The sequence below is a fragment of the Microtus pennsylvanicus genome, chromosome 10 (assembly GCF_037038515.1).
Source record: "Microtus pennsylvanicus isolate mMicPen1 chromosome 10, mMicPen1.hap1, whole genome shotgun sequence".
NCBI lineage: Eukaryota > Metazoa > Chordata > Mammalia > Rodentia > Cricetidae > Microtus > Microtus pennsylvanicus.
In genome coordinates this window covers 74,129,781-74,273,959 of record NC_134588.1, presented here as the reverse complement: position 1 = coordinate 74,273,959, position 144,179 = coordinate 74,129,781, and the positions used below count along the sequence as shown (strand labels likewise).

At 44.1% G+C, this 144,179-nt stretch overlaps 1 protein-coding gene across 4 annotated transcripts; it reads right to left on the bottom strand.

Annotated features, from left to right (window-relative positions):
- Positions 1-70,150: 70,150 nt before the first annotated feature.
- Positions 70,151-131,982, bottom strand: Sh2d4b (SH2 domain containing 4B). Of its 4 annotated transcripts, none has more exons than XM_075987500.1 (8): positions 131,785-131,982; positions 114,072-114,235; positions 112,555-112,702; positions 102,447-102,594; positions 93,181-93,397; positions 91,053-91,177; positions 78,337-78,557; positions 70,151-70,243 (listed from the first exon to the last, which is right to left on the bottom strand). In XM_075987500.1, the coding sequence occupies exons 1-8, from the start codon at positions 131,980-131,982 to the stop codon at positions 70,151-70,153; spliced, it is 1,314 nt and encodes a 437-aa protein (XP_075843615.1). The 4 variants fall into 4 exon arrangements, with proteins under 4 accessions (XP_075843615.1, XP_075843617.1, XP_075843618.1 ...); XM_075987502.1 differs by having other exon boundaries at positions 114,072-114,231; positions 131,799-131,982; XM_075987503.1 differs by lacking the exon at positions 78,337-78,557 and having other exon boundaries at positions 70,182-70,243; positions 91,053-91,189; positions 93,193-93,397.
- Positions 131,983-144,179: the final 12,197 nt, after the last annotated feature.

Sequence of the window (144,179 nt, the reverse complement as noted above, 5' to 3'; positions counted from 1 at the left end):
AGCCAGCATCATCAGGTGCAGCTCCACGCAGCTCTCTACATCGCCATCAGGTATGGCTCCACGCAGCTCTCTACAAGAGAGTGCTTACCTTGACTCTGACCACCGGGCCAACATACGATTGTTCTTGTTTCAGCTACCACCACTACCCTTGCATACTGCTACCTGGGTGTCTCTTCTTTCACCATTACCTTTTCCCCTGAACCAGAAAAGGGAGAATTATAACCGGGGTAGATGGACAGTCTCACCACAGCCAGAGTAGAAAGCCCCAAGCATGGAAACCACGAAGCAGAATGCATGGTCTAGTGGGGAGGCTGGTGAGAAAACAATTGCATGCAGTCTCAGGTTCCACATTAAAACACTGACTCTACTGTAATTTTCCATCAAAATGAGATGGATAGAAGAGGAATGGCCTTGTGAAAACTACCATTTCCCTGAGCTCAACTCATCCCATATTGGAAGTTCAGAGTATGATCAGGTATGTGATGCTCACCTGTAGTCTCAACAGTCAGCGACTAAGGCAGGGGGACTGGAGTTCTTAGCTAATGTGAGGTCCTCGGTTCAATGCTCTGTATTGTACAAATGGAAAAAAAAACATTTTGAAATAGAATTAGCATTAAAAATCATATCTAGACACCTGTTAGAATGCCAGGTAGGCTGCCTGCAAATCTTTTCCCCCTCTGTTCCCCCAGATACAATCCCCCAGTCTCATCCCCAGCTCTGTAGCAGAAAACCTGTCACAGCCTCCCTTTTTTCTCTGACTTCACCACCAGTGAATCACAGATATCTCCCTTCCCCCAAGTCATCCCATTATCCCAGCCCCCAATACCAGCAGATATTCACTGGGAACACACAGGCTGAGCAGGCCAGGGAGACAGGTAAGACCTTCACCCTCCCTCTTCCGCTCCAAACCAAATATCCCAGTTTTATCCCTAATTTTGCAACTGAATATCAGCTGCAACCATCCTTTACTTCCTACCCACATCTCTTGTGAATCCCATAGACCATCCCCTCCAAACTTCCTTCCCCCAACTGATTGTTTTATTCCTGCCCCCCAACTCCTGCAGGAACTCCCACTAACCCACAAGCCATGCCTGCCAGAAAACTTGGTAGGTTGCCCATAGATCTTTTCTTCACCCTCTATTCTCCCAGATTCACTCTCCCAATCTCATCTCCCACTTTGCAGAACTCCTGTGGCAGCTTTCCCTGACACCTTGTTCCCAACTCCCATGGATCCCACAGATCTTCCCCCTTCTAGCCACCTTCCCTCATTCACTCCTTCTCCCAGCCTCCAACCCCAGCAAACATCCCCTGCTAACCCTAGAACCACTCCTACCAGGGCAACAAGGGGTCTGGCAGCAGATCTACAACTGTCCTTCTGTTCCTCCAGATCAACTACCCCCAGGCTCATCCCCAGCTCTGTAGCCCAAGACCTGCTGCAGTCTCTGTTTTCTCTGTTTCCACTTCCAATGGATCAGGAAGTTCTTATCCTCAAACCTTCCTTCTCCCAACTCATCCCATTGTTCTAGCCTCCTACACCAGCAGACATTCCCTATGAGCACACCAGCTGAGCAGGCCAGAGAAAGAGGTTCAGAGAAAATTTCCTACCAGGCAGCATACAACCATCACACCCTCTTAAAGTCTAGGGAGGAAGCAGAAACCAAGGGACAAAATACCCAATAGAGACAAAACTAGGTATCATGACCTAGACCTATAATCATCTCAATCCCAGATACCAAAATATCATTATAACAACACAATCAATAACAGCCAGGGCAATATGTCCCTAAAGAAGCCCGCCAAGCCTACTGTTATGCCCAAATCCTACTGTTATGCATGAAGTCCCTGCAAAAGCCAACAAGGAGACCCAGTCCCATATGTAAAAGCAAAGAGCCTTTGTTTTATGCAAGTCTGCAAACTCAGTCTCTCCACATGTCTAATATATTGGAATAAACAGAGAACCCCGAACTCAGTTAGAATTGGGTTTTTATAGTAGCAAAGGCGGGGGTGAGGGGTCCTGAGGTTCAGGAACCCTGATTGGCTGACATTTGTCTAGGGGTGTCCTGGGAGTTTGTTCTGGCAGGTCTCTATCTACAGTGGTTGGAAAGTTAGGCATTTCCTTTGGATAATCTGTTTTTGGGTGGTGCTCGAATAATCTTAGTTTGTGGTTCTTCCTGCAATCAGGTATTGCTTCAGGGTAAACTACTGAGACTCAGGCCTTTTATTAAATTTATCAGTGGCTGAGTTCTACTCTGGTAGGTAATAATGGTTGAAAGTAAAGAACTTCCTTTGGGTAACCTGCCCATACTTAGCTTACCATGGTTGGGCCTCACACCTACCACAGCAGGCTCTGAATATTCCAACATTCCTGAACCACAAGAAAAAGACCTTAAAATCATCTGTATGAGTATGATACTGGTCCTTAAAAAGGAAATTTAAAAAAAAATCCCTTCAATTGGATAGGGGACCACGGAAGCACAATTCTTAGTTAAGGGAGCCACCTTAGGGTTGGCAAGAGACTTGAACCTAGAGTGGCTCTCAGGAGCCCAAGGCGATGTCCCCAGTTAGTTCCTTGGGCAGCTGAGGATAGGGAACCTGAAATGACCCTATCCTATAGCAATACTGATGAATATCTTGCATATCACCATAGAACCTTCATCTGGTGATGGATGGAGATAGAGACAGAGACCCACACTGGAGCACTGGACTGAGCTCCCAAGGTCCCGATGAGGAGCAGAAGGAGGGAGAACATGAGCAAAGAAGTAGGGACCACTAGGGGTGCACCCACCCACTGAGATAGTGGAGCTGATCTATTGGGAGCTCACCAAGGCCAGCAGGACTGTGACTGAAAAAGCATGGGATAAAACCAGACTCTCTGAACATGGCGAACAATGAGGGCTGATGAGAAGCCAAGGACAATGGCACGGGGTTTTGATCATACTTAATGTGCTGGCTTTGTGGGAGCCTAGCCAGTTTGGATGTTCACCTTCCTAGATATGGATGGAGGGGGGAGTGTAGTAATAAGAGCGGCGGGGCTGCGTCCCCAACACCCCAGCCGCCTGCTAGCTTATGCCCGAAATAACAACACACAAACTGTATTCATTTAAACACTGCTTGGCCCATTTCTATCTAGCCTCTTCTAGGCTAACTCTCGCACCTGGACTAGCACATTTCTAATATTCTATGTAGCACAGCTAGGTGCGCTTACCGGGAAGATTCTAGCCTACATCCATCCTGGGTCAGAGCTTCATCGCGTGTGTCTGCCCAGGAGCAGGGAGCATGGCGTCTCTTAGGCGTCTGTCCCCGAGAGGAGAGCTGTCGAGTCTGAGCTCACTTCCTCTTCCTCCCAGCATTCTGTTCTGTTTACTCCACCCACCTGTGTTCTAACCTATGAGGGCCAGCCAAGCAGTTTCTTTATTTTTTTTAACCAATGAAATCAACAGATTGATATATGACACTCCCACATCAGGGGAGGAACTTGGACTTACCACAGGGCAGGGAACCATGACTGCTCTTTGGACTGGAGAGGGAGGGGGAGAGGAGTAGGGGGAGGGGAAGAAGGGTGGGAGGAGGGGAGGGAAATGGGAGGCTGGGAGGAGGCAGAAACTTGGTTTTTTTCCTTTTCTCAATAAAAATATATCCCTTCAAGAAATCCAGGAAAACACAACCAAGAAGTAGGAGGAAATTTATAAAATTGCTCAAGACCTGAAGATGAAAGTAGAACCAATGAAGGAAACCCAAACTGAGGTAATGCAGGAAATGAAAATTTGAGAATTCAAACAGGAACTACAGACACAATCTCCACCAACAAATTACAACAGATGAAATAAATAATCTCAGGAGTCAAAGATATGATAGAAACAATTGACACATCAGTCAAAGAAAATGCTAAATCTAAAAATTTTCTCACACAAAACATCAAAGAAATCTAGCACATTATGAAAAGATCAAATCAAAAAAGTAATAGGAATATAAGAAGGAGAAGAAACCCAGAACAAAGGCTCAGAAAGTATTTTCAACAAAAATAATAGAAGGAAATTTTCCTAACCTAACCTACAAAAGGAGATGACTATAAAAGTACAAGAAGGTTACAGAATAGCAAAAAGATTGGATTATGCTGTGGGATAATGGTCTGTACCCTGTCACTTGTATTTCAATAAAATGCTGATTGGCCAGTAGCCAGGCAAAAAGTACAGGTGGAGTGTGACCAGGCAGGAAGTAGAGGCAGGGTGACGAGAACAGGAGAATTCTGGGAAGAGGAAAGATGCAGTCTGCAGCTGATGTCCAGACACAGAGGAAGCAAAATGAGAACGCCTTGCTAATGAAAGGTACCAAGACACGTGGCTAACATAGACAAGATAATCACAGGACCAGAAAAGAAAAAGCCCTCAACGCATGATAGTCAAAACACTAAATGAACAAAGCAAAGAAAGACTATTAAAAGCTGCAAAGGAAAAAGATCAAGTAACAGATAAAGGCATAATTGTTAGACTTATACCTGACTTCTCAATATCTTCTCTAAAACCTAGAGGGTCCAGGAAAGATTGCTGTAGAAACTATGAGACCACAGGTGCCACTCAAGACTACTCTACCCATCAAAAATATTAATCAACAAATGGAGAAAATAAGACATCTCATTACAAAATAAAATTTAAGTAATACAAACCCAGACTTATAGAGGTGTTAGAAGGAAAACGCTAACATAATGAGGGTACTACCACCATGAAAACACAGGGAATAAATAATCCCAGATCTCTAAAAATCAAAGGAAGGGAACATGCACACATACCATCACCAGCAGCAGCAGCAGTAGTAACAACAACAAAATAACAGGAATCAGCAGTCATTGGTCATTAGTATCTCTCAATATCAGTTGTCTCAGTCCCCCAATAAAAAAGACACAGGCTAACAGAAGGAATGTAAAGTAAAAAGAGGACCTATCCTTTTTGTTGTATGTAGTATGAATTTTAATTGATCTTAATAATAAGAACCTGAAGTTAGATATATGCTTGTACTCGCTTTTTGGGAAACCATTACCTTTGGATGGATACCTTGCTCAGCATAGATATAGTAGGGATGTATAGCCTAGATAGTATAGAAGGCCTTAGACCTTCCTCAAAGCAATGTGCCTTCCCCTCTCTGAGGAGTAAATGGGGGTACGATGGGAGCAAAGGTGGAGAGAGTGGGAACAGGGATTGGTATACAAAATAAAAAAGAATAGTTTGTTTCTTTTAAAAAAAAAGAAGAGAAAGAAAAAAGAAAATTTGTTCAATAAACAAATAAAGGAATTAAAGACATTCTAGAATTCATTGAAAATGAATACATAGCATACCCAAACTTGTGGAACACAATAAAATTGGTTCTCAGAGACAATTTAACTAAGTGCCTACATAAAAATATAAAGAAATCTCACACTAGCAACTTAACACACACCTGAAAACTCTAGAACAAAAAAAGTCATATCCAAAGGGGAGTGGGGGGGGGAGGTGGAAATTTTTAATAAAAAAAATAAATAATTTAAAAATAATAATAAAAGATTTTAACCAAAGGGAATAGATGACAAGAAATAATCAAACTCAGGACTGAAATCCACAAAATAGAAACAGAGAGAACTCTACAAAGAATCAGTAAAACAAAGAGTTGGTTCTTTGAGATAATCAATCAGATCAACAAATCCTTATACAAGTGAACTAAAAGAGAGAGCAAGAATATCCAGGTTAGCAAAATCAGAAATGCTAAGGGAACATAGGAACAAATACCAAGTAAAGTCAAAGAATCATCAGGACATCCCTTTAAAACCTATACTTGCTCATCACAGTGGCATCAATCCCGCCCATACTTTGTGGCTGCAGTTGGGGGGCATCTCAGGTATCTTCTGCCCCACCTGTGCCACCTAGCAATGGATGGAGGAATCTTAGGTGTCCTCTACCTGCCTGGGTCTAACAGGGACAGACCTGTGGTATCTTCCACCCACTGAGACCCAGCAGCACTAGGCGGGCCTGTACAAAGAAGCAATTTAAATAGACCTATAACCCCTGTGAAATATTAAAAGTAGTCCAACAAAAAAAAAAGCCAGACCAACAGTTTTAGTGAAGAATTTTACCAGATATTCAAAGAAGAGTTAACACCAATACTCCACAAATACATCCACGAAAAAAAAAACATTAAGGGACATTTCCCATTTTTTTCTATGAGGGCACAGCTACCTGTTGTTAGATGTTTTTGCTCTTTTGGCTCTTTAGTCTTTTTTGGGGGCGGGGCACCATCTAGCTCTCCAAACATTACTCACGGAGGCTTACTTTTAGTTATGAACACCCAGCCTTAACTTGGCTTGTTTCTTACTAGTCTTTCTAAACTGAAATCACCTCATCTATCTTTGCCCTCAGGGCTTTTACCTTTCTCTATCCCTTTATAACTTTTCTCTCTTTCTTACTCTGTGTCTGGCTGGGTGGTTGTGTAGCTGGGTGGCTGGGTGACTGGCCTCTGAAGTCCTCCTTCCTCTCTCATTCCCAGAATCTTTCTTTTCTCCAGATTTTCCCTCTATTTATCCTATCTCTACCTGCCAACACTACCTATTCCTCTCTCCTGCTTCACTATTGGCCACTCAGCCCTTTATTAGACCAGCAGGTGTTTTAGATAGGCACAGAAACACATCTTCACAGAGGTATACAAATGCAACATAAACAAAAGTCACATACCTTAAAATAATATTCCCCAACAGTTACGCTGAGAGCAAAACCACATAAGGATGTAACAAAGAAAGATAATTACAGACCAATTTCCATTATGAATATAGATGTAAAAATTCTCAATAAAATTCTTGCAAACTGAATCCAAGTACACATTAAAAAGGTTGTCCACCATGGGCAAGTAGGCTTTATCCCAGAGATATAGAGATAGTTCAACATACATAACCGATAAACATAATCCATCATGTAAACAAACTAAAAGAAAATAGCCACATGATCATTTCATTAGATGCAGAAAGGGCCCAAAGACATTAGGAATTCAAGGGACAGACCGCATCATAATAAAAGCGGTTTATAGCAAGCTATAGCCAATATCAAATTAAATGGAGAGAAAAATCAAAGCAATTCCACTAAAATCAGAAACAAAACAATGTTGTCTGCTCTCTCCATATCTATTCAATAGCTGAAGTTTTAGCTAGAAAAATAAGGCAACTGAAGGGGATCAAGGGGATACAAATTGAACAGGAAAAAGTCAAAATATCTTTATTTGCAGATGATAGGATAATATACGTGAGTCTCCCTAAAAATTCTACTGGGGACATCTGACAGCTGAAAAATACTTTCAGGAAATTAGGTGGGTATAGAACAAACTCACAAAAATCAGTAGCCCTTCTCTATAAAAATGACAACCTGAGAAAGAAATCAGGGGAAAAATGCTTTTCACAATAGCCTCAAATAATATAAAATATCTTGGGGTAACTCTAGCCAAGCAAGTGAAAGGCCTGTAAGACAAGAACTTCAAGTCTTTGAAGAAAGAAATTGGTGAAGGTAACAGAAGATGTAAAGATCTTCCATGCTCATGGGTCAGTGGGATTAACATAGCAAAAATCACCATCCTACCAAAAGCAATGTACAGACTCAATGCAATCTCCATCAAAATTCCAATACAATTGTTTATAGTTCTTACAAGGACAATTTTCAACTTCATATGTAAACACACACACACACATCTTAGGATAGCTAAAACAATCCTGAACAATAAAAGAACTGCTGAAGTCTCAGCATCCCTGATATCAAGTTATACTACAAAGCTATAGTAATAAAAAAAACAGCATGGTATTGGCATGAAATAAGAAATGTGATCAGTAGAATCAAATTGAAGACCCAGACATAAAGACACATATCTATTGACACCTTTTAATTAAGAAGTCAGAAATACATACTGGAAAGAAAGTCAGAATCATTAGAATGTCTTCATGTAAAATAACGCAAATAGATCTATACCTATCAACCTGCACAAAATTCAACTTCAAATGGATGAAAGACCTTAACATAAAACTAGGAGCATTTGAATCTGATAGAAGAGAACGTGGGAAATAACCTTGAACACAGTGACATAGGAGAAGATTTTCTGAACATACCACCAATAGTACAGGGACTACGATCAACAATTAATAAATGAGACCCCATGATCCTGAAAAGCTTCACCTGTCAGGAAGGCTAAGTTCAATATTACAAGTGATGTCTCATACTGCCAAAGATGTGGAGCAATGGGAACACTTCTCCATTGCTTGTGGGAGTACAAACTTGTACAGTCACTTTGGAAAATTAGTATGGCAGTTTCTCAGAAAGATGGGAATTAATCTACCTCAAGGTCCAGCTATTCCACTCTTGGGCATATACCCAAAGAACACTTCATCCTACCACAGGATACTTGCTGAACCATGTTTATTGCTGCTCTGTTCATAAAAGCAAGAAATTGGAAACAACCTAGCCGTCCTCCATCAAAAGAATGGAAGTTGGGCACAGAAGAAGGAACTGGGGGTGGGAGGAACACATGGTTTTCCCTAGGAGGAGAATATTGATTTTATCGGTAGACTGGAGTATGAGGTTGGGAAGTGACAAGAATCCGAGGATCAGTTGGGAAAGGGGAGGAAAGATGGGCTTGAGAGACAGAATGAAGCAGGGACAGCTAAAATTGAGAGCATCAGAGGAGAATCTGAGTGGCGGTATGGAGCCCTACTGCAATGGAAATGTCCAACAATATATGAAGGCAACCCCAATGAAGTCTCAAAATAATGAGGTAATGGGAGAACACCTACTGGTCATCTCTTGTTGTTAAATAAAGCTTCCCATGCTAGGACTAGATTTCATTCAATTGAGTTTTGGACAAAGGGGTTCCCTAAAATCCCTAGACAAGCCAGGCTGTTGCCAAGAAAATGGGCTGCTCTCCACAAACGGACAGCAAAACCCCATTGCTGAAGAAAACACCCACACAGCTCATTGAACATGAAGAGGTTGAGCTGGTTCCTACATAGAACCTTCACCCCTATATTCTAGTGTCTCTGACACCAAAAGGTACTCTTCAAAAGTTACCAAAATCAAAAAGTAAACACCAATTCAACCACAAAACCTTTTATCTACAATAAAATAGGCTGCAAGACAGTCTAGGGCAATGGTAGAACAAACCTTGTGAGAGCAATCAACTGATGTCTCATTTGACTCAAAGCCCACTCCATGAGATGAAACACATACCAGACACTGCTTGGGTGGCTAAGAACCAGAGTATAGATAGTCCAGAGACCTGGGAACAAAACAAAATACTACTGTTCCCAAATAAGAAAAATTAACAATAACAACAACATGACTCCTAATGATAATCTGCTATACTGATAGGGTCTCTGCCTTATTCAGTCTTCATCAAATACAGAGACCCACTGCAAGACATTACACAGAGGGAGACCTTTGGATCACATAGCTCTAAATGGGATGTGTCCATCAAATCTGCAGCTCAGAGCTCAGGGAACCACACAGAAGAGGAGGTAAAAGAAGTGAGGGAAACAAATGGGATGGAAACACCAGGAGAACAAGGCCCTCTAAACTAAGCAAAACTCATAAGAACTCACAGAGACTGAAGCAGCATGCCCAGGGTCTACACAGGTCTGCATCAGGTCCTCTGCATAAATACTATAGCTTTCAGTTTAGCGATTTTATGGGACTGCTGGATGTGTAAATATGTAGGTATCTGTTTCTTCTTTTGCCATTTCTTGGGGCTGTTTATTATTCTGTTAGCTTGTCTTGTTCAATATTAATATGATGGATTTTAATTCATCTCATTATATTTTATTTTGTCATGTTTGGCTGTTATCTCCTCAAAGCATGTTCTGTTCTGATGAAAAACAAAAAAGGAATAGATCCAGATGAGAGAAGAGGTGGGGGGCAACTGGAAGGAGAAAAGGGAGGGGAAACTATATTCAGATTTTAAAAAAACTAAAAAATATTTAAAGAATATCTACATAAGGTATTAACTTTGATGATTTGATACACATAACCATTGATCACCATAATCATGTTCATTAACAGGACCTCACTTCCTATAGTTAAATTTTCTTTCCTTTTGTGGTCTCATTATATTACCTGGGCTGAACTGAAGCTTGAAACTAAGTGCTTCTAGGATTATAGGTGTGTAGGGTCAGTTTTCCAGAGTGCATTCTAGGCAAGCACTCTACCTCAAATCACAGTCGGACTCTTCTCATGTAGTATAATGCCCTAACAGTTTACTCACACCTATTTACTGTGGGACAATGGTTTTATCCTGTAAACATTTGTTTCTTATACTTGTTTAATAAAATCTGATTGGCCAGTAGCTAAGCAGGAAGTATAGGCAGGGTAACCATGCAGGAAGTAGAAGTGGGGAAATGAAAACAGGAGAATTCTGGGAAGAGGATTCTGCAGTCTGTAGTCATGACCCAGCCACAGTAGAAACAAGATGTGACTGCCTCGCCAAATAAGGTACCAAGCCACGTGGCTAACATAGACAAGAAAAATGGGCTAATGTAAGTTATAAGAGTTAATAAGAAGCCTGAGATACAAGGCCAGTGTAGACCTCTGTGTGATTTCTTTGGGGCTAAACAGCTGTGGGACCTGGTGGGACAGAAAACCTCAGCCAGTCAACACCCATTGCAAATGGCAGGATTTTTGTAGTTTTTAAGACTGTGGTGGTTTGAATAAAAATGGCCCCCCATACGTTCATACATTTGGATGCTTAGTCACCAGGTAGTTGAACTATTTAAAAGGATTAGAATGATTATGAGGTATGGCCTTATTGGAGTATGTGTGGCCTTGCCAGAGAAAGTATATCACTAGGAGAGTGAGGTTTGAAGCTTCAAAAGCCCACACTAGGCTCAGAGTTTCTTTTTCTCTTCCTCTCTGCCTTCAGGTCAGGGTATAGCTCTCAGCTACTACACCAGTGTCTTGTTCCTACCCATGATGAACATGGACTGAGTCTTGAAAACTATAAGCAAGCCCCAATTAAATGTTTCCTTTTATAAGAGCTGTTCCAGTAATGATGTCTCTTCATGGAATAGACAGTAACTAAGACAATGTTTACGTTGGGGTTTTAGCATAATGGCTCAGGTATAAAGCAGGGATCTCAGCCAACACTTAAAAGATCAGAAACCACTGTGTTCAGTCAGGAAGCATCATTTTTTCCCCTAAATGTGTACACATTGGTTTTTGTTTGTTGTGTTTGGAGGCAGGAACTTAGGTAGCATATTCTGGAAAAACTATTGCTCCTGGACCTACTCCTCCAAATGCTGGCATTATAGGCAAGCATGAACACATGGTCCCTCTCCCATAATATATCTGCTGCTATGAGACCTCTAGCAGAGAGCCAACTCCCACCCCTCAGTTCCATCCCCACTCGTGATGGATCTTTCTGAAAGATACAGCGGTCCAATGTTGACAGTGGCCTATGTGTAGGCACCAGCACTGATGTTCCTCATCTCAGAAGCGCCTGGCTTCCAAATTGTGAGCTTGCAAAACAGATCAAATGGCTTCACAGTAACACCCCTGACAAGGCTCTATCCTGCAGATAGCCCGCAAACCCTGTGTTACAATCCCCCTGCTCCACAGACTCTTGAATCCCCATAGTCATAGTAACCAGACCTGTGATAGGTTGTTGCCACTCTCATTCTTAGGCCTGAGCTGTCCCCAAAGAGAAAAGAAGAGCAAATAAAATTCAGACTGCCGCTGTTGATGGCAGTCATTTCAGAATGTTGCTACAGTGACTATCAAGGGCTTGACAGTCAAGGTCCTTCCTTCTTTCCCAGCTGCTCCTCCACCTCACTGTCACAGTCAAAGACAGAGGCCCCTCGAGCCGTCAGCACCATCTCAGGTGGGAGGCTTCTTCTCAAAACATTGGAGAACAGAGCCACTCAGGAACCAGGGCCAGGCAGCTGGCTCTATTTACATGACCCCTCCCAGGCAGGTCAGCCTCCCACCTAGCCTGGTCCTATGAGGACACAGTAAAGCCAAGAGGAGTCTGGCCAGTGGTAGGCACTGATGAACACGGAATGGCAACAGTAAGAACTATTCAACTGGGCCTTTGCTACCTACATCTGAGGCACTGGGAGATGCCTCCACAGTGGAGTATCAGAGAACTTGTTTGGGTGAACAATTTCCATTCTCTCCAAGCTCCTTGGAGACTTTGGGGACCCCCATGCCCTCCCAGCAGGAGGATATCTGTAATTTCATGCTGTCTTCTTTCCTAACCAAAAGATAAGGGTAAAACACAGCTGAGTGATGGCTGACTCACAATAATGCGTACGTTTGGGAGAAGGAACTTGAAGTCTCATTCAGGTCAATACTGATGTGACTGAGCCTGGATCCTATCTTTCACATTGATGGTACTCATAGGAGAACAGTCAACACATGGATCCCAGTGCACAGCCAGGAGGCTCAGAGATGCAGTCAGAACCTACCCGTGAGAACACACAGTGCCTGCACAGCCAGCCCTCGATGTTGCCTGTGTTTGAAGCCGATGGTGTAGCAAGAGAAAGGATTTATGAGAAATGACTTCTGAGTAATCGCAAGCCAATTCAGACTTGCTGTTTCCATCTGATGCTGGGTAGCATTTGAACTCATTACTGGCCAGCAGCTTGCACAGGACAGGGCATGAGCAGCAGGCAGCTGCCACATCCATTCAACCCTGAATGCAATCTGTCCTAAAGGCTCCTCTGTGGCCTGGGTCTGCAGCAAGTAGCCACAGAGAGAACTGGGACTATAGAAACAAGTTCCTGAGGCCTCACTAATGGGAGTGCCAAGAGCAACCAGAGCTGAGGTCTAGCCAGTCCGCCTTCCCAGCAGATCGCAATAACAGCCTGGAGACAAATCCTGACTCCTCGGGGTTGTTGCTCAGGCTTGTCTCATCTGCCCAGTGCTGCCTTCCCTTGAAAGCTGAGGTCTTTAGAAACAGAAGCAGGAAGATGTGCTGGCGGGGTCTGCATTCTGTTCTTGAGCAGCATTAGAGATCAAAGGCTGGTGGGGTCTGCATTCTGTTCTCCAGCACCATCAGAGATCAGAACCCAGGCCTTGTCCTGGATGGAAGAAAGAGAGAAGAGAATCTGGCTGGTCTGTTATGGCTACCTTTCTGTTGCTGTGATGAAACACCAGGACCAAGAGTGAATTGTGGAAGGAAGGGTTTATTTTAGCTTATGCTTCCAGAGGACAAGACTCTGCCATGGCAGGGAAGGAAAGCAATAATCCACAGGCATGGCCACAGGCACGGGAAGCTGAGAGCTCCCGCCTTCAAATGCAAGCACAAAGCAGAGAGTAAACAGGAAGAGGGGCAAGCGTACAAATATTCAAAACTAGACCCCAGTAAGGACTTGTTCCAGCAAAGTTCCACCTTCCATGATTCCACATCCTTCCCAAGCAGCACCACCAACTGTGGACGTTGTTCAAGTATCTGAGCCCGTAGAGGGCGTTTTTTCTTTAACCACCACATTCTGCAGCGCAGCTTTAGACTCACAGAAGATTCAGCACATGATCCCGGGGTCTGCCTGTCCATGCCAGAGTGGGACAGACAACTGATGTGGAGGACCCGTATCTACCTAAATACATACATATCCTTCAGGCCAGGAGCTAGGCTGTTGTAGAAGCAATGCAATCCTAACATGAGTTTAATATTCCAAAGATTCCTGAGACATAAAAAAAGATAATTAAAATGCCCAAAGTCACACACCTTAAAAATGGTATTTATAGCTCCAATTCGACACTCTTGAATACAGGGTTCCTGCATCTTTACCACCAAACAGAATAATCTGGAATGGGACAATAACGCAGAGGCCAATCCTGCCTGCCTAGCCCTGTCCCCTTTCCCACTCCTCTGATCCTTCAGGCCATACAAGTCAGAAATGGAGAAAAGAAACCAAAGGGAGTCAGGTCCACAGTGACAAAAGTCACCGCTTTAAGCCCTTCCCCCTGCCTTGCTGTCCAGCTCCTTGCCCAAGGTGTTCCACCAAGTCTCCTTCATGGTACAGCTGTCTGGTGCTTCCAGCCAATAGCATGGGCTGTCTACTCCTCACAACCGACTGGAAGTCCTTCTTTCCTCATTTAAGTCTTATCCATCATTACTGGGGACCTGCAAACAAGGCATTAGCGTTACATGGCCTAGTTGAGAAAATTACCTTGGGCCGAACTGATGGCAATAATAGCTTAGAGGTAATAACCATACATCAGACGCTATCCCTAAGTGTTTTGTGTATATTAACTTAACCCTCGCAGTGAATTCCGTAAAAATAAGCACTGTTAATGTCTCTATTTTACAGACTGCACCGAGACACAGACAGGTCAGAAAACGCAGCCAGGTTCAGAGAAGTGTCTGGATCCTTCGGCGTGACTCAGACGGGCGCACAAAGGAGTTACTGTAAGTACAAGAAGAGCCTAAATCATCCCAGCCATTTACTCAAACCAATCCAAATCCAAGTGATTATTTTCATGACAGCGTCTATAACTGGATCTCCTCTCTCTCCTTGGAAGGGGAGGCCAGGGGAGAAATGTACCTTTATTAATTACTGTCGCACTTTTTCACCCTGTTCTGACTAGTTCTGGAATCTAGCCAGGACATCCAAGGTCCACAGTTTACTTCATAAGTCTAGGCCAGACTTCCCAGGGAATAGGAAATGAATATTTTCCTTCTCATTCACCAGGAAAGATAAGGCTCCATCAGGCTAGTGCCCTCTTTGTGTGGTGTTGGTGTCTAGGACCCTCCCTGTAGGAAAGCCTGGTACCGACATTGCTAGGGCGGGCTCTCAGTATACCCAGCTGAATGGCGCCACCTGCTGGATGAACTGCAGGCTCCTCTCTGACTGCTGAACCAGCAATCTCGCTTCCTGGGTTTCCTTCCCTGTGTCTGCCCAAATTTCGGAAAAGCCTAAATCGCCCTATCTTAAATCATTCACACGGTAGATCAATAACAAAACTTCCTAGTTATTAATCTGTGCCATTTGCCTGTCTGGGTTTCAGGTCCAGCATCCCTCCTCCTAGCTACCCTCCCAGTTACCCTTGCCTTTGGGACACCTGATAACGTGTTTTCTCACCTATGAGGACTCTGGCAGGATGTCATCTGTCTGTGGCAGCATTTGGTGACTGCTCACCTGCCTAAATAATCCAGGTTTTGGTCAGTGTCACGCAGAACCCTTACAAGTGGACCATATGTCTACAAATTGTCTCGGTTCTCAAACATGATCATAACAAAACAGCTCCTCTGTGAACTGTGTACAGAAGGGCAGAATCTTCACTGAGCCCTCTAGGCAGTTCCTTTACTCTCCATCCTGCTCGACTGGAGGCCCAGATGCAAAAGCAGCACCTATGCCCCTCCGAATAATTAACAAGTGCCCGACCTTGACTCTCAGAACCTTTACTGGTCCACACTAGCCCACTCCATTTCATCTGAACATCGGACTCCTTCCCTTTTCTCGTTTTGTTCCACAGGCCCTCTTTTCCTTTTCATCTTCTTTTCTTTTTTTACAGAAAACAGATTCTTCTCTCATCCAATACATCCCAACCACAGTTTGCCCTCCCTCCATTCCGACCTCCTGCTTTTCCTCTCCACCAAATTCACTCCCGATCCACTTCCTCTTCAGAAAAGAGACAGTAACAAAAAAAGACAAAACAAGATACAATAAGATGAGGCAAAAGCCCTAATATCGAAACTGGACAAGGCAACTTAATAGGCGGAAAAGGGTCCCGAGCAGAGAAAGGGGTCAGGGATAAACCTGCTCCTCTATTGTTGGGAGCTAATGGTCATATCATATACACAGAGGACCTGGTGCAGATCCATGCAGGCCCCACCCTTGCCTCTTCAGTCTCTGTGAGCCCATATGAGCCCGGCTTAGTTGATCCAGTGGGCCTCGTTCTCCTGGTGTCCTCTCGCCCCTCTGACTCCTACAATGGTTCCTCCCCCTCTCCTGCCAGGTTTTCCCCCTCTCCATGGGGAGAGACTTTATGGAAACCTCCAATCTAAATTCTCTCCACATAATGTCTGGCTGTGGGTCTCTGCACCTGCTTCCATCTGCTGCCAGAGGAAGACTCTGTGATGACTACTGGACAAGGCACTGATCTATGAGTATAGTAGAATGTCATTAGGAATCCTTCCATTGACTTTGTTTCTGTTTTTATTATTATTACTATTATTATTATTATTATTTGCTACCTGTGTAGGTTCTACCCTAGATCTCCAGTTCCTGACCATCCAGGCAGTATAGGGCATGGGTTCCCTCTCACACTGTGGGCCTCAAGTTAAGCTTTCCATCTTTTCTAAATTGAATTTTGTCCCCTCCAAACACATATGTTAGAGACCTGAAGTCTGGGTAGAACTGTATCTGGAGACCAGCCTTTTAAGGGGAGAAATTAAGTTAAAATGACGTTATGAGGAAGGGCCTAATCAAATCTGATTAATGTCCATTAGATGAGAAAATTGGATGGATTTTAAGAGATACCAGAGAAGCCAGCAAGATGGCTCAGTGGGTAACCAAGCTTGCTGCCAAGCCTGGAAACCCAAGTTCTCCCGATAGAACTCTGTAGATTCCTGCAGTGTCCTCTGACCAACACAAGCATGCACGCATGTCCATGTATGCATGCGTGCACATGTGTGTGTGTGCACGCACACATCACCACCACCACCATGTCTACCACCACCTCCACCCTATAAAACAAACAAATGAATAAATAGTTTTTTATTATTTTAAGAGATACGGAAACATTCTTCGGTCTTGGACTTATCAGCCTCCAATTCTCAGCAACAATAAGCTTTTGTTTTGGGGAGACCTTGTCTGTGGGATTTTGTTAGGCAACCCTAGTAAATTAATGTATTCCCTTAGCCCAATAGACCCCTGAAGCTGGATGGGACAATCAGTCCCCAAGGGCCAAGAAGACTTTCCTAAGTACAAATTCAATTCCAAAGAGCAGGGCCAGCATGGGGACCTTGGGGGAGGGTTGAAGGAGGGAGGGGAGAGGCAGGGAGGGGGAGCAGAGAAAAATGTAGAGCTCAATAAAAATAAATAAATAAAAATAAAATAACAAACAACAAAAAAGAGCAGGGCCAGCCTCAGTCAACACATGTTGTCTCTTGCCCTGTCTGGGGCACAATCAGTTCCAGTAGAAAAAAAAACCCAGAGTACACATCCTAGCAGAGCCTGCCTGGGACTCTCATCTCTGCTTCTCCCTCCCTCTCCTGGGAAAGCCAGCAACTCCCCCTGTGGAGAAAAGGATTCATAAACCACAGGGTCCAGCTGCGTGGGTCATTGAAGAGCAAGGTCACCTCTCCCTCTGGCTCTAAAGACAGAGTGCACTTTATGGTGTGTGAGATGTTTACAACAGAGGCGTTTGTTTCTCAAACCGCTCTCAGGCTGCTGGAGTGAATTTCCTCTAAAGCTGAGAAGTGCCCATCCATCTGTTTGATGGCAACTTCCCTGGAGGCGGGGAGAGCAGAGGCCTGCGAAGCTGATAGGGTTCAGGGCGAGGGAAGAAAACCACAGTGGGAGTGGGTGTTGGGACAGTTTCTGTATGTGAAAAGTGCCCATATAATTGAACAAAAGTACAGGTTATATAGTCACTAATCCATAATCTAAAAATATGAACTGCAAAGCACTCCAAAATCTGAAACATCAAGAGTATTTAAGCTGACACTTGACTGTTTCCTGATATAGTCAAGGGGAAGGTTTTTATTTAGATATGAAAGAGAGGACGGCCAGAAGCATCTAGAAGGGTCCAGAGCAAAAGGAGAAAGTAGTAGACTGGACATGGCCAGCAGACTTGGCCATGAAAGAAGCAGGAGCAGAACAGAGAGAAGAGGAGGCAAAGAGAAGACCAAGAAAGCATATGGCTGAAATAGCAGGGTTGTCAGGAGAAATGAGAAGCTGGGGGAGTGGGGAAGCTCTGAGTTGGAGAAGTTTAGTGCAGGGGCATGGGAGGAAGTGAAAGCGGTGGGTATCTGTGACCCAGAGGGAGCCCAGAGGCCAGAGGACACTTTGTAATGCTAATAGGCACCCCTGATAGCCACTCCCTTCTGCCGTGATAATGGTTCCTTCCTAGAGGGGAGCCCTCATCACACACTCTAGAGGGACGCTAGCTTTTGTGACTCACCAGAATTTAGGGAGATCAAGTTTCCTTTGGACCCGACAAATGAAATATCACAAGTGGAAAAGTCAACCTTTGATCTCACCTTACCTGTGTGAACAACATTCTGGCACACAAAGAACTAAGTTGTAAAATGACCCTCCGATTGTATGGCTAGAGTGTATATAAAACAGAGACAAATTTCATGTTTAAAACTGGATCTCATCCACAAGAGCTCTCAGTAGTATAACCCAAAGTTTAAAATAAATCTGAAATGCAAAACATTTATAGCCAAGATGGTGCAGGTATCTGGGAGAAGGTATAGTGAACCTGCATAGAGAAGGGAGAGCAACCAAGAGAAGGAACGGGGCAGAGAGATGGAAGGAAGATAGAGGAAAGGCAGACAGAAAGGAAGAGAAGGGAGACAGAGAGGGAGGACAAAGGAAGAAAAGAGGGAGACATAGTAAGAGGAAAAGAAGCCAAGAGAGAGGAAGAGGGGAGGAAAGGAAAAAGAATTAATTGGTCCCAATGTATTAATTGTATTTCTGCAAAATGTTTTACAAATATTCACAAAGTGAATCACATTTATCCCAGACCCAAAAACATTTTAATATTAAAACTAGTGGCATTTCAAAACTTATCGAAAACTATACTTCACTTAAATCGAAAGGACAGCTGGGCTGGACATTCTGAAAAGCCCTGGGAAATCAAAAGCCAAGTCTCATGCTCAGGGAGTTTGGAATTAATGGGGCAAGACAAGTTTAATCCAGGAACAGGCCTGGGAGGCATGATCACACTGGCAGGTGTGTGTGGACCCAGGCCAGACTCTGAAACTGCAAATTCTCATAGGGAACACAACTGGAATCCAACCGCAGGATCTCACTCAGAAGCACTGACTCACCAGCTTTGGGCAACATCCCTTTCGCTCCCGAGGAGGAAGGCTGGCATCAATACTTTAATGGGTTTGCATTCTGTGAGCTCCTGTGCCCTCATCTCAGGCATGCGGGAGTACCCAGCTCATACCAAGATGTCACCAGGCAGGTGCCAGCCCACATAAAGACAGATGATGCCAAAATTATTGGAGGCTAAGAGTGATGAGAAGATGTCAGGGCCGGAGTTAGGAGTGGAGAGTTCAGGGCCAGCTCAGTGCTTTGCGAATGCGAACCAAAAGACTAGGCACCAAGGGAAAGGCCCGAGGCACATGCTGTTCTTCGACTGATTTTTGGGGTGACATGGGGGACCAGTGGCATCAATAGGAATGAAAAGAGAGAACCTAGTTCCAGACCATGTAATGTGGATGTCCCTATGATTCAGAGTAACGGGGGACCAGCCGGTGTTGTAGTGCCTTGTAACACATAGGGGAGAATAAGACCATCTTGCCACCATGCCCTGCCCTGATGGCTAGCATCCTGAGGCTTTCAGAGCATTTCGTTACTGTCTGACAGTAGTCCATACATACAAAGTCTATACCACCAGCTTAGGGCATGCTGGTTCTTGGGAACAGCCAGAGCGAAGAGAGAAGCAGGAAGGCAAACAGAGTCACGCAACAGAAATGTCCCTAAGTAGAATGGCTTGTGAACTCATGTGAGGGATGTCCTGGTTCCTTCCAGAATGCCATGGTAAGGGGCAAGACTCAGGCCCTGCATGGTGATGCGCATGCCTCCTATAAATGTTACCCTATTTGTGCTCCCCAGTCAGAATGCTGAGAACCAAACCCCTCCCCCCAGAAATTGAACCGGTGCAAGAAACACGGGTGAGAATTTAGCCCCCCACTTGGGAAGACCCATCTGTCAAGGTTCTGACAGGTCTGAGGAGAGAAACTGATGACGGGCACAGCACAAGCCATGCAAATGAACCGGCCGTGTGCACATTTTAATCCCGGGAAAATGAAAAGATGTTCAGGGAAGAAAAGGTAATCATAGAGCCTACTTGACCGGCAGTGAACAATATTTTTAATTAAATTGAAAGGACCTGGGTGGCTGAGGAGACTCAAGGAAAGATGAGGGGCACAGGAGAACTGAGTCTGCCCCCACCTCGCAAGAAGTCCACAGGTAATTGCATCCAGCTGAGCAGCTGAGAAGCCGCTCTGGGATTCAGGGAAAGCATGGCAAGGTAGAGGTGTAAATGCCAAACTAAGAGAGATGGGGGGACTAGGGAGCCGCACTGTGTGGGATGGAAGAAGGGGAACACAGAGCCCTGCCCTCAGCCTCTCAGAGACATCCAGTAGGCCTGTAAAAACCCCTGCACTGAGACTCAGTTTCCCCCTTTTGAGACATTGTGGGTTCAACTGAGTGACATCTCTGACCGTCCAGTTTTTTGCTATCCTACATCCAAGGCAAGCTTAATTTCACCTGCTCCCAGGTTGAGGACCTAGATACAGGAAGGCTCCTGGGACCTGGTACCCCTGCTGCTGGAGCCACTGGACATGCTGAGCAAGCGTCCTTCTCTGCAGAGACTGACAACATCCCAACAGAAGGCATTGTCTCTTCTGCCTGCTGATGCTTCCAGGGCCTCCCCACTCTGTTTTTACAATTCACCCCACAATCACCCTGCTAAAACTATCCGGCAGGCAGGACCAAAATATGTGCTCTGCTACTGAGCTACACTGCCAGCCTCTTCTTTCTTTTTCCTATGACAGGGTCTTATCACCTAGTACAGGATGACTTTGAATTCACAATCCTCCTGCCTCTGTCTCTTGATCACTGGGATTGAAATTATGCACGCACCACTGCATACAGCCTTTTAAATATATTTTAATGGCACGGTCCTTTGAGCATATTTAGTATTCATATTGCTGCGCTTTTTATATTTGGTTTTGCTTTGACAGTGTAGAATCAATGAAATGTTATAAAGCATGTCTCCGGCTCACTCCTTGATAGACCCCTGCTAAAAAGCCTGCTGTCTGAGTTCCTCTTGGTTACAATGGCAAGGTTTCTCTTCTGTTTTTTCCAAAATGCAAGCGATGAGGCTTGACTCTCCTTCCATCCTCCCTATTGTAAAATGACAGCATGCACAGGGCACCGGATCTGCACATGGGGTGAGGTACAGAAACTGGGGTATGGGATAGCGGGAGACACAAGAACAGTGTCCTATTCAGAGAGCTCTGCCCAGAGAGCCCCCTGTTTTCCTGAAGCACATCCTGCAGCATGCCTCCCTGTTGCCTTGTGGTCCATCAACATCCTCAGCACAGGGATTATCTGTGTGCTCAATGGCCAAAGGATTTTCTGATCCTTCTGGAAACTGGAGCTGTAAAGATTCTACCCCCAAGTCATGTTTACCCATCTAGATACTGCAGGACTCAACCAACTAACAGGTCTCACGCATGCTGCTGAACAGAACTCCACAGGAGCTTGGAAACAGATTGGGGACTTGCCTAAGACTCAGCATGTGGACACTTCCCAGAGTCCTGTATTTTCAGTCCAGTTCAGCCCCTCCCCCTGGTTTACCAGGACAAGGTCATACACCTGACCAGTCCAGCACCACACAGGGTATGGGATGCATACTAGCCTAGACCCCAGGCCAGTCCAGTCTGGCCCTACTTCTAGACTTACGTCATAGATCTGGTATGCTTCTTGGCAGTATTAGAACTCAAGATAGAAAATTCTAGAATACAATGTGATCTGCAGGGCTTCTAGCTTTTAGCTTTGTCCCTCGCTGGTTTGATCAAGGGTGCTGCTTTTCCCACATAATGTCCCTGCTGGGGGTTAAGTGATAGAGGGTTTTTTTGCTAGCTTGACCAAGAAAATCAATCCCAAGCATTCTCCCAGTATCTACTGTCTAGACCATTCCATTCTGCCTCATTGCTCTACCTTGCAGGAACCCAGTATATCCCATTAGTACAACTGTTCTATAGAAGTGAGCGGAATTCACTCACAATTTTACTGTCACAGCTAAAAACTACACAGCACGCTTAAAACATTGGTCCCAGCTTACGTGTGCCCACTGGCTCCTCTCTACCATCTCAGATACAGGCAGGAGATAGAGGCAGCAAAGGCTGCCCCTGGGGCCAAAGTACCTGTTGATTTTGTTTATGCTGGACCACCATTGCTAGAATGAGTTGTGGCATTTTCTAGATGTTGCCAAGGGAAGCATCCTCTCTTCTGAGCATCTCCATCCCCACACTCTCCCTGTTAAGAATGTGAAAGTTTCCCTAACACATTTCTGCCCTTGCCATAAGCCCTTATCAAAATCAGAGGGTGCCTCTATAGTCCTTGTCCCCTGCATTATACAGAAAAAAAAAAAACACAATGGTCCAATGACACAAGAGCAGAGCCCGAGGCCACAAGAGGAGTTAAAAAACTGAGTTGGTACCAGGATCTGGCAGACACCTTCTGCTTCTGTTCTAACTCCACACTTAAACATTCATACCTCAAAACAACGCTCAGCATCCTGATGGCCCCTCTGAAGGGCTGTATATTCCTATAGAAGTAGAGAATATTAGGTGACAGACTTGAGTAATCAACATTACCTGTGCTAGAGTCAGGGTTTTAGCTAAGTAAAGGGCACTGGAATATAACCAACACCAAGTTAACATTTCCCTATGTGGAACCAAAGGCTTTGACTGTGTGCCCCAGAGTTTACATATTGGAAACATACGTTACTGAAAGAGTCTAAAGGGTTGTACCTTGAAGAGGGGATCAGGAAGACCCCTCATAAATTGGTTGGTGTTCCTCTCACAGAGGTGGGGCTCTTAGAACAAGAAGTTTGCCCCTTCCTTTGCTCTCACTGGCAATGTGACACCTTCTACAGCATTCAGATGTAAGAAGAAGGCCTTTTCCAACTGATACCATCTTAGGCTCCCGGACCTGCAGGACTGTGAGCCAAGTGAACTCTAATTATAAATTGTTCGGTGTATGGTACTCTGCTCTAGAAGGCTAAAGTGGACTAAGATGTGAGTCACTGACTAATTAACATGATATATATCTATTGCACATGTGCAAAGACATGCACATTAGGCTTAACAAACTTTCTGTGTCAAAATAAGAGAGATGTTCCCCTCTCCTTGTCAGGTCCCCCCATGGGGAGAGGTACATTCACTTTAAGAAGAAAATTGACAAGCCAGAGCGTACACAAAGAAAAGCAAACCATAGCCTCTGACTCAAAATAACATGATCAATTGCCTTTAGAAGCCCAAGAGAAAATTTGCTTATAGAAGAGAAGACCAAACATACATTATAGCTGAACTTGACTAGCCGAAAAACAAAATGTGGAGAAGGGAACAGGGTTCATTTATTATTGTTAAGAGTAGATCTGACTTCATCAGCAAGAGCACAAAGCACATTTTAAACACCCGAACTCTTGAAGTTGGAAGACTGTCATGTTAAGCCACTAGCTTATCCTTTCACAGTCTCAAGGCGGAGGCAGGGGACAGTAGAGGTCTTGCTGAGTGGGATCTAAATGAAACTCAGGCAGCAGAGACACAAATGAACAAGATCAAGTTGCTTCTACAATCCCGGTGACTCTAAACTCCCTTTGCTAACATTCAGAGTGAAGGGCGAAGAGGGAACGTGGGGGAGGGCATGGGAACCAAGCTACTCTGTAGAGGCCAGTCAGAGGAGATGGCAGGATGCTCGTCAGGCTGTGAGCCTGTGACCACCTTTTGTGATCCTGTATTAATTATGAGTCCTCAGTGGCATGTTGCTGACTGTATATTTTCAAGCATAACATACAAATATAGAAGGTGCGTTTGTTTAGTGTTTTCATAAAAACCTGGGGCCAGATGTGTTGGAGCGCACTTATGATTCGTACACACCAGATGCTGACGCAAGAGTATTGAGAGTTCAAGTCCAAACCGGGCTACGTAGTGAGACCAGGTCTCAGAAGGAAACCAGAAAATTGACATCCTGGTTCACCTTTTGGGTTCTTTATAACAGGAATCTTTTGGCTCAGGGTTGCAGAACAGAGACTGGGAAGTTCATGGATATTGCCCAGATGTCTTGATTTCTAGTGAAGACCTTGTCCTAGTTCACCCATGACACTGTAGTAGAAAAGGGAAGTTACTGCATCTGGGAGAAAGAGTGTATCAGGGACAGACGTCCTACGTAACAATCCATTCTCAGGATCATGAACCTGATCAGTCACGACCCACTCTGATATAGAATAACCCACCCCAGAGATGATACATGTCTGCAAATCCTGGAAGCAGAGGGAGGAGGCTCAAGAACTCAAGGCCAGTCTCAGCAATATAAAGAATCCCAGTCTAGCCTGACCTATACCAGACCGTGTCTCAATGAGCCAAAAGCAAGGAAAAAGAAAGAGAAAAGAAGCAATCCCCACACACACACACAATAATGGCATCAATATTAATCTATTCACGAGGATACACAGATGCCCTCGATACAGCCAACTCTTAGCAAACCCAACCCTTCTCGGCACCATTACACTGGCAATTAAATTTAGCCCGGGTTTTTGGAGAAGTACAAATCATATTCTCTCTCTTAGAGAGAGCTGAATCCATCCCCCTTCCTTGCAGCTCTGCCTCTCCCTGAACATCCATTTTCCTCTTACCCTCCTCTAGAGATGACTTCATTCAATTCTCCGGGATCTCCAGTTTCTCTAATTTACTTAAGTTTGACAACTACCTGGAGGTACCTGTTAAACACAGAGATTGCTGCAGCCTAGCCTAGATGCAACAGTTTGAACGGGGGAGGCAGATACAACAGGGATTCTCTTCAGTGGGCTGTTTGAAAAGCTTTGCAGAGGTGCCTCGAGGTAATGGAAAGCTTTTGAGTGGGGCATGACCTAAATACAGCCATGCTTCTGGGAGATTAGCTGGTCCCTCTGGGGAGGTCATACCACCAGCAGCTCATCATAGAGACTCTGTAATGAGAGCCCAATGCGAGGGTCCGAGGATGCCTCTCTAACACCTGTGTGGTGAGATGGTCCTCACAGTAATGTCCCTCATGACTCCACAGCTGAGAGGCACATAAACATGTGACATTGAAGGATGGCAATTTGTTTAGCCTCTGTGGATTCAGAGCCGGGTGTCTGAATGACTCTCAGCTTCAGTTCCTGCCCAGCCCAAGATATTCACCCCAAAGCTCACCCTGCCTTTGGCCAAGTGCTTCCCCTCCTCCTATGAAGATGTCGCCTGTGCTGACCATCTCTCCTGACCCTGGTCATATCTTCCCAACCCCATCTTAGGCATGTACATATCTCAACCCCGAAGCTGAGTTGAGGCTTTGCTTCATTTTTCCTGGATTTGTTCGAGCACACCTTAGATGTACCTCAACATGAACATCAGAAAAGGAGGTTTGGGGGCTGTGGAGACAGCTCAGTAGGAAGAGTATTTGCTGTGCATTCATGGTGGTCTGAGTTCAATCCCCAGTATCCACATAAAAAGCTGAGAAAGTTGGTACCTACTTGGAATCCCAGTGCTGAGGAGGGAGAGGCAAGTAAATCCCTGAGACTCACTAGTCAGACAACTATCCTTATTGGCAATTCCCAGGTCCAACTGCATCACGGGAGATCTTCTACTGCATGTGCTGTAGAAAATCTGTCCACTGACTTTCCATACAGTAGGGATTCTTCCCGTCTGCCCACTCAAACGGCCATACTTCTCCTGGAAGGAGTCTGCAAAGGACCCGCACACGCAGGAGGCCCAGCTCCAAGGCCTTGTCCAACTCAGCTGCCTCTCCTCCCTCCTGCTCTAACCTGGGCCTTCTTACATAGTCAAAAGCATTCTTCCTTTAATACCACATGTGTGAAGTGGGCTGCTCTTATGTCCCACAAGGGTAGTGGATGAGCGATGGCTGGTTTCAAATAGCACCTTATTTAAAATGAAAAAAAATCAAGGATACCTGAAAGGTGAGAAGAAGGGTTTTGGAAAGGCAGTATATCCTCTTGAACTTTGTGCTTCCCTCCTCCTCGTCCCTGGGTGCGCTGAACTGGTTCAAGGCCTCATCCATACATTTCTTTGTCCACTCCAGAAAGAGAGTCAGCCTGAAATTCTACAACCAATCAGCAGCCAAGTGAGTCCAATTTTGCCTCCGTATCTCAGACACGCCCCTTTCACTCAGCCCTGAACTTGTGGCAGCTGATTCCAGTCCTTGTCCTCTCTCACAGGGTGATTGCGGTGGCTCCCTAACCAGTCTTCTTGGCTACAATTTCCCCTAACAAGCCACTTCTTCTTCCCTACAAATACCCCATCGCCCTTCCGGAAACTCTGAAAACACAGTACTTCCTGCTTCCTGCCTGCTGCATTCTGTCTGTCCTACCCAGGACTCCTCTCAAACTGTGGACATTCTCTGCTGTGCTACGCCACACAGAGCTTCAGCGTGGCACATGGGTAAGCCATGCAAGGATAATAATGCCCACATTCCTCAGAGAACGCTGTTCTCCTTCCAGGCCCAAGGTGTCCCTCCCATGCCTACCTAGAGCACTTCCAGTCATGTACTTAGAAACACTCTGCTCCACTCAAATTCCTCCAGGGAAGCCTAGGGTTTGAACTCTTGCCCCATAGCCCTTTTTTTGGGTGATGTCATGTTTTTCAGATTTAATAGCTGGTCTCTCATGAATCTGCTCAAGACAGAGGCTTTGCCACCTCTCTGAAGTGCAGCCCACTCTGTGAAGTGAACACAATTCAGCTCAACTTTCTGATTGTAGGAAACTTTTAAGAAAATTAACTTCATTAATTCCCTTTTAGGTTTTTTTAAAGTTTTCATTTTATTGTATAACTTCATTCAAACTGAGTAGGTTTTAAATATGTGCTTAGGAACAATATATACATACATATAACAACAATTAAATCTAAAATTTAAATTTGAAAGCAAGCAAGGTGGGGAGTTATATAGATGGTTTGAAGGGAGGAAATGGGGAGAAGGAGGAATTACGTTCAGCTACGACTAACAATGACACAAAATGAAGTAGCTCAAGCCAGATAGAGGCCTATAGTTGTGTTGTTTAAAAATCTGAAGGTCAGCTGGTCAGCAGGCTGAGCTAGTATATGCAGAATAATGGCCCATCACTATTCCTAGGGGGACAATCTCCAGCGCATTCCTATTACAGCAAGGAGGAAGGAGAGTGCTAAAAGAGGCAAGCATCCCTAAAGATATTATGCATCAAAACCACTTGCTCCTGTCACCTGGAGTGTAGTCACACAGTGTATTAGTTACTTATAGATTGCTAGAATAAAATGCCATGACCAAGGCAACTTACAGAAGAAAGAGTCCATTTGGGCTTATGGCTCCAGGGAGTCAGAGTCCATGAAGGCAGTTGGAACAGGAAGTTCAGAGTGTACATCTCCAACTGCAAGCAGAAAAAAGAAAGAGCAAACTCAAAATGTATGTGAGTTTTTAAACTCTTTTTTTTAAAAAAGAAAACAAACTATCTTTTTTCATTTTACATACCAATCCCAGTTCTCACTTTCTCCATTCCTCCCATTCCCTCCACCTACCTCCCTTAATCCTTCCCCCATCCACTCCTCAGAGATGGCAAGGCACATTGCTTTGGGGTAGGTCCAAGGCCCTCCCTACTATGTCTAGGCTGAGCAAGGTATCCATCCAATGAGAATGGGTTCCCTCAAAGCCAGTACAAGCAGTAGGGATGAATTCTGGTACCACTGCCAGTGGCCTTGCAGTCTGCCCCAGCCATAAAACTGTCACCCACATTCAGAGGGTCTATTTTGGTCCTATGCTAGTACCTTCCATCTGGATGGAGTTGGTAAGTTCCCGTTAGCTCAGGTAAACTGTTTCAGTGGGTGTCCCCATCATGGTCTTGATCTCTTTGCTCACATTCTCACTCCTCCCACTCTTCAACTGGACTTTGAGAGCTCAATCCAGTGCTGAGGGTCTCTGCCTCTGTTTCCATCAGTTGCTGGATAAAGGTTCTATGGTGACATTTAAGATATTCATCAGTCTGACTACAGAGTAAGGCCAGTCCGGGTACCCTCTCCTCTATTGCTTAGGGTCTTAGCTGGGGTCCCACTCTATTGATATCCTTATTCCAACAAGACCACACCTTCAAATCCCAAACAGTGCCACCAACTAGGGACCACACATTCAAATGCCTGAGACTCTGGGAGACATTCTCATTCAAACCACCACATATGGCTTACCCAACAACAAAGTAAAACAGGAAATGGATTCTTCATTCCAGGTAGCAATGTGCCCCGGTAAACTGTATGTCTCTGACATAATGCTTAATATTAATTACCCTGCCAGTATTAGAACAAAGTTTTTCAAAGTGATGATGTAAATAAATCCCTCTTTTTATAGAAGAAAATGTGGGACTGGAGAGATGGTTAGACAATTAAGAGCACCTGCTGGACTCCAGTTTGGTTCTCTGCACACACATCAGGTGTCTCCCAACTAGCTATAGCTCCAGTCCTAGAGTATCCAACACCCTCCTCTGTCCTAAATAGGCACCAGAATGTTCATGCACGTACACACAGACACACACACATATGCACACGCACACATGCCAATAAAATAATTATGTTTTTAAAAGAGAAAATGTATGCATGCATATACTGATGGTATGCTCATTCAACTGCACTCCAGCTATACTGAGAATCCTAGAAAGCATGAAAGGAAATGACTATTAAATTTCTCATCCACTAGGGTCCAGTGTGGAGGTAGTAACAAGTGAATTCCACTTAGATATGATAGTGGAAATCATGTACAATTTATAGCACATATGCTTTGTAACATAGAGGCGCTGGATGTGTTCTCAATAAGTCAAACACAAGGATGTACACTACCAGTACCCTACTTCACACCCTTAGAGATAAAAGTCAAGGCTGTCAGACAAGAGCAGGAAACCACAAGATCACAAAAGAACAAAAGGAGGAAATGGTAAAAACAGAAAATAATGCCATAAATGGAAAACATTACATACAGTGTAATATTATCTTTCTCTTTGTGTTTTGGATTTCATTGTGTCAAATATTGTTCTTCTAACTTTCTTTTGGGTCCTATTCACCTGGATATCGTTTAAATAGATTTTTCTCTCTGTTCTTTGAGTTTACTGCTGGGGGATATTCGTTCAGATCTGAATTTAATTTATACTTAAAGCTCAGTAACAATTAAAATACTCTTTCAAATTTTGATAGAAACAGTTAAAAAAACAGTTAAAACAGTTCAGCTTTATGTAAATTTATTAAAATATAGTATTACACAGAAACACTCAATTAAAGCAATTGTAATACTACTTTCAATGCAGAACCTAGAGAAGTCAAGTTGGCCTGGCCTGTAAGCTTCTTCCCTGCTGCATAGCTTTTAGGATGGCATCCTACAACAATAAGTTTTAATTTAATGACAGTAGCAAAAATAACCCAAGTGTGTTAAACTTACAATTCAAAATAAAACTCCCACATTATATTAGACAAATGAATAACCACTAGCAGTTACCTGATACATGCAAACTTGAAAACCAAAGAACAGAGAGAAAATTTCTTTAAAAGATATCCAGATGAATAGGAAGCCAAAGAAAGCTAGAAGAGCAATATTTGACAATATGAAATTCAAAACAAAAGAGAAAGATAACATATTTATCAAAACAAACAGCAGAGTACAAAAACATAATCATGAATATTTATGGTATTACATTTTAAATTCACAGTGTATAAAGCAATGACTGACTTCCAGAAAAATAGTGAATCAGTTATTATGCTTGAGGCCTTAATATTCTCTCAGGTACTGAGCAATAAACCATAGGATATCTAAGTGACTGAGTTTTTGAAAACAGAGGACTCTGTGTCCAGCAATTATAGAATATATATTTTGATTAAATATTAAACATAAATCAAAGATAGGCCACCCTGGAATTGTTAATAAATTCTAAGCACTCATGAAGTATATATTCTCTCCCCATAATATATGACATTAGAATTTAACAGCAAAAAGTTAGTTTTAAAATCAAATGAATTGTGAAACAAGATTACACATTACTAATGACATTTGGTTTAACAAAACCAGAAATGAAATTTGCACTTAAAATTCAGTAACAATTAAAACAGTCTTCTTCAAAATTTTATGGAAACAGTTAAAACAAAGAGTTTATATGTCTGTGCATTTACTAGAATATAGTATTACACACAAACATGCCATTCAAGCACCTGTAATAACACTTTATTGCAGAACCCAGAGAAATCAAGTTGAACTGACCTACCACTTAGCTTTTAAAATGACACTCTGCTACAAGATACCATGGAGCCCAGTGGAAAGTTAAAATCCATCAACAGTTTTCAGCAGAGGTTGACTTGGCATACAACAGTATCAACTTCCTGGGTAAATCGTGCTCACTGGTACAATAGTGGCATGACAGTTATAGACATCACCAACCATTTTATTTTATGCTTGAATCTGAGGACCTCTCTGATTTAAGCCTATACTATAAACTTGTTCAAAGTTCCATGGCTCAGGGGATCTTGGACCCCAAGGGTACTCTATCTACTACTCTTATCTTGGTAAATGGATATGTTATCACACTGTCTTTAAATATTTGTGTTATTACTCATAAATTAGTGCTGCTCTCAACTTTTTTTAGCAGTGGGTAGTGGTTGATGTAGAGCTTCATAGCCATCAAAGTGCTAAGAATAAGTACCTGTTGAATGTTCAGCCCTAAATGAGACATCTATATTAATCTCTATGGCTTCCAAGGCCTTAAAGTGGAGACAGAGAGAAAGGAAGAGCAAGAGGATTAGGAGGAGTGGTGCACAATGCTGTTTTCAGATCATGATTTGGCTGATGCATCTATAAACTCCCCGAGGCTGTGGTTTCCTGCACAAGACACAGCCAGTCAATAATTTCAGTGTGGATGGGAAGGAGCTCATGAGGACTCGCCCATCACTGAGGAGGTACTAGCAGTTGATGGCTGCCAGTGGCACGAAGTCAGTTTTCTTCTGGAAGTTGCTCAGACTATGGTAAATGATCCTATACCCATTTACATGTGGACAACGTGAATTGGATTCAGTAAGGTTTGGTATATTTTTAAAGAAGAGGACATGAAGGCAGAAAAGGAACATGCTTCGGGAGGTCATGGGGAAGGGACAGCTTGGAGTGGTTATAATCACAATACATCGTATACATGTGTGAAATTATAAGACTATAAACTGGAAATATTATAAACAAAAATAAGTTGTGAGAGTTGTAACAGGACAAAGAAAAAAGAAATACTATCGTCAATGGCAAAAATAAATGAAACCAATGTTTTAAAATTTAACACTTTTATAAAAATAAAAAACAGTTGTTTAAAAAACTTAACAAAGTTGTTCCTTTCTGAAAGGGCTGATAGGATAAAAATATAAAAATAAGCTAACTACAGAATGGAATAGAAAGTATCAGTAGGCACAGTATCAATGAAAAGATAATAAATGTTTTTATCCATATGTAAATGGATTTGAAATTCTAAATAAAATTACAACTTTTGGCAAGGAGAAAACATAGCTTTGAAAGAGGGCGCATCTGCCACCCCTACCCACACTCCTGCCACCCTCACCAAGGATCTCAGTTCAGGCCGAGGCAAGCTCACCTGTCATTCTTCCATCCCCAGGCCCATCTCTTCTCTGTGAAGACACCCATCCTACAGCACTCAGGTCCCAGAATAGTCCAAACCTCACGTCTTGACCACATTACTTTCTTCCACGGACCTGAAGAACTGTTACAAATGGAAAGAGGAACCTATGGTCAGCATTCCAGATAAAGTTCTGGAATAAAAGGGACTCATTTCAGTAAGACTAAGGCGGATGGAATGCAATGTGCACAGCAGCGAACATGTTGATACTGGGTTACCAGTTATATTAAATATATATCCAGACACGTAACACATTAAGATAAGAAAATAGGTGAGACTACTGTGAACACGTCCTACTTTTGAAATGCTTCTACCAGCAAGTATATGAAGAGTTGTTGTCTGTGGTTCATTATTTGTTTGATGCATTGATTGGCTGATTGACTGACTGATCGATTGATTGATTTGTTATAGGTGAGATATTTTGCTGTGGTGGCTTTTCTCATATAATCCAATTCTCTATATACTAACAATTTTATCCCAAAATGAGCATAAATTTTATAGACTGAGACAGAGGGTCAGCTCCACAAGCCCATCCTAGGCCACATGTAATCTGACAGGTGAGCTCTGAAGTTCAGGGAGGGGTTCCCATTACCTCCTCCATAGAACCCTGTGCTCAATATTACCTGTTTATTATAAGGAATGAAACCTATTGGCGTGAGGAAGTGGCTCTGTGGGTAAAGCCCTGGCCATCCAATCATGTTCAGATCTCCATAAAGTCAAATATGTCAGCATGGATATGTGACCCCAACATTTTTATAGCCAAATGAGAAGTGGAAACAGAAAAATCCCTGGAAATTCAGGGACAAGCTAAGTTAACATAAGCTCATGGGCCAGATAACTGAGAATGTGTAGGTATGAGCAACAAAGACTGGCTCAAATGAAGTGGAAGCTAAGGACTTTGACAAGTTTGCTTTGGTCTCCACATGTCCACTCTGGCATGTTTGTGCCTCCAGTCACACATGGAGATACACACATCACATACCTGCATATGTACACATACACACACACACACACACACACACAGTTTTTCCATTGGAAAAAAAACACAACTCAGGAGCAACTGAATAGAAGACATACATGGGCAAGGTAAGAGAAAAGGGATGCAGAGCTCACATTCCTCCCAAGATAGATTCTACTCAATATGTTAGCTAACCTGGAAGCTCTCCCTACACCACTGTCGGGCACAATTGAATAAATCATTGGTCATTGTCATCACATTAGCATCAGGGATGTCTGAATGGGAATATTCTTTCACCCAAATTATTTATGGGATGCCAAGGGTTCTAAAAACCTGTGCCAGGTACCCAGATCAAAGAGGTATTTCCTACATAATAAATAAATAAATATTTTTTAAAAAGGGGGGGCTGGAGAGATGGCTCAGTGGTTAAGAGCGTTGCCTGCTCTTCCAAAGGTCCTGAGTTCAATTCCCGGCAACCACATGGTGGCTCACAACCATCTGGAATGAGGTCTGGTGCCCTCTTCTGGCCTGCAGACATACACACACAGACAGAATATTGTATACATGATAAATAAATAAATAAATAAATAAATATTCAAAGAGGTATTTCCTCTTGTATTCATATCACAGGGTTTGGGCCAATGAGATGGCTCTATAGATATAGGTGTTTGCCTTGAAAGCCTTACAATCCAAGTTCAAGTAACAATTAAGGTTTAGATCCCAGCACAGAGGTAATGGGAACTTCTCAGAGTATCAGGTGGGGTCGTTTTGAATCTAAATAGGTTGGACTGGATGCTATGCTTACTCCCTATAGATACAGGTCATTCTTAGTAGTCAACACTGAGTTTTTAGCAAGAACTGGACAATAGCCCCTTGGGTCCTTGCCCAAGTTCCTTCATCAGGTCAGGCTGCCAGGGCACTGTCTGAAGTGAATAAAATATTGCAGGGTTGGAGAGATGGCTCAGTGGTTAAGAGCAGTGGCTGTTCTTCCAGAGGTCCTGAGTTCAGTTCCTAGAATCTAGGCTATGAGGTAGCTTACCCCAACACCTACCTCATCTATGATCTGCTGGAGCATGTGAAGAGGTCAGTCCTGCAGATCCAAAGCTATGGGATCTTCATGACACAGGGCAACAACAGGATATCCAAGAGGAGTCTCAGTGAGGGCCCAGCATCAAGGGTATAGCAGAAGCCAGAGACCTTGAACCAGACCAATGACTCATTACAATGAACACTTACAAGTAAAGGGTGTACCATGTACCGTGTGACTCACTGGGCAGCACTACAGCCTTGCATTCATTTGGTTTAGTTTAGTTTGGTTGGTTGGTTGGTTTTGTTTGTGTGTGTGTGTGTGTGTGTGTGTGTGTGTGTGTGTGTGTGTGTGTGATTTTTGTTTGTTTTACCTTTAAATTTTGTTTTTTTTGGGGGGTGAGAGTGCAAGGGCAGAGGGTAGAAGTGAGGGGAGGGGTAAATGGGTGGGACTGGGGTGCATGATGTGAAATCCAAGAACAATAAAAGTTAAAGTCAAAAGAGTATATTGCCTCGTTTTATAAGAAAGCACCAAAATAAAACAGAATAGACAGCTTCTAAAACCCTGTCCAGTTCTAAGGAATTTCTCCATCAAAGCTGCACAGCCAGACTCTTAAAATCCCCATATCCTCCCTCCTGCAGACACTGATTTTCAGTTCTCTGCAGTTTTGCTGAAAGTGAATGGAACCCCCTCCAGCTTGCTTTCCGCCCAGGCCACATATGAAGCAAATGCCTGGAAACCTGGGCTGGCCTGTGGGGTAAATGCCAAGCAGCCGCACATAGAAGCTACTTTGAAAGTAACAGATGTCATTTCCATCCGCAGCCCCCTCACTCATCTGGCAAAGAGCAGGGAGAGGATTAGGAAGGAAGCGTGTTCCATACAGCCAGGCAAAATTAATTAGCTGCAATTTCACTACTGAGCTGCCAGGTAAATTTCACAGCACAGTCATTCCAAGCTCCTGCCTTTGTACGGCAGTAACAACGTATACGCTTTCAATGCCCCGTTTTCCTCTATGCACGGGCAAGCAGAAGGTGCCACGCTTAGCTTAGAATCTTAGGATAATCATCTTTGTACAGGATTGCACATTAAGAAACTCAATAGCTTCTGGTCCATTTTTTTTCTCCTCCAACACTCATCCTACTCCAGGAGAGGGGAGCCAGAGTCCCCTCTCTGGACCCACAGTCACTATGCTGATTTATAGAGCCAGGCCCTGGGAAAAGCAGCAGAATGCACGAAGGGGACTCTGATGTACTGCGAATCGATTTTGTCACTGTAGACATTTGGCTTAGCTTTCTGGGTCTTTGTTTTCTCATCTACAAAACAGGACTAATAGCATTTGCCTCAGAAGCCCCCAAGCATGGCATCATGCAGGATTAGGGAAGACACAGCAGGCAAACCAGTGAGCTGGTCCCAGATAATGTCTCATTAGCCAAAACTAATTAATTAGCATGAAGATGAACTCTCACGTTATTATGAGCTCTTATACTCCATACCCAATGTGTGCCTGGCCGGCTGAGTCCTGGCTGTGCCGGGTTCTGCATAAATGCTAGTAGCTATAGCTATGAGTGGGATTCCATCTCTACTGCCCACTGCTTTGGCAAAGAACCATGTCGTTCCTCGTGTCTGCCATTGGGTCTTCACCATAGCATCAATACAGAGTCATTATTTGTACAATCCCATGGCTGAGCTATACATGTGATAAGACACTTTTCACATGAAACTAAACAGTTAAGAAAAAACAAAACAGTGACATTAGGGTCTGATCACAGTCATATACAGGAGTTACATAGTAACTCAGTCGCCATGTTGAATGAAGTTTGGCTCTACAGCCTCAAATTTCTGGTTTCCCTGTCTCTAAAAGGGAATGGGGATACCTACCTGTCTCACAGTGCTGTTGGGCTGTTGGGCTATGCCTACCGCCACATACATGGTACGTAATCATAGCTCAACAGAACTCTAAGGGGCCACAGCCACAATATATACACCACAATGCAGTTTATTGACTTTCTGATTGGCATTTGAGGAAACTGGAAACATGGAAAGATCTTACTGGGTCGTGAGGGATTGGGGACTTCAATATTTCTATCATATCTTGTGACCCAGAAAGGGTAACAGTCTTTCTTTTTTGCTCCCATATCATGACAAAGAGACTTATCACTAATTAGCTTAGGCTCATTTCTTGCCAGCTCTTAACCTGTTTCTCTGCCTCTGCGTTTTGCCTCGGGACTTCTTACCCTTCTTTTCTTCTGTATATCTTACTTTGTGTCTAGCTGGCTGGTAGATGCCTGGCTTCTGGCCCCAGGAGTGTCCTTCTCCTTTACCCTCATTCTTTTCTCTCCACTCACCTCCTACTACTTATTCTTTCTGCCCACCAACCCTGCCTATCCCTCTCCTGGCTAGCTATTGGCCGTTCAGCTTTTTATGTGACCAATCAGATGCCTTAGGTAGGCAAGGCAAAACAAAAGTAACACATTTTGACATCATCAACAAAAGTAACAGAAACAAATGTGACACACCTTTACACAGTTAAAGTAACATTCCTCAGCATAAACAAATGTGACACATCTTTACATACTTAAAATAATATTCCACATCAAGAAAGAACAAACGAAAAGAACCCCACCCCCAGCTGCAGCCTGTCATATACCAAGAGCAACAGGATGAACTGGAAAGAGGACACAGTCCAAACCTTGACAGCCATGGCTGACCAGTCCTGTCTTAAATCTACACCACCAGGAGTCATAGGAGACCCTTGTTATTGGAAAGGCATACCTGTGTCAAATGAAATGACCTTTTCATTAACCCTCATCATGATCCTCGGTCTGATCTCTGCTGCTACAAAGAAAAGAACCACATCTGTCTTGAAATGGTACCTCTGGTCTCCACTAAGGACCCCTTGCTCCTTTCTAAGTGTCCAGCTCTCAGAGACGCAATGTTGCCTAGAACTTACACTCAACGCTGGAGTTGGGTAAATGTGGACTGAATCCAGGTCAACCTGATCCAGTTGCATTACCCTCTTAACACTTAATGCCTAGGTTTGGAAAATGGCTGCATGGATCAAAGCACTTACCACACAAGCAAAAGGACCAGAATTGAGATCTCCAGTGCTCACATAAGAATGGGGTGGTCATGACAACCTGCTTATAGTCACAGCACCCAGGAGGCAAAGCGAGAGGCTCCAGTGAATAAGCTAGCTAACTGGACTAAGCAATTTGGGAAGCTACAGAGTGAAGTAGAGACTTCGCCTCTGTAAAATAAAGTGGAGAGCAATCAAGAGGACACAAAACCAAGCTCTGCTGTCCACATATGCAGAACACACATGGACATACACATGTACCCTTGCGTCCATGTGCATCTACTCACATGCAAACATATACATATGCATACTACACACACATACACTCACAGACTAAAGATTGGATGTCTGTTCTGTAATATGGAGAATTGAATAAAAAGGATGCCCTATGAAGTATTTTGCACAATGTGAGCACTGACCCTAATTTATATTAAATGCTCACTAATGGTGGCAATTTGACAACATGCAGACGAGAGAGAAGAGCGTCATAATTCCTAATGCTCTATGAGCAAGGCAAAGGTAAGTCTAACACACACTGTGTGCTCCACTGAAGCTGAAAACTCTTTTTCCATCCAAACCCTTATGTTCTGAAAGCTTTAGCCAATCCCATATGTGTATCAGGATGAGACGTGCACTGGACTCCCAGACGGTCTAGCTCCCTTCTGCCACCCTGGCTCATGCTGCTCAGTGCCCTGTGCAGATCAGGACCTCTACATACCTGTTCAGATGGTCTTGGTCCTAAGTTTACCTTCCTCTGCTGTTTGCTACAGCCTTCCATCAAGGCCTTCCAGACACAATAGCTCCACGTTGGATATTTCCATTGATCCCCAGACTCATCCAGCCAACAGTTACATGGCATCCCTGTTTGTGTTACTTAGTAATGAATTTAACTTTGTCCTACAAGAAGTCTGGCTTTGCTCTTGGCTTCCAGGATAATATTACTAACATTTGGAAAGGCATGCCGGCAGGAGCAGGCCTGCCAACAAGGAAAACTGACACCTTCAGACAACACATTCTTTGTTGGGTTACCAAGTCCTTTACGATTATCACTTACCCTTTAGAGTAGGCAGAAGGGCATACCCAGCTCACCAATCAGCTCGTGTGCCCTGTCTCAATCAGGGAAGAGACTATTTCCTCCAAAGGGTGGTGCTATAGTTTGGTTTAAATATCACCCCAAAGACATATACATTGAAAGCTGAGTTCCCAGTTTGCACTATTGGGAATTGGTGGAACCTTTAAGGGGTGGAGCCTCCTAGGAGGGTTTAGGTCACAGTGAATGTGCCCTGAGAAAGAATGACAGTAACCCAGTCTTCTGTTCTCTTTTGTATTGTGGCCATGAGATGTATGACTTTACTATACCGTAAAGTGTAAAATACCATAAGGTGTTGCTCCAACCTAAAAGCAATGGATTTAATCTCATCAACCAGAATCTTTCAACTGTGAGTTAAAGTGAACCCTTTCTCTTCACAGGTTGAACTTTCACAAGTATTTTATTGCAATAAAGTAATCACAGACAGCTTGGAATTCGTGACAGTCTATGGGCATGGTTTTCACACTAAGTGATAGGGGTAGCACAAAAGCAGTGCAGAGTTGTGGGATAGACTGATGCCGTGAGAGCTCTTTGGAGCCCTTCATCCCTCTATCTACCAAAAAGATGTGAAACCTCCCCTTCCGCAGAACAACAAAAAGAACTTGATACCTCCCAAGACATGGTCCCTGCAGACATATGTGGACACACCAGTCCTACTGGGGAACAGAGGGCAGTGCTTTTCCGACATGAACAACTTGCTCACCACCGAGGAGGACAGATAAGAACACAGAGGCAACAGGAATGAAACCAAGTCAGGACAGTCGGCAACAGCCATCTCAAGGCCTCCCACCCATACCTCCTCAGAAGTCTCTCTCTCTCCTAGAGTACCCGTCTGTACAGCCTGCAGTGGAAGGCCTGTACAATAGAGAGATAAAAGGCAGCTCAAGGTGTTCGCTCTAGGAATAAAGACAGCTGCAAAGGAATGAAAGAAAACCTTATCCTTTTTATTACAGCACTTAGTTCTTCTCTTATAAACCATTGTGTCGAAAAGGTCACACTTTGAGGCTGATGGCTTCCTGAAGAATGCACCTCCTTTCTGGTCTTTACTTATGGAGTCTGAGTGTCACAAGATGAAGAGGCTGATATGGCAGGCACTCATAAAATCTTAAATTGTGACCACATGAATAGCTAAAGTAAAACTTACATGTGCCCTGCGATTCGACCCTTTTCATGAAACTGACACACTCCCTACTGCAGTAACGAGGCTCCTGATTCTAGTCCTTGTAAAAGTCCTTTAAACGTGTGAGTTCCTCTGCTTTCTCATATCCCTTACCAATGCTGGCTTTCAGAAGGAACCAGTGAGGCTGATTTTCCGGAATGGCTCAGGAGGCAGTGATTCTGACTCATCTTCCATCTAACTATCTGCCCACCCACTTACTCACCTACCATGTACTCATCCACCCATCCACCCGCATGTCCATCCACCTACCTATCATTCCCCTGCATGTCCATCCACCTACCCACCCACCCGTCCACCATCCATCTCCCCAACCCCACATCTACCCACCCACACATTCATCCACGTGGCCATTTACCAACTGACCAACCCATCTGTCCATTCACAACTCTTCCAACAATTCACCGTGTCCTGTGCTCTATCCCATAAATAGGGTATATAGCAGGAAACTCACAGGAAAAACACCTGCTCTTAAGGGGTGGGCACTCAAGGTGGGTACAGACAAACCAATCCACACAGCAGAATGCTTCTTTATAAATCTGCTACTCTTCCTTTAGAAACAGCCTTGATGTGTAACCTCCAAAGACAATCCAGGATTTGTGAGCCTGAAGACTTGGGCTTTCTTTGCTGTGAAGGGAATATATTTTTGTTTTCAAAATCCTAGATGAGCAGCCCCGTGTTGCCCCAAGGGTACACTTACCTACTGCTTTCATTATGCATGAGTTTTTGAAGCCTTGAATCTGGCCAGGTGGGGAGCTTGGCATCCTCTCTTGATGCTAACTAACTGCTCGCTCTCTATAGGCAGCTGGGCTGTGAAACTTCTCTGGGCGTAATGAAGAGGAATTGGGTTGGCAGTAGTTCTCAACCTTGGCTGCGGACAGAATCACCTGGAACTTCTAAGTCTGGGTACCCGGCCTTTATCCAGCCCAATTAAACTAGAATCCTGAACTCAGAGCCAATCACTGTGCTTCATAGGGGAATCTGATACAAGTATGAGGCCAAGAATGAGGAGGTGGAAGCTTCAGCTCCAACTAGTGAAGAAAGATTTACCCTAGCCCCTCCCAGGCAGCTAAAGAATGGGATACATATGGGTTGGATTTCTGTTCTTAGTAGGTACCACATCCTGTCTCCAACCCAACTCTCCAAGAAGAGCGAGGCAATGGATGAAATGGAATACCTAAGGGAAGGGCCCATGCTGCAGGCAGAGTCAAAAGCACTGTGACAGTCATCCCAGTGGCCTCCTAAGCAGGCCAGGGCATTACAAGCAGGCAGAGCCAAGGGGGAAAGATCAGAGATCATGGAGCCTATAAGACTCAGCACTCTTTATCTATGGAAAGTTATGGAATAGACCTAGCTTCTTCCTGAGCTGAGCCTCAGAACAGAATGACTATTAGAAAGAAAAATAAAGATACATGTCATTTTATGTACCATAAATATCGTGTAAGCAATTTTTTCCAGCTTCTGGTCACTTAGAGCCAAAAGTGCTCACGTGAGGAGGAAAACCCTTGACGCAGGAATATAAAAGGGGTCCCCACTCTGCCACGTTTCTTCTCATAGGCACCCTAAGCTACCCACATCTGCCCTCTTCACTCCCAGCCACACCCACAAAGGCACGCCTTCCAAGAGAGAGCTTCCTTTGTCCTGCCAAGGAGATGGCACTTTATCCTGAGGTGAAGGGAAGGGTGGGTGGGGACCTTCGGCAGCCACTCTTCTCAGCCTTTCAACTATGAATCCCAAGGGTGGTTGCACAACCTGGGGTCCCTTCGCTTCTTTCTTTCCTGTTCCCCTCCTCACTCACCCTGACCTCCTATCCACCTCATCCACACTCTTCGTCCCTTGCTGAGCAATTTGACTTGATTACCTAGACCGTAAGCCTCTATCAAGACCTCTTAATTTCCCCCTGAGAAATGATGCCCAGACCCTAATTTTTCAACCCAAGAATACAGTTTTACGACTCTCCCTTTGCTCACTGTTGGAACCACAGACTGTATTTTACAGAACTAAAAACCTACAAGTGTGTTCTTTGGTTGGCACAGCCAACAGGAAGCAGCTGGCAGCTTTGTAAATGGCTCCATGGAACCCCAGTTCTGGAGGCAAAGAGAGTCACAGCCCAGTGCTTCCTGGCTTTGGCTGTGGTTGTCATCATCTGGATGGATCCTGGAAGGGGGAGAAAAAGCTTCATCACCATTCCACAGAGGGTTTGCTTTAATTAGTTTTTAGGAGGCGACTCAGTTGGCATTTTGCTCTCCCTACACCCAGCCCCAAGAAATTCTAAAGTGACATAAAAAAATAATAACCCCATCCTTTCTCCTCCCATCCTGTCCTTTTTCCTACCCCTCTCCTGTCTTCCCCCTTCTTTCCCTCTCCTTCCCTCCCCTCCTGTCTGCTTTCTCTTTTCACAGCTTCCTTTCAGAGTCCCACTGCAACATCCAAAGAGACGAGTCATGATTCAACAAAATTTCACCAATCATTATCCTCCATAATCTCTGCCTACAGATCCTCCAGGATCCCTGCCTGTGGTTCCTCTAGTGATACAGGCTCTGCTGGGACTAGCCCTGTCTTCACAAACAGAATTTTCAGAATAAGTCTTTAGGTGAGGACAGAGGGGTCTGCTGTGCTTTTCAGTTTCTTAGCCTCTCCTGAGCATAAAGGATGAAGCAGGCAACAGACCTTAGTCTTAGTTTGTCCAGCTGGAGTGATGAATGTGGGGCCAACTGCTGACCTGTAAGCAGGAATAGCCTACAAACTCAGGGGGAATCCAGTGGGTGTTCATGGAAAGGACAGCCAGTAATATCTGAGTCCAGCCAAGAGCAAGGAACGCTAAAACATAGTGAGCAGGAAGGAGTCAACGAGTGCTTCTAAGGAAGGATTTAGGTAAAGGGCATGGGTAAGAAATGGGTAACAATGAGAAAGGGTGGACAGGAAGCTGAAAAGAGAAACGTGGCATGTGGTCTCCCTCTTTATTAGCACCCTGTCATCTCTTCCTGGGCTCTAGCAGTGGCACCAGGACCTAACCCAGGGGTATGAACTGACTTTTTGGAGCCCACTCCCTATGACGGGATACCTTTCTCAGCCTGATACAGCAGGGAGGACTTGGTCTTGCCTCAACTTGGCATGCTAGACATTGTGGACTCCACAAGGAAGGCCTTACCCCCTCTGAGGAGTAGATGGGGGCAGGAAATGGGAGGGAGGTGGGGGACAGAAGAAGGGGAAGAGGAAACTAGGGTTGGTTTGCAAAATTAAAAATAATTTTTTAAATAAAAAAATTAGGTCATTGGCCCTATAAAATTATTAAACTAAATTAAAATGAGAGCAAGCCAGAGAGTCTCTAACCAGCCAAAGTCCATAAGTCTTGTTAGAATCTATCTTTAAAATATCCCCCAAAGGCTCATCATTGAACACTGAACCCCCAGAATGGAAGCACTGAAAAATAGTTGACTCTTTATGAGATGGGGACTAGTTGGCAACCTTACAGTTATTGGGGTGTGTCCTGAAAAAGCATGGTGCATGGTAAGGTCCAATCTCATCTCTTCTTGTTTTCTTTTCACATTCCATCCTAGGGGACAGTGATTGTGTTGTCATGCACTCTAGCTAGGGCAGATTTTCCCATCTCCAACATCACCATCAGAGACACCTGACGCCTCCAAACCCCAGCCACTAGAAGCCTTTTCCCTATGCAGTTAATTATCTCAGTTATTTGTTGCCATGCTGCAGAGATAACTAATACACTCCCCAAAGCTACTTTAGCTGCTTGATTTGCAAACATAAGCAAAGCTTCTGAACTATTTCTTGTAAATCCCTATTAGAGGGAAACAGATTTTGAGCTCAATCAATCAGAAGCAGTCAACAGATGTATAATTATCTAACTAGGAATATTCCAGTGGGCTAGACGAATAAGCCGGCTGTGTAACGTCACCCAATCATCTACGTCCTTTACCTCACATCCATGTTCATCCTACAGAGGTGCCCTTTGGGTTTTCGCCATGATGTTCCTGAACTCCTTCTGGTTGTAGTTGCCCAATTCATGAATGGCTTGCACAAATAGACTCCTCAAAATTCCATTGTTTGAGTTGGCCTCATTCTCCATCTGACTTAATACATCCTCATGTGAGCTACAAACTGTTCCAAAGTCATGGGAAGGACAGGGTCAGGAAAACACCAGCACCAGGAAGAAACCAAACCTAGCTAAGAAATGTTTCTCTGGGTGAAAAAAACCTTCATTTCCTTTTTTTTAAAAAAAAAAAAAACTAAAGTCTCAATTTTTGCTTAGAAGTTAGAGGGAAATGTGCTGTTTACCTGTTCCCATTCCAAACCCACTTTGAGAATGTTTCAGGCTTTAGGATTATGGTGGGGAAAGTTGTGCTGAGAACAAAGGAGGCAAGTCACACTGTTTACTGTTTTGAAGCAGATCAGGAGAGGTGGAGAAAAATGTAAGCTGTGAAAACAGCTTTCTGCTTACCCATAATCCCTCTCAGGAAAATTTACAAGCCTTGCTGAATCTCTGGTAGTATGCTGCACTGCCCCCTGCCACTGAGAATCCTTCCCCAGAAAGGACATCCCTGATTTCAGACACAGAAGACAAGTGAGCAGCAATGGGAACGATGTCTAGTAACACACCAGGCCCTGACTCTGGTGACAATCTGTTGTGGCTGTGGAGGGCCACAAGTTCTGTCTCCCTAGGAACATGCTCCCATTCAGCTGCGCCCCCCTCCCCCGCTCCCCCAGAGTTCAATGAGGAGTGGAGAAAGTGGGTTTGAAATGCATGAAGCATTTCACCTGGGGGAAGGCCTTCACATCATAAAATATATACAAGTAGTGGCAGGGACCAGAATTTTCACTGACATTTAGTCGAAATCGGAGTTCTTTCAGGAACACACTCAATAATATAGACCACAATGTTACAAACACACCGTGGCTGAGCTTTGCTGGTGGGAACAGGTTGGAATATGGTGTTGCAGATTTCAGGTTTGAGAAACAGTCTATTTGTAATGCTACCAACAGTGAGAGTACATCTAAAATCCCACAGTTTACAAGTCCCAACTATCAAAATACGACACACAGAAAGGGGGATCAAAATTAGAGAAGCAAGCTGACCTTCTTAATCCTTTGTATTAAACATATCACTCAATGACAATTATATGGAGAGATCACCAAAGCATATGAAGTCCACAAGAGAACTGTAGAAAGATGGGATCCAAGCCAAGTGTGGTGGCACACACCTTTAATCCCAGTGCTTGGGAAGCAGAGGCAGGCGGATCTCTGTGAGTTAGAGCCCGGCCTGATCTATATAGTAGGTTCTAGGAGAGCCAAAGCTACATAGACCCTGTCTCCAAAAAAAAAGTAAAGAAAAAATGGCAATCCTCCCAAGAATATTTTGGGCAGTTATTTCATAAAAATAGTATGTATGTGTCCAGAAATCTGGGACTTGGGGATTTTTTGAGGTGTTTTATTTTGTGATGTATTTTCCTGTTCTAAATACTCACTTTTTTGTATCTATGTATGAGTGTTTGTGACTGTGTGCATATATGTAGGGGTTGCACATGTGAGGGTTGGCATCAGGTGTCTTCCTCAGTTCCTTTCCATGTTATTTTTGAGGCATGTCTGTCATTGACCTGGAGTCCTCCAGTTCCACTGGGCTGTCTGGCTGGTAAGCTCCTGTGATTCACCTGTCTCTACTTCCCCATTGCTAGGACTGCAGGCATGTGCTGTTTCACACATTTTTGTTGTTGTTTTAAGATGGGTACTGGACATCAAACCCAGGTCCTCATGCTGTACAGTCCCTGACTGAGCCATCTTCATGGCTGCCATATTCACTTCTATGCATTTTATAATGTTAAAGCCGGGCGGTGGTGGCACAATCCTTTAATCCCAGCACTCGGGAGGCAGAGGCAGGCAGATCTCTGTGAGTTCGAGACCAGCCTGGTCTACAAGAGATAGTTCCAGGACAGGCTCCAAAACCACAGAGAAACCCTGTCTCGAAAAAAAAAAATTTATAATGTTAGAAAGAAAATGCAACTTACGAACTAAAGGAGTTTGGATGTGACCAGCATGTCTGTAGAGTGTAGTAAAGAGATTCTCTTAATCGTGGCTAATTGGAATGTTGCAACTTAAAAGAACTTTGAGGTGAGCTTATACTCTTAATTTCTCAAAGCCAAGACACGGAACCAGGGCCAAAGTTCCAATGGGAATTAGTGGCAAAGTCAAAACTAGCAGCCAGACTGCCCTCCTGAGTTTGGGTACAAGGCTTCAGCCCAGCTCGGCTTCTCAGGTTCTTCCTGGGACTATTTACACGACTTTTCTTGGATTCTAAGGTGTGTTACATTTCTTCGTACTGCTTTTGTTTACAATGCAAAAACATGTTCCTTTTGTTTAAGTAACACCATCCTGTGGTCAGGAGGTTGAGTCATCAACTAGCTGACAGTCAGTGCTCGGGAGGAACCTGGTGTGTCCGATGTTCTTACGTGGCAGCTGAGCAGGTGGTCTCTTGGGTGTTTTCCGAGAGCAAGGAGAGAAGCTTAGCTACTTGAAATTCAGCCGCTCTGAGCTTACAGAATTTCACCTCAACCTTAGAATCCTGAGCTCTATAGAGGGATGGAGATCTAGATAAAACTTTCCTTAGTGCATGAGGAAACAGAATTCCTGCCTGCAGTGACCCTTGCGGCTGAAAAGCTGCTGGTAGCAGCAGATTGGCAGGTGTGGATTAAGACAGCAGTTGCTTAAATGGCAGCCACTGGATTGGGTTAAAAAAAAAACAACACACACACACACATTGACAAAAGCCCCTTTCCTCTGTGCCACAGCGAGATGCTACCAGTGCCGCCTGCTGGACAAATAGAGCATCACCGGTCCAGCAGTGCCTGAAGTGGGTCATCTAAAAAGATGCATCTAAAATGATGGAAGAATTCTCCATCAGGGAAATGGAGGTGTTCTCCAAGACTGCTCCCTCTGGTCATGCTCAGTGGCACTCAGGATTCAATCAAGACCTTGAGCGGGAAAAAAAAAATGAGATAATATAACTCAGACCAATCCCGTAAAATTCCATGTGCCCAAGCATCACCTGGAGACCTGGTTAAGATGCAGATGCCCATCAACTGGTCTAGGGTACAACCTGGGACCCTGAATTTCTCACAAGCTCCCATATGAGGCTGCCCATATAGGAAAATATAATAAGTAGCTACATTCTAGGTGAAAGTATACAGACTTGGGTATCAAATACAAATGCATGAGTCAATATTTCCACTTACTAGCTATGAGATCTCATCAAAAGGATCTCCAACCTTTAACTCCATGTATTGAAAACAGGCACACCAACACGTACTTCAATGTGCTCTTCTGTGCCACGTAGAGGTGACATGCGAACACCTGAGTGGTGTCCAGCACATAGTAAGTAGACAGGTAGCCCTTATCATCACATTGATTTCCAACAGTAGTTTCATGTCCTCAACCACTTGCCGCCTATGCATAGTATAGGAAAAAGGGCTCTAATTTACACTGGGATTTAAATCACAGCATCTCAAAGTTATGGATGCCACGGTTTCATTTATGAGCCCCCTTCCCGCCAAGGTTAGAGCCACCTACATCTGTAAACCCAAGGCTTACAGTCCGTTCACTTAATCGTGGTCTCAGCCGACCCTGATAAATGTGCCTCTTCTCTCACATCCAAGCCAGAAAGACACAAAAGAACTAAGATTGATGCCTCATGGCCACTCTGGAGGTAAGCTGTATTTCACATGTGCTCTGAGCAGACACCAGAACGTGACCTGCAGGTAAAATGTCTGTGACCACAGAGGGAGAAAGATGGTGCTGTGCAGCTAGAGGGTCTGTATTCATATACTAGAATCATCTCTCAGCAACGGAGGGGCCCCAGAAATTCTTACAATCTATAGCATCCTCAGCTTCCTTGGCTATAACATGACATCATGCAGATGTACAACATCTGCGGAGAGTATGTATTAATGGGGCTCCTGCACAGTGAGGGCCCCCTTCCAGACCCCAGATTAGTCACAAACCACACCCAAACACCTGATTTCACTGAGATCCTTTATTAGTCAGGGAAGAAAAGTTAAAGTGGCTGCTTTCTGACTCGGCAGAAAAGCAGCAGCAAATGGCCTTGCAGGTGTCATTCTTTTTTTTTTAATTCTCAATTTTATTTTTAGTCATAAATGGCAGAAACAGCAACAGAGACTTCTTTTTGTGTGTTTTCTGATACACGATACATGCATTTGTGAGACTTAATTATTATCAGAAGTAGATGAAAATTTAAGAGCTAACTTTGCCTTTGCATGTTAAAAGTTTTTATTTGAATATACATTTAATTGAAGGAAAATGAATCTTTTAGTCAGAATCAAACAAGAGGTACATTCTAGAAAGAATATGAGTGTATGAGCACTGAGTTTTAAATTAATATTCTTGTTATTTATAAATTATCTCATGAGGTCTTTACAGATAGGCTCATAAGTCATTAAAAACCACTTAAGGAAAGTGAATCTTCTAGCAACCTATTTTTGCTTTTCTGGAGGCACACAGATATTTCTCAAAGAGTTTCCTAATCCCACTTTCTATTTGGACATCTTTTTAGCACAATTTTAAACTACGAATTAAACAAAATTTTATTTTCTTTATAAACAATAGGCATAATATAGGAATCATTTTTTCTTACTTGTATATCTTGAAAGAACTCAAAGAGAAGATTAAAGGTCGTAGGTTACATGAAGTAGAAAAATCCAGTGTTAGGATAGCAGTGAGGAAAGTCTAGACAGCAATGCTTTCATTCTGATACATCTTGGGGGCTGCGTGTCTCGAACTGAGGAGATGTTGGGTGTATAAGATGCCTTCAAAGCAAAAGCTCACCAATTGGACAAGTACATACCCTTGTCAAAAGACAGAGACACAGAAAAGTAAACTATCCAAGGGAACAGGAAGTGCCTTTAGGACAGCTACAGCTCTCCTGGGCATTGCAGAGCTCAACCATTCACAGGTGTCATTCTAAGAAGATAAAAAGGGAGGTCTGGGTTAGAATGGACTAGCGTGTGGCTGTAAAGGGGATAGAGGATGAGGGAGAAGTGGGAGGGGACAAGGGGAAGGGAGCTGGGCTATTTGCCCAGAGGGACAAAGGACTACCTCTGGATAGAGAGGAGACATACGTGGCACATAGGTAAATGGTGGTTTATAAAAGTAAAGGGGAAACCCTGTGTCAGGATGAGAAGTTTCATTTTAATTGGGCATGTTAATTAGGTAGTCTGGACATTGGCAGTCAGCCTCATGAAGAGTGGTCAAATAAGGGAAGAGAACTTGGTGCATAGCTTTAGGAAAATAACCTAACAGTTTTTAGCAAGGCTGAGGGAACGGGAGAGAAAGGCAAGGCCAGCAAGAGTCACATGTTCAGGTGGGCTAGTGTCCCTTCAACGTAGAACTTCAAAAATGGCTGTCCCTCTTTGCCCTGGTGTCTCTCAAATGAGAGAGCTTAGAACTGAAGAGACACTGGAGTTCTCTGCTGTCTCCTCTGGACCTCTGAGGATATTGAAAACAAAAGCTGATGTAGAAGTGTACATCTGAAAATCAAGCAGATTTGTTTCATCATTAAAGACTTCCTGTCAGGAAGGGTACATGGCCTATCTCCTCATCTGGGTCGCACCTTGAGGCAGAGTGCCTGAAATTCCCTCTCTAGCCCTCTGCTCTGCTTTCTGGCCCTAGCTTGTCGCTGGCACCATCTTCATTAAGCCCACGCCTTCAGCTTCACAAGCATTCCCTTTTACACGCCTGTAGACCTGATCACATGACTCTCTTTTTCTACTTTTTTCAGTGTTCCAAACTTCTGACCCAAGGACCAGAGCTCTGATTGCAGAAGACGAGAACAGCAGGGACTCACAGGCCCACCAGGAAGGCTGCAGAAGCATCTATACAGATGTGCAATGGACTAGTTATTTGTCTCGCTGCTACAACGAAATATATAACAAAAGCTGCGGGAACTCTGTGACCTCCACAGCCAGCAGAGCGATGATCTGCGGGAGGTGAGAAGGCAGTTTGATTCAGTAAGACTCAGTAGCCAGTGTTCGTTCAAACTGCTGGCGCCTGGCTCCAAGTGTTTTGGACATTTTAAGCACAGCACAATTTGGTGAAAACTTTGCTGGTGGCAATGAATTCAATCCTGTGTGCACGATAAAGCAAACATAAATCTCTCTGAGGAACAAGTGAAATAAAGATTGGACATGACTATACCAAGTCCCTGTGACACCTCCCATAAAGATGGGTTCTATAAATCGGTTACACATGACACCTTCTACAAAGATAGGGTCTACAGATTGACAAAAACTAGTTTATGATAAAATTCTGTGGGTGGGTCCAGGGTACTCTCTGGCCACACAGATTGGGTAAAGGTCACCAGAATAAATTGTATCCACTCCCAGCCTTCCGGGTACTGCATTCCTTTCGTTGAAGGAACAGCCCTGTGCCCTAACATTCCAGGTTCTCCAGGGATTATCTGTGAGCCCAAAGACCTCCAGGAAAGCAACCTAGGGAAAATCAGAGCTTGAGGCACCTGATCGCTTTGCACCCAAGGCAGCAAAGAGGAGGTGATCAAGTCACTTCCACGGTCTCACCTCAATTAATCTGATCTAGAAGCCCCTTTACACACATGTTTATGTTTCAATGTTGATTCTTAATTCCATCAAGTTGACAAGATTAACCATCACAGACAAAAATAATGCAAAACAGAACTACAGCCAAGATTCCAGGACAAAACAGGACAGAGACCACACCTCTGCCACCACGTGTGGCTATACACATGGTAGCAAAAGACCTTCCCTGATACTATTCCTTCTAGAAGTCACATATACACACAAACTAACACACAACCCTAGAAATGTAACCCCCAAGAGCACTGAACTTAATAATCTCATCTCGCACTGTTATGACCAGAATCCTATGACTACCTTATTAAAAGCTGCAAAATCTGACCATCAGAGAAGCATCATTCATGGGTGATTTATGAAGTATTCCCAGAGCAGATCTGTAAGCAGGAGGGAAAGGGGAACAGAACGCCAAACCAGCAAGGGACAGATCCCAGGCAAAAGAAAAGCAGAGGACAGCTTCCGGCTCACACATTTCATTCCAAGGAACCTTTAGAGGATAACCATAGACAATTCGACAACTCAGAATTGTCCCAACCCAAGACAATCAACTGGGATTCCACCCTCTTAGTCAGTGGGTCTTGAGAGTAGCAGCCAGGGTTGGGGATGGACAGGAGAAACATTAAGTCCAGCTGCCCCAAACAGTCCGTCAAGGAAGAGCTGCAGGGAGGGATGATTGAGAACAGGGATGACTGAGAACGGGATGATGAATGGAGTTTACAGGGACAGAGCTCTGGAATCATGGCTCCATGTGAGCCCTACAGATCCACCAGTGCTTCATGAGACCGATTTGTCCCTGCGTTCCCAGCACCCAGCACAGGGCAGGAGGTTTGCAAAATTGCAGAAAAGGCGTGAATAGAAACTGGTCAGACAGTACACAAGATCTAAGGAATATAAAAATGGAGTAACAGGGAGTATGCAGACCCAAACACGAAGAACATAGGCAAAGGTCAAGGGCTTCCAACCCAGATTTATAGTCTTTCTTGTCTTACAAGTCCTGGCCACTTGCATGAAGGGAAAAAAAATTGTGTCATTCCCGAAGTATACAATGTCGCTTCTGCTCAGTGGACACTGTCTCTAGGGTAGGGACACTATCTCTGGAAGCTCTGAATTGCTGCAGGAATGCAGCTTCCCATCCCCCAGGGAAGAGCAAAGAAGCCTCAGCATCCAGAATTGACATGAAATACACAAAGGACACAGGCAATTTGCCACAGCAGCTTGCTTCTCTTCAGTGAGTGGAAGGCGGGACTGAACAAGCTTGGAAGCCCCTGACAGATGAGCGTTCCCAGGAGAGCGCTGAAGGACTCATCCCAGCAGCCAGGTGATTTTTAATCCCATGCTTCTGAGAAAGAGCAAAGCTGAGGGCAATCCCCTCTCCTGTGTTAGAGTGAAGAAGCAGCGTGGCACCCCAGACGCTCTCATAAATACACACGTACACGTGCACCACCCACGTGCACACACACAGAAACAAAGAACAGAGAGCTAGCGGAACACACTGACACAAACACACACTGACACACACACTGTTTGTTGCCCCTGGGACCTTGGCCCTTTCAAAATTCTTGACCCAAATCACCCTTCGGGGCTGTTTACAGAGAGCAACCTGAGAATCAAAGTCAGTTATTTGCATTTTGAAAAATAAAAACTCTAAAAACTCTATCATGTTTTTACCATAAAAATTCCAACCATGTCCCCAGATGGAAATAATAGACTAATCACTCCCCAGGTGCTTCTCAGGCAGTCCTGTGGTTATCAATGCAGTTCAGATATCAGTCCAAAGACTGTGGCCCAAGGCTAAGTGAACAAATTGGAAGACACAGGTTAGACCCACACAGTACAGCCTTGCTCCCTGAAGCTCTTGGACTAGAAAAAGGAAATGGAAAGAACAAAAGAGTTATGCCTGACAAGCAATCCCTAGTTTTATCTCTGAAGCGCTGCAGACAGGAAGCAGAGCCAAGCAAGCCATGCCGGCCACGGCTGGGGTCTCAAAATCCACAATCAGACGTCCCATGGTCCACCACATCACCAGACTCAGAAAAACAGGCTTGAAACAAGCTTCCCAGGAAGAGAGAACACAGAAAGCAGGCAGCAAGTTTCCTGCGTCTCTGTGACAGCAGAACGGGAAATGCTTCGAAACTGAGCCAAACTCCCAGCTGGCGTCATGTTACAGCTTAGCTGAGACCCAGGACCCACCACCACAGAGGCAGGACAAACACCAAAGACAAGTGAGTGTTGAAGACAATGAAGTAACTCTTGAGACAACAGTCACCCTTATAATCTATCAGGAAGAGTAAGAAACCCCCAAATCCAGTCCAGAAGGAAGGTTTTGAAGACCCCAGTTTTATTCTCAGCGGACCGAAATCTGCAAACCAATCGTAGAAAAGCAGAAGTGGATTACTGCACTGCTTCAACATGAAAATTAGATACCTTCGCCCCCACAGAAATGTACCCACCCTGCCCTGTGCACTGCACCCGTGTCAGCGGGCACAGAGCTGGAAAATAATTTCCTTCAAATTATATGCATTGGTTACATCCCCAGCGCTGTAACTTTGACGGGCGTATTGGGGCTCACAGTTTGCCGGTGCACTCCACCATGGAGAAGAAGGCCTGACAGCAGGGGCGTGCACTGCTGACCACACTGCGTCTGAGTTAGGACGTGGAGAGAGATGAATAAATGCGGGGGCTCAGAGGGAGGTGGGGAGAACAGCCAAGGGACAGTGCACGTTCTCTCCTCAGTTAAACCTTTCTGCAACACTCCCACAGACACGCCCAAGGGTGTGTTCCCATGTTGATTCTAAACCCAACCGTAACCACCGTCCTTTGCTCCCAGGGAAGCTCTGTGCCCGGCCAATGATGTTAGCATCTGTGTGGTAAAAACCCTGCTGTTGGTGTGCTTAGGAACACCTGAGTTATTCGAATCTAACAGAAGCACAAATGGAATTACAGCTAGTCTTCCTGTTCCTGTTTGGCAGGTAAGGAGCTCTCAGACATAAGCAGGTAGATCATTTGCCACTCCAGATAGTTTTCTCCTCTTTCCTGTTGACCTGGAGTCTTGTCAAACTCATCGCCAAATCTCAACTACTGTTAAAAGTTACCTCTCCCGTCTTACTGCAGGAAACACCCTAGTAATTTTATCTCATGTGTAGATCAATAAGGAAATGATAGTCACTATTTTGAATGACCCCTAGTTCTAAAGAAACCATGAAACAACTGAATGGAATTGTCTGGTGAAGGGGAGGGGGAGGAGGTCTTTCAAATAAAGAACCTCAAGGGAGGCCATGAAGAAAGAGTGTACTGTCTCCAGCTGTTACCTTTTCTGATGAATCCTGTCTCCTGTAGTTGCATGTTCCTAGGGAACTCCAAAAAAAAGGAGGGGAGACCCTAGCTCATGGGAGAAAGGAGGAGCTGGAAATGTGTGGAGCCAATCCTTAACTAGAAACTGTCCCCAAAGTGAAACCAAGTGGGTTCTGGGAAAGCTCTTAGAAGCAGCACATCTGAGGAACGCTGGTGGATACAGGATGAGCCACTTGCCATGGACTGCAGTGGATGCTGCTCTTGCCTTTCTCTTCCAGTGGGAAGGGTGAGGTCCACACTGTGATGAGGGCACTAAAACACCACAGCAAAGTTGGGATGCCTGGTTACTACCGTGTGGCTTGGGGCTTTAAGGAAAAACAGAGAAGTGCATGAGAGATACATAGGACTGGAAAGCCAGAAAGGATATGTGCGGGGGTGGAGGAGAAGCACTCTCCAAATATCTGGGAACTTACAGAACTGTTATATAACATATATATGGTTTCTGTTCTTGGTTCCTAAAACCTTGTAGATGGAGATAGTATGTGAAATTTTTGATTTAATATTGTTCTTTGATATGGGTCCTTGACACAGATTTTTGTAAGTTCCAGGGTAATTAGAACATAGTTATTGTTCTATGGGTGCCTCTAGAATAACAGGAAAGGATTAGATTAGTGAGCTTGAATGTGCAGCCTTGTCTCCAATCTCTGGGAAAGGGACAGTGGTGAAAGTTGAGCTGACCATCAAAGTCTGATGATGTAAACACATACACAAACACACACACACACATACCACACACACACACACACACACCACAAACTCAGACTTCTACAAAAACCCAAAAGGTGGGCTTAAGAGGATTTCTGGATTGCTAAACATGTAGGGATGTCTGTAAAGTCACACATCCAAAGAAGATATCTAGGACCTGAGTTGCTCTCCCCCAGAGCATCATCTACAACACCCCTCTTTCTCTTAGACCATTCATCTGTATCCTTCATAATGAGTATGTGGATGCATTTCTGAGTTTTGTGAGGAGGCCCAGAAATCTAGTTAAACATGAGGAATAGCTGTGGAAATACTGCTGTGTATCCAGTCAGAACCATGCCTGCAGCTGGTGACTGGCATTTGGAAGGAGGGGCCACCTTGTGGGGCTGAACTTCCAGCCAGTGAGATCTAACTAAATCCGGATAGATTGTGTCAGAATTGAGTTCAACGATAAGACACATCTGGTCTAAGCTGGTGGAGAGAAATCCCCATGCATTTTGGTGACTGAAAGATAAGTATATTTGGTATGATATTGTGCAAGGTTTTAACTTTATAAAAAGAAATACCACAGAGCTAACTTGAACCTTTCATATGTAATCTCTACCCTCCTTAGAAGGCAGACCTGTGTAGATTATACCAAGAGGCCCAATCATCATTCAATAAGAAGCCCATCAAATATTAGCAATGGAAAGTGGCGAGTCCAAATATATTTAGCTCCCTAGTTGTCTTCCTGCCAGGTTTCTTTCTTAGTTTCTGTTCTATTTCTGTGAAGAGAAACCATGACTGTTAGTATTCAGGCATCCATACTGGCCTGACCTTGGGGTGCACGTCCTCAGCTATAGCCACTAAGGATACCACCTGTGCACATTCACTATGTTCTCCCGCCCACCTCCCATCCCTCTCTCATTCTCTATGTCTTCACCTGTCTGTCTCTCCTTCTCTTTTCTCTCTTCTTTACTGCTACTCCTGTCCCCAGAGGCCAGTCTCCCTCTCCCTCTTTTCCCATTCACCATAAAAGACCCCTCCACCTGAGCTCTGTTGCATGGCGTCTTTCTCTCGCATGCTGCTTTTTCTAAATGGCAACATTGGTTCCCTGACCTGGAAAGGCTCTTCTGGCACTTCCTCCTGCCCGCAGGCAGTTTAAGGCATGCCAGGATTGTGGAACCTGGTCAACGTACATACGACAGCTTCACTTCTCCAGATCACTAGGTCCCTTCATCCAAAACTGGCACTATTGGTGAGCCCCTCCCTCTTCCTCACTTCTGGCTATTTCACACGAGTGAGGACTCATCTCCAGAGAGGTTTCTCACCTTTTGGCTTCATTAAGTCCTGGTACCAGGCAACCACCACCCTTAGGCTCAGAAACCTTGGCCCCCCCACCCTTTGTGTGATGACCCACTGGGTGGCCTGTGCCAGTCTCGTTTCTCAGACCCTCGAGTTTACAGATATCCTGTGCCTTTTTCATAATCCTTGCTTGACAAAAAGCTATTGGATCTCATTCTGCCTCACTCATGGGAAGAAGCCTACCAGAAATCCGCTCCTGGCACTCTATTTCCTGATATTTCATAGGACTTTTGCAACATTCTGTCAGCAATCCTGATCTCTGTTGCATGTAGGATGCTTGTTCAGTGGCAGAGCTCACCGAAAGACAATCACTTCATGCTGGGACCCTACCCACCTGCTCCACCCTCAACAAATCTGCTCTTTTCCACCTGCAGCAAATTTGCTTTCTCGTTCACTGGCGACTTCACCTCCCATTCAATACTGTCAACTGGGTCTCTGGCAGGACTACCGCCTCTGACCATTCCCCTGGATGTGAGGCTTCCTTTCTTGAGCTTCACCGTCTGACTTTCCTCGAAGACCTGGTGCCAGGTGACTATGTCTCTCTTGGGCTCAGAGCCCATGGTCCCGCATCCTTTGTGTGATGACCCACTGGACAGCCTGCGCCTGTCTCAAAATTTATCCTCTCTGCATTCCTGGGATGCTAGGAACTGTAGACCCTTGGGTCTTCTCTGCCTCATTTATGGGAACTCCTTGCACCCATTAGGATGTTTGTTGGCGACCCACTGACCATTTCTAGTCAGTTATTGTTACAGGACTATCAATTATTGGCCATAGAGCTTGAGCCGCAAGACCATCAAACATGCCCGGGTGATGCTGTGGTGATGGGAAAGCCCTAGGGAGTCAACTTAGATCCACCCCGAACATCATTTTGCCAGACCTAAGTGGTGCCTGATGGTTCCACAGAGCCTGGACAGTGAAGTGAAACAGTCAGCTACTCCAGGACATGGTCAGCACCCCAGCTTTCCCAGGCCCCCCAAAGAGGAATAGTGCCCCCAAATCAGCAGGAAGTAGTCTTGAGAACACAGCATCCTCATCCCCACCTCACCTGCTACCCCTCTCTAACTCCTCACCTCTTTATAATAAGTAAAAGGGAAGAATGTTAGTATTCAAGCATCTTTACTGGCCTGACCTTGGGGTATATGTCCTCAGCTGTAGCCACTAAAAGCTGCATGTTCGATACGTTCCCTTTAAGGGCCCTGCTCACCTCCCATTCCTCTCTCTTTCTCTCTCTGTCTCCATCTGTCTGTCTGTCCCCCTCTCTCTCTTCTCTCCTACTACTCCTGTCCACAGAGGATGGTCTCCACCCTCCCCCTTTTCCAATTCACTTTCCCACAGTTAGAAAAAAAAAAACCTCCACCTGAGCTCTGTCGCATGTATCTTTCTCTCTTGTGCTGCTTTTTCTAAATTACAACACTGACCAAGGCAACTTATAGAAGAAAGCATTTATTTGAGGGCTTGTTCACAGTTTTAGAGGGTTAGTCAATGACCATCCTGGTGAGGAGCCTAATGGCAGGCAGGTAATCAGGCAAGCATGGTGCTGGAGCAGTAGTTAAAAGCTTATACCCTGATCCAAAGGCAACAGACAGACAGACAGACAGACAGACACATGGGATGGGAGGAGCTATAGAGAGAGAGAGATAGAGAAGGAGCAATACTGGGCCTGGCAAAAGCTTTTGAAACCTCAAAGTCCATCCCCATTGGCACACCTTCTCCAACAAGACCACACCTTCTAATCCTTCCCAAATAGTTCCACTTTCTGGGACCAAGCATTTAAACATATGCACCTATGTGGCCATTATTGCTCAAAGCACACAGTTACCTTATACTGGCTCTGTCCTTGGTACCACCCCTCTCTTCAAAAGTAGCCAATTATAAGTCCATCTGTTCCCATCTTGTCCTTCTGGCCTAGGTTAGTAAGACTTGGAACCTGCTAAGCAAGAGCACTGCATTCTATACCTTGGCTTCCTGAACCCTACTTTTATGAATGAGCCCTCTTTGATTGACTACATTTTTGTACTTTTTAAAATTAATTAATTAATTTGTTACATACCAATCCCAGTTCCCCCTCCCTCCTCTCCTCTCGCTCTCTGCTTTCCGCATCCCACCTCCCATCTGCTCCTCAGAGAGGTTAAGGCTTCCCCTGGGAAGTCAACTAGGACGGTCCTGTTCCCTCATTGAGGCAGGGCTAAGGTTTCCCCCCAACCCGTGCCTAGGCCGAGCAAGGTATCTCTACATAGAGAATGGGCTCTATCTGCATAGGACCAAACTAGGCCCCTGAATACAGGTGACAATGGCATGGTTTGGGCTACTGGTATACATGGCCACTGGCAGTGAGTCCAGGATCTAACTCTAATGCATGAACTGACTTTGTAGACTCCCTTTTTTTGAAATGTTTTTGTACTGAATATTGAGCCCAGCCTGTCACACATGACAGGCACACACTCTACCACTGTGCTACAAACCCAGGTCTTTTTCTGTTGTAGGTGGGTTCCCAGGTCTTCACAGCCAGGTCCAGCTCAAAAGTCCTTCTGTTTACTTAATTATTCCTTCGTCTGTTTATTTGTTTGTTGATTAGTTTCTTCTTCCTATAAAATCCCTAACAAATGCTAACACCAACAGCGCCCGGATCTGCTTTCCCCAGCCATTCTCAGGTATCTGTAGAGGACAAACTGCATATTCAGCGGGACAGAAGGAGGGCTCTACCTGAGGAAGAGCCGGAGACGGAGAAAACGCTGATGAGTCTGAGCGCATCTCTTTTTCTCCTCTTTGAGTCATTATCGTTCTCTTGAGAACAATTGATTAAAGTAGTGTTCATACCTCCCTTAAACCAACACTGGAATTACCTAATGGGGGACATAAATCTGCATTGTTTTTAAGGACAAGGTGCGCTACAGCTCGGGCCTGGGCCTTATTCTTGTGTTAGTGTCAGGTGAACGACTCTAACCGGCGATTTTCTTCCCTTTGTACTGTGCAGTAAGAGTTAAGGTGTTCCTAAGAGAATTTTACATGTCTGCCTCAAAAGAGTCTATAGCTGTTTTTTAAACTTGAGAGAGGATCTAAAGCAGCCCTCAGTTTTCTGGTGGGCCAGCTCACTCCAGGACTCCTCCCCTCTTAGACTGCTAGATTGTTAATAGAAAGTAGCACTTTGTGAGGAAGCCTTCAGGAAGACCTCAGATCCAGAAAATATTAAGCGAGAACCAGTCTCTCCATTACAAGCTTCCAGATTGTTTAAAGAATTTAGTTATTTATTAGAATACTATTGTTTTTATTCTTGTGAATTATTTGATACTTCTGTTTGTTTGTGTTCAACATGAGAGCTTTACTAGCTATAAGTCCTCAGAAACTGAAAATAGACAAAGGAGCTTAATTATCCCAAAGAATTCCTCTAGTCCTGTGCAACTGCCAGCTGCCAGTAGAAATAAGGAATTGAAATAAAACGTGTCCACTGGGTGCATCGGCTTCTCCCACTTACCGTATTGCCCAGAGTCAAAAGGCTCAGGTAAGACGCAAGAATTGCAACCAGCCAGAATAAACCAAGTGTAAGACCTTATCAAGATGTGCGAATGAGAGACATGCCAGGGTGTGGACAGAGAAGGTGGCTACTTTACCGAGCAGTGGTGAAAGGCAGTACTGGTGAGGAACTAACCAAGTCATGGCAAGACTGGGCTAAGTGTTTTGCCAATACCCTGGCCAAATTACTATTAACTGTAAAAGTTTGCAGAATTGTCTAAGGCCCTTGGCTCATGGTTCAGAATCTGAACAAAATATTCCCTTTAGAAGAAGTTCATTGTGCAGATGTTTAGTTTATATAAGAGTGGAATAAGAAACAAGAATGCTAACAAGCCCAAGACCGGCACATACTAACTCCTGCAACTAGATCTTCATTTATGCCAATCGTTTTCTTTTCCTGGACCCTTCGTCCGCTTTTATCTTGCCATTAAACTCAGATTTTATTAATCACCCCTAAGAAATCACTCTTTTTTCTGTTCTCTCCTGCCTCCTCCTACCTTTGGGTAAAGAATAAGAAAGGAGATGTCTGAGGATAGGCAGGTGTCTCTGGGGAGTACAGACCATCGTAAGATGGACAATGCCTGGGTCTCCTCTCCTCCGCCTTCCTTCTCAAAGGCCCTTGTGACCTCTTGCCTCTGTTACTCAACTCCACCCATGTTGAGGAAATGTCCTTCAAAGGAGTGCCTGGTAGAGGTACTTTTGAGTCTACTTCTGGCTCTGTCTTTTTTCCATCCTCATTTAATGGTCTCCTGGCAGAAGAGCTTACAGTTCAGCAGTCTCTGGGTTCATCCTCAGAGATGAGTAGAGACATAGATACAAACACAGCAGAGTCACAATGTTTCTCAGGACAAAGGAAAATGTTTAAGACTTCACCTCAGCCCCTAGCATCCCTATATCCAAAGAGTCTAGAATGTTTGGGTGGAAAGTTCCATCTCGGGCCCCCTCCCCTAGAAGTTGCCTCAGTCAAAACTCCACCCCTGAGAAAGTCCACCAAACAATGACCCCTCCTCAGAGATGCTCAAGACCACTCCCACAGGGAACAAACACATGGTTTCCTGGTTTTCCTTCCCCATCTCCTCTCTGAGGGCCTGAAAGGCCACCTGGGATTGCTGGTATCCTTTAAACCTGGGCTTTTTCTAATTCGATTTGATTTGGATTATTGCCTTGACTGAGAGGCCTGTCAGGCTTAAGAAAAACTTTTCAGAAACATTGAGTCTTTTTGAAATTTATGTTGACTGACTTGTTGGACATATTTATAGGATACAGTATGATTATTTGGTATATGTGGGGCATACACAAATCAGGATATTTAGAATCTCTGTCTTCTTGAGACAAGGGGTTCTCAACCTGTGGGTCACAACCCCTTTGGGGGTTGAACAACCCTTTCACAGGGTTTGTATATCAGATATCCTGAATACCAGATATTTATTTACATTACAATTTATAACAGTATCAAAGTTACAGTTATAAAGCAGCCATGAAAATAATTTTATAATTAAAATTAGCATTATCCACAATAACCAAAGTATGTAAGCAGCCTGAATGTCCATCCACAGATGAATAGGTAAATAAAAGGTGCTGAATGTATCAGACGGGATTCTGTAAAGCTCAAGAGGACATTCTGACACTTCTACAACATAGTGAGCCTTGAACACATGATACTAAGTGGAATATGGTAACTCAGGAAACTACAAACATTGCTTGACTCCACTTATAGACACAAGTAAACTTGTAAGGACAAGAAGTAGAAAGGGAGGTGCCAAGGGCTGGGAGAGAGCGAGAGAGAGGGGCATTGTTGGATCCATCCAGAGTTTCAATGTTGCAAAGTGAATAGTTCTAGAAGAGTGTCCACAGCCACCATAGGAATGCATTTAATGCCACTGAAATAGAGTAGATGACAGGCAGGACCCAGGATATGACTCAGTGTGAGAAAGCGCTTGCTTGCAAAGATAAGGATCTGAGTTTAAATTCCTAGCACCAACCTAAAACATCAGGCATGTGCCTGTAACCCCAATGTAACAGCGTAAATGAATGCAGACAGATTGTAAAAATATATATACAGCTTTAATGGAGAAATAGACTTACAGAACCACCATTCCCGCGGAGACCAGGAAAGCAGAAGCAGTGGCTGGGAGCACGCTGGCCAAATTTATAGGCAAACATTAGCCCGAGGTGAACACGCCCCCTTAGGGGTGGGACTTATCCCAACATCTCCCCTTTTTGTATAAATAAGACAGAACTAAACCAAATACAACTATATGCAATAATAACAAATAATAAATATAACAAACAATATTGAAAACAAAAGTTTTGCTAAACATTCTATCTCAAGGAGTCTAAATAATGTAGAGAGTAACTAAAATTATATAATCTTCAACTCCGTCAAAGATATGAGAAGGGAATAAACACTACTCAACAAACGAGATATATCCAAAATGTGCAACAATTGACAGAGACAACTGACTACCTGGGCAATCACCCAAAGTCTCGTTTGCAATGTTGAGTCAACCAACTTTGGCTAAGGCCTAACATAACTGACATACCATTATTAAAGGCAAGGAACTTTTCAAAACTATCTTACCCTGTCTTGGCAGGATATGACAGTCCTGTTTTATCCATTGATGCAAGCTCTGTATCTCTGTCAGTGGTTAAGGTATGGGCATTTCTTTGCCCAAAGGCCAGTTCTGCCAAATAGAAAGGCTCCAGGTGGAGTGTCTTTAGTGCTCAACATTCTCTCAGGAATAGAGCGGTGTTGCCAGGAGCAATTGTGTCTCACTATCACAAAACTCTGAGTTAGATTAAAGGCCATTTTCTACAGCTCTTTGAAGAGGTTGAAGATTATCTATCTATACTAAGTATAATCTCTATATATCTAGAGAACCTGATTAGTCTAATTATAAATGACAAACTTAGATGACTATTTATCTATATAATTCTCAATATCTATCTAACTTAAAGACTAAGACAATAAACAACTGTGTAACAAATGAGGATAATGACCTCCAAATATAAACACTGTACAAATATACATTGCAATATGGTAAATATATATCAATACACAAACATTATATAAGTATCTTAATCAGAGGTAGAAATGTACACTGCAATATGGTAAATATATACTATATATATATATCAATACAATATATGTCAATACATAAAAAATGTTTTAAACAGAGATAGAAACATGCATGCATACAATAGTCAATATAATTTAACTTTGTATCAATATACAAGAATCAATACCAATATATTTGTCTAAAAGCAGTAACTCACAATTATAAATCTATTATCCCATCATTCCCTCCTTTTTTTTTCCAAAATGATCCCTGAGCTTATAAAAGTCCTCCCCCAACCTCCCAACCCCTAAATGATGTCCCTAAACCCAGGGGTAAACTTTACTGGGAGAGGGGACGTCGTCCTCTAGAATTATTTCCAGCTGTCATGGGGGCGACGTTCTTTCTGGGGGATCCTGTGAAAGTAAAATGATGGTTAAATTTCAAGATCAATGTCTTTTAAAATTGCCAATAGTCTCTGAGTATTTTGTGTAGGGCTGGCCACAATGTTGTACAAGATGTGCACCATTTCAGCTAACCAAGTTGGGATCGTCTTGTGCAGCTGGTACCCAAAACAAGTCTTGTAGTAGCGCTATCAGAATCATGACGTCATATTAACCAGGTAGAGTTGTTGTTGTGGGGCCCCATCTTCTTCTTGGAAACTTCAAATGTCGCTTCATGAAAAACTCATTGTTGATTGTGAAAAACTTAAACATTAATCATATAGACATATATAGACATACATATATATATTCAATGAAAGGTATGATAGATATATTCAATGAAAAATATGATAGATATGAAGAAAAGCAAAGATATTTTCTAAACTCATATTTCTTTCTGTCCCATATCATGGCTCTTGACATGAGACAGAAACTCCAGAAACTCTGGGTTTTTCTCCTTACTAACAGGCTTGGAATTGGAGAGGGACTGAGCCAGAGTCCAACTTCAAAACCAACTCTACATATTTATAAAGAAATGTTTAATAAGACATATATATATATATAATTAATACTTACAAAATGTGTCCATCCATCAGTAATTAAATATTCAGAGTCCCTTAATTTCTTTAAAGATGAGTATTTTCCTGTGGAGATAAGAAAAGAACCCTGCCTCCAACCTATCTGTATTTCTTACCATCAGTATGCTCGCCATCCTTATGAAAGAATGGTTATTTATCTTTTCCAAGTGGCTTCTCTTCTTCAAACCGAACCTTTATTAATTTTGACGGTATCCACAATTTTTCCTCACCTGTGGAGATAAGAGCAAAACCCCTTTCCCAATGCAGCACATCTCCTGGCTTCCATTGTGAGGTCAGCACATCCTTGAAATAAACTGGTTGATTTAGTTCAGTAGACTTTTCCATTATCCAATGTCTTTCTGCAGCTGTTGTTCCCTTCTCATTAGCGTTGAGAAAATTCAAGGTTAACAAAGCATTATGTAACCTATTTCTGGGGGTGTTTTCCACCCCTTTCTGTTTGTTCAACATATCCTTTATAGTTCGATTTGATCTTTCTATGACTGCTTGGCCTGTAGGATTGTATGGTATACCTGTAACATGATTGATATTGTAATAATCAAAAAACCGTTTCATTTTCCTAGAGACATAAGCAGGACCATTATCCGTCTTTATTTGTGTAGGTATATCCACGATAGCCATGACTTCTAATAAATGAGTGATTACTGAATCAGCTTTTTCTGAACTTAAAGCAGTTGCCCACTGAAATCCTGAATAAGTGTCAATGGTGTGATGAACATATTTTAATTTGCCAAATTCTGCAAAGTGGAATACATCCATCTGCCAGATTTCATTCCTTTGGGTGCCCTTTGGATTAGCCCCTGCAGGCAGTGGCATTTGGTTATAGAAAGAGCAGGTAGGGCATTTTTTTTACAATCTCCTTAGCTTGTTGCCATGTAATTGAAAACTCTTTCTTCAAACCTTTGCTATTAACATGATGTTTTTTATGAAATTCAGAGGCTTATAGCACACTACCAATAAGTAATTGATCAATTTCTGCATTACCTTGTGCTAGAGGACCTGGCAGACCCGTATGGGATCAGATGTGTGTTATGTACATAGGGCAAAGCCTATTCCTGATCAAATCTTGAACCTGGAGAAACAATGAGGTTAGTTCTGTATCTTCAGGTATAAATTCAGCAGTTTCAATATGTAAAATAACTCTTTCTGTGTATTGTGAATCTGTAACTATATTAATAGGTTCTTTAAAATCCCTTAGCACCATAAGAATGGCATATAATTCCGCCTTCTGGACAGAATTATAAGGACTTTGTTCCACCTTACCCAAGTCTTCTGATTTGTAACCTGTCTTCCCTGATTTATTGGCTTCAGTATAGAATGTACGGGCTCCAGTTATTGGAGCATCATGTATGATTCGTGGAAGAATCCAAGAAGTTCTCTTTATGAAGTTAAGCCTCTTGCTTTTTGGATAGTTGTTATTAATGTCTCCCAAAAAAATTAGCACAAGCTCTTTGCCATGGTTCATTATCTTCCCATAATTTCTTTAGTTCATCAGCAGTGAAAGGCACTATAATTTCTGCTGGGTCTATGCCTGCTAGTTGACGAAGTCTCAGCTTGCCTTTTATAATTAACTCAGAGATTTTTTTTCCACATAAGTTTTCAGTTTCTTACTTGGTTTATGTGGTAAAAAAGATCCATTCCAAAATAATATCATCTCTCTGCATTAAAATTTCTGTAGGAGAATTCCCTGGGTCCCTGGGACCCAGGGACCCAAATAACCATATGACAAAGCAAAGTGCCTATACAAGTGTGATACTACTTGCTTACATTTGATTGGAATTTCCAGACAGGACAAATAATCCCCTTCATGAAAACTAGAAATGAACTACAATCCAAAATGAAGGTGGAAAGATTATTGCAAAATCGAATACATTCACTTAGCCTTCTCTGAAGCATAAACTGCGGTGTTAGGATCCTTTCCAAAGCACTGTGGTTTGGAAGTGTCCGCTAGAGGTCTAAGTTGTAAAGACTTGGTCCCTAGTCTACAGCACTGCAGAAGGAGGCAGCCCTTGAAAAGGCAGACACTAGTGGAGAAAAGGTAAGTGCAGGTATGCGTTAGAGGGAGGGGAGTTACTGGGATCCTGGCCACTCCAGTCTCTCTCTCTTTGCTTCCTGGCTGCCCTGAGTTAAACAAGCCTGCTCTGTCATATTCTTCCTGCCGTTCTGTACTGTGTCACACAGGCCCATGGTCTGAGAGCACCAGACAAAGCACTTCCTTCCTCCTATGTTGTCGCTCTCGGATATTTAGTCACCGTGATGGAAAGCCAACTTGAACACCAAGAATGGTACTCGAAGCCGGGCAGTGGTGGCGCACGCCTTTAATCCCAACACTCGGGAGGCAGAGGTGGGCAGATCTCTGGGAGTTCGAGGCCAGCCTGGTCTACAAGAGCTAGTTCTGGGACAAGCACCAAAGCTACAGAGAAGCCCTGTCTCGAAAAACCAAAAATAAATAAATAAATAAAAAATAAAGAATGGCACTCGATGAAGCAGCAAAAGGAAGCCAAGTGATTTGTAATATATGCACCATAATTCAAAGCAGGAGTCAGCTAACTTTTCCTTAAAAGGGTGGGCTAATAAGCATCTTAACCTTGTAGGTCATGGGTGGCCAAAAATAATATATAAACAGATGAGTGTGGCTATATGACAATAAAACCTTAGAGATGAACATTGAAATTCGAGTTTAATGTAATCTTCACATGCCATAAAATATTGTTCATTTTAATTCTTTCCAACTATTTAAAAATACAAAAGCCTTTCTTACCTCCAGCCTGTGGGAACCCCTGAAAGTGGCCAAATCTGGTTTATAGTTCTAATTATCTACCTCTTGCTTTATATTTTTTATTTTACTTTTGGAGACATAGTCTCACATATTCCAAACTGGCCTTGAACTTCCTATGTAGACAATGCTGGCTTTGAATTTTCTAGATAACTGAAACTAGCCTTGAACTTCTAATCCTCCCAAGTGATGAGATTATAGGTGTGCATCACCATGTTTGATGTATGTGGTACTGAGAATTAATACCAGGATGTCATGCATGCTCAACAAGCACTCTATAAACTGAGCTACATCCCCATTCCCCAATTCCTGCCTTAGAAAACTGATTTCTCAAAATTCAGTCCCCAGTTCACCAACCATGCAGCATCTCCAAGAAACACATAAGGAAGACTTAGTGGGGAGCCATCTACATGTTCTACCTTGAGAAGCACTGATGTAAAATCTACAGAGACCCACAGGCCAGGCTGTAATCAACCTATGTACCGTACCTAGCCAGAGATGACCTGAGAAAAATCCAAAACTCTCTGTGCCTCAGTTTCCCCACATGCATTATCTATAATCTCCCACAGGCATGTTGTGAGAATCCACACTCATTCAAGCACACATACATCGATGAAAACAAAAATTGTTATCATTACAAAACCTTATGTGGTTTTCATAGCGATTCTCTGAAACAAGCAATATGTTTACCAAAATAGTAGAGGAAAATAGAGAAACTCACCCAAGATTGCAAGTTCTTGAAAGAAAGCAAAGGTTCGAGTGGACATAAAAGTACAAAGTCCCGCCGGGCGGTGGTGGCGCACGCCTTTAATCCCAGCACTCGGGAGGCAGAGGCAGGCGGATCTCTGTGAGTTCGAGACCAGCCTGGTCTACAAGAGCTAGTTCCAGGACAGGCTCCAAAACCACAGAGAAACCCTGTCTTGAAAAACCAAAAAAAAAAAAAAAAGTACAAAGGCCCCCAGGCCCCAGGTCATCCCACCACGTATCCTTCTAAAGATCTGCTCTCTCCCTAGCCCCTCTTTAGCTCCTAAACCCCTTAAATATCCCCTAAGAACACCTGCCACACAGAATCCTTCAAGAATCTGTACCCCAATTTGCCCTTTAATTCCCTGAAATTTATTTTCCACTAAGATGCATATTGTTTTTTACAGCTTCTCTTTCTGGTTATAGACTGTAAATTTTCCTTCTGCTGAGTCTTGGAACCGACTGACTGTTTTTCATTATATTTGTAAGGCTCAGGGAAAAAAAGGGGGGAGGCCATTCCTTTATTGGAGAATTCTGACATTTATTAGCATAATAAAACTCTCAAGATGAAATTGCAGTTTTCCAGACAGTAATTTCATTTGCAGGACAACTTACAAGGAATTTATCTGAAAGCCAGGTAAAACCTAAAATATATGAGACATGCAGAAAGTGCCGGCCCCAAATAAAATGAAATAAATGGGTTAGGGATGGAAAATTCAGCTGTTATCTCTCACATATTAATTAGCGGTCGACAGGAACCGCAGCCAGGACATCAGGTTTGCAAGCCATCCTGGACTCCTTTCAAAAATGCTGCGGGAACTTTTTTTCCAGTGAGAAGGAACTCATCCATGGAATCCCCTGACACAGCACTACTCTGGCAGGAAGCTGTCTCTGTGCAGTTGTGGACAGCAAGGTCTTTCATCTTTCATCTGGACGGAGATGCCCTATTTATCACATACTTGATCAGCCAGAAGAAACTAATAATGACCACACACAAAAAAATTCCTCATCCCAGTTATACAGAGGTTCAGGGAGATCCTCCCAGTTATATGGAGGTTTAGAGATTCTGCCAGTTATGTGGAGGTTTAGTGAGATTCTCCCACTTACAAGGAGGATTGGTGAGATTCGGTGACCTGAACAAGTTCACGTATCTGGTACGTAGTAAAATCAGAACAAAAGCGGGCCTTCTGAGTGCTCGTAGGAATAACCTAGTTGGGATAGAACTTGGCTATGGTTTGGCAATACCATAGGATTCAGAAAGTAGGGTCCCTCCACCATCATTTCATCTTGTTCACGCAGTGGTGTAGGCTGACTGGAGGGGAGCTATGGAGCTTTAATAACCTAAAATTGTTATCACTTAACAGACTGAGGATGCTTATGGCAGCACACACGTGCTGTCCCAGCACACAGGAGGCGACCACAGGAAGATCAGGAACTCGGGACCAAACCTGAGCTACATAATAATTTCCAAACCTCTTAAGCTACCTGGTAAGACCCTCACTCAATCTACAAAAAAAAGGAAAAAAAAGGATGTATGTATGGTAGGGACTACTTAACTTGGGTTCCCAAAAGGTAAAACCTAGGTGAACTACCTACTTGTCTCAGGGGTAGCATCCCAGAGAGGTAAGAGGCAGAGAATGAGAGGCAACAAGGGTGTCGGTGGACTTAGCTACTTCATATTGCGTGACTGTCTCCTAAGAGACCACAGAACAGTTCCTCCAGGAGGATGAAGGAAAAAGATGTGCTTGACCAACATGAGCATAAATCCAATGCTCACTGCAGCAACAGGAAGTAAATAAATTATACGCTTCTTTTTTCCACTAAAAGGGGGAGGGGCTAAAAAGGGACCCAAGCATAGCAGTACACACTTATAATCCCAGGACATAGGAGGTGAAGACAGGAAAATCAGGAGTTCAACATAGTGAGTTTAAGTCATGATGCATCCATCCCATGAGATCCTATCCCCCCAAAAATAAAAACAAACACAAGGGTGGTGAAGAACAACCAGAGTAATTAGATTGAGTTGTTCTAAATACACTGATGAATTGGGCTTTCTTGCTTAAAAATTCAATCTCAATCAAGTCAAGAAATATGAAATAGAGTCAATACAAAAATAACAGCAGGACACAATAAGACAAGTCCAGAACACAGTTCTGTTTGTTTGTTTGTGGTTTGAGACAGGGTTGCTCAGTGTAGCTTTGGAGCCTGTCCTGGCACTAGCTCTTGTAGACCAGGCTGGTCTCGAACTCACAGAGATCCTCCTGCCTCTGCCTCCCAAGTGCCAGGATTAAAGGCGTGCGCCACCACCACCCGGCCAGAACACAGGTTATTTTGCAGAACTGCCCAATGTATACAACAAATCAGGGGTCGAGTAAAGGACGAGGGGTGTTATCTGAGACATAAGAGAATACCAGATGCTACATGTAAGTCTTGTCCAGATTCTAACAGACAAAACTATAAAGGATGCTTTCTGGTCCCAGACCTTACTGAAGAAATATTGGTAGTTGACAGTTTCAGGGGAAGACAGTCACTCCTCTTTGAAGACGTGGTCCTAGTAAGATTTCCACAATGCAATGAAAGGCCATACGCATGCACATATGGGCAGCACTAATTGCACTTAGTGAGTTATATTTCATAAATACACGATATCAGGAGTATACTGGGGTGATACGGTGGGGAGGATGGGGACAGGGGACAGTCAATGTTATCATTTTTCATTGCATAGATGTATGAGATTCTCAAGAATAAAGAAAAACTGTTTAAGAGACAAATAAATAAAGGTCCCCTAAAAACCAAGTGTGGCATTAACAGATGTACACACGAGGCTGAAGAACACAGCGAATGAGCAAGCGCAGAATCAGTCCTTGAAACTGACTGCAGCGATAGCCACGGAGGTGGCTGATGGCACGAGTGGCCAAAGAGGAGCAAAATGGAAGAACCAAGAGATTGGGGAGAGAACGGTGGGGAATGAGAGATGCCTGGCACAGCTCTCAAAGCAGCAGAAACAGTTCCTTGGTATTTCCAGAGTCCATCTATCCTGTAGCTGCAACACAAACCCTGTGCTCCATGCATTATGGTATCAGTAAATCTTGCAGGGTGCCGCATTAGGACCCAAGCCTTGCAGATTTCTGAGCCTGCAGTTCTGCTGTCGCATCTGCTCTCTCCTTGCCTGTGGCTGTAAGGGAACAACATGATTATGCCCAAATTAGATACATCCGTGAGAGTTATTGAGTTATTGGGAGCGTACTCTCGATTGATATGAAGAACATTTTCAGGTTAAAAAGACAGAAGAATTAAAGTAAAAACAGAGCTAAGTCTTTATGTGAGAGCATCCTAGACAGCAAAGGCCTCATCAAGTACCTGAAATCCATCCTTGGATTTATAATCTATCCCAGATCTTGTGCATAGTCACATGAAATCATTACCATGATATTGCAAAACAAAAGCTGAGATATGAGAAAAGGTAGAAGCGGTTAAACAAGGAAGACAGCACAGAGTCAGTCTCCTATTCTGAATGCCGAGCTTAGAAACTTTAGGTAATTCTCGTGATAGTATCAACAAGCTCATGAACACTAGGAAAGATGCAACATCCATGTCTCCCATGTAAGTTAGTCACAAGCCTGCTTGTGATCTCGGTGACTTTATGAAGTGGTAGAGGAAATAATTTGCTAGAAACCATTGCACACTGGTGTTGGGAGTTTTTTCAGAATGGCATTCACTCAGCAAATACTTATTGGGTGTTGACTCTATACGAATTGTAAGGTTCGGCACTGGAATGCTTTGGGTTATGAAACATGATCCATTCAGTCTAGGAGTTCGGCTTAGAGCAGCCATGACAGACAGGCCTCAGGGAGCATCCGTTATTTAGGGTTTCTGTCTTGAGCTTTGAAATGGGGCCAGTCTCACAAATGCAGTCACGTTTTGTAGGTCACATTCTGGAGACTCCCTGTTACCATTGTTCATCTGAAGAATGATGGATCTTCTAGAGGACCATGAGGCTTTGAGTTGGGATATTCTTAAGCTCAGTTCAAAATCGGGATACTCAAAGGAGTCCAAAGAGGAGGGAAACCATCATTCAAACAGCAGGTGATAATCTGGTGGGCTATCCCTCTGTCCGCAGGGCTCCTGCAGCAACTCTCCCCCTGAGACAGTGATGATTTCCTCCTAAAGGGAAAAAGAAGAAAGGGAATCCAATTAGGATCAAGAAGAGATATAAATACTCATGGGGAATCAGCTAGTGAACTGGAGACAGAAAGACTAAGGCCAGCCATGCATCTAGCTCCCCTCACTCAACTTCCCAGAAATAAAAGGAAAAATATTTTAAGAAGAAATGCATCAGTGCTATATGAGAAAATAAGAAAGAGCACAAACAAGTAAAATTCTGAAATCATTGTTGAAAACCAGATTGTCTGAGAAGAAATGCAAGCTGTGAACAGGTTGGTGGCACAGCCCCCAATTAATGTTTGCGCCCATTCTTGGTGAAACGAGAGAGACTCAAAATACAGACATTTCCATGCCCTTGAAAGGGCCATTCATTGTTGGTCCCAAGCCTATACCAGAAGACACTAGATTTGGGAAACAGAAATTGTCTACTCACATAACCACAGACACAGAGGAAATTCAGAGAATCATTAGATCTTACTGCAAAAGCTTGTATAACACAAAATTGGAAAATATAAAAGAAATGGACACTTTTTTAGATAAATACCATATACCAAAGTTGAACCAGGACCAGGTGAACAATCTAAACAGACCTGTTAGTCACGAAGAATTAGAAGAGGTTATCAAAAACCTCCCTACCAAAAAAAGCCCAGGACCAGATGGTTTCAATGCGGAATTCTACCAGAACTTCCAAGAAGACCTAATACCTATACTCCTTAATGTATTCCACAATATAGAAACAGAAGGGTCATTACCAAACTCCTTCTATGAAGCTACAGTTACTTTGATACCAAAACCACACAAAGACTCAACCAGGAAAGAGAATTACAGGCCAATCTCACTCATGAACATCAACGCAAAAATCCTCAACAAAATACTGGCAAACCGAATCCAAGAACACATTAGAAAAATTATCCATTATGATCAAGTAGGCTTCATCCCAGAGATGCAGGGCTGGTTCAACATACGAAAATCTATCAATGTAATCCACCATATAAATAAACTGAAAGAAAAAAATCATATGATCATTTCATTAGATGCTGAAAAAGCATTCGACAAAATTCAACACCCCTTTATGATAAAGGTCTTGGAGAGAATAGGGATACAAGGATCCTACCTAAATATAATAAAAGCTATTTACAGCAAGCCAACAGCTAACATTAAATTGAACGGAGAAAAACTCAAAGCCATCCCACTAAAATCAGGAACACGACAAGGATGTCCACTCTCTCCATACCTCTTCAATATAGTGCTTGAAGTTCTAGCAATAGCAATAAGACAACATAAGGAGATCAAGGGGATTTGTATTGGAAAGGAAGAAGTTAAGCTTTCGTTATTTGCAGATGATATGATAGTATACATAAGTGACCCCAAAAATTCTACCAAAGAACTCCTACAGCTGATAAACACCTTTAGTAATGTGGCAGGATACAAGATCAACTCCAAAAAATCAGTTGCCTTCCTTTACACTAAGGATAAGGAAGCAGAGAGGGAAATCAGAGAAGCATCACCTTTCATGATAGCCACAAATAGCATAAAATATCTTGGGGTAACCCTGACCAAGGAAGTGAAAGACCTATTCGACAAGAACTATAAGTCTTTAAAGAAAGAAATTGAAGAAGACACCAGAAAATGGAAGGACCTCCCTAGCTCTTGGATTGGGAGGATCAACATAGTAAAAATGGCAATTCTACCAAAAGCAATCTATAGATTCAATGCAATCCCCATCAAAATCCCATCAAAATTCTTCACAGACCTGGAGAAGACAATAATCAACTTTATATGGAGGAACAAAAAACCCAGGATAGCCAGAACAATCTTATACAATAAAGGATTGTCTGGAGGCATTACCATCCCTGACTTCAAACTCTATTATAGAGCTACAGTATTGAAAACAGCCTGGTATTGGCATAAAAACAGAGAAGTCGACCAATGGAATCGAATAGAAGACCCTGACTTTAACCCACAAACCTATGAGCACCTGATTTTCGATAAAGGAGCTAAAAGTATACAATGGAAAAAAGACAGCATTATCAACAAATTGTGCTGGCAAAACTGGATGTCACTCTGTAAAAGAATGAAAATAGATCCATATCTATCACCATGCACAAAACTCAAGTCCAAATGGATTAAAGACCTCAATATCAGTCCGAACACACTGAACCGGATAGAAGAGGAAGTGGGAAGTACTCTACAGCACATGGGCACAGGAGACCACTTCCTACGTATAACCCCAGCAGCACAGACACTAAGGGCATCATTGAATAAATGGGACCTCCTGAGGCTGAGAAGCTTCTGTAAAGCAAAGAACACTGTCACTAAGACAAAAAGGCAACCCACTTACTGGGAGAAGATTTTCACCAACCCCGCAACTGACAAAGGTCTGATCTCCAAAATATATAAAGAAATCAAGAAACTAGACCGTAAAAGGCTAATCAATCCAATTATAAAATGGGGCACTGAGCTGAACAGAGAATTCTCAACAGAAGAACTTCAAATGGCCAAAAGACACTTAAGGTCATGCTCAACTTCCCTAGCGATCAGGGAAATGCAAATCAAGACAACTTTAAGATACCATCTTACACCTGTCAGAATGGCTAAAATAAAAAACACCAATGATAGCCTTCGCTGGAGAGGTTGTGGAGAAAGGGGGACACTCACCCATTGCTGGTGGGAATGCAAACTTGTGCAACCACTCTGGAAAGCAGTGTTTCGGTTTCTCAGGAAATTCAGAATCAACCTACCCCTGGATCCAGCAATACCACTCTTGGGAATATACCCAAGAGAGGCCCTATCATACAACAAGAGTATATGTTCAACTATGTTCATGGCAGCATTGTTTGTAATAGCCAGAACCTGGAAACAACCTAGATGCCCTTCAATGGAAGAATGGATGAAGAAAGTATGGAATATATAAATATTAGAGTACTACTCAGCAGTAAAAAACAAGGACTTCTTGAATTTTGAATACAAATGGATGGAAATAGAAAACACTATCCTGAGTGAGGTAAGCCAGACCCAAAAAGAGGAACATGGGATGTACTCACTCATATTTGGTTTCTAGCCATAAATAAAGGACAATGAGCTTATAATGCATGTTCCTAGAGAAGCTAAGTAAGAAGGTGAACCCAAAGACAAACACATAGTCATCCTCATGAATATTAACCTTCATCAGGTGATGAAAGGAGACAGAGACAGAGGAGCACGGGACAGAAATCTCAAGGTCCAAATCAGGAGCAGAAGGAGACGGAGCACGAGCAAGGACCTCAGGACCGCAAGGGGTGCGCCCACACACTGAGACAATGGGGATGTTCTATAGGGAACTCACCAAGGCCAGCTGGCCTGGGTCTGAAAAAGCATGGGATAAATCCGGACTAGCTGAACATAGAGGACAATGAGGAATACTGAGAACTCAGGAACAATCGCAGTGGGTTTTTGATCCTACTGCACGTACTGGCTTTGGGGGAGCCTAGGCAGTTTGGATGCTCACCTTTGGAGACCTGGATAGAGGTGGGCGGTCCTTGGGCTTCCCACAGGTCAGGGAACCCTGATTGCTCTTCAAGCAGATGAGGGAGGGTGACTTGATCGGGGGAGGGGGAGGGAAATGTGAGGCGGATGAGGGGGGGAGGCAGAAATCCTTAATAAATAAATAAATAAATAATAATGGGAAAAAAAAGAAATTGTCTACTCACTGATAAACTTAAGATTGAACATTGGAAGACTGTCTTATTATTCTTGAAGCATTTGAGGACCACCTCAAGCATAGCAGAAAAAATGCTAAACTCAACAAACTTCTAAGAAAGTTTATAAAGGAAACAAGTTTATAAAGGAAACATAGAGATGCTTTAAAAGATCTACAATATCTTTTGCAACAGAATAAGTCATCCGGGAAAGAAGAGTGGGCTGTTGTAAGAAAAGAAAAAGAGCATGCAATTGAAAACCATGGCTGTTTAAATTAAAAAATATTCTCAGCAGAATCGATGTAACTAAAGAGCAATTTGGTAGACACGGGAATTATAACACCAAGAGAAAGATGCTCAAAATAGAAAATGGATGTGAGTAAGAAAAGATAATTTACAAGTAACTAACTGGAAGTAGCCTTGAAGTATATGAAAAGACACCCCAGTGTCAGTGGCCACGAGAGAAAGGCAAGCTGGGCAAAACTGAGCTCCAGTGTCTGTCCATGTGATGGGAAAAACAGTCTTCTATAGCTCTTGCAGAACACGAATCGGTGTCATGTTTTTATATGGCAATCTGGCAGGTCTTCTGTAATTAAAACGTGCATGCTTTTCTTTCCAGCAATTTCAGTTCAAGGAATTGATCCTGGAAAATCCCGCGTATGTATCCATAGTGACAAAGTGACATGTACGTGGTACAAATGTCTCCGAAACACTGCTCATGACCATGAAACTGGAAGGTGGAGAGATGGGCACAAGAGGAGAATAAGCAATTAAGCTGTACTCTACACCCATACCAGGAATCCCTGGAGCATTGACAAGTCCTGGTACATAGACTAACGTAGAAAGATCTGCTAGACATAATTTTAAGACGGGTTCTCCGGAGTCCCAGGCTGGCCTTAAACTCACTACGTAGGTAATGATGACCTTGAATATTTTATCCTCCTTTCTCTCCCTCTTGAGTGCTGAGATCGCAGACTCACTTACACACCTACACACCCAGTTTATGCAGTGCTGGGGATCAAACCCAGGACTTTATGCTAGAAAAGTGCTTTAATAACTGACCTTCACTGCCAACCCCTCTAACTACATTTTAATAACGGATAGCACCTACTGATGATGTTATAATATTTTTTTGTCACTCTACACAATGATAGCTCACTGACATCTCACAGGGATGTCACGGAATCCACCCTACTAAAGAGGAAACTGAGTCACAAAACCCTGAGTAGTAACCCAAAGCCATGCATAACAATGACGTTAGGATTTAAACTCAACATTCTGGCTCTGGGGACCATGCCTTTAAAACCTACCTTCTGCAGTTTCTTAAATATGGAATTGGAGGATAAATTGCTGGGTTACATGCTAGTAGTTACGAAACTACTAGCCAAGCATGGTGGCACATGCCTTTAATCCCAGCACTAGGGAGGTGGAAGCAGATGGATCTCTTTGGGTTTGAGGCCAACTTGGTCTACAAAGCGAGTTCCAGAACAGCCAGTTAGTTATACAGAGAAACCCTATCTCGAAAAAAAAAATCATAAAGCTATGTATTTTCTTATGTGAATAATTTTATTATCACTGCCCATCAAATAGCACATGGCACACTAGTATTCCAAGGCAAAGCATGGAACTGGGGGCTTGAAATGAATGAGGCTGACCTATAAATGTAACCATGAACTAGAGGTGTAATTAAAATTTAATATATCGCTGGGTGGTGGTGGCACAAGCTTTTAACCCCAGGACTCGGGAGGCAGAGGCAGGTGGATCTCTGTGAGTTCAAGGCCAACCTGGTCTACAAGAGCTAGTTCCAGGACAGGCTCCAAAGCTACAGAGAAAAACAAATTAAAAAAAAAAAAGCAAAAAGCAAAACAAAACAAAAAAATTTAATTTATCAAAACTGACCACCAGATCTCCATATGGGCCTAGATAATATCTCTGTATAAGGCTAGAAGTAAAATTGTTGATCTCCATAACTTAAATTTGAAATAAATAAAGCCCTTGTGAGACATCTGGTCTGGCCTTCCTGTGTAGAATCTGCCCGGAGAGCTGCGCACTGACACTTTGATTGAAACACTGGTGGAGACGAGGAGCCATAGCTGATGAAGTAGCTTATTTTGAATAGGAAAACAAACAAACAAACACTGGGGCTCAGAGGGAAGCACAAGCCGAAGAGGAAGGAAGCCCGAGGTTTAACTCTTGATTGCAACTGGTACCAGCCATGAGAACTTAGCCAAGTGCCTTGGCCTCCCAGATTTTGATTTCCTGGTCTATGAAGAGGGCTAAGGCACTCATTAACATGGGGGTCACAGTGATTATGAGGGCATGCATGCTTGACTCTGAACAGTGTTACTAAAATCCACACACTCCCTTCCTTCTCCTTATGCTAACTGTTAAGTGGTCTTTCCAAACACAAGTAGAGATCCACTCTGACCAAGTCTAGTTCCACAGGAGTGCTCTGAGCCCAGGTGTCGATGAATGAAACTTGTATCTCTCTTGTGTTCCTCTTTCTGTCTCTTTCTCTCTCTCTCTGTCTCTGTCTCTCTCTCTGTGTCTCTCACTCTCTGTGTCTCTCTCTCTCTCTGTTTTTGGTGTGGTGTTGTTACTGCTCCTGCTGTTGTTACTGTTGCTTGAGGGTTTTATTCTTGCTGTTTCTAGCTATGTAACCCAAGCTTCCCTTGAACTGATGATTCCCCTGCCTCAGCATCCACAGTGCTGGGATTGCGGGTGTTTCTTAACATGCCTAGCTAAACAGGTGATTTTCTATTTGTTTTATTCATAAGGCCAGGTGAGACGGTATCTCTCAAGGCCTGGGATCATTCGTGGATGGAGGGGAAAAAATCTAAAAGCAATATACAATCATAGAGTTGCTACTACAGAAAAATTTCAGTGCAAACAATCTCTGTGACATCTTCTACACCTGTGAAACTCAATTAGGTGTTTGACCTAGAGTTCTCATAACCTTATCCCAGAATGCCTCAAACCTTCTAATTGATGAGGTATGAATGTTCTCACAGTGATGACAGCTGCCAACATCTGCATTAACACAAAGGCTGCTTCTCACTATCTGTGAGACATTTGCAAGACAGCATCTTCCCTGATGTGGATCAATGATGGGACAAATGGCAGAGTCCTGGACACAGGATCTCAATACTCAATGAATAGTCATGGGATGCAGTTATGGATACAATCTTATCAAAATCCACAAGATCTCAAATAAGTACTGGTTGATCTTATGCTTTGAATGTGCTCCCCAAAAGCATGGGTTCCAGATGTAATTGCAATGGAATAGTGTTAAGGGATAGAAGCTAGAAGAGGCAATCAGGTCAAAAGGCTCTGTCCACAACTAGATCAAAGCCACTATCTCAGGAATGGGTTCCATATTATAAGGTGAGTATGGCCCTGTGCACAGGGATGTGCATGGGGGGGGGGGAGAAAGAGAGAGAGGAGATGCATGTGTCTGTCTGTATGTGTATATGAGAGTGGTCTTGCCTGTACACACAGGCAAGTGTGGAAGCCAGACGTCACTCTCCAACTTAATTTTTGAGACAGAGCCTGTCCTGTGAGCCTGGAACTTGTCATTTATGCTACAATGGCTGGATCTGCTGGTCTCTACCATCTCACTCTGAACCTAGCACAGGAGCACAGGTGTATGCCGCCATGACTGGCTTTCGCGTGGGTGTTGGGGATCTGAGGTCAGGTCTCATGGTCACACAGCAAGCTCTCTGCCCACGGAGCCATCTCTCATATTTGGCCCCTTGCCCTGGCCCATTCTCTTGTTCTCTCTCCCTCCTTTGCTTTTTCACATTCTGCCAGGAGATGATGTAGCCAGAAAGCCCTGCTTGAGGGACAGTCCCTCTGTCTTGGTCTTCTCAGAGTCACAAACTGAAAAGATGAGTTTCTTTTCCTTACAAATTTCTCAATATGTTTTTCTCTGTTGTAATGGCAAGGAAAGCAAACGACATGGAAGCTCGGTAACAGTAAGTGACCTGGTTAAGGTCACATGTGTCCCAAATGGAAAAGCAAGTTCAGACAAGAAAAGTGGTGATTCTATGGTAGAGATAAGTTGTTATAGCCACACGGATGCTAGCTTCAAACCTTCAGAGAGGCGAGAATAAGACAAGAGCTTGGACAAAGAGCCAGCTTCAGCCCCATGCTGACAACAGGTCCTCAACGGAGAGGGGCCTGGGAGTGAGGTTACAGATGCACAGGGGACAAAGCATGAAATATGAGGCTGAGGAGAGACCATGGACCCCAGAGCCTGCCCCGGACAACCTCTGGTCTCTTCCACCTGAATGTCCCATAGTTCTGAGATCCCGCAGCCTTAGGCTTAGAGCCTGCACCTGCTGCACTTGTACCAGGCTCTCGTCAGCCCAAATCTCTGCCAATCCCATGCTCTACCAACGCTTCCAAGAGGGATACCTTGTGGAAATCAATGAGGTCCGTGAGGGTGGCATGCCGATTAGGGTCCACTCCCAGAAAGCTGTAGAAGTCCCCAGAGGCATCCACAAGAAAGTGCTTGAAGCCTCTCTGTAGGCGGTAGGATAGGGTGTAACCCCAGATCTTCTCACTGACCCGGACCAGAAATGCCCCCTCGGTCATATTCTCCAAAAGGTCTTCCGCATTCTCTCGGCTAATAATTCCTAATAAAAAAAAAAGGAAAGGAAAGGAAAAAGGTTAAAATGGCCTTTGTAGGTTCTGTACTTCCTAGTCCACTGCCAAGTCATCTTCCATCCCATTCTCTCTGGCTCAGTTCACAGGCCAACCATGCTGTCTAGGGTATGGAAAAGGAAGAGAAGGGCCTTAAGGGTTGACTGGTCTCTGCCTGCTGTAGCAGAAGTATACGGACCCAGAACAATCAGCCACAAACCTGAAAACAGCATTCCGGCAGGAACCAGACTGGAGCATGCTTTCCTCCAAATTAAAACACACTAATTTGGATTAATTAGGTAAGCAAGGAATTACTAATGAACTGGAATTATAGCATCTATTGATTACAAATACTAGAGAGCCTTAAAGATCAGAGTTAATGACTAGCCAGAATGATGGAGGACCATGTCACAATGACCTGGTACAGTAGATGAAACCTAAATAGTGTTTTCCCATAAGGCACGAGAGTCCAACCTTGTGACATTGGAACACAACATTGTCCTCAAAAAAGCTCACCCTAAAACAATACACAAGCATTATGCTTTGACTATGCTTACAAATTTCTCCACAGCTGTCCTGGGGCATGTGCAGCCTCTGTGCATGAAAGAAGCATCCACTGGATGCCTGTGCACACTGAGTGCAAGGTTCCTTAGTGGGACAAGTAATGAAATGCCACTTCACACCAGGACCAGAATTCCTAAGGGGCTTCAACCTATGCCATGTGATACTGCCACTCTATGTAGTTACTTGGAATTACTTATGCATTGTCATCATAAAAATGCTTCCATAAAAGCCGGGTGGTGGTGGTGCACACCTTTAATCCCAGCACTTGGGAGGCAGAGGCAAGTGGATCTCTGGGAGTTCAAGGCCAGCCTAGTCTGCAGAGCAAGCACCAGAACACCAGGACAGACCCCAAAGCTACACACAGAAACCCTGTCTCAAAAAAATAAAAAAGAAAAGAGAAAAAGAAAGAAAAAGAGAGAGGGAGGGAAGGAAGGAAGGAAGGAAGGAAGGAAGGAAGGAAGGAAGAAAGAAAGAAAGAAAGAAAGAAAGAAAGAAAGAAAGGAAGGAAGAACCACGTATTTGGTGGGTCAAACACTGGCATTCAGGGAGATAGGAAGAGGAGAGGGAACCAGAAGGATTTGTTCTTCAGCACCACCTCATACTCCAAAGGATCTTCTGACAAACCCTTAACTTCTCCAATGCTCTTTTGTTGTATGAGGCCACTTGTTCATTTCCCGGCCATCCAGACTCCCGAAATAATCACACAGAAACTATATTATTTAAATCACTGCTTGGGGGCTGGAGAGATGGCTCAGCGGTTAAGAGCATTGCCTGCTCTTCCAAAGGTCCTGAGTTCAATTCCTGGCAACCACATAGTGGCTCACAACCATCTGTAATGAGGTCTGGTGCCCTCTTCTGGCCTGCAGACACACAGACAGAATATTGTATAACTAATAAATAAATAAATAAGTATTTTTAAAAAAATAAAATAAATCACTGCTTGGTCCATTAGCTCTACCTTCTTATTTGCTAACACCTACATCTTAATTTAACCCATCTCCATTAATCTGTGCATCACCATGAGGTTGTGGCCTACCAGCAAAGTTTCAGCACATCTGTCTCTGGTGGTGGCTCCATGGTTTCTCCCTGACACTGCCTATCTCTCTGCATTCAATTTAGTTTTCCTTAATTATCTTTATTCTTTCCTGCACAGGTCCAAGACAGTTTCTTTATTAACAGATGGTATTCATAGCATACAAAGGGTAATCCCACATCACTCTTTGATATTTACATGATTATAATACAGATCTATTCCACAGGTACATTATGATTTCCAAATCCAATAAAAAGTTTCAAATGTTTTTTGGTAGATTGGTTGTTTTCTGATCCTGGCAATAGTTGTGTGTTTGATGGGTCTCCTGCTTTTTGAGAATAACAACAAATTGTATGTAACACATCCCCTGTGCACACCTTTTTACCTACTTGACAAGGGTCACACCCTTTAGGTCCCCTGTGCCTGAGGTAGGGGACATGATTAGGTTCAGTAACACCTGTGTACAGATGAAACCTTTGTAGAATAACTACATTTCCATCCTCAGTTGGTTGAATCCATGGATACAGAACCCACAGACAGGGAGGCCATACAGGACATAGTAAGTGAAAAAATAGCAGGGGCTCGTGAAGGTTGTGACCACAGCGGGAAGGGGAGCGCTGTTGCCACAAAGTGCGACACAAACCCAGCTGATCCTGTTTTCCTTGACACACTTTGAATGTCATGGCTTTTATGATTTTTTAAAAATGCTGGGAGGTCCCCAGCAGCAGTAGGCAGGCAGTGGGCTCTGGGAGCAGCCAGTCCCAGGCAGAGACAGCTGCAGGTCCCTGTAAGATCCTGGAGGGCCATGTGGTGGCAGGCAGCGGGCTCTGGGAACAGCCAGTCCCAGACAGAGATGGCTGCAGGTTCCCAAGCAGTGGCTGGTCCCAGGCAGGGAGACACATGGCAGGCGGGAAGGAGACAGAGACATGGATAGACACGACATGCAGAGTGAGGTTGAATATTTATTCAGGGGGTTATGGAGAAGGAAGAGAGAAGGAGGGGCAGAGAGAGAAGAGGAGAAAGAGATAGAGAAGGGGGAAGTGGAGAGAAGGAAGCATGCACTGGCCAGGAGGAAAGGTGAGAGTCAAGATGGAGGGCAGGGGTCAGTGGAAGTGGGCGTGGCTTGCCTCTTAAAGAGCCAAAAACCATAACAATGGCTACAGTAATAAACTAAAGCAAGCAGCCTCTGTACCTCCATGGACCCTTAATGGGAATGACAGAGAAGGGGTTCACCTGAATCTCCCTGCAGAGCCCAATAGCTACAGAGTCATTTATTGGCCATCACTGGAAAATGATAGGGACACTATCAGGTGACAAGCCCTTCCTTGGAGTCGCCTCTCTGCCCAGGGTTACTGATTGCTGCAAGAGAAGGGGTGTGTCTGTGTTAGAAAACAAGCCAAGCTAACTCCGCCTTCCCACCAGCAATGCCTTACTCTCCCAAGGCTGGTATTTGCAGTTAGCAAGCCAGTGAAGGGGGCCAGCAGCATCCAGCTTCCCCCATTGCTGCATCTCAGTACAGACCTTAAGTGAACACATCCTGACTCCACTAACTCTTGCCCCAAATCCCACCTGGATGCTCTCAAACACCATGTGTAAATTGTTCACTATCAAAATATTTTCTCAACAAAAGGAGAGCACGTCTTAGTCCCAAAACGTGCCATGCTCGGATATACCCATAAATCTGCCAGGTAGCACAGCCTCAAACCCAACTCAGGTCTCCACCTCTTCCTCAACCCCAATTCCATCCTAGGAAATCATTAGCTGGGAACTGAAGCCACCCAAGTAACCAAATGAGCTCTTTTTATTTCTGTCAGTGCTTCACTCTGAGAAAGAAAGACGCACAGGCAGGCAGGCCGGCCGGCTGCCCTGGTTCCCCTTTTATGAGTCTCCATTTATCTGACTTGCATATTTCTTAAAGCTTTCGCCGCGGCTTCGCCTCACCGGCTGACAACTCCCCTATTACTGCTTAGCTATTTCTCATTCATTTTTGTGACTTCCCTTCCTTATTGCCACACTTTGCAGACAATATCATTAAGGAGGCTGGAGTTATTAAGCTCTTCATTCTCAACGGTTTCCTCAAAGCATCTGAAAGCCACAGAGATTGTGATGAATGTGTTCAAATGCCTTCATTTTTTTTTTTCTTAACCTCCCAGTGAAACTGAACCATGGCTAACTGCTGAGACAAGGGTTTCAGCAGACAGCCTTTCTGGCTTTAGTTATATTTATGCTCAAGAGGGAATATCGCCCGTGACTGCTCACAGCTGATGTGCCAGGTTCTAATCACCGAGGCAAGTTAGCGTTCTGTCTCTGCAAAAAGCACCTTAGGTGGTCAACATAGAAAAGGACAAGGTTTGCTTATGGTCGAGCAGACCAACTTTAGGCCTCTGGAGGAGGAGCTAGGGGGCACAGCCTTAAGAATGGCACAGGGTTGCATCATCATTTAAATTTTTTTTTTTTTTTTTTAGTTTTTCGAGACAGGGTTTCCCTGTGGTTTTGGAGCCTGTCCTGGAACTAGCTCTGTAGACCAGGCTGGTCTCGAACTCACAGAGATCCGCCTGCCTCTGCCTCCCGAGTGCTGGGATTAAAGGCGTGCACCACCACCGCCCGGCTTCATCATTTAAATTTATAGGGCGCTTTCCTCATGAACTTTCAAGTTGTTCCTGATTTCATTCCTTCGTATTTTCACAAATTCCCTTGAGATTTTGTTGTTCGTTCTTCAGCCTGGCTTGTGCATGAGCAATTGTTCAGGCATACATACATACATACATCTGAACTCATAATCCTCATGTCAGCCTCTTGAGTGCAATTCCAAAGGGAGACATGTACTCTGAATGAGTGAAGGTTTGTCAACACAATTTAATAATGGTGATGTTAAAATGGTTAATACAAGAGAATATAAGAAACAGTAAATACCTCATGTGAATATTCAAAACAGTATTTTGATTTATCTAGTAGAGAGGTAATAAAGTAGGATAATCGGCAATAAAAAAAATGGCATAGGGGTGGAGGAACATGCTCATCTCCCGGGGAGGAATCCAAAGAGGAGTGACGGGCCCCCACCCATCATCCCGTTTAACGTCATACTCCCAATAGCCGCTTTAGGTTCATCCACCTCCTAAGCACCAGGTGGTGACCCAGTTCACGGCCTTCATCACACGGATCTTGGAGACAATGCGCATCCAAATTTTTGAACATGACAAAGAGTGACAGCCACCACTTAGCCAAATGATTTGTGGGGATATATTCTTTGTAGCACTTACGTCAACTGGATAGATCCGTGAAAGGCGTGATTATGTGTGTCCTGTTAGCCTTGTAACCCACCTAAGGCACCTAAACAGCAGAGAGCAGGCAGTTTTTCTCTACAGAGACCAGCCTCACCAGCTCGGTCCTGCCTCCCGTCTTCTAGCAAAGGAACTGGGACCTTCCTTTGCTTTCTCTCTATGCAATTTCAACAGTGTAGATTATGTCTACCGCTGCCCTGGCCAGTCCTAAGACAGTCCAATCAGGCAGTCCGTTTACCAGGCCACAGTGATTGGTTTAGGTGTGATCATATAACTAAACTGGAGGCCACAAAGTAACCATCTGGGAACAATCCTGGGAATGCTGAATGAAAGCCCGCCCTCTCTGCTGCTGCCTTTAAACTTCAGAGAATGTAGGCCTGGCGCCTTAAACAATGGCTGCTTCCGAGTGAAAGCAACGGTGAGCAATGGGGCTCAGTGCCAGGGCCAGTGGTTGAAGCATACATATCCCTTAGATCACGTTCAGGCTGAAACTGGACCCAGCTGTGTGTGGGCTTCGCAGTCATGCGAGCTGATTTTGTTTTTTTTTTTTTTTTGGGGGGGGGGGGGTTATGTTGCTGTGTATCACCTGCAACTGAGCATAAGTCTCATGAGGATTCGGGGGGAGGGTGAGCCCTTTTGCTTACTACCTAGGGGTAACATTAGTAACCAAGTAGTTGCTTATTTATTTGCTATCAGAAAGATTAATTTGACACAAAGTTTAAGAGACTAAAAGACTAGTTTTATCATCTGCACTTCTAGTGAATGTCCTTTGCTGGGAAAAAACGTGGTAGAAGAACAGAAGTCAAATTTGTACCTGCACATGAGATCACAAGGCAAGGCAGGACGCCTGGGGTGGGAGCCAGCCTTGCTAGTTCTGAGTTCTACACAGCTCCCTCCTGAGGGCTGTGCACCAAACCTCCCCCTTTCCGGGCTCTTTCCCTGATGAACACTGACACAGTCGAGGCCAGGACCCCAGCTCCATACTGTGCAGCCTCTGCCACACTTCTTAAAACCTGGCCAGAGCCCTGTGCCTCTGACCTTTATACCTGCTTGCTGTTTTAAGCCTGCTATAACTTAATTTATTGTCTGATGATGTGGGTTGATCAAATCGCTCCCCAGCTCCCCCTTTTCAATTCTTCCCCTATTCCCACCACTTTTACCGCCCAACTTCATGGTTTTTTTTGTCTTGTTTTTGTTTCTGTAAATGCCTTAACACAGGGAGCCTACTTCCCAATGGCCCTGTCCATGCACCTCAATAACCCTAAGCACCAGCTTTACTGTGTTTTACGAGTTTTACTGGGATTATTACCTAAGAACTTTGCTGACTGCATAAAACTCAACACACTTCAGAAGTTCTCTGAGGGAGAGGGGAAGCATCAACCTCAAAAGAACCCACCTGCCCCAAGCCGAAAGGAAGCATGACAACCAAGGCCCCCCAGCCCAGTACAACTGATGGCCCCCTAAAGACACAACCATCTCAGCTGTGGAGTACTAGTTACATTAGCGTTACATTGTTTATGCTGTGGAAGATATCATTTAATGATACAAAGCTATGCTGAATTCTTTTATGTCTCATTTGTTTAGCTCTGTGAAGCTGTGTTACGTTGCCTGTCTAAAACACCTGAACAGCCAATAGCAAAGCAGAAGAAAGGATAGGTGGGCTTGGCAGGCAGAGAGAATAAACAGAAAGAGAAATCTGAGTGGAGAAGATGGAGGAATGAGCTAAGGAGGAGATGAGGATGCAAGGGGCCAGCTACCCAGCTACATAACCAGCCATGGAGCAAGAAAGAAAGATATATAGACCAAAGAAAAATAAAAGCCCAGAGGCAAAAGGTAGATGGAATAATTTAAGTTAGGGAAAGCTGGCTAGAAATAAGCCAAGCTAAGGCCAGGCACTCATAAGTAATAAGTCTCTATGTGTATTTATTTGGGAGCTGGGTGGCAGACCCCCAAAGAACAAAAGAGCAAAAAGAGTAAAAATAACAACCAGCAACGTATCTCTTCTACCTCAAGATGTGCAGAACCTATACGGAGCTGATCCTTATCATTGTGTTTCTTGAGGAGACTTCAGAGTCTGTTTCCTCACTGATGAGATGGTGACGTGGCTGGATGGACCGCAACATGGTGAAAAGTTCCTCAGAGACTGAAACCAGTTCCCCCCGAGAGGGGACCCCTCCAGGCCCATTTACTATCAGAGTACCTTGAGGCCAGTGACTTCAATTCTTTGGGCATCCATTTCTTCGTCTATACAATAGCATGGCCAGCGCATGGTGATGTTACAAACATGGACTAAATGAATGTGTGGAGCTCCAGGTACCAAATGGTTAGTATTATTACCTATTCCCTACATCCATATGAGGAATAAATGAAGGATTGGATAGCCAATGTATATTTGATACAGTGCCCAAACAAAGCAAATACTCAGAAAGCTATTGAAACATAAAAGTCATCACACTCCCACGCATGTGCCCAGACACAGTCCCGCAGATACAGTCCAGGGCATGTTTGAGAACAAGGGGTCACATGTCCACCGACCTTGGAAGTCACTGAGCTAAATAATGCCTCTTTGCCTTTCGGGTCCCATATCCTGTGCAGGGCTTCGGAGCAGAGCCGGCACTAGAATTATACACAGCTAGAAGGAAAGTCAAAGCCTTAGGGACGCCAGTCCAATCTGCTTTGCTTAAGCAGAAATAATATTGTTCTTTGTAATCCCATTGGGGGCTACCTAACCGATGCAGACTTTCAGGGAAAGAATGAAAACAAGTCCTTTCTTTCTTAGTGGGAACACCTCAAACAAAAAATGTTAGAAGGAGCTGAGAGCACAGCTCAGTGGCAGAATGTTTGCCTAGCCTGTGCAAGGCCTCAGATTCAATCTTCAGAACTACGAAAACAAAGAAAACGGGTCACGCGACCCGCTTTTTCCACCTTGGAAAGTTTTGCATTTGGGGTAAGAACTGGTAGAAGATTTTTCTTTTTCAAATTCTGCTCAAGAGAGGGAAGCTCTTTGACAGGCATGCCAGCTCTTTAAATGACCTGTGTTACACCAGTGGTTTTCAGAAATGACTTCAAAATGATGATTTGTGGTGGGTGTTTTGTTTGTTTTGTTTGTTTTTGAGAGGGAAGGCTAAATTAGTACCATCTGCCTTTGGTGACGTCATCATTTACTTCTTATCTGAGTGATGAGACTGGTTTTCAGTGTGCCCTGGAGGTCTGAAGCCCCTGGCATTTCAAGTCCCAGCGCTCACCTCCGAAGACCACCATGTTTATTATCTACAAGCAGTAGCATTGATTTGCAAACCCTAATACTTGTAGCCCTAGAACAAGACCAGATGTTGTCATCGTCCCCAGCTCCCGTTGCAGCTTCACATAAATTTTAAGTGTTTCAGTTTATTAAATTTCAAACCCTGGACAGAAGGTTGAGGTGCCTATTTAACATATCAAAGCTGACCTGGCTTCCAGGTTTTCCCAGCATCCCTCAGTCCCTTCCTGTTACAGGGATCCTCCTGGCTGGCATGCCCCACCCCCAACCCTAAACTTCTTCAGCCTAGGGGCTGTCCTTCTCTGAATAATCCCATCATTTCAACTACTTTTCTGGGCCTCCAGGCTACTGCACCTAGTTCCCCTCCTCCTCTCTCCCTGCCCCCCATTTCTCCCACATGGTCCAGCTCAGTCTGGTCACGTCCATGCTGGACCTTCCCATATGTCTGTAATAAACTTTGACTCTGGCTATCTTCTCCCACATATCTACAGTAAACTTTCATCTGCACCAGACCTAAGAGCAACCATGCCCTTCCTTTTTTAATTCCTCTTTTGATTCGTCCGGTGCCAAAACCCGGGACCAATCATGGTTCCTCTCCTTTTTATTTCTTCTCATTCAGAGCTCATAGACCTTAGCAAGCCTTCCTGGCTCTATCCGGGAGCAGAAATAACCCCCAAAGCCTCACTCCAGGTTCTTCTTTCCCACCAATCTTGGAAACTAAAGGCAAGCACCTCAAGGGCTTACTTTCTCCGTCTGGTCTCAGCACAAACTGGGCATTCCAACAGAGCTGATCAAACTCTGCTAAGGGATCCACATCAACTCTGCTCTGCAAGGTCATAGATCAGGTAGAGTGAAAGGCAGGTTGTACCAAAAGCAAATCTCGATATGGGTTTATAAATCCAAAGAGGGAGATTTCTTTAATCCCAATACCCATACCTAGGTAGCAGAGAATTCAAGGAGGAACAAAATATTCAGAAAAGAATAAATAAAATCTTGGGTTTACTGTTGAAGAATGGTTGGGTCAGTTTCTCCAGCTTTCTGGGTCTCTTGGTGGTCACCTGTAAAGGGACATCCATGACCAGTTCAGAAACCACTGACAGTGGTGTGACATGGTATATATCAAACTACACAGTGTAAGTAAAACAGGAGGGACTACAAGGAAGTGGAGCATCAGAAGAGTGGGCAGAGGAAAGCCATCCTAACTTCTAAGATCCCTGGAGACTGCACTGTCTACAAAGATGGGGAATGCCAGCTCCCTACTTTGTGCTTGTAAGAATAAGCTCCATGCCAGTAACATATCACCTGAGCAAAATTATCCCTGCTAAAATTAGGGTGAGTCCACACTTGGGACACACGCCCAGCATCTGAGCAGAACTCAACAGGACTCACTTACCAATGCCACGCTCCACTCATCATCAGCCACATTGCCCTTTGCTGCGCCAATCCACAGGGGCTGTAGCAAGGCTGCTATGCATCATTGCCAAGACAACAAACCACGGAACATATTTTAAGCCTTTTCTAGAAGTAAAGCTAAGGAAGAGGAATGTGTTCCGAATGAGCCGATGTTCAGACAGAGAACACTCAATAATGTCAGGCGCACACTGAAGTCCAAAAATAGCTTTTTCCCAGAGCCAAGCTTATGTGCTGGCACTTCTCAGGAAAAAAAAAAAAACTTCAAGCCTCTCATAATTCTTGGGATGCGGCAATGAGCAAAGGAAAGGGGATTGCTTTTCTACTACTCTTTTTCACAGAGGATGGATTAACCTCCCTGGTTGGTCCCAGGGGGGATGACAATCTCCATTCCACTTGTCCTCCCATCTGTGCTCTGGGCTCATTTCTCTACACTGCATTTCCTTGGAGAGGTGGAATCCCTTCTTATAGTTGATCCTATACTCCAAGACACACTAGTACTGGCACTCACATGTGGCTCCTTTGGGGGGACTAGGCATCTTTGTTGGTTTGATTTGCATAGGTACCCCGTGAAGCGCATTTATAATGTCAATTTCCCAGAGTTTAATGACACAGCCAAGATCAGAGAAGGGCCCTGTATCTTGAGAGCCCTGTGTGTCCTGCTGTTTGGATTTCACTACAATACATCTAAATGTCTGAGAAAACAGGTGAACTATAAATCAAAATCATCATTCTCAACCTGCATCAAAATCCTGCTGAAATGCCTCGCTCAGGGAAAGAGAATAATTATGCCTCGGTTGTAATATATTTCACTGTTGCCTCAAATTCTTCCTAACTCACTATGTCTATATCATTTGATATATGATGTTGAAGTCTTCTACAAGAAAGAAGGAGGAAAAGAAGAAGAGGAGGAAGAAGAGGAAGAAGAAGATGGTGACAAAGTGTGGCTGGCAGTATGAAGCAGAACCAACAGCATAACTGGTCCTAAGCCCAGACTCTAGGAAACGGGTGCTGCCCATCATTCTCTTCCACCTATGACAAGAGCTCATCATCTATGACAAGAGCTTATCTAAGTAGACCCAGTGCTCCCCGAAGAGGAGACCTACATGAAGTAGGACTTCCCCCACTAAGATACCCAGCCACCAAAGGCTTGAGCAGAGTCCCTGCCAGGGGGGTTAACAGATTGGTACAGGCTACCAGTGGATTGACTCACTCTCTCTCTCTCTCTCTCTCTCTCTCTCTCTCTCTCTCTCTCTCTCTCTCTCTCTCTCTCTCCTCTCTCTCTCTCTCTCTCTCTCTCTCTCTCCCTCTCTCTCTCTCTCTCTCTCCCTCCCTCCCTCCCTCCCTCCCTCCCTCCCTCCCTTTCTCTCTTTAGAAAATGGTACAGAAATCCCACCTGCCTTTCAGGAAATCTCCATGTTGGGAAGGAAGTTGGGACCTTCCAGTTATTCTAGACTTCAACATTTTAGGGATGAACAAAGTTACACACACACACACACACACACACACACACACACACACACACGTGTCTTAGGAGCCAAAATTGGGCTGCTGATGCTCTGGTTTTCCCCAAAAGTGCAATATATTAAAGTAACCACTGTTAGCTATCACCATCCATTCATAAAAGATGGGACATTTTAACACTAAAAGTGAAAAGGAACATAATGCTAGAATATAACTATAGCCCTTCTAAGGCAGTTGGCCAGGCTCCATATATGAGCCATTTCTTTCATTCTGTCACAGAATGAAAACTTGGTCACTAAATAGTTCTGTTCTGTGTGTTAACAATGTCTCTACATGCTTTATGGTGGAAACTGTCAGCAGAACATGAAGTCAATTACACAAATCTAGGTTCTATTTGTTCTGTGACAACATAGAGCTTACTCTTTTCTCCATTGAAATAGAAAGTAAAACTAAATTCCCTTTTCCCCAGCTAGAAGTCTGAAGGCAGCATGGGTGGCCAGTAGCTCTATGGGAGTCACTGCGGAGCATGTACCGGCAGCGTCTCCATCAATATGCAAATGGCATGGCTTTCATTAGGTTGAACAAACTGACCATTCTTGAAAGGATTATTCAAGAGAGTCTACTCAGTGAAAGAGACCATGTCAGTCTTTGTACATAAAAGTAAAAATTGAAAAGCACTAAGACCTTTCCAAAAAGAGAAGAATTTGATCACTTCAACTTACCTTCTCCACTGGCTGACAAGAGCTCCTCTGAACAATCAGCACAGACACCAAACCCCAGCTTCTCTTTAGCAAGTCTCTGGTGAAGCCACGGTTCTGTGTGCTGCGCTACTTGAAGCCATTGTGTATTCAGATCACTAGACTGAATCTATGGTCCTTGAGATTCATTTTTGGAGCTAACTGCACACATCACCTAGTATCTTTTGCAAACTCCCTCCTGTCTTTGAGCCTCCGTTCCTCCTCTGTAATGAAGGAACTGGAAGATTTCTAAAGAGCCTCCTGGTCTAATGCATCTGAATGATGTTGAACTCTTCATTCATCAATCTATAATCTAACCAAAAAGGATTCTTTTCAGAGCCAGCAGCCTGCTGTGGCTATGGCTAAGAACAGAGTTGCAGAATCAAGTACAACCAAGATGTTGACCCTGCTCACCAGTAGTCTGGGACCCCAGCAGCTCACCGTCTTATGAGTACAAGGACAGAACCTTGTGGGTGACTTGACAGCCAAGGAGACTAAGTGATACCAGGAGTGGATGGGACTCAAGTTCACAACTTCCCAGAAGGCAGTGGGGATGCATTTCTAGAATCCCAGTGATCCTGGGCTCTAGGACTCTTGTCAAAAGTGTTGGGGCAGAATTGAGGCAGCATGGACCCCAAAGTCCTCCACATCACTCATTACAGCCATCCAAGACTCCTTCCATCTGAGAAAGAGTTGGACATGCGAACATCACCCTCCATGGTGCCTAGAAAGTGTAATACCATGAAACCAGGGAGCGATGGACTTGGTGTTCCTCTCAAAGCCAGCTCTGCGAGGCAGCTGTTCCTCCTTGAACCAGCGCACGATGACTTCTCTGGAGAGTGGACGCAGAGGACGCTCCCAGGTCCTGATGGGAAGAAAGAGAGTAAGGGAGGGGACGAATCAGAGGAGTGGAAGAGAATAAAGAACAGGGAGAGGGAAAAGAAAGGGAAGGAGTTGAGTGGGAAGAGATGGCTTGGCAGGTGGGGACACTTGCTACCAAGTCACACCGTGAGTTTGATCCCAGGGACCCACGTGCAGAGAATTAACTCTCACAGGTTGTTCTCTGACCTTCACATGCATGATCTATTATGTTTATGTATACATGTATGGATGCACAGTAAATAAATTAGTTTTAAGAGCAAAGAAGGGGAGGCAGTTCTGACTATTCTCCCAACTTTGGAAAACACATAGGAGCTTTATCTCATAAATATTAAGCATTTCAGCACCCTAGAAAATTCCACCTCCAAAAATCAAATGATAAGTGACAAACTGAGAAAAAGATTTTGCCATAATTTTTCCCTAAATTGGGGAGCTTCTAGAGACGGGTAAAGGGGGCACAGATCACACAGCAAAAGGGTGGACTGGACAACAGAAGAGAAGGAAATACCGTGGCCCTTCAACATATGTGAAATGCTTAGTCTGGCCCATAGTCATGTGTGAGTATTTAAACTTACTCCAAGACATATTTCCTTACACGAAACAAGGTTGGCGACACCGTGGGCCCAGCTAAAAGATGTGAAAGATTCAAACATGGGTCACAGCCCTGTGCAGGGCCAGTGAATTTCAAAAGTACACAGCCTTTGAACAATGACCCTACTTGGGAGGATATCTTGGCAGATTATAGTTTCCCAATATAAAATTAACTTCCACAAGATTATACATGCAGGGTCTGGCTGGTGACTGCAGAAGATTTGAAATAGCAATGCTCACTGACAGAGTCTCTGTTAACCAATAGCAAATCCACACAGCAGAACACAGGCAGCTTTTCTTTAAAAAAAAAAAAAAAAAGGAGAAATAAGGTAGTGTATGTTTGTTTGCTTTTTGTTTTGTTTTTTAATGTTGGCAAGAACTCAAAGAAGCCCAGGCCTTAGGGTAGGGTAAGGTAAGAAGCGAACAACAATAAATGTCTACGAAGGTGCTGTGTGAGGAGATGGTACACCAGGAAGGAATCAGAGTTCTCTATGAACACTATCCCTTCTCAGGCCTTCTAGTACATCATGAGGAAATAAGGGGGAAGGGAGGAGGGGGAAGGGGAGTTGTGAAGCCAGAGGCAGCTCTTGCTAGACTCTAGGGAAGAGGAGTGGGGGGTCATGAACAACCCCAGACTCAAATCAGTACAACATTGGATAAACCACACTACGTGAGGGTAAACTGACTCTTGAACAATCCCCGGAGATGAGGGAGCCACAGGTGCTCAATCCCATAGTTCCCCTCCCCAGGGAAGAAAACTGTGCTGCAAGGATTGCTGAGGGGTCTTGAGATAAGAGCCAATCTCAGGGTCAGTCCAGACTGACAGCCAGAACATGAACATGCAGAGGCTTCGGGTAACCTTGTGTCTTTGACTTGCCAATCATAGGTTGTCGCTTAAGTGTCCTTGGCAAACAACCCGTCTATGGACACAAATGTGCACAAGGGCCTCTCAGTGCGCCCACAGTAATCTGCAAACCTGCTGTCCAAACAAGGAGCAAACCAGCTCCATTCAGAATTAGAAAAGGCTGTAGCCCTGCTTTCCAGCTACTGGGCTACATTTATCCCATCTTAGACCTTTTGGTGCAAGGTTTTGACCAAGACCAAGGAATCTAAAACTATGAAAACAGTTGAGGTACTTGCATATACAGATTATGAGGGGAATAGGATGTATACTTTTCTTCAGATTATCAAAGATTATAAGATTCCTTAACCACTGAAAGGCTAACCCCAGAACAGCAAAGTTGTTAGAAAGGTCCCACCCTATTTCTGTGTTTCGCCCGATCACATAGATTGGAACGCTAAGGCCCAGGGAGGGCAAATGATCAACCAGTAAGAAACAGAGCCTGGACCGGAACACATGGAGCTTGCATCATGGGTCCATGGCCCATCCTAACACACCTGTCAGCTCCTGTAAGGGGTGTTGATTGACTGGTGCATGGAAGTTGATGGCAGAGTCTTGCTTCCTGATCATGGTTCTGACCAAGTTCTTGGAACATGGTGCTTAGGCCCGCGACTGTGCCCTTCTGGATGGCTCGGAGTGAGTGGCGCCGGTACTCATCCCGGGCTCGCTGGGCACGACGACTCCTCTCTTCATCAGCCGCCTTGGATCTGCGCACTGGAAAAGAGAACAGTATGGCTGGCCTTGATCCACAGCCCAAGCTGTACACTGGGAAGACACAGACAGCGCAGTACACAACTTACTTGGAATTCCACCATTTCCTGGGAGCTGACCACTCACAACACCATACACTACAGGAGGCTTGGCTTCTGTAGGAATGGCAAAGCATGCCCAGCCCCAAGATTGTGGGGGTACAAGGGTCTTTATATAATTGACACTCCATGGGCTATAAAACTCCAAGGCACTATTCTCTCTCCAGCATTCTGCTTCCCACGTCCCTCAATGGGGCTTTAACATAGCCAAGTAGGCTTGAGAAAGCTACTGTGCCTGTGTGTATGTGTGTCTATGTATATATGTGTGTGTGTATGACTGTGTGTTTTTGTGTATCTTTGCATGTGTGTATGAGTATGTTTGTGTGTGTATGTATCTGTATATGTGTGTGTGCATGTCTGTTTGTGTCTGTGCACATCTGTGTATATATGTATGTATGCATGCATGTATTTGTGTGTGTTTGTGTGTATGTGCATGTCCATCTGTATGAGTGTCTCTGTGTCTGTGTATGTGTGCATTCATGTCTGTGTGTGTATGTGTGAAAGTGTATGTGTGTGTGTGTGTCCTAAAACTCATAAATACATCTGGGGTTAAGAAAATGAAGTGTGACTCTCTGCTCCTCTCTGTTTCCGAGACAGCCTCATCTTATTGTGCAGTGCCAGCCTTGCTCCCGAGACAGGATGGTGAAGTTCAGAGTGAACAGATATGGCCGTACTGGGTTCCTGGTTACCAAGGCTGCCTTTATGTCTGGCAAAATGGATAATTTTGCCATCAATGACCCCTTCATTGACCTTAACTACATGGTCTACATATTCTAATATGACTCTACCCATGGCAAGTTCAATGGCACATGCAAGGCGAAGAATGGGAAATTTGACATCAACGGGAAGTCCATCCATCACCTTCTTCCAAGAGTGGAATCCCGCCAACATCAAATGTGGTGCTGCTGGTGCTAAGTAGTTTGTAAAGTTTACTGGAATCTTCACCACCATGGAGAAGGATAGGGACCAATTGAAGGATGGAGCCAAAACAGTCATCATCTCCTCCCCTTCTGCTGATGCCCCCATGATTGTGATGTGTGAACCATGAGAAGCATGACAATTTTCTCAAGATTGTCAGCAATGCTTCCTGCCACCAACTGCTTAGCCAACTTGGCCAAGGCCATCCATGACATTTTTGTCATTGTGGACAAACAGTCTATGCTATCACTGCCAACCAGAAGTTTAGTGGGATGCTGTGCCTTTTGGGGGCTACCCAAGACATCATCTCTGCAAGACTCACAGGTATCCTGGGATACAATGAGGACAAGGTTGTCTCCTGTGACTTTAACAGTGATGCCCACTTTTCCACGTTGATGCTGGGGCTGGCATTGCTCTCAGTGACAACCTTTAAAGCTCATTTCGTGGTATGACAACAAATTCAGCTACAGCAACAGGGTGGTGGACCTCATGGCCTACACGGGCTTCAAGGAGGAAGAATCCCTGGACAACCCACCCCAGAAAGGACATGAGAGCAAGAGAGAGGCTCTCACCTGCTGAGCAGCCCCTGTCCCAACTCAGCCCCCTTACAGTTTCCATCACAGACCCCCAGAATAACAGGAGGGGCTTAGGGAGCCCTATTCTCTTGAATACCATCAATAAAGTTTATTGTACCCACAAACATAAGAAAAGAAAAGAAAGAAAAAGAAAGGAAAAGAAAAGAAAAAAGGCAAGACAAGACAAGACTGAACAAAGCCAACTGAAGTCAAGGGCTTCTGCCAAAATTGGTCATCCTGGAGTCTGACTGCTTCTTGTCAGACCTCTACCTGCCTCTAAAATCCAAGCATTCTCACTAGAGAGCTCTGGAAACTGGTCCTGGAGTTCAAATTGTGAAAGAGTAATGGTTACACTGGCCCTGGCAGACCACCTCCCTCTCCAGGAATTAAAATCTTACTTCATCCATGTAAAGCTAGCTCCTACAGCATTCTAGAAACTGCACTTTGTCAGTATTTGGAGGGTACAGGTAAGTTGCTCTACTCCTCAAAGACGGTTTTGCCTCCACAGGTGATCAGGAGCCTTTTTGGAGAACGTGGCATCTTCAGGTCCAAGCACATTGCCTATACCTACAGAAGCATTTAAAGAGCAGTGCCATGCACAGAAGATCTCCTGCATTTTGACCTCCACAGGGTCAGGTTCTTTGACCCGCTCATTGCCAAACTCCAGAACAGAGTTGGCAGACAGGATACTTTCCAAGTGATTAGGGATTCCAGTAGGCTGGGTAGATTGCTCCTGGGTAAAGTGCTTGCCATCCACACATGAAGCTGTGAGGTTCATCCTCAACATCCTGTAAAATGTTGGTATAGTGGCATGTGCCAGAAATCCAGCCCTGGGGATGCAGAGACAGAAGATCCCTGAAGTTCACTGGCCAGCCAGACTAACTGAATCTGTAGGCCCCAGGTTCAAGGAGAGGGCCTGTCTTTAAAAACAAAGTGGAAAATGGAAGGCATTCAAAGTAAACCTCTGGCCTCAGTGCGCGCGCACACGTGCACACACACAGTCATGTATGCCGTCACGTACACATACAGAATATTTTATGACTTTAAAAAGCATTTCATGATTTGGCTCTGCATTTGACTCTGGGCTGGATAAAGAGAAGACATGGAAGCAGACCTTCCTTTTATCACTCTGACCAAGCTGGAGAAAGGCCAGATAAATATCACCAATCTTAATGAAAAAGGTCACGAGTGTCCTTAGAAGAAGAAAAGACGGGGGAAGAAGAAAGAGGAGGAGGAGAAGAAGAAAGGAGCAGCAGCAGCAGCAATAATAAATTACTGTGAGAGTTCCGGGTCCACAGTGTCCATAATGTACAGGAACCAGGGCTGTCAAAGGAGAATAAGCCTGCAACTGTGCTGTGGAGGGGTCTGTTCCCACCAGAACTGTGCTGTGGAGGGATCTGTTTCCACCGGAACTGTGCTGTGGAGGGGTCTGTTCCCACCAGAACTGTGCTGTGGAGGGGATCTGTTCCCACCAAGACTCAAGCTGAGATGTAGGACCTTTAAGAGAAACTGAAGTCACCTTTGAAAGTCTTGATTAATTTTCTCATCAGTGGATGAGTTTTGGGGAAACAAATGGCTAAATCAGATCACCATGCTTTGTTCCCTCTCTGTTTCCTCTTGCTCTCAGGCAGAGAATAAATCTGGTTCCTTTGTGAACCGCCACGTCTTGTGAATTCCAGTGAGAGAAAATGAACAAGACGGTATGGAGAGATCAAATCCTTTCTAGAGAAACGGAGAGGGGAGCTCATTCCAGGAAACAACTGTGGGTTTCAGTGACCCAGAGACTCATCTGTAGGCCTCAGGGAGCAAGAATTCTGTGAATTCTGTCTTCACTGTGGGCAGAAGATCCGACAGGGTCAGGAAGCCCAGAACTGACTTCAGGGTCATTAATACACAGACAAGTAACTTCACAGAGTTTACAGTCCCTAAGAGCAGAAAGTAGAGAAAGACAGACAGTCAGACAGACAGACATAGGTTTTGCTTCTGAATCCCTGTCTCGTATGCAACACTATTATTTAATTCTTTTTCCCTGGACAATAGTCAGTGCCGCCCTTAGTCTGAGGACTGCCATCCTGCCAGGCTATTTTAGAATCATATCCCCGATGACCTTCAGGGCTCCCACTCAGTTCTCTAATATTGAAGAAATACAGAAATATCTCTTTTCCCTCTTGGTAGACTATGTGCAAGTAGTCACACAGATCCAGAATTGCAAAGAGTTAAGAACTAAAGGGGTTTCAGCACTTCAAATAACGTGCTGGCCAGGTGTGGCGATACCCTCCTATACTTCTAGGACCCTGGAGGCTGAGCCCAGAGGATTACAAGCTTCAGGACAGCCTAGCTTTATAGAGAAACCCTGCTTCAAAACCCTGAATGAATGAATGAATGAATGAATGAATGAATGAATGAATGGCATAGTCAGACAAGTGTATTTAGTTATCTACTTGTGCCAGTTCTAAGTGTTGCACAGGGCTAGCGCTTAATACTATGCAAGTCACACACCATACAACTTCAGGAGACCCAGCTGTAATGTTTGGCTCTCAGAGAGCTTACAGCCCAGTGGGCACAATGTAGCACTAAACAGTAGAGCTGTGGTGGGGTGTGCATTGGCCACCAGCGACCCCAGACATGGATAGTCTCTGGAAGCAGGGAGAGGTCTAAGCTGATGCCTGGGATTCAACCAACAGTGGCCAATGGAAGAACAATTTTAACAGAGTGGGCCCAGAGGCCAGAGAGAGCAGGCGTGCAGCATCCCTGCAAGGCAGAAGTACCAGAAAAGACCACTTGAAGGCCAGTAACTCCTGGCTTATGTGCTCTAATAATGTCTTGAAAGATAACTGGAAGCCACTAGAGGGCAGAGTTCTGTCTGCACGCTAAAGAGATTGCTTTAGAAGATGTAGAAAAACAGGAAGGCACTGAGCAAGGAGAATGGAGCTGAGCAAGAAACAGCATATAAATTTAGAGAAATAAAAAGGCAGAATCTGTACAATTATGTTGGATTCGTAGTAGTAATATTACCATTGCTTTATTTATGGGGCAGGGAGTGGAGTGTGCGTGTAGAGGTCAGAGGACTTGTTCTCTCGTTTTTCCTTATGGATCCCAGGACTTGAACTCAGATCTTTGGTCTTGACAGCAATTGCCTGTACCCACTGAGTCCATCATAAGCTCCCTGGGTCAGTTTTCATGCTGAAAGTGGGAAGAACGAAGAGACCTGATGGCCAGGTTCCAGTCCTTTTTAAAATTACGTTATTGATTGATTGAGTGAGTGAGTAAGTGACTTATTTTTGTGTGTATATCCATATGTATGATGTGTGTGCATGGAAGTGTGTATATATGTATTTTGGTCTCTTTGAGATAGGGTCTTTCTAGTTTGCCCTGGACAACCTGGAACTGGTCATGTAGACCAGGGTGACCTCAAACTCATAGACATCCACCTGCTTCTGCCCCCAAGTGCTGGGATTAATGGTGTGTGCCACCACACCCAGCATCTCTCTGCGGTTTTAAGTACAGAATTAACTGTCTATAATTTTTTTCCTGCCTAGAAAATGAGGGCTTCATGCGGTTGCCTTGAGATCACAATGAGGGAGCAAATGGAAGGGGTTTGCTCAGAGTCTGGCAGAGAGCTATGCTTTAAATGTGTCCAGAATGCCCACTGGATAGACTGTGTACTCTGGGGACTGAGCACACCATTTGGAAATAGAACGTTTCTTGGGGTAGGAAGAGGGCTGATTACTGGAGAGGATGGTGACTTCTTGGTAGAATTAGGAGTTCCCAGCAGGAAACTAAAAACGAACCTGTGGAAAGACTAAGCTGCTTTGCCTCTGGAGAGGCTATATCAAGGATATCCCTTTTTTGTTCGTTTGTTTGATTGATTGATTGATTGATTGTTTTTCAAGACAGGGTTTCTCTATAGCTTTGGAGCCTGTCCTGGAATAGCCTTTATAGACCAGGCTGGCCTCAAACTCACAAAGATCCGCCTGCCTCTGCCCCCCGAGTGCTGGGATTAAAGGCGTGCACCACCATCGCCCGGACAAGGGTATCCATTTTCAAAGATGTCCTGTGACTCAGACTGCTGGAGCCATGACACCTGCCTAAATCTGTGCCTTTAGCAATAAATATTATGAAGACTGAAAGGCAAGCATCCAAGTCTGGGAAAGCAAGTGAGACAGATGCACCCACAGTTCAGTGGGTCTAATGAAAGGGTCTTTCTCAGCCTCTACGGCAACCAGGCAAGGAGTGAGGCAATGGCGTGTAGGAGGTTGATTTGGGGCCGTAACCCAAAGCACACAGTCAGAGGCCCCAGAGTGACCACAACTCCTACTCAAGATGGCCAAACCTCATTACATTTTAGCCTCACAGAAGCAATACTAAATGTCTGTGTTCTATGAATAATTTCATTTGCTGGGTCCTCTCAAAGTCTCTGACCAACTAAATAGTCTCCAACTCCACACCCCTACAAGCTCACAGTTGAAAATCATTATACATGCTGCCCTGGCTGACCTATCCAGAGGGTTTCAGAAGCCAGACCTCTAAGATATGAGCTGAGTAACCAATGCTCCACTCAAGTGATACCGAAAGCCACCCTTCCCTTTTTTCTCAGTTGGAGAATTTAATTTGACTGTTTTATCAAAACTGCTGCTCCTGAGAGATTAATGGCCCACTATATCTTTCAGATTAAGTTAATTGAGTGCGGAATGGATTGCTAGATTTGAATGGCATGCTCTACATTCAGTTCTTTAAGAAAATATGAAATGAGAGCTTGCAACCAGAGAGCCTGAATTGTCACATGTTTCCAGTTTCCCGGAGGGGTTTCAGTTGCCACACAGCACACTGAGCTACAATCAGGCAGTTCTCAGAGGACAAGGGTTCCAGCCTCCACCCCAAGTGCTCTGAAGAAGCGCTGCAGCCTGGGTCCTCTCTCTTCATACGGCAGGAATAACCAGCCTCACAGAACAGAGCTTGAAGTCACTGTTCGGAGGTCAAGTTATCCAGCCAATGCTCACGACAATGACATAGCAGCTTCACCTTGTACATCTCACTATGTTTTTTTAACGTAAATGTTGCCTTTTCTCCTTTTTTCACTTGCCTCTTCCTCTGTTCTGAATTTAGATGAATGGCATCCTCTTTAGCTTTCCCCTTTAGCTTCCTCTTTAACTCATCTTTCCAGGTTTGTTTTTCATTACGGCCCATTATGAACACCAGGATGTGGCTACATTGTGACTTGTGCATACTTTGTCAACTATAGATACATCCCAGAAACAAAATGCAAGAAAGAAAAAGAAAGACAGAGACAGAGATAGGATAAATATGAAGGGTGTCAAGAATAAAGGTGAATCAAGAACCTCTAAAGATAGGGCTGAAGGGATGGCTCGGAGGTTAATAGCATGTACTGTTCCTGCAGAAGACTGGAGTCTGGTTCCCAGCACACATCAGGTGACAAACAGCCCCCTATAACTTCAGATGAAGGGGATCCAACAACTTCTGCAGACATACACACATACTGAAAAAGAAATATTTTGAAAAGAACCTCTGACCATCCTCTCTTCAACAGGCAACAAGAACACTGCCAAATGTTCAGAATGGACTGTCTCACAATATTATTGAAAGTTAATCAAAATCTTGAAAAGACTCCAGGAAGCATTTATTCAAAAAACAAGAGTTCAACCCAAGTGAAGATACTAAATTTCCACAAAGATCCCCCAGGACTAGATGGGCTCCCTAGTAAATTCTACTGAATGTTTAAGCAGGAATTCCAATTTTTCACAAGTTCCTTCCAAAAGACGGTGAAAGTAAACGCTCTCTAACTCATTCAATGACATTCAGACTATCCCAAAACCCAAACTAGACTGCCAACACCATAAGAAAAGCACAGAATAACATCCGTCATGAATATCGATACAAAAACCCTCAACAAAGTTTTTTCACACCAGGACTGTGGCATTGACTGAGATGGCAAATGCCTGCTGTGGAAACATGAGGACACCAGCTTGGATTCCTGGTGTCTATGTAAAAGCTAGGCATAGTGGCATGCACCTGTCACCCCAGCACATGGCCTGGGGGGTATGTAGGGATAAGTCCCGCCCCTTGGGGGGCGTGTTCGCCTCGGGCTAATGTCTGCCTATAAATTTGGCGAGCGTGCTCCCAGCTGTCGCTTCTGCTTTCCTGGTCTCCGCTGGAACGGTGGTTCTGTAAGTCTATTTCGACATTAAAGCTATATATATTGTTACAATCTGTCTGTATTCGTTTATGCCGCTACATTTTGGTGCCCAATGTGGGGCTCGAACCCACGACCCTGAGATTAAGAGTCTCATGCTCTACCGACTGAGCTAGCCGGACCAGGCAGCCGGGGTGCTGGGGACACAGCCCCACAGCCCTTATTACTACAGGGGTACAGATCAACAAGATCGAAGAGTTCACTGGCCAGTCAGACTAGCCAATCAGTGAGCTCCAGATTCATGGAGACCCTGCCTCAAAAGAGAAGCAAGAATAGAGGAGAGCACCCACCATCAGACATTAACATTCATCTTCTACGTGTACACATGCACACACACACACACATGCATGTACACTCTATAGTTACATTTTATTTCTGAGGTGATAAGATTTTATATGCTTAGATAGTGTGAGAACTGCACAGTTTTGTGAGTGTACTAAAAAAATATGCACAATTGTAAATTCTAAAATGATGAATTTTGTGATATGCAAATTAATTTTCCGAAAAGGTCCATTTAATGAAACTGGCATATATTCTCTCTCTCTCTCTCTCTCTCTCTCTCTCTCTCTCTCTCTCTCTCTCTCTCTCTGTATATATGTGTGTGTGTCTGTGTGTGTGCACATGTGTGTCTATGTGTGTGTGCATGTATATATGTCTGTCTCTCTTTCTCCTCTCACCATGTCTGTCTTTCTGTCTGTCTGTGTCTCTCTCTGTCTCCCCTGACTCATTTTTCTTTGTGTATCTGTTTATCTGTCTCTATATCTGCCTATCTCTCTATCTCTGTCTGTCTCTGCCCTGCCCCCACTTCTTCCTGCTTCCTACCGGTAAGGATTTAAAGCTCTCAGCTACTACTGTAGCACCGTACCTGTTTGCTTCCTGTAGTGATGGTGGTGGACTAACCCTCTGAAACTGTAAGCAAGCCCTCAATCAAATGCTTTCTTTTATAGGAGTTGCCTTGGTCCTGGTGCTTCTTCAAAGCAATAGAAGGGTGAGTCAAACAACAGTGTAGAGTCAAGAAATTATTGCCAATTGAGTAAATATAATGTTTCATTCTTTAATGGGAGACATCTCCAGGGCCTTTGCATAAACTCCTTGAGTGTGCAGCCCTGAGCCCAGTGGGACCATGCCCATGGGTAAAGCCTTGGGTGGTGGGAGAGGGAGCTGGGGATGGTGAGGCACAAGCACAGGGGGAGAGCTGGGTGGGGAAAGTGGGGCAGGCCTAGGCCAGGACACGGCTTGGCTCAACTCACGCTGCTCTTCCCACTCGCGCTCCTCCTTCTCACTGGCTTGGCAGTGCAGCTGGGCCTGCTTCAGGGTCCAGTAGAGTTCTTTGGCTCGCTGCTCCTCCTGGAGGCGAATTTGTTCTTCTCCTCGCCTCCTCTCTTCTTCCTCTTTCCTCTGCAAAATTATTGAGATGGAATGGCATTCAAATGGGGGAACTAACTGCCTGGGGTATTCTGTAGCTAGTCAAGCTGAGCTGTCGGGAGGAGAATGGCCAGCAGCCACCATTCTACTCCTGGTCCTTACACAACTGAAATGTGATTGTCACACTTGGTAAGAACCAAATGGATTGGCAAGATTTTATTTTATAAATTTTATTTGCTGTTTTGCAATACTTGGGATTGAACCTGGAGCCTCATTTTTTTTCCTGGCTTAAAAATTTCATTATCTTAAAGAAGAATATTGAAATTTCTCAAACGCCTATCAAGTACAGTAAGCTTTCTCTAGATTAACCCACATATGAGTTCTTATAAACACAGTATTACTTCTTTTTCAGAGGGACACCCTTCACCTGGAGGTCATTTTTTTTTCTTTCTCCTATGGGCGGTGCGGGCTGCTTCCTAGCTACCTCTCCGCCCATGCTCCAGGACCTGCCTCTGAACCTTCTCGAGACAGAGCCCTGTTTCACGGGTAGCTGCTTTCCTTCTGCAGTCACTTATCTCAGGATACACTGAGCCACTTTCTGAGCATTTGCCTGAAAATATTGCTATGCCAGCCTCTCACTCCGCTACTAATTTAGCTGAGCACAGAACCTGAGTAATTAAAAAACATTGCTACCTTGTCTTCCAGCATTGCTGGCGCTTCTTCAACTGCTGCATGGGGTACTTGTTTTCTTTCTGGATATCTGCAGTTTCCTTACCATGGGCATGTTAAAGAATTTTCTTTTCTTTCTCCTTTTTTTTTTGTTTTTGTTTTTATTGAAAATAGATTCTTCTCTCCTACAATATAGCCCAACCACAGTTTCCCCTCCCTCTGCTCCCCCTCCATTTCCTTCAGAAAGAAGCAAAACATGGCCCACTGAATCAATTAAGCAGGGCTTATATGGGCTCACGGAGACTGAAGTGGCAAGCATGGGACCTGCATGGGTCTGCACCGGATCCTCTGTGTATATGATATAGCTGTTAGCATGGTGTTTCTGTGGCACTCCTAACATTGGGAGTAGGTTTATCTGACTCTTTGGCATGTTCTTGGGACTCTTTCTCTTATTGAGTTGCCTTGTCCAGCCTCTATATGAGGGCTTTGTTTTTTTCCTTTTTTTTTTTTGATGGGGGGGGTTCTCTGTATAACAACAGTCTTGGCTGTTCTGAAACTCAATTATATAGACCAGACTGGCCTCAGTGATGCTTTGTCTTTTACTATCTTGTTTTGTCGTGTCTGGTCGTCGATTCTACAGCATTTTCAACGATGTGCTTTGGGTTTTCTGCAGGCTAGAGGCCCGTGTCTATCCAGTACAGTACTTCCCCTCTGCCTGGATGAGTTCTCTCACTTCTCTTGCTATGAGACTCCTGTTGTCTACTGAGTCAGCCTCCTAAAAACTCCATCATTTCTCTCTTAGTTTCCACGTCTTGTCTTTTCTTGGTCTGCCTCCTTGTTCAAGTCACTGACTCTCTCTTCCAACTGCTTCACCAGGTGTGAGCTGTTTCCTTTCTGTTGTGGCACGTGTGACTTTTTAAAGCCCTCATTCTTATTTGCTAACCGCCTCCTTCATGTGGCTGCATCCTGTATTTGTTTCAGAAGTGTGAGAGCCTAGCTCTCTGAAGATTGAGGCCTTTGTCTTTCTCCCTGCTCTGGCTGAGTTCTATTTCTTTTGTGTTCTGTTGCATTTATTTGACTTGGTGCCTGCCACTTCTAGAAAAGGAAGGCTTTCTTCAGATAGTCTTTCCCTGTCTGTTCACAGTGAAGAAGAAAGTCTTGAATGGGAAGTTGAGTATATAGCCAACCTCACTGAGAGACGAGCTTTACTCTGTAGCTATTACATAAGGAACCAGCCATTTCTTTGAAGAACAATCAGGTGGAAGGTTTTGGGGCTCCTTTATGTAAGATTATCCAGAATCTTCTATTCTCCCTGAGTAGTATCTGAACAGGAGTCAACAGTGAGCAGGCTGCAGGCAGAATTGTCCTTAAATCCCCCGACCTGAGCCTCATGCTTTATGCGAAGTCATGGTCTGAAGTGCTTTATTTGTCAATTTCTTCCTCCAGTTCCCTTCCCAGCAGAAAGGAGAGGGGCAGCCTTTTCTTCCAAGGCCAGACAAGGCCCTGCATGAGCTCTGCTCCCTTTTAATTTGTTTCTCATGTTCTCTGTTTCTCTCTGTGTTATATGAGTATGGACACAGGCTGTGTCCTCGACTGTGTAGAACAGCAGCTTTCGGGCTGTGCTAGCCTTGAAATACTGCATTTTCTAAAGCAAGGGCATTAGTGGTTGTTTCTTTAATCTTTGCTTTTTGTTCTTTTTACTCTTTTGGGGGCCCACCACCCAGATCCCAAATAAATCACACTGAGGCTTATTCTTACTTATGAATGCCTGGCCTTAGCTTGGCTTGTTTTTGGCCAGCATTTTTTAAAATATCTTGTCTACCTTTTGCCTCTGGGCTTTAATCTTTCTATATACTACATAAAGGTATATATTTATTCTATATACTCTTCTTTACTTCTTACTCTGTAGCTGGCTGTGTAGCTGACCTCTAATGTCCTCCTCGTCTCCTTTTCTTGCTCCCTTGATCTTCTCTTCCCAGATCTCTCCTATTTATTCTCTCCACCTGCCATCCCTACCTACCCTTTCTCCTGTCTGTCTATTGGCTGTTCAGCTCTTTATTAGACCTATGAGGTGTTTTAGTAGATAGGCAAAGTAACATAGCTTCACGGAGTTCAACAAATATAAGATAAAAGAGTACAACACATTGTTGCATCATTAAACACATGTTTCACAGCATAAACAAATGTAACATCTTAAAATAATATTCCACACATGAGTTTTTTATTATATCTTTAAAGTTTAATTTGTATGCATGCTTGTATGGGAGGCACATGCATGGCATGGCACTTAGGAAGAGATCAGAAAACTATTAGTGGGAGATGATTCTCTTCTTCCACAAGGTGGATCCCAGGGATAAGATTCAGTTCCTCAGACTAAGTAGACACACCTGCTAAGCCCTCTCACCACCACCCCCCCCCAAAAAAAAAGCAGTTTTGACCTGAGTTACTATAGCCCAAGTCTAGGTGGTAGGATAAGATCACTGTCTTAGTTAGAGTTGCTATAGCTGGAAGAGACACCATGACCACGGCAACTCTATATTATAGAGAAAACACTTGGAGTGGCAGCTTATAGTTCAGAGGTTCAGTCCTTTATCAGCATGGCGGGGAGCATGGCCGCATGCCAGCAGAGGTCGTGCTGGGAGCTGAGAGTGCTCCATCTTGCAAGCAACAGAAAGTCAACTGACTGTCACACTGAGGGAAGTGCACCAGACTTTTTCTTTTGGACCACCAACCAACTCCTAGATCATGACACGGAGACTTACTATATGTTATAAATGCTCGGCCTTAGCTTAGCTCTTATTTTAATCTGTTTCTCTTTATCTATGTTTTTGCTTCAGGAATTTTTGTTTTTCTTTCTATATGTTCTACTTTCTTGCTTCTCCTGTTTGGCTGGCTGGCTGGCTTCTGGCCCCAAGCATGTCCCTCTCTTTCTCCCTAGTTCTCCTTCTTCTCTTTGTTCCTCTTCCCAGTGTGGCTACATCAGACAGATCTCCTGTCTCTATTTATTATTAGTTGTCTGTTTAATTAGCCTATAGAGGATGAGTGGGCAAGTCCAACTCGGCAGAGCTGCCAGACCCCAGGCTCTGATCTTAAGAATTCTGGTAATAGTAGTAGTTGGTGAATTAAAGTGAACAAAATTGATGTAGCTTTTGAATTAATTGTTAGTCAATAAATTATGGTTCTGTGGAAGGATACAAACAAGTTCACTATGCTTCTTACACAGCCCATTAGTGACAAGGGGGTTAACCAGATGTCCCAGTAACTCCAGAACTCATTTCCATGGAGTCAGATTAGCCTACAGCCCAGTGGCTTAGCTCTGGTTCCAAGAAGGTAGTAGTCTAATAACAGACACACACTACTGGCCAATATAGTATTTTTTTCACTAGTTCACAAGAGATTTAGTTGCTGAGACAGAGCTAAAAGGGTGGTTTTAGGTGGCTATAATTATTAATAGAGATAAAACGATTGTTCACCTTCCCTGTACACCCAGGAGGCAGCCCTAGCCATCTTCCCACTGCTCCAGGTTCAGACCTTGACTTAATATCTTTCTTTCCCACACATCTCTCTCCATTCTATCTGGCAGCTCAGGCCTTTCCTTTTTTACTTCCCACTTCCTTCTGGTCAAAAAGAGGAATAGATTCAATATCATAAGAACAAAGCAAATGAAATGACGGTAGACAGGTTCACCTGCTCCACAAGAAGAACCTGCAGGCAAACTCACGTCTTTAGTACCATTCCTGCAGTATTTGGTGCCTCCAAATCCTGGACCTCTGGGGTTCCAGACTGAGCCAGCTCACTGCCTTACCCTTCCTACACCTCCACTGAATTCTTGAATGTCTTGCCTCTGTCTTGAGATTTTCTCATATTTCCTCTCCTCTCTCATTTTTTTTCTGTTCATATGTTATGCAAATTTTTTCTAGGTTTATGAACTGTATTAATGATTTAAAAAAGAAAAAAGGTAATATAACTATAATTCTTAATCCTTTATTTTAAAAAAAATAGCATTTTGGGGGGCTGGAGAAATGACTTAAGAGCTAAGAGAACTGGCTGTTCTTCCAGAGGACTAGGGTTCAACACCTAGCACTTCCATAAAAGCTCACAATAGTCTTTAACTCTAACTCTGAGGAACCCAATGCCCTCTTCTGGATTTCATGGGCACTACAGGCACATGGTACACAAATACACATGCAGATAAAATATTCATATACATAAAATGACAATGGGTAGTGGTGACCCATGCCTTGCTAAACAGAGGCAGGTAGATCTCTGGGTTCTGAGTTCTGAGGCCAGCCTGATGTACAGAGCAAGTTTCAGGATAGCCAGGGCTACACAGAGCCACCCTGTCTTGAAAAACAAAACAACAAAACAAAATAAAACAAAAAATTACTGATGTTTTGCTGTTGCTTCTGAAATGGTTTTGATTGAGGACTTTTCTCCCAATGATCAGTTTGTACTTCTAAAATCATCAAGAGATCCATTCTTTAAGAATTAGAAACAGAAGCTAAAGAAGCTAACTGATTTTATTAAAATTACTGAGCATCTGTGAGACTCACAGGCCTCCTGTGGATGCAATATGAGAAACAGGGTCCCCACTCACTCAGAGTTTACCTTCTGGTGGTGAGAAAACCAAACAAGTAAGTTAAAGTTCAATTAATTTCACAAAAGAATGACTAGTGTGTATGAGCATGTTTGGGAAACTACCATAGCTATGTGACCAGAAGAATTGTCATAGGGGATGGCATGTGGTCTGATTCCCAAGTTACAAGCAGAACAGACAGATGGGCATGCCACGAGACTATGCCACAGGTCTCCAAAGGTGGCTGGTCCTAGGCAGGGAGCCACATGGTAGACAAGAGACAGAGACATGGATAGGCATGCCATGCAGAGTGAGGTTGGATATTTATTTAGTGGGTTATGGAGGGGAAAGAGGAGAAGAGCAGAGAGAGAGAGAGAGAAACAGAGAGAGAAACAGAGAGAGGGAAGGGGAGAAGTAGGGAAAAACAGAAGCTATCTCTTTGAGAGGGAGATGGAAAAGAAAGAGACTCAGGCTGGAAGCTGAAGATCATCCTGCCTGAAAGGGGGTGGTGGAAATGGCTTGTCTCTTAAAGGGACAGGACAGATCATTGCACACTATCACTTACAACTCAAAAGAAAGAGTTGAAATCAGAAAACAAGACTAATAAAGAAAGCCAAGGTTAGGATAATAAGATAGAAGGAAGGATGCCTGTGAACAACCAGAAAGAGGGAGCATGTAAGGCAAAGAGAGTAGTGAGCTGAGAGGAAGCCTACTGAGACATTACAAAGGTAAGAAAGCTAAAGCCAGCTGGGCATGATAATTGGAAGTGCCTGGAGAATGTGACAAGAGCAGCCCTCATGGAACAGAGGGACAGTTATCTAGGCACCACAGGGAGGAAGTAAAGATGACCATCAGAACATCCAAGATGAGAGAAATGTGGGGTTACAGTAGACAACACAGAGTGGCTCCTTAGCTTTTTGACTAAGATCCCTCAGAGATAGACAGGGGAAGGACGGCTTTGCCATGGGAAATCCTAAGGCAGTTCCTGACTGATAGGAAACTGGAAGCCATGTTTCCAACTTTAGTCAAAACAGCTTACTATGCACCACAATCTTAGCAGAATGGGTATCCCTCCTCATATTTTACCTATCACATTTCCTTTTCCTCCCCCTGGGCTCCCTGAATTCTGACAATAGTCACTGTGTCACTGAGGCCACAAGATACCAGCCAAAGCAACCTGCCCACAGGCACATCAGTTACTTCACCCACCCATAGGGCCTTCCAGGCAGACAGCTGACTCCTGTCAGAGCCAGGAGTCTCAGATCCAAACTGTATGAAGTATCACCATTATAAAGTATCACTGCCTATATGGCTTGAACAAGCACATGCTTCCTCGTAGTTCTACAGGTGGCCAGTCCTAACACATCAGCAGGGTTGATTCATCCTGAGGAGTCTCCTCAGCCTGCAGGTGGTCAATGCTGCTTTACCCTGTGTCCAATTTATTCTTCTTAGAAGGATACCAGTGATATTGTATTCAGGCCTAACCAACACTTGCCTTCAAATACAATTATGTCCTGAAGTCCTGAAAGTTTCAATACTTCAGTGTAGATGAAGAGGGTAGGGGCAATTGAGGAGACTGCCCTCTAGAGAAGTATCAAGGGGTCAGGACTGGTGTGCTGATTTTCCCACATTACAATGTGACTAGGCATTACAGTGTGAAATTCCTACACAAGTCAGCTGTGGGGGACAGGAGGCAGAACATTAAACAACAGTGTCATTGTTCAGCTACCTCGCCTCTTGAGAGTGCTACTGTAGCAGGGAGCCAGTGGTCTACGGCAACCTCCCTTCTTAAAGGAAAATGACTGGCCACTCACTGTGACAAAGGCAGACCTCTTCACAAAGACGGAGACAACAAAAGAAAACAGTTTGCCACCACAAATCCACAGGATTGCATCTTGCGCCTCAAGGACTCACTAAAATGGCTCAACTCTCACAGCAAAAATCACTAAAATATTCTCATTGTTATGGCAACCATCAGAACTGTTGGGCCAGCCTGAGATCACCGAGGAAAAGGAGCTGGGCCCAACAGAGGAGCCCAGAATGTAAATATGAAATGTTCCATGGTGCCAAGTGCCCTGGCTATGAACCCATGGAGGACAAGAACAAGAAGAGAGACAAGCACCCCAAATGGTGTTGGAAATCTTGAGAATGCTCCAAGCTTCTTCCCATTGTCAGCTGAGGAAATGTGGCTGAGGGAGACAATAGCAGCCTGGCTAAAGGCCAGAGTCTTCTTATGAAGGAGTGGGATGCCAACCAGCCCTTTAAGAATCCAGACCCGGTCTCAGGACAGACTTCGGCTAACCACTAGAACAAGTCACCAAGAGTCCCGTTTTGAAGCTCCTGATAGGGCACTGCCTGAAACAGCACCTCTCCTACAGTCTCCCATGTCTGAAGCTTCTCAAAGCAAAGTCGTGCTATATCAAGGTGCCTACTTCTACTAAAGTTCAAAACAGGCAGGTTTAGCAAGTTGAAGTTGAAAACGAACACACACACACATCAGAACTAGAACCTTCTTTGGAAATAACACCAGATACCTTTTTGAGTCCTTCAGTGACCTGAAGGCCTGGCCAGGTGGCCTCACTGATACCACTGTGAGCCCTGGCAGAGCACCCCACAATGTCTCCCTTCCATCACCGAGGCTTTCAAGGAGACCATTAACCAGAGAATCTCTACCAGAAACATGACCCCTCTGTGATCTCTCTGTGCAGTGAGCCCAAGACCCAGCTCTACCTCAGCTCACTCCAAGTGTCTAGACTCAACCCCGGGTATGGAAAAAAGAGGCAAACGGAGCCTATCATGACCACCGTTAGAGACACGGAAAAAGTAATACTTTCTTCCTCAGTCAGCTTAAAGCTAAATCATATGAAAACCTGAACTGCTCTCTCCAATCTTGGGCCGAATATTGTATAAAATGAGGGGAGGGGTTGGCACCTAATGTACAAAGTGAGGGCAGGACCACTCCAACGTATAAATAAAGAGAAGGTTTTTATTGTAGATATGAGGGAGAGTACAGTCAGAGGCATCTGGAACATATCTCAGCATCCCCACTGTGCAGCTGCGAGGGAGGAAGGAAGAGGTTTTAAAATGGGCAGGTGCTGACAAGTGAAACTCAAAGGCTAACTAACTCCTTCCAAAGCTGCGCAAAGGGAGACGGGCCCAAACTCCAGTTTAGCTTCCGGCTCATAAGACCACGTCCCTGGGATGAATCCAGGCCCATTAGATTGACTCCCTCAGAAAGCTCAATAATGGCAGAAAAATGTGCAATGCGGTCTAGCCTGCACCTAACGAGGCTGCCTGTTCTTACAGCGCTCCCTACAGGGATGTTGGGCAGACATCTCTTTCAGCTCAGAAGCATGTGTCTGGATGCCCGGAGGGCTGTTCCTTGGCACTGTAATCAAGGAGGGGCTCCTTCCCCCAGCTTCTGATGGAGGACAGAGGCCCACTTCACCAACTGCTTGGCTCAGGGAACAGCATCTAATTAGAGGCTGACCTGCTTTTAGCTTCTTCACCCCTCTACCTCTGCTGAAAACAGGCTCTCCCCTGCCCTGTCGCTGAGTGCTCATTCCCACAAATCACCTCAGCCACTGCTGAGGAATAGCAGCTCTCTCCCCCACTGTCAAGAGTCACAAAAAAAAAAAAAAAAAAAAAAAAAACTTTTTTGTTTTGTCCTTTGTTTTTGTTTTTGGCAAATGTTGAATACGAAACCCATATTTCTGTGCATACTATACTCCCATCCCCAAACTCTATTTTCTTGCCTTGACTAAAGTCCAGCTGTGTTTGATTTCAACAATGCAACTTACAAAACAGTACAGTGTAGGGATTGAATATGATTTTTTTTTGTTTTGTGTTCTGCTTATTTGTGTATGTGTGTGTGTGTGTTCCACTAAATAAATGCTTTGTACCTATAATGGAAAAAATTGCTTTCAGGTGATTTAAACTTCCTACCTGTTGTTGCTGTGATAAAACACTGTGACAACAGCAACTCAGGGGGAAAGGGGTGATTTCAGCTCACAATTGTAGGTTCATCACGGAGAGGAGTCATGGTGGTGGGAACTCAAGCAGCTTGTCACGAGCAGAGAAAGTAGATGCCTCTACGCTTAAACTCAGCTCGCCTTCTCTTTTCTACTTCAGGGTCCAAACCCAGGGCATAGTGTTCCCTTTTGTAGGCTAAGTCTTCAATGTCAATTAATGTAATTAAGATAATCTTCCAGAGACAGGTCCATGAGAGCCAACTCACCCAGGCAGTTCGTCATGAAGGACTCATTTCTGAGGTGAGCCTGCATTGTGTCAAGCTGACAATTAAAGCCAATCATCACACTACCAGAGAGCAGGGAAACCCATTTACCAGCTCCAAAATGCTCTAGACCTAGTTAATAACACCAAGTGACCAGACAGTCCAACCATCACACTACCAGCTGATCAGGTCCAAAGCCCAGTTCCTGGGGCCTCATTTTATAAAACACTCTGTTTGGGATGAAGAAGGCCAATAGTCTTTTCCTGAATCTGTACACAAACACCATTATGTGTGGCCTTGACAATTTCGTTGTCTGGCCCTCATTTCCCTCATCTATACAACAAGAAGATGGGCCAAGGTGTGTCAACTTCCTTTTTTCTCAAGCATGCCAGATTTCTGTCTTATAACACACCTAAGATCAATGGCCAAGAAGAGATTCAAACCGAACAGTGGCCACACCAAATTTGGAGGCTAGAGCAGGTGCCACTCACAGGTGCCCAATGCATTGTCCTACCTTGAATTCCTCATGTATACGTTCCTCCAGGACTTTGGCAGCCTTGCGATCTTCCATCTCCACTTTCCACCTCTCTGCCAGGATCCGGGCTTTCTCATTGGCCAAGGCATCCCGGAACTTCTGGGTGATCTCTGCTTCCTTCTGTTTCCTTCCAAGAGATCAGCAGCATGGGTGAGCTTGAGTGAAAAACTAGAAGACCATATCACAATGCAACTTCAAGTCAAAGCAATGAGCAACCTTGCCTTAGTACACAGAACAGTAAACACAAAGATTAACATAACTCATGATAACAAAGGAAGGGAGAGATAGGGAAGGGAAGGGAAACCAGTAGGACTATTCTGGAAGGTAAGAAACAAGACATGAAAATCCCATTTATCATTCAAGTAGCCAAAGCTTATATAGTAGCCAGCAGAGAGGTTTCAGGAAAAGAAATGAAAATCAATTCAGATGTCTATCAAAAATGTAAATAAGTTGAATTCCTGTGTAATAATAGACTACCACATAAGAATCTTCAACAGCCTCAGGATTTGAACTGATGGGATCTATCAAGGTACAAATAAATATTTTTTATCTCTTAAATATTCTTCATGGTTAGCTTGGATGGTGGGTGTTCTTTAATTCAGTATAGTCTTAGTCTTGTTTACATGGTTACAACTTCATAACTAAAACACCACCATTCCGACTTGATGGTGCAAGATGATAAAGACACCATCACATAAATTTCCAAGTTTGGCAAGGAAGAAAATGTTAAAAGCTGTTGATGAAGACAGTCTGACTCCAAACTTTCCTGAGGGCTCAGCTGTCCTATGGTGAACACATAAATAATATTCGGAGGAACAACAGAGAGCCACATGAAGCAGGATTGCTAGACCATCCCTGTGAGAAGTTCCCACAGTGGCTGGGGCTGTAGAAATGCTTCAGTTGGTAAAATACTTACCATGTGAGCACAAGAAATGAATTCAGGTCCCTAGAGCTCTCATATAAATCTGGATGCAATATAATCCCAACACTGGGGCGACAGAAACAGGAAGATCCCTAAAATTCACGGCCACCCAGTCTGGCTACATTGGTGAGCTATGGTTTCCTTGGGAGACTCTGCCTCAAAAAATAGCATGGAGAGTGACAGAAAGAGACATCTGACATTTACACATCTCTGGCTTTTACATATACAAGCACACACAAACACAGGCACATGAGCACATGAGCAAGTGCCACACACATACAACATGCAGTCCATACCGTCCAGGTAAATCCAATCTTCAGGCTACAGGAAGAGGTGTTAGGTCTTTAGGTCATATCATCAACGGAAGAAAACTGAGGTTCCAGATTAGCTATCTGGTGGGTCTAACACTTGAACTCAGAAGGTTTACTGAGGGGAATCTCTGGTGTCTTGGTTAGTTGATCTTTACAGAGCTCAACACAACTGAGAGCACCTCAGTTTTCCACCCACAGCTTAGATCTACCCAGGGCTCTAGGCTCAGGCCCTGCCCAGTTCCCTCCCAGCCAGCACCTCTCACCAGAGCTCCTCAGCCTCTCTCTGTGCTTGCAGGCGTGCTCTCTCTGCAATCAGCTCCTCGGAGATCTCTTCATAGGGCTTGTCGCCAGGACCTTCACCCATGACCCACACCCAGACCTCGCCATCTGCTCCCAACAGCCACTGGATGTGCTTGTTGCTTGCTGCCTCACAGCGGAAGGAAGAAGAGAGAGAAAAGAAGAAACACATAGTTTCCAGTTAAGGAACAGGCTGAACCAGAGCATCACGCACATTATGATAGCCATCACACAACTCGACAGACCAGCAGTGGCTTGAGTACAGATTCCGGTGCAGATTGAAGGCATTCTCTTACACCATCCCCTCTAAGGAGGAACATAACAGCCAAGCCAGCACCGGAGGCTAGCGTCCGAGATGAGCTCTAATGAGGTCCACATTGGCAAAAATATCCAGGCTAGTGTGATGCTCAGTAAGAAACGACTTGTGCTGCTCCCGGGCTGAGGCAATCGGGTGTCAGCGAGTCTCCTCTGCCCTCTTGTTTGCCTAGCCAATGACTAGAAAGAAGGAATCAGAAATGGCAGCAATGCAAGATGAAGCAGCCTGGAGCCTCGTGTCTCTGTGATATACATCATGCTATAGTTTGAGGAAGAAATGAACCTTTGCTGGATGCGGCTGAGAGCGCTTAGTCTGCCAATAACGGCAGGTTCCACTGATGTCTTGACGAGATCAGTGACGTTCCTCAGTGGCAGGGTTGCCACAGCAATAGAAACCCTGCATCCGGGTGGTGAGTGATATCTAGCAGGCCAAAGAGCTGGAGATCCATGCATGCAGGAACAAACTGCTGGTAAAAATGCCGCAGACTCATTAGGGCTTAAAAGGCAGACCCTGTTTTCTGAGTTGGGGGGGGGGGGGGAATGAAGCAATAGTAGTGTGTATTGGATGCATTCGACATGGTGTTAAAGAAAGAAAAAACACCTAGAATTCAAGAAGGAATAAAGTGTTTTGCAGGGAGAAGTGAAAGAGAATGGAGAGATTAGAGAAATTTGGGTTTCAAATTGTAAGAGATGTACTGGCCGTGGTGGTGAATGTCTGTGATCTTCGTACTCTGCAGATTGAGGCAGGAGGATCATGAATTCTAGGGTAACTGGGCAATGTGGTAAAATAATCTCTCGCTCTCTTTCTCACACACACACACACACAGAGAGAGAGAGAGAGAGAGAGAGAGAGAGAGAGAGAGAGAGAGAGAGAGAGAGAGAGAGAGAGAGATGCAAAAGATTAAATTCTGAAGAGTTTTGCCTGACAAAGCTCAGTTAGCTGTCTCCGGGAATGAGATGCCCCGGGACACAAAGCACAGTGTGGCTGTGCTCATGGGCTCTCTAACTCCACTACAGCAGATGCCACTAAATGAAACCGCCAGCCTCCTGGACCTGGTGTTTGCTCACAGTTATTTCCCAGAGGCTGCCCCAGTCTCTGACTGACAGGCCAGTCTCATGACTGAGACATCTGACTCCTGGCCAAAACTTCCTTGCATTACAGGGCTCTCTGCAACAAGGCCCCCAGCCTCCCTCTCTCCTTTCTTTACTCAAGGTCAAGGGAGAAAATTTTAAATATTTACTTATTTTAAATAGTAACAAACTAATTACATAATTGTACAAAATTGTTTTATAAAAAACCCCAATATTTATAAGACAGCAGAATTATCATTAGGGCTACAATCACTGAGCCACTGCTCTCCAGGCTCCATTGTCTGCCTTTCTTCTGGATGCATACTTGATAGAACAATGATCAGAGTGAAAAGTCAACCTATGGGGAGAGAAAGGATTCTTGCAAACATACACCTCATTAAGAGCTAGCATCCAAATACATACGGAACTCAAGCAACACAAAATCAATAAAACAAATGATTCTGTTTTAAAATGGGCACAGGGCTTGAATAGACACCTCTCCAAAGACTCCGTACAAATGGCCAGCTGTGAGAGAAAACATTCAGCCTCATTAATCATCAGAGAAGCTCAAGTCAAAGCACTGTGGGATATCACTCCACGCTTGTTGGAAGAGTGAGCAGCAAATATATAAAGCTAAAATGCTTGGCAGAAGGAGCTAGAGCAGTGTTCTCCACCTGTGGGTCGAGACCCCTTTGGGAAGGCCAAACAACCCTTTCTCAGGGGTTGCATATCAATAACCTACATGTCCCATATTTACATTATGATTCATAACAGTAGCAAAGTTATGAAGTAGTAACAAATAATTTCATGGTTGGGATCACTACAACATGAGGAACTGTGTTAAAGGGTTGGAGCATTAGGAAGATTGAGAACCACTGGGCTGGAGAGATGCTCAGCCATTACTTGTTGCTCCTGTAGAGAACCTCAGTTCCATTCCCAGCACCCAAATGGCAGCTCATGACTATCTGGAACTCTAGTTCCAGGGGATCTAGCACCCTATTCTGCCCTAGTGGACACAGAATGCATGTGGGCGCAGATACACATGCAGGCAAAACACCCCCACACATAAAGCATTTTATTTATTTGGTTTTGTTGTTGTTGTTTATTTTTCAAGACAGGGTTTTCTGTGTAGTTCTGACTGTTCTCAAACTTGCTCTGTAGACCAGGCTGACCTTGAACACACTGAGATCTGCCTGCCTCTGTTTCCCAAGTGCTGAGATTAAAGGCATGTGCCACCAGTGCCCAGAACTTTTCTTTTTTTAATGAAAGCTTGGGAGAGCATAGAGAGAAAGGGACATTTGTATCCTGGTGTAAGAATGTGAGTTAATGCGGCCATTGTAAAAAACAGTACAGAAATTTCTCTGAAAACCAGGACTAAAGGTGTCAACATGTACACACACACACACACACATACATATATGTATATAGCCAATAGACATTAAGTTGTTATAACAAAGATGTCTGCATAAGCATATTCATTATGGCACTGTGCACAACTGACATGGGGTCTACCTGTGTCCACCAAGAGTCATGAACACATAAAAACAATTTTAAAAATTAAGGAATGAATAATGAAAATTTAATACCATATTACAGTAGAATATACTATTTGAGCCTGGAAAAGTAGGAATTCATATCATTTTCAACCATATAAGTAAACCTAGGAGGAGGGAAGACTGTGTGAAGTGAAAAAAGCCAGGCACAAAAATGCAAATATCATATGAACTCACACATATGTGGATGTAAAGTGGTTATCTGGTGTGAGAGGTCCTTCTTTCTATGTGTTGCTTTTATTGGTAAATGAAGAAAGAAACTGCCTTGGCTTGTTGATAGGGCAGAACTTAGGAAGGCAGGGAATGCTAGGCTGAATGCTGGGAGGAAGAAGGGCAGAGTCAGACAGACACCATGTAGCCGCCAACCAGAGACAGACTCAGGAACTTTAGCCAGTAAGCCACAGCCACTTGGCAATATACAGATTCATAGAAATGGATTAAATTAATTTAAGAGTTAGCCAATAAAAAGGTAGAGCTAATGGGCCAAGCAGTGATTTAATTAATACAGTTTCTGTGTGATTATTTGGGGTCTAAGCTAGCCAGGCGCCAGGAACCAACAAGCAGCTCTTCTTACTACAGTTATCAGAGAATGAGGAACAGGATTAGAGAGATGGTGGAAAAAACACATGTATCTCTAGTTGCATATATGGGCAGCACTAACTGGACTTAATAGGTTATTTTTAAAAAAAAAAACAAACAAACATGAAGTTAGGAAGGGATATGTTTGGGCGATAGGAGGAATTGGAGGGGAAAAAGGGGATAGAAGATAATACTTCATTGCATAAATGTATGAAATCTCAAAAATAAAAATATATAAAGAACATCTATCACATTAGTATACAAACTTTATCTTATCCTTAAAAATGGTAAAAACATTATATATACCCAAGATTTGTTTTAAGATATATTTCTCTATGATTTATCATTTAAAAATTGGGTATTGTTTTACACTTTTGCAAATCTATTGACTATCCAGCCTAATTAAAAGGAAATAGGGTTCTTGTGTCTTCCGACTTTACCCTTTATAATAGATAATTTTGATTGATGCACATTAAAAAATTGTCAACATGCATTTGGAAGAAAGAGAAGGCATTTCAGCTTTTCCCCAGGTAGCCTTAGATACTGAAGTAAGATTAAATAAGTCATGGATACTCTTCTTGTTTACTTACTTATTTAGAGATAGGATCATGCCTATGTAGCTAAAGCTAGCCCTGAACTCATTTATAGTCTCTGTGGTCTTGAATGTATGATAGTTCTCCCACCTCGGTCTCCCCAGTGCTTGACTGTAGGCACGCGCCACTATACCCAGCTAGTCGCAGGTTGCTAAAGGTTAGTTACAACAGAGAAATCTAAACCATATCAATAAGGCCATTGAGCTTTTGACATGAAAAGTCATTGATTGTGATGACATAAGTGTGCTACACATTAGGGGAAGTTGGGTGGGAATGCTGTAGGTATTCTCCAAACTCTTGAAATTCTTCTCAAATAAATCTGAATTACTTCAAAATAAAAGGTGTAAAGATTTTTTTGTAAGACTTTACTTTTGATTTGTTTTGGTGCGTGTGTGTGTGTGTGCACACATGCATGAATGCATGCATGTGTGCATGTGTGTATGATGAACAAGGACACTGATCTCCTGCAGCTGCAGTTGCAGGTGGTTAAGACTGGCTTGGTGTGGGTGCTAGGAACCGAACCTTGGTCCTTAAGAAGAGCAGCACTGAGCCATCTCTCCAGCCCCAATCTTTTGTACTGGATCTCACTGTATAGATGAGGCTAGCCTCAAACTCACAGAGATCTGCCTACATTTGCTGGGATAGAAAGCATGTTTTTGTATGTGTCCATGATCCCAGCTACTGAGCAAGCAGTAATGAAGAATTAGCACTTGAGACCAGTATGGCTACAGAACAAGACCTTGTCTCAAGACAGACAGACAGACACACACACACACACACACACACACACACACACACTTTAATTTAAGAATAAAACTCCACTGGCTCATATTGTACTTTGAACAGACCTTGTACTTATGCATGACTTTGCTACTTTGCTCATTGGGTCAAGATAGCAAACAGATCTTCTAAACATAGGTTTTACATTAACAGTATCAGAAAAGATACATTTTAAATGCAATCATGATCTTACGAGAAAAAGTGCTACACATTCCACGATCTGTAAGCTCCTTGTGATGGATAGACGTTTTTCCAAAAAGTCTTGCCTTTTTCCTTGAAAAATTGGTGTAAATTTTGTCAGTTACTTTTCTTGAAGTAACAGATTCTCTTTATGCATTTTTAAATATTTACCTATGAAAAAATATAAATCAATGCCTGGTAATCGTCTCTTAAGTAAAAACAAGGAACCACGAAAGAAATTAGTTTATCAAATTACTGAAACAAGCACAGAACGTCTTTCTCAAAATACTCCTGCATCCTGCTGTAGTAATGCTTGCCGTTGCCCTTTCATTTCTCACACAATAAAATGTCTACTGTTTCACTGCGGAGTGAAACCATCAGTCACTTGTATGGAATATACATTGACCACTACCAGTATGCTACCAGAATTCCTCACTGTATGTGTTGGCTTTCCATCACTATGACAAATATCTGAGCTAGTCAACCAATGGTTATTTTAAACCTTTTTACAGGGCTTAGAGTTCGGAGATTTCAGAACATGATCTGGCCCATCTAGTGAGGATATTGCACTATGGTGGAGTCACACACCAGAGCAGATGGGTCACATCCTAACCAGGAGAGGAAGAGAATGAAATCCCATAATCCCTTCTGAGAACATATCCCCAATGACCTGGAGGCTTTCTGCTAGACCGACAGTCCTAGCACCTCCCAATAGCACCAGACTGAGGACCACGCCTTCAATAGCTGGGGCTTTAGGACACATTACAGATACTAACTGTGACACCCACTATTGATTTTACAGCCTTAGAACAAATACGGTTAAAAGGAGCACAGTTTTAACCTCATAAACTGACCATCCCAGAAGGTTCTCAAAATGTCCTAGGGATCCAGGAACTACACTTTGAGGATCATTCCATAATGCTATAGCTTAAATTTGTTATTTTATGCTGATCGGGGGGAAAGGATTAATACCTAGAACACACAAAGAATTCTTGTAAATGGCTGATAAATACCAAAAATACTTAACTTCACTACCAATTAAAGATAAAGGAATGCAAACAACAACCAACCGTCATTTCGCTCACACAACACTGGAAAGCACGGAAAGGTGTAACAGTAGAACACCAAAACTTCTTAAAATTGTCTCAAAGGAGAAGACACAGGCACAACCATTTTGAAGATAATAGCAACATTTAATATAAAGTTGAAATGGTTTCCATTATGATTAGAAAGTAATGCTTCCCAGTAAACAACCTGACAGCTGTCTTGCATGTGTGTTCAGAGAGACCTGAGCAAGATAATTCCTGGAGGTGTTGCTCAAAATGTGAAAATTTGAAAATTACATAAATAATAGAGGAAAATGATACTGTATTTTATGATACTATAGTGTATGGCAAGAAAAGGAGGCTAAACAACATAACTGCATCTCTAAAAAAAATGAAGACCCACGAAATTCAGCTCAGGTTACTGTATGATAGAATGGTGCCATTTATATACAGATTATGTGGCATATTGTTTACGGACCCAAAGCACATATTAAAATAAGGAATGGACATAAATGTGATACACACTGAATTTGAGTAACAGTTGAATATATTGTGAGGATCAAAGAATAAGATTATAGACTAGAATTCCATCAAAATGGCTCTGAAATACATCAGAATAGTTTAAAGAAAAACTATTAAAGTCTACAAACATAGACTTTTGACAAAGGTATTAAAAGCCATGAAAATTTATATTATTTTTACTATAGCTATACACGCAAATGATTTTAATGAGAAAATTTTTAAATATTATTTTTTTTTTTTTTGGTTTTTCTAGACAGGGTTTCTCTGTGGCTTTGGAGCCTGTCCTGGAACTAGCTCTGTAGTCCAGGCTGGTCTCGAACTCACAGAGATCCGCCTGCCTCTGCCTCCCAAGTGCTGGGATTAAACGCATGCGCCACCACCGCCCGGCTAAAATATTATTTTTAAAGACATGATATGCGGGCTGGCACAATGGTAAAAGTGCTTGCCACCAAATCTGATAACCTGAGTTTAATTCTGGAGATTAAAATGAGAGAACTGACCATCACACACATGTGATAGCATGTATACACACACACACATAAATGAATAATACCATAACTTGCCATAGCCACTAGGAATTAGCAAGACAGTTAATAACAAGAATTGGCAAAAATATGGGAAAAATAAATCCCCCTGTAACTGTTGCTTGGAATGTAGGGTTACAAGATAACCTAGTGATTACAACCAAGAGAAAGAAAAACATGTTTCCATACAGAAATGTCCATGTGAAACTAGGCACAGTACCATACACATGTAATGTCAGCACATGGAAGGATGAGGCAGGAGGATCCCTGTGAGTTTGAGGCCAGCCTATGCTAGATATTAAACCCTGTCTCAAAAAGAAAAGAACAACAACCAACCAATCATTAAAAAACAAAAATCCTTGTGCACGAATGTTCACAGAAGCATTGCTCGCCATAGCCTAAAAAGAGAAAATAAGCCATGGGTTCACTACAAAAGGAATGCGTAAACAAAGATGACCATGGGGTAGGGGGTGCGGGATAAAGAGCACGTACCTAGAATTACCTGAGATATTGAGGCAGAAGGGTCATTAGATGCCAGCCTGAACTACATACCCAGGACTGTTCTTAATATGATCAAAAGACTGATCCAAACATTCAATGCTACCTTAAATTCCCAACATGAAAGCGGATTCTAATATTTGCCATAATAAAAGAGCCATAGTAAACAAAATAAATCTTCAAAAAGGTGAATAACCTACATAGTTCCAGTTTTAAATTTATTAGAAAGCTACATTTTCAATATTTAATAGAAAGCCACCACCACAGTTATATTTATGTAAGGGTAGATACATACATTGGTTGACTAGTAGATAGAACCCAGAAATAGAGCCATATGGACTTTTTGGCCAGTTGTTTTTTCAACAATAGTGCCAAGATAATAAAATTGAAAGAGGATTTTTTTTTCAACAAACAATACCAAGAAACTAACACTCACATGCAAAAAAGAATTTTTGACTCCCACCAAACATCCCACACCTGGCCACATTCAAGCTGTTAGGGACTGAGAACATTAGTACAATTGGAGAGCATGGCAGAGACCCTGGATAGCATGGGGGGAAACATTGAATAGCTCGGGGAAGAGCCTAGATAACAACGGGGAGATAGATATTAGGTAGCATGAGGGAGACATTGTTTGCAAACAAACAGCATGAGGAGTTTTTCAGTTCGAACCGTGTGCAGAGAGAAGCACTGCTAATTCTTAGGTGAGAAGAAACTAGAAAGCAATCGCATTCACAACTCTGAGACAGAGAAGCAATGAAGCCATCTGCAAGCTCTTACTTCTTCAGAGCTGGAGCTAAGACCTGCGATCAGATTACAAGGCTATATAGCTAGTTCCTTTCTCAGGGACTGTCCCTGCTGACCTCCAGACTGGAGGGGGAAGCAGGAGGTGACACGCACAAGAGTCTCTGACACAAGAAAAGAGAAATTAAATCTGGGTAGTTCAGTCCAGCATCCTCCACTGGAGCCCTGTTCGAGTCAGGAAAGGCATTTGCCTCCATGCAGGTGACCTCATCTAGCGCTCTGCAAGAACAGTGTCCTAACCTGAGACATCTCTCCAGACCCATGGTTTCTTTTTCCTTTAGCCTGGGATCAGACCACGGAATGGTGCTATCCACATTCAGGGTGGTATTCCCACCTCAAAAAAACAAAACAAAACAAAACAAACAAACAAAAACCCCTGTGAGATCAGCCTCACAGAAATACCCAGAGGTGTGTCTCTTAAGTGAATAGGAATCCTGTCAAGCTGACATCAAAATTAGCCATCACAACCAGTGAGCTGGAGTGCCTCTTTACATCTTAATTGTGATTTAAAATTTCCTGAGTGGACTGTGGGAGGCGGAATGGGAACGTGAGTGAGCAGGTATTGGGGGGCAGCGGAAGAGCGTACTAAAAGAGATGACTGGATAGGGGTGCATTTCAGGGTCAGGTAAAAACCTGGTATAAGGGAATCTCCCAGGAATCTACAAGGATGACCCTAGCTAAGACTCCTAGCAATTGGGGATATGTTGCCTGACCTGGTCATCTCCTGTAACCAGGAGAGACTCCTAACAGAGGGAGGGGGACATCAACCCAATCACATAACCTTGGCCCACAGCTGTCTTGTCTATGGAATGTGCTGGAGAAAGGGTGGCCTAGAGATTGAGAGAGTGGCCAATAAATGACTGGTCTAGACTAAAACCCAGGTAGGAGAGTAAACCCATCCCTGACACTGTCTGGAGCACCAGGACCCAGGGGCTGGATGACTCAGAGACCTAGGATAGAACCAAACACAACTGGAGAAAAAAGATAATGTCAATGTAGTGAGTGCAAATGATATTCTGCTATACTCAGAGATTGATATGTACTTCAATTCTCATCAGAGAGGCTTTGTTATGCCCAAATCCACATAGTCCCTTCAAAAGCCAACGAGGAAACCAAGCCCCATATGTAAAAGCAAAGAACCTTTATTTTAATCAAGTTTGCAAACTCGGTCTCTGAGTGTCCAATCTATTGGAATAAACGGTGAACCCCTAGCTCAGTTAGAATTGGGTTTTTATAGTAGGAAAGGTGGGGATGAGGGGTTTTTGAGATTTAGGACCCCTGATTGGCTGACATTTGTCTAGGGGTGTCCTGGTGAGTGTGTACTCTCAGGTGGTCCTATCTACAGCAGTCAGAATGTTAGGCATTTCCTTTGGATGGTCTGTTTTTGGGTGGTGCTAGGTAATCTCACTTTGTGGTTCTTCTGCAACCAGGTATTGCCTCAGGGTAAACTACTGAGACTCAAGCCTCTTATTAAATTTATCGATGACCAAGTTCTACTCTGGCAGGTGATAATGGTTGGAAGTAAAGGACTGCCTTTGGGTGACCTGCCCATACTTAGCTTATCATGGCTGGCCCCCACAGCTTCATCCAGCAGCTTGTAGAAACAGATGCAGAGACCCTAGGCAAACATTAGGCAAAGCTCAGGGAGTCACACTGAGGACTGGGAGAAAGGATTATAAAAGCCAGAGGGGTCAAGGACACCATAAGAAAACCCACAAAATCAACTAACTTGAGCTCACAGGGGCTTATAGAGACTGAACCAACAACAGGGATGAGGAAGGGGGACTAGGAAGAGAGGAGGAAGGGGAAACTGTGGCTGGGATGTAAAAAAAAAGTAGCTCTCTGGTAAACCACTTATACAGACATTTCCTCAATTTTTTTAATTGTCTTTTCCAAATTGATTTGGAAAACTTGTTTATATTTACTGAATATTAACAGTTTGTTTTACATCTTGTAAATGTTTCCCTCCCATTTGTCTCATATTTTATTCTCTTAAAAAATGTATTATTGTGCGTGCATGTGCTTGCATATATGTATGATTTACATGTGAGAGCAGGTGTGTGTGTGTGTGCCACAGCATGAGCGTGGAGGAGAGAGGACAACTTCTGGGGGTTGATTCTCTCCTACTGTGCTTGGAGGTATGGTCTCTCTTGCTTCTGCCATGTTGCATACTCCAGGCCAGCTGGCCAAGAACTTCTAGACAAATCTCCTACCTCAGTTTTCTATCTGGATGTGGAGTATTGAGTAATATACTACACATGTAAGCCACTGCACCTGACTTTTTAATGCGCATCCTAGTGGTTAAATTCAAGTCATCAGACTTGCACAAGACCCTTTACCCATCTTGAACCATCTTGATGAACTTTGTCATTTACAAAAGTATTTATCAAGAAGATTGCTTTTTATCTAATAATGTTTTTATTTTCCTTGTTCTATGTTTTAAATGCCTCTATTTTGCATTCTCTTTTATTCCTCTAATAATTCCTTTTACATTTTTGCTTCTTTTGTATTCTGGCTTTTAATTGTTCTTAATAAGTCTTTTTAGGGGCTGGAGAGATACTTCAGCAATTAAGAGCACTGGCTGGACCTGGATTCAGCTACAAGGCAGCTCACAACCATCTGTGACTCTTCTGATGTCCAAGCATACTACACCAACATGGTACTGCAGACATACATTCAGGCTAATGCTCATTTATATAAAATAAAAATAAGTAATGTAATGATTGTTCTATCTCTTTAAGAGACAAGCCACGCCCACCCCCTCCCCATCCGCTAAGGCAGGCAGGTCTTCCTTCCTGCTTGCATCCTTAGTCTCTCTCTTTTTTCCATATCTCTCTCAGAGAAGCATCTTCTCTCTCTCTCCCTCTCTGTTCTTCTCCCTTTCTCCCTTTCCTTCCATAACCACTAAATAAATATCCAACCTCACTCTGTATGGTGTGTCTATCCATCTGTCTCTTGCCCACTGCCACAAGGCTTGCTGCAGGTGACGCTGCTGGAGACCAGCCACTTTTGGAAACCTGCAGCATGGTCTCATGTGGTGTCCCTGCCTGGGACTGGCTGCTCTCAGGACCCCCTGCCCACTGCCTGCCCCTGCCGCTGGGGATCCTGCAGCAAGCTACTCGGGGATCCACAGCAATTTTTAATAATCCATTACAAGTAACATCTCAAAAATATTAAATAGGTAAATAAAAATCATTAAATAACTGTAAGAGAAGTCTGTATATTGAGGTAGGAAGAATAGAAACTTGAATCCTAGCAGTCACGTTGAAGCTCAGACCCTACTTCACCTCCTTATTTCCCAGTATATGCTGCTAAACCTGCCTGAGACTTCATCTGCCCAATTAAAACAGAGCTTATTCCCACTTCATCAATTCAAAGACACACATTTTAACATTTCTGCAATCAGAATGTGTCTTACAATCAACAGTGTGTCATGATTTAATTCACAAAATGCATACAGGTGCAACTTCCAGGTCTCTAAGAAGGTGAGGTTAAAAAGGGTTAATGTAGGCCAGGCTGTGGGGAGACCCAAAATATGAGCCTATTTCCATCTTGTGTGAAGGTCAGAGAGTTTGATGTTGCTCAAAATTGTTGACAACAATCAGGGCTACACAGCCTGACCTAGGGTGTGGTTACTTGGTCCTTTTGACATTAAGACGGCACGTACAGGTAGATCCACTCCACCCTGACCAATGCTCAGGATATTCAAGCATACTTCTGCATGGAGGCGTGTAAATGTGAGCCTATTTTCACGTTGACCAAAGGGCAAATAGTTGGAACTTACCTCTAGTTTCAGGATAGAATATGAGCCACAAACTAAATCTCTATTAAATTCAAGGCCATGAACCTGATAGAATATCAACTCATGGAAGGTTCACTAGATCACACAAAATAGGTGGGTTCATGAGATCTTCTCTTGATGCCACATACTATCAGCCAAATGCATAGACATAAGCTAAGCTTCATTCCAGCCCATAAGATATGTCTCCCATTGTCAGTAGATCTCAGCAGTTCTCAGTAGACTATCTCCCATGCCCATCATAAAACTAGGTCTTCGTTTCACCCATAAGAATGTTTATCAACATCTCCAAAACAAATGAAGTCTTCTGGGATTATGAATTTCCTCCCATTTATTCCACACATTGAAAATAAACTTGCCAATCGTACCAGCAGTGCTGACTTGAAAGATGCAGAAAAAAGCTCCACCCTCTAAGCTGCACTATCCTCCATCACCCAGAATCTAGAAAAACTGAAGTAGGCCAAGCAGAGATGTGCTACCCCCAAATCACCACACCAGGAAAAGAGGGAGATAAATGTGATCTGCCTCTCTTATGCTATGTGCCTTCAGAGTGGTTAAAGGTTTCTGAAACGAAGACATTTTTTGAATTCCACCCATTACTGTTAGAAAAACTTTGTTACTCCTATTGTAAGGTGAATTTCCAAGGTTATACCACCAGGTGATAAAATCCAAGGGATCTGGTTCCATTCACCAGGCTATACACATTTTTAAAATTGCATCAACAGCTGAGCGTGGTGGTGCACGCCTTTAATCAGCATTTGGGAGGCAGAGGCAAGTGGATCTCTGTGAGTTCAAGGACAGCCTGGTCTACAAAGCAAGTTTCAGGACAGACAGTGCTGTTACACAGAGAAACCCTGTCTCTAACCCTCCCCGCTAAAAAACAGCATCAACCCAACTCAACTCAAGAATAGAGGAACTGAGATGCTGCTACTCCTTACCATTGAACACTTTAAGAATTTAATGCCAGTCCCAAGAAAGTGCACATGAGCAAGAGTCCCAACTTAATGTTACCATGAGGAATGAAGAGGAAGAGGAATCTGCACAGACCTTAGAATGTGGGAATAACTGCATGAAATCTTGCAGGTGCATAGTTATGCCACATTATCTCAATGTGACAAAACGATTTTCCATTGAACAACAAAGGGTCAGAAGTATCAACAGTCAACGTGATGGTAGACAAGCAGATTTTCAAGCAGGGTGTCTCCATTTGCTGCAACTACGTCAGGAGACTGTACCAAAGAGCAGGATGGAGACAGAAGAGTCTCATCATGAGAGAAACAATGTGTGCTCATCCCAGATTCCAATGTCCTGTCCTTCCTCCGTGTAACAGAGGTCTAAGCTATCATTCTAGCTTGTTTCTGTGATCTCAAATATGCGCCCCAGAGTTGGGAATGTCAGCAAGGTTTGTGAACTAGAATGATTCATGATTCCTGGGTTTAGTTACAGCCTCGTCAGACATAACTAGAGATAGGCCAGGACATTTTGCCCTAGCCTAACTCTAAGTGCTTTCAGAGTGTGACCTGAGCTCCCAGGTGGTGAACTCGGGTCTACTGTAAGCTGGAAATTTTTCCCAGTAAAAGAAGAGGGTCAAAAAAACAAACAGGGTGGGGACAATGGCCAGAGGGGCATGAGACCATTTTAGGATGAGCATGCTTGAGCAATGTTGTAGAGAAATCCCAAGAAGCCAGCAGACCACTCAACAGGGGCACAGTAGATGTGTCCTTCCAAACAAGTTAGGAGATGATGTGGGAGTGTCATATATCAATCTGTTGATTTCATTGGCTAAGCAATAAAGGAACTGCCTCGGCCCATTTCATTGGTTAGAAGATAGGTGGGAGGAGTAGACAGAACAGAATGCCAGGAGGAAGAGGAAGTGAGCTCAGACTCCGCAGCTCTCCTCTCCAGAGCAGACACCTCAGAGAGAGACGCCATGCTACCTGCTCCAGGGAAGACGCACGCTATGAAGCTCCCACCCAGGATGGACTTAGGCTAGAATCTTCCCGGTAAGCGCACCTAGGGGCGCTACACAGATGATTAGAAATGGGCCAGAGCAGTGTTTAAAAGAATACAGTGTCCATGTAATTATTTGGGGCATAAGCTAGCCGAGCCAGGCGGCTGGGGATTTGGGGACGCAGCCCCGCTGCCGCTCCATATTACTACAAGGATGTAGTAATACATCGATGTCAGCACTTAGGGTAAGTGAATGTATAGGTGAGTGGCTAGACATGAGAACAAATGATAGATTATGTATTTAACTGGATTTCCAAGATCAGAAGGAATTGTATAGGAAAAGTTCGACCGTGGCATTCTAAGTCAAAGTCATGGGATGCATATTTGACTTCATTTCTCAGCAGCTGGGTACCATTGGCTGAATTACATCTGTTCTGTGAGGCTCAGCACTCTCACCTGAAGTACAGCCATAGGGAGCCTTCAGGTGTGCCTGAACAAAGTTGACACATAGGGTGTAGGGTCTTCAAGACTCTGTTATGATTCCAGGACAGGAATCAGGCAATATGCACTCTCAACCCTCCAGCAAAAAGTTTTCTGGTTCCTGGGGCACAGCCAGCCCCTTGTCTAGAATTCTCCAGGGTCAGGCCTAAGCAGTTCCCAAGGGGGCAGCACTAAAGAAATCACAGACTGAAAACTGAATGGGATTTTGGCCTAGGAGGCACATATTACTCAGTAAGCTCCCCTTCTTTTCTATTCTTTATAAATCACAAATCTAATTACCCAGAAAAGAATCTTCTGCACCAGAAACCCAAATGAGTATAATGTATAATTTATATATGAAAATGTAGGTGTCAGCATGTGATAAATCGCCACCTAAATATTTTTGCAGTTAAATTTGTAGGCATCTATCGTTCTCCCAGAGGAGCTACCAGATAGGTGTGAGGCCTTAGGACTCAGGCAGAGGGAGGCTGGAAAACTTTGACTGTGGACTTCTCCAGCTAGTGGTTCAGTTGCCAGAGCATGGAACCCAGACTTAGCACCTATACCCCCGCTGTCATGTCAGAGCTCTGGTACAATCACCCTACAGGGAGGGTGGGGGCAGGTGGAGGGTGTTTCTGCTAGTTCTTGTTCAAAACAGGTATTCAACATTGTCCCTGTTCTATGCTGGGCCCCAAGGGAGGAAAACACAGTGAAGTAAAGCAGTAAAGGTTTAGCAGTTTGGGATCTACTGGGAGAGACAGACAAGTGAATGATGAATAACAATGCCAGGGTGACAAACGCTACAGCTGGGGTTGGTCCTAGTGCCAGGAAGCTACAGAGGAGCAAGTCCTTCCTACACCAAGGGCATCCTCCAAGTCTCCAGGAGCAGGGCAGGCACTCATAAAACAAAGGGACATTGCCAACAGTATGAAAAACCATGGACATGATTAGCAGGTGCCATCATGCCAATTGGTATGTATTGGGGCAAACCAACAGTGAGGCTGGAATGGAAGGCAGAAGCTAGGTCACCAACGGGCCTATATGCCCAGCCCTAAAACAGGATTTGGCCTGGATTGAACACTGAACACTTTGAACAAATCAAAGCTATACAGTTCATTTGATGAATAGATGGAGGCCAAGTGAGGGTCATGGGAGCAAAAAAGAAAGCAAGTGTATTTGTGTTGCCAAGTATAGAGTTATGGCAATATGTTATGATAAAATAGCCTTTACATTTTTAGAGACTGGAACTTTTACCGTACCTCACAGTCAGAGTTAATAATACACCTTGAGATATTAGTAAGACTTAAGATTGCTATCCTACTGTGAACTCAGCCTGTTTGTTTAATCTGCCTTTAAGAAGGCAGTATAACAAGCAACATTAATTGCCTTGAGTTCCCAGGTAATCAACTTTCCCTGCCTAAACTAATGCATAGCCAAAATCTTAATCCACCTGGCTTTAGTGGACTGTACCAAGTTTTAGCCTTGGAGAAATTGAATAAAAGGACCATAGGGCACACAGTTGACCCAAGTATCAGCATAGAAAATACAGTTGAGGCAAGATCCAGGAGCCAAGCAAGTGTCATGCAAGGTAGCTCCCATGCCCTTCACTCAAGAGTAATGTATGTGTTTGGTACATGTGTCATAATAATCACTTGCCAAAACCAGCAAATATTGGATGAAAACAACCCTAGAAAAGGACTATCCACCATAAATATTGAATGAAGCATACAAACATTGCTTGGTAAACAATGATGTTTTTATAGTACTCTTTGTTATCTGGGTTACTTGCGGTCAGTGGGGATCAGTGATTTAATCTCTCATAAAACTGTGTTCAAGATTTCTGTAAAGTACCCTTCATCCCTTCCCCCCAAGGGATGCTTTCTATATTGTTCAAGAAAATAGAGAGAAAACCCTTGGTTAGGGACAGAGCGGGAGAGACCAGGACAGACAGATTCACAAGACAGCCTTATCAGGCATATAAACAGACTCATCCAACAGACAGAAGACGATGGAAGCTATAGTGAGACTGAAGTAGCACATTGAATCTGGGCTCATTCTTGATCAAATGACACCAAGGAAAACTGCCGTCCTTAATGCATGCAATACCAACACTGAGTTATTGGTAACTCAGAATTTACTATTAAAGCATTCAAACTGACCACAAAGCAAGAGCAACATACACAAAAGCTACTCTCCACAACAGGCTCTTACATCCTGTCCAAGGTGCAGTAGCCTGTCTGAGGCTAGCTAGCAGTCACAAGCAGGTCATTTAGCATCAATCCATGGCTCTGACTGACTTACAAAAAACTTTGAATATAAAGAAGACAGGGCCCTTGCTTCTTGCCTGAAGTTGCTAATGCCATTTGGAGATGATGAATAATCGTCCAAGGAAATCTCCTGGAATCCTTCTGCCATATGTGCAATGAACCTCCGAATACAACCACAGCATCCTCTAACATGCACAGAGAGGCAGGATATAGAGTACAGGCCTGAGCTGAGATCCAGAGTCTACATGGCAGGGAGGAAGGACATACATATCTTCAAGGCACTATGCCTAAAACTGGTAGCGAGGCAGAAGAATACATCCTTGGTTTGGGCATGCACCTTAATGGCAGAGGGCCTACCTAGCATGCAGAAGGTCTTAGACCCAATTTCCAGAATCAGAAAAAGAATGATAGAAAGACTGTTGTCTATTATCCGTCACGCAATTGCCAACTATCTGAGCATGGTTTCAGTGGTGTTGTCTCAGAATGTGAGCCGTATACAAGACAAAGTAAGTTCCCATTTCCCCCAGCCCATCTGGGTCTGGCATAATCCTGGCCACATCATCCTTCATCTATCCTCCTGGTTGGAAGATAGAAAGCCCAAGCTAGTGGAATCAGAGCCCCCAGCATAAGAGTTTCAAATCCCCCATCTTTTATAACATTAGTGACCATATGAAAGAACTCAACCTGGACTCATAAAGGTTTTTACCTCCTGGGTGACTCCAAGCCACATACCTCGCTTCACCTTTGCCGGCCTGAGGCCTTCTGCCTGGGCCAGGGTGTCCCAGGCCTCCCGCTCCCTCCAGCGCCGAAGCTGCTCCTCTCTCATCTTGTAGAAGAGGATGTGCTTTTGCACATCACTGAGCTCAGCCAGAAGCTCAGGGTCGATGTACATGTCGTGCAGGATCTGCTGCAGCATGATGCTGGAGGGGACGCACGCAAGAGCACAGCCCGTCAGAACCGCAAGGCCAGGTAGATCCCCAATCCAGGAGTCAAACTTCTGTTCTGGGTCCTCACTTTGAGGCCACTCCAGGTGTCCTTTCCTTATATAGCATCTTTGCTGGGACAGCAATATAGAACTAAGCAGTGATAACTGAGGAGCTGAGATGCGAACTGGAGGCAGGAAGCAATCTAGCCCTAGGTTGCTTGCTGGTCATTGCATTTCTGCCATGCCTTGCAGAGTGGCTTCATCTGGGGCTCTGGGACAATAAGGGTCCATACCTCTACTCAGACCCAACCCTGCCTGGGCCAGTAGGTGTCAAGTGATCTGTTAGTGGAAGGTAACGATGACACCAGCTGTATCAGTGACACTGGCCTGGCCAGCTGAGAGCTGATCCCTCCCCTGCAGATAAGCGGGGGTGGGGTGGGGGGGTGGGGAGGTGGCTTTGCCTACTAATTCCATGTTTGAGCCCATGTCCAACAGAGACCTCTGAAACGGTCAGAAGCTTCTGCAATGCCCATCTCCACACTGCATCGGCTTCACTGTGGATGGCTTTTCTCCTCCTGTGAGGAGGGCACCTGGAAGACTCAGACACTACTTTTTAAAGTGCCTCGTGGAGGGAAAAACAAAACAAAAGGAAACAGAAACAAACAAACAAAAAACTTCCCTCCAGTCTGTTTTGGCTCCAAGGTAGAGAACAAAATGGAATCAGTGGAGGCAATAGAAGGGTTGCTATCAGGGTTCAAGACCATAAAGCTGACATCATGTCCGCTTTCCCTCAGCAAACTCTTAAGCTCTGCTTACACTTACAGGCAGGCCTCTCCAGGGGGCCGTTTGGGGAGAGGGGGTTGTTGTTGTTGAGATCTTTGTTGTCACGTCCTTATTACCACAAGCAAAATGCCTTTGTGCCTAACTAGGAGCGTCCTGGCGTCAGCTTTGAGGGAGCCACCTCTGATTGGCTCAGAGAGGAGTAGGAGTTGCAGAGACCAGAGGCTCCCCCACTAAACTTGCGTACAGAGCTACTCCCTGAGGCCCTTTACAGGAAAAGTCAGGGGAGGTAAGGCACGGGCCAGAGCTATCCAGCCGGTGGCTGCACCAGCTTCCCAACCAGAGTTCAAACCCGACACCTTATTGGTAGTGCAAAGTTGCAACCCTGTCACGGAAAACAGGCAGGTAAGTAGGATTTGTCACTATGAGCCCGTCGGATTGGTGGCCTTTGTGTCTCCCCTTCCTTGAGTTTTGAAGGTAGTAGATCTCGCAACCGAGAGTGATGGGGGGGGACTAGGGAAGGAAGGAAGTAGGGCAAAGCAGATTCTTACCAGCTAAGCCCACAGGGTCCAAAAGGCACCCTCTTCTCAGGTCAGTCCCCGAGTCGCTGTGTGACTCTGAGCTGAAACCTCTGCACGTAGGAACTCCTGCCAGGACATACCCTTGTTCCTCACCACAGCTTCTCCTGACTGACCCCACTGGGCCCACCCCAAACCCTCCCCCTCCACACACAACACCCCCGCCCCACAGACCCGTGGCCGGAAGCTGTCTTCCCCAGCCTATCCCTGCCTCTGATGTGGTTATTTTTGTCTTTCTCCGTGAGTGTGTTGGTTAGTTTTTGGTCAATGTTACACAAGCTAGAGTCACCTGGAAAGAGGAAACCCCACGAGAGGAGCTGCCTCCAGCAGACAAGGCTGTGGTGCGCACGTCCTCTGTAGGTACATTTTCTTGAGTGCTGATTGCTGTGGCGGGGGTGGGGGCGGGGCACTGTGCCATTCCTAGGCAGATGGCCCTGATCTGTGTAAGAAAGGTAATTGAGCGAGCAGGAGGAAGCAAGCCAGCAAGCAGCCTTCCTGGCGGATCTCTGCTTCAGTCCCCGCATTGGCTTCTCTTGGCGATAGAGTGTAAGACGAAATAAACCTTTTTCCGCCCTCAAGTTGGTTTTGGTACGCGTTTTATCGCAGCAATCGAAAGCAAACTAGGACACTGGTGAACTGAAGGCAGAAAGGGCACAAAAGCATCCAGCCTCTTTCTGCGTCCCCAGATTCCTACCAACGGGGGATAGAGGGCAACAGAGCACACTGTTAAGAGAAGCGGAATGGGCCGCCTGTCTTGAAGGTCTAGGGTTCCAGTCCTTTGAAAGTGTTGGGGACTCTAAGAGTCGAAGACTAGGAGGAATGACCGCAGCTAGTGCTACAGGGGCTCTCTCTGAGGGGGGGTGCTTCCTGGCAATCCTAGGTCAGTGGGGCAGAAGGTCAACTGACACCAAATCTATGGGCCTGACCCAGCCACTGGGTCAGGTTTCTGCAACACTAAGGGGTCAGTTCCGCCACACTGGGTGCCACCTGCACCCGCATTCACCTGTCCAGCAGGTAGGGTCCAACCTGGCACGTCCCCTGTCCGCCACACTGGACCACAGTCCAGGCTTGGATCCTGTGGTATGGATGCAGGAGCATCTTCCGACAGGTTGCGATTTGGTTTTATTTTTCAGGAGCCAAGTGGTGCATTTCCTGTTGCACACTGACACAGTTCCTTGTGGAGCAAGTCTCTTGTGCAAGTTTCTGGAAACCACCTGGATGTCACTCAACTGGGAAACATTATCGCTGTCACAAAGAACGATGACATCAGCTGTCTGGCAGAGGGGAAACATCCAGGGCAAATAAAGTGAAATAAAGGCAAAAACGTGGGATACTGTCCACAGTCTGGTTCATTTTAAAAATGTGTCTGGACTCTTGGGAAGTGGATCACACTGAAGATTTCACACCTAATTGTTTAGCCCAGCTACTTGGTTTCTTCTTAGAGAGTAGGGGTTATTATAAGTGAGACAGTCTTTATAACTCATGACTAAAATCAAATGTATTTCAAAATTCATAAAATGTGCTCCACAAACACTATTCCTGGACATCAGATCCCATGAAGCTCGTGACTAGATAGAGCCCCAAAAGTCTAAATGCAAGTCCTCCCAGGTCCCTTAATAGCCGTATCTGCACTAATGGCCCCTCCCACCAGTCTCAGCATCAGTGGCTTTAGCCTGCTGGCCTGGGCCAATCACTGCCTGATGGCTCAGGGAACACACCAATCCCTTCTCCTGGGGCCTCAACATTGGTTTATCAGTCTGCCTAAGATCCACTTGGCTGCTCACATAATCCCTGTCTTGGTTCATACAGATCCTCTTTTTGCTATCCCAGAAATCAAACCCAGGGCTTTATACTTTCTGGGCTGTGCTATGGAGCCACCGTCTCTGACCAGCTCCATTTGTTCCCTCCCTGAATGCCTGATCTTTCCCATCACTTCCCCTGAACTTGTGTGTTTCCTTGGCATTTAACTTTGTAAATGACAATGTTACTTACTGATTCTTTACTATGTGTTTTGTCTGCCTCTCTGGTAGAAAATAAGAAACCAACGGCAGATGCTTCCATCTGCTTCACATGTAGAAAGAACCCTGCAAAGTGATGCTGGATAAACATCTACGGAAACGAGAATGAGACGGGTTCTGTGCTTAATGCACAGAAAACCCTGGGTTTGGTCCTCAGCACCATATATACCAGGAGTGGTGGTGTGCAGCTGTCATCCCTGACCTTGAGCAGCAAAGGTCAGGACTTCAGAGTCATCCTCAGCTATTAGCAATTTTAATAACAGACTGAACAACGTGAGGCCCTGTCTCAAAACAAGGGGGGAAAAGATAATGAGGCAAGAACTGACCAGAGCTGGAATAAATGCTGTGTAGTCCAGTTGCTGGCCACTTAGACCCAGCAGTCATGGGCAGATGGGCTTCGGTAGGTGGATGAATGGCACAGCCCTAAACTACTTGCTCAGGCTTCCCAGTCATCCCTGACCATATGGTCCCCAACAGGCAGTGATGGTCAGAGGACTCCATCATTCTAGCCACACCCAAGCCTATGACAGCAACCATTGAAAGAGTAGCTATAGGCAAGTTCTTCTTATATACCATCCACCTGCCTCAGCATACTCTCACTTGAGCACATTGGGAATCACAGTTGTATGGTTCAAGAGCCCTGTGAAAGTCAACAGCAATTTCTGTCTCATTACCACTAAAAATAATGAGGAACATAGGCAGGCAAGAGGGCACATGACTATAATCCTAGCACTCTCAGGAGGCTGAAGCAGAGAGCCAAAAGTTAGGTTACATAAAAGACCTTGTCTCCAGCAGGTTGGGGAGGCAGGAAAACCATTAGTGTCCCTGCATGGATGGGCAGTAAACACTTAGAACATCCTATGTAAAAAGCAGATCCTGCCCAGCATAGGAACCAGGCATACAACACAAAACACTAGGAACAAATTTAACTTCTTGGGGTGGGTAAGCAACAAAACGTAGACTTCTTTGATGGAAGGATACCTATCTGTGCTTTAAGGTGGCCTGGGAGTATGCCACATTCACTCCCAGTAAGACCCAATAATGGTTCGTGGGTGCTGCAGAAGCTCCTTCCACTCCTTCAGCCAATAGCCTTTAAGATATTGACCAGTTGGGCGTGGGCTCTTTCACTTTATAAAGCAGCGGTAGCCTTGCGCTCTTTCTTGCTTCCGGCTACTAGATTCTGTTCCTGGTCGCACAGAGGGCTGTTGTCTAGGACAGTGATCTGTAAGTTTTCCCCTTAAATAAATAACCCTTTTATTGATCATAATTCCAAACTGGTGTAGGATTGTTTTGTGATTTATGTCAACACTTGGCACTTCAATGTGGTCAACTAACTCCACATAAAACGTAAGAGGGCTTGAAAAGGAATTCTAGACACAAATATAGAGTTTAACACAGCTTTTTGCTGTTTGCTGGCAGCTGCCGAAGAGAGATTTTCCTGATTCAGCAGCTGCAACAGGAAAAAAGCGACAGTTTAAAAATGCCATCTTTCTGGGCTATGCTCCTAGCATGACCTCTGGCTCTTTTGGGAGATCAAGCATTTGGATGGGGGTTGTGGGCATTGTGCTTCATGTGGCTTGCTTGATGGCAACTTGGAACAGCTTGGCAGTGGTGGTGCACACCTTTAATCTCAGCACTCGGGAGGCAGAGGTAGATGGATCTCTGTGAGTTCAAGGACAGCCTGGTCTAAAGAGGGAGTTCCAGGACAGCCAAAGATATACAGAGAACCTGTCTCAAAAAGTAAAAATAAAAATAAAAAGAAATACAGGTTAAAGTAAAGCCACATAAAGATGGAAAATACACAGAGAATCTTGATACTATATGCTATTATGCTCTCTTTGAATTGTTTGCTGAGGAAGGAGCAACAGCTGCTAAAAGATATTTGCTTATAAATCTGCTGAATTAATCCATCAAGATATTTGAAGTCAAATATCTTCAAAGTTGAAGTCAAAAGGTATGTTACTTTGGAGAATAGATTTTGCTTTTGTTTCCACAGGAAATGAAAGGCTGTGGGTTCATTATGAGTGAAGAAAAATCAGATTTGATCAAGGAAGACCACCTGAGAAATCTCTGGTAGGAACAGATGACCCAGAAGTCTGAGTTCTACATCCAGAAGAGATTTCAAGACTGCTGCCTGAGATGATCAAGACTCAGAGGATACTCCAGTCAGGACTTGATCATAATTCAAATTTTTCTTTAGGTCTTCATAAGATTATCAGTGCCACCAACCAGCAGGAAGTAACCTGGCATACTACATCCACATTCCCATATAATGGACTATGGATATTTTCCTTTGTAAAAAAAAAGGGGGGGGGGAGGAAATGGTACGGGGCATTCTGTATTCTATCAATTATGTTTTAAATAAACGCTGATTGGCCAGTAGCCAGGCAGGAAGTATAGGCGGGACAACCAGATAGGAAGTAGAGGCGGGGCAATGAGAACAGGAGTATTCTGGGAAGAAGGAAGCTCTCTCCGCCGCAGTCTTGCCCAGACACTGAAGAAAGAAGATGTGACTTGCCCCACTGAAAAAAGTACTGAGCCATGTGACTAACATAGATAAGAATAATGGTTATAAGAGTTAATATGGGGCCTGAGCTAGTGGGCAAATCAGTTTATAACTTAAAAAGATGGAAAAGTCACAGAGAGTCTGGATTATGTATATTATTGTGTTATTTTTGATTTTTTGACTGAAGGAGCTAAGTACAGAAAGGTATTTCATTATATGGGCTGCTAAACATATATATTATAAAGGTATCTTGACTTCAGAATTTGGGTCTAAGGATATAGTGCTTTGGAAAAGAGGTTTTCGTTTTGTTTTCACAACTGATGAGAACCTGTGGAATGCCTCTTGCCTCCAGGCAAATATGGTTTTATTGTCCAAGGGCTCCTGAAAGGTCACGGTGAACAGCCTCTTATTGGTTAACTCACATTTTGATTTAACCCATTTCTATTAATCTGGATATCACCACGAGGTCATGGCTTACTGGGAAAGATTCGGCATGTCTGATCTGGTGGCTCTGCTCTTTCTCCCAGAATTCAGTTCTGTCTTCTTCACCTACCTAAGTTCCGCCCTATCAACTAGGCCAAGGCAATCTCTTTATTCATTATCCAATGAAAACAACACACAAATAGAAGGAACTCCTACACCACGGGGAGATGGAACAGTCAATAAGGTGTTTGCCTTGTAAGCATGAGGACCTGAGTTCAACACTCCAGAATCCACATTATTAAAAGTAACAATAAAAAAGGAGGTATGATGCACTTGTAATTCCAGTTTTAGGCAGAGACAAGCATATCCAAGGTTTACTGACCAGTCCAGCTTTCTTGCCAAGTTTCAGGCCAGTGGAACACTAGATCTCAAAAACAAGGTCTGTGTTGGGACTGGGGGTGATGGCTTAGTGGGTAAAGGCAGTTGTCCATTTGTCCCCAGTCCTTACTTCTGAGTTCAACCCCAGAGCCCATATGGTGGAAGGAGAGAGCCAACTCCCAAAAGTCATCCTTTGAAGCCATACACACTTTGTAGTGTGCAGCCACCCACCCACACACTAGAGAGGAAAAGGGAGAGATTCCAGCATCAAAGCTCAGAGTTGTAGCCAACCAGACTTGCATGCAGCTGCATAGCCCACAGGTCCAGGAGTCCTCTCTCATGACTCAGTTTCCAAAAACAGTCAAGTCATTTCCATTCTCAATAACTGGTGACAGAGAGTGTGGGTAAGTCAGGCACACACAGTGACTTCGAGAGCTCAGTTCCTGATTCCCCATGGAGGACCTGCCTCTTTGATATGCTGAACCAAAATCACCATGGACTGAGGTGACCAATTCTCTCTGCCAAGCAAGACCAACACAGTCCTCCAAAGTCTGCTAGCTGTGATTCCAGTCCGGGTTCATCTCCAAACATTAGGGAAAGTTGGCTGTCTTGTTTTGTTGTTGTTGTTTTGCTGTTGCTAACTGTGGCTGATGGCCTTCAGTCTTTCTTGCAGGACAAAGGTCTGTGTTCACAAGGGAAAGAGTCTGGCCCATTGCAGAGACAGAGATTCCAACTGATCACTTTAGCAACATCAAGACCCTCACTGGCTTCCCAGATTACTACTCCTGTAGTAATATGAGCGGCAGCAGGGCTGCGTCCCCAACACCCCAAGCCGCATGCCCGGCTAGTTTATGCCCCAAAATAATTACACAGACACTATATTCATTTAAACACTGCTTTGGCCCCTTTCTATATAGCCTCTTCTAGGCTAATTCTCACATATTAATTTAGCCCATTTCTAATCATCTGTGTAGCGCCCCTAGGTGCGCTTACCGGGAAGATTCTAGCCTAAGTCCATCCTGGGTCGGAGCTTCATCAAGTGCGTCTGCCTGGGAGCTGGGCATGGCGTCTCTCTGAAGTGTCTGCTCAGGAGAGGAGAGCTGCGGAGTCTGCGCTCACTTCCTCTTCCTCCCAGCGTTCTGTTCTGTTTACTCCACCCACCTAAGGGTGGACCTATCCAATGGGCCTAGCAGTTTCTTTATTGCTTAGCCAATGAAATCAACAGATTGATATATGACACTCCCACATCATACTCCCCATTATTTTTCCCTACATTGGAAGCCTGTAAACCATTTTTTTTTTGTTTTGTTTAACCAGGAGTTTGCCCTTTTCCAAGGGACACCAGAGACACCATGAAAGAATCATTCATTCTAGAGAAGGTACATCACCTGCTCCTAGGTGATCTCTGTGCTTGCACCCAGCTCATGGAAAAGGAAACCCTGGGTCCTCAATGTAGAGGCATTACTGAGTTGGCTGTCATCTTTCTATCTGATGCCTGACAGATGTGACCATCACTGCATCCATGCTCCAGAAACCCCTCCTGCAGCCCCAATCCTGCTCATCAGAAATCACTAGTCCCTCCCATCTTCCCCCAGCTGAGGCAGTTTAGCAGCAGCCCTAAGTAGCCAGCAGGCTGCCCTAGAGACAGCCTTTCATAGGGCTCTTCCTGGTCTCTAGCACTCACTGAAGACCAAGCAGTATTCTGTTTTTCCTATGGCTCTTTCCTGTATAGAAGAGTAACAGGCACAATTCAGGCCCCACCAGACCCAGGTCACCCTGGCCAGAAGTGACAAGCTCTGCCCTTGCCTCGGAGTATCTGGGAATTCCAGTCAGCCTAACCTTCCTGCTCAGGTTAGGAAGCCACAATCTAGGTCCTGTTGGATACAGCAACCAGGAATGAGCTACCAGTGTCCTCAACCTACCTGACCTTCTTTTTCCTTTTAAAAATCATCTCATGTTTATATTTGAGGATGCAGAAGTGAATGGTGGATCCACTACTAAACCCTAGGTCTCCCGGAGTCATTATTTGGCACCACCTATGCCCTCCCACCTCATCCCATTCCCAGCTCTGCTTCTCAGCTGTGTAGTCTTTCCAGACCCCTAGAGCTGCCGCTGAGTTCAGTACCCCTCAGTCATATCTGCAGCCAGTAAACCATCTGTCCCAACCTGGACAGAGCCCACAGCCCAGACCGGTATGTGAGGAGGCTACTTGTGGCCTCCAGGCTGGGTCAGAGGCTACATGAGATAGACAAGCCCCAACAGCTTGGGTCTCCAGTTCCTCACAAAGGGACTTGGGGAATCTTCTTCACTTCCTTGAACCACAGGAGTTGAACACAGACCACCTGCATCCAATTTTTGCCTCTTGCCCTTCCTTTTCTGCTCACAGTCAGACTTCTCCCACCCCTGAAGTGGTGGAACGTGAGCCTAGTCTTTTCTGACCCCCACTGCTTCTAACCAGCAACAAGGAGATGTAGGAGGTGGAGCCACAAACGAGGAACCTGAGTCCTTGGGAGCCAGTGGAACATGGCATTTACAAGCCGGTCCTCGAGAAGCCACTAGGACCTGTAAAAACAGCAGGAAATACACACAAACCTTTTTCAAATCCATTCTGATTTGGGGAAGTGTTTAGTGGCTAATCTTCTGACTCAAATCTTTTTTTTTTTTTTTTGGACAAGGTTTCTCTGTAGCTTTGGTGCCTGTCCCAGAACTAGCTCATGTAGACCAGGCTGGCCTCCAACTCTCAGAGATCCGCCTGCCTCTGCCTCCTGAGGGCTAGGATTAAAGGCACACCACCACCGCCCACCCTGACTCAAATCTTATATGAGTTCCCAAACTTCCCAAACTTTGTCACCTGAGACCTGAGCTCCACCGGAGTATCTGACTCCATAAACCTGGGGGACTGCTAAGTCTGTAATTTTCAAGTGACTGGCATGAGGGACCACACTGAGAGAACCATCTTAGAATTCCAGCACTTCCTCCCTCTTTGCCAAGGACAAGGTACTCACTTTCTGACCTTTATTAACTCTATGCTGTGTCAACATGGGCCTCCAATACTTGCTGAGGCCCTTTGATCACTGGTGGTGACCTGAGAGTCACTGTCACCAGTAGGGAGAGAAGAAATGCTGGCTGTAAAACCATTTATGACACTTTCCAGCTTCATGACATCTGCAAGTTCTATAATCTAAACCTGCTTCCTCTTATATAAAATGGAGGGTCTCGTGTCAGTATCCTCTTCCACCTGCTCCCTCAAAACTCAAGAACAATCCTGGAAGAGGCTGTGAGATCTAAAGGTCAGGAAGGATCAGAGTGGCAAACTGCCTTCTGAATATGACTGGACCACTGTACTCATGAACTCAAAGCATCTGGACATGACCTACACAAGATCAAGCCAGTCAACACTCTAGCTTGGTGGGAGGGGTGCGTAGCACCACCCCTTACCGAAGCGCTACTGACAGCTAATGGCTTCTTCCCTCCAGGGTCAGCTTTCTTGGAGGGGTTCATTCCTGCTATGTTGACCACTCTCCATTGGGGTGGCCCCACATTCGTGAAAATTATGAGCAACACAAACTGGACTTGGTGGGTTTAAAAGAAGTGGGGGGGGAGATCCAAGAGGAGTTAGGAGGAAGAGTGGAGTGGATATGATCAAAACACATTGTAGGAGATCATCAAAGAATAAAGATGTATTTTAAAATATCTGTCTGCTGGCTGTAAGAATTACATTGAAGGGAAGGAAGAGGATTCACTAGCCAGGGGCTGGGAACCCCCACATCACAGATTCTTAGAACATTCACTACAGGTTCTACTCTGTTCTACAAAAGTCTTTACGTGTCCACAGTGGCCAGGAATTTTTGTCATCTACAGAGAAATGAGGTAAACACATCTCAAAATGCAGCTGTGTTCAAAAATCAATTGCAACATGGGTAGTGCGAAGAATCCTGAAGAATTGTCAGGAAGAGGTGCAGAAGGGCTAGGCAGAGGATGTTCCAGTGTCCTGATGGGTATCAGAGAGAGAGAAACGTTCCCATCTCTGGAGGGAACTTTCAGAGTAGGCAGCTGGAGAGCCCTAGTTCTCAAGACCACCGTAGTTCTCCAGCAGAACCACTTCTCAGAGTCAACATGATATAAACCTGATTCCTGGATTTGGCCACTGGTAGACAGAAGGTTGGCTTTGGGGTTGGAGAAGGTGAGTTCAGCAGCTAGGCATGCAGAAAGCGAGGTGTCTGCAGACATCCAGGCACTGAGTGTCACTCATGGCCTGAACCATCCATATACACAGGACCACCGGCACCCGAACACCTTCCATGGTCGTTGGCCTTTACCTGGGATGGCTAGGGATACCAACCACCCGGGGTTCACTATTCACCATGAATCAACAGCTCCTTTGGATAACCTGCCTGGGTCCTATTTGAAAGTCAGCTCTGCAAGATTAGTTAGACATTTGGAACAAGCAAAATATCCTGGCTGTTACCAATAAAAACCCATGTCATTTAGGACACAATCCAACAGCTTTCCGAGCCTCTAGACTTTCATTATCTTTGAGGTATTTTACAACTATGCTGTAGTTACTGCAGACTTATTCTTGTAGATAGATGTGCATATAATACATCCAGACGGGATCCAGTAGATACCTTTTCTACTGAAGAACCATTTCGGTATTGCTTTACTCCGTAATGACTGATGTTTCATTGTGGTCCTCCTTTGAATGGGTTGTTAAGCTTTCCCCTTCCCTCAGTTAATGAACTGAAACTTAAACCAATCTTCACATGTTCTTATCTACATGTATGAATCCTTTAAAAATACTGTCCTTGGCATGAGGACCACTGACTCTTGGAAGTGAAAAGACTCATCTGAGTCCATGAAATATAAAACCCTACCAGCTGTCAATCCCATGCTTAGATAGGTGTCCATGCCTCTTTCTACATCTTCAGGGGTTCTCTGTTGTTCTACTGATTAGGCCAGACGAGCTGACTCACAGCTTCCTGTGAATTTGCCTGTCTGTACCACATATGTCCTGGCAGGGGCTGTGGGGTTACAGACATTTGTGCAAACGCAGGTTCTCCAGGCTTACAAAAAAAGCCCCTCTGCTCACAGTCGCATCTCCCCAGCCATTCTACATTTTTTTTTGTTTTAATGAACACTTTTAAGAGCAAAACATACCCACAGGAGGATGAGGGGAAGTGAGTGGCATTCCCACTGCTCACGCCCCAACTGACAGTTATTTCCTAATATGTGGTTGAAGCCCCGTGAACAGTCACGGGGAGAGGAGGACAGTCCCTCCGTGACTCCGCAACCATGAAGCCCCGTCATGGAGACTAGAGGCTGTCTTGAGGGAAGCAGGCCCTGCCTCAGCCTCCAACAATGGAGAGACCCTGTGGCAGACAAAGAAAAGGAAACCAGATCCCGCTGACATCATTGAGTCCCTTGGATCACGCCAACCCTGGAACTCACTCCACCTCTGGACTTTCCAGTTTCAGGAGCCAAAACCCTCCGCTCATTGTTCAGGTT

What these genes read in the sequence shown, in the direction of transcription:
- Sh2d4b (XM_075987500.1), bottom strand. Translation starts at nt 131,982, where the DNA reads ATGCTGCAGCAGATCCTGCACGACATGTACATCGACCCTGAGCTTCTG. An exon ending in AGAGAGGCTGAGGAGCTCTG is followed by an intron (nt 112,703 to 114,071) that starts GTGAGAGGTGCT and finishes ATCTCTTGGAAG; the next exon opens with GAAACAGAAGGAAGCAGAGA. An exon ending in CCCCTTACAGGAGCTGACAG is followed by an intron (nt 91,178 to 93,180) that starts GTGTGTTAGGAT and finishes TCTTCCCATCAG; the next exon opens with GACCTGGGAGCGTCCTCTGC.